Source organism: Oryx dammah, unplaced genomic scaffold (assembly GCF_014754425.2).
Source record: "Oryx dammah isolate SB20612 unplaced genomic scaffold, SCBI_Odam_1.1 HiC_scaffold_27, whole genome shotgun sequence".
NCBI lineage: Eukaryota > Metazoa > Chordata > Mammalia > Artiodactyla > Bovidae > Oryx > Oryx dammah.
Window position 1 is genome coordinate 37,513,905 of NW_024070211.1, and position 128,464 is coordinate 37,642,368.

The 128,464-nt window shown below is 39.8% G+C and overlaps 1 protein-coding gene across 3 annotated transcripts; it reads left to right on the forward strand.

The window, feature by feature from the left end:
- The first annotated feature begins 12,770 nt into the window (after positions 1–12,770).
- Positions 12,771–62,766, forward strand: LANCL1 (LanC like 1). Of its 3 annotated transcripts, none has more exons than XM_040228583.1 (10): positions 12,771–12,832; positions 13,143–13,239; positions 16,782–16,899; positions 34,423–34,630; positions 47,101–47,236; positions 47,799–47,945; positions 49,488–49,670; positions 58,244–58,420; positions 58,885–58,957; positions 59,551–62,766. In XM_040228583.1, the coding sequence occupies exons 2-10, from the start codon at positions 13,159–13,161 to the stop codon at positions 59,625–59,627; spliced, it is 1,200 nt and encodes a 399-aa protein (XP_040084517.1). In that variant the 5' UTR covers positions 12,771–12,832; positions 13,143–13,158; the 3' UTR covers positions 59,628–62,766. The 3 variants fall into 3 exon arrangements, with proteins under 3 accessions (XP_040084517.1, XP_040084518.1, XP_040084519.1); XM_040228584.1 differs by having other exon boundaries at positions 12,812–12,934; XM_040228585.1 differs by lacking the exon at positions 12,771–12,832 and adding an exon at positions 12,868–12,968.
- Positions 62,767–128,464: the final 65,698 nt, after the last annotated feature.

The following is a 128,464-nucleotide window of genomic DNA, read 5'->3' on the forward strand; positions in this document are numbered from 1 at the left end:
AATAACTGGAAATAGTCCAAATAAATGTTCATGAAGAATTGCACTCATGTCACATGCTAGTAAAGTAATACTTAAAATTCTCCAAGCCAGGCTTCAGCAATACATGAACCGTGAACTTCCAGATGTTCAAACTGGTTTTAGAAAAGGCAGAGGAACCAGAAATCAAATTGCCAACATCCACAGGATCATCGAAAAAGCAAGAGAGTTCCAGAAAAACATCTATTTCTGCTGTATTGACTATGCCAAACCTTTGACTGTGTGGATCACAATAAACTATGGAAAATTCTGAAGGAGATGGGAACACCAGACCACCTGACCTGCCTCTTGAGAAACCTGTATGCAGGTCAGGAAGCAACAGTTAGAACTGGACATGAAACAACTGACTGGTTCCAAATAGAAAAAGGAGTACGTCAAGGCTGTATATTGTCACCCTGCTTATTTAACTTATATGCAGAGTACATCATGAGAAACGTTGGGCTGGAGGAAGTACAAACTGGAATGAAGATTTCTGGGAAAAATATCAATAACCTCAGATATGCAGATGATACCACCCTTATGGCAGAAAGTGAAAAACTAAAGAGCCTCTTGATGAAAGTGAAAGAGGAGAGTGAAAAAGTTGGCTTAAAGCTCAACATTCAGAAAATGAAGATCATGGCATCTGGTCCCATCACTTCATGGGAACTAGATGGGGAAACAGTGGAAATAGTGACTGACTTTATTTTGGGGGCTCCAAAATCACTGCAGATGGTGATTGCAGCATGAAATTAAGACGCTTACTCCTTGGAAGGAAAGTTATGACCAACCTAGCCAGCATATTAAAAAGCAGAGACATTACTTTGCCAACAAAGGTCCATCTAGTCAAGGCTATGGTTTTTCCAGTGGTCATGTATGGATGTGAGAGTTAGACTATAAAGAAAGCTGAGCACCGAAGAATTGATGCTTTTGAACTGTGGTGTTGGAGAAAACTCTTGAGAGTCCCTTGGACTGCAAGGAGATCCAACCAGTCCCTTCTAAAGGAGATCAGTCCTGGATGTTCATTGGAAGGACTGATGTTAAAGCTGAAACTCCAATACTTTGGCCACCTGATGCAAAGAGTTGACTCATTGGAAAAGACCCTGATGCTGGGAAAGATTGAGGGCAAGAGGAGAAGGGGACAACAGAGGATGAGATGGCTGGATGGCATCACTGACTCAATGGACATGGGTTTGGGTGGACTCTGGGAGTTGGTGATGGACAGGGAGGCCTGGCGTGCTGCAATTCATGGGGTCGCAAAGAGTCAGACATGACTGAGCGACTGAAGTGAACTGAACTGAACTGAGGAAGTGAATGAAGAAGCAGATTGTGGTATATCCACAGAATAGAATAAAACTGAACATAAAAAAGCATATTGATATTTTCAATATGGATAAATCTTAAAAAACAATTATCTTGGGTGAAAAAAAAAAAGGCAGAGTACATATGATACAATTCCATATGTATATAGTATAGGAAATGCAACGATTCTAGACTAAAATGATCACCCCTGCTGATTTTTATTTAGCTCATTGTTACACTTCCTTCCAGACTCAGTTCAGGTATCACCTGCCAGGAAACCTCCCAGGCTGCCCCAGGTGAGGTTAGGTTCCTCTCCTATGAGTTCCCATAGGTGCCTGCACATCTTATAGGATAACCTATATGCAGATTGCACTCATCTCTTTACTTGTTCATCTTCTTACTAAACTGGTACTTTAGGTAAAACAACACACCAGTTAGTTTTCTATTCCAAAAACCTAAGAAACAATAGATGTTCCAGAAACATCTACTTGAAACACCTATTTGAAAAGTAAAGAGGTGAATGAATAAACAAAAGAATCAACCCAAATGAATCAGAGAATATAATTTGGAAGCATGTTAGAGTTCCAACCCTTTACCAGTCCCCACCCCCTACCCCCAGGCAGGGCTAAATGTGAGTACAAATCAACTACGTGGAAACAGATAAAATGTGATTTTTGCAGGTAAGTGTAAAATTTTACCTCCCATCACATACATCTGCATCAGTTTATTTGAACTCGAATATTCAAAGCACCTTACCTTCCTCCTAAGAAACCTGTATGCAGGTCACTAAGCAACAGTTAGTGTTAAGAACCGAGCCCGTATCTCCGTACCGACCGAGAGAACAAGTCCACCACAGTAATGCAAAGGCAGGAAAGGAGTTTTATTTCTAGCGCGCTAGGGCCCAAGTCTCATCCCACACAGTGGAATCCGACAAGAGCCCCGAACAAAGAAGTATGGCTGCTTATATACAGGCAGTTCTTTGTCTCAATTACAGGGGTAGCTGGCGTTACATGATTGGCCAGGCAGGATGAGCGCATATCCTGTCTCTTTTGGTTGGTGTGTATGGGGAGTTTTCCTAATTTGGTCAAGGGATGCTCTGTTAGGAAGACATGACTTAGGTCCTGTGCCGAATATACCTTGCTGAGTCTGTCATGGCCGGAGTTTGACCCCTAACAGTTGGAACAGGACATGGAACAGCAGACAGGTTCCAAATTGGGAAAGGAGTACATCAAGGCTGTATATTGTCACCCTGCTTATTTAACTTATATGCAGAGTACATCATGTGAAATGCCAGGCTGGATGTAGCACAAGCTGGAATCAAGATTACCAGGAGAAATATCAATAACCTCAGATATGCAGATAACACCACTCTTATGGCATAAAGCAAAGAGGAACTAAAGAGCCTCTTAAAGAAGGTGAAAGAGCAGAGTGAAAAAACTGGTTTGAAACTCAACATTCGAAAAACGAAGATCATGGCATCCGGTCCCATCACTTCATGGCAAATGATGGGGAAACAATGGAAACAGTGACAGACTTTAGTTTCTTGGGCTCCAAAACCACTGCAGATGGTGACTGCAGCCATGAAATTAAGACATTTGCTCCTTGGAAGTAAAGCTGTGACAAACCTAGACAGCATATTAAAGAGCAGTAGGTTTTTCCAGTAGTCATGTATGGAAAAAAAGGCTGAGTGCCGAAGAATTGATGCTTTCTAACTGTGGTATTGGAGAAGACTCGAGTCCCTTGGACAGCAAGGAGATCCAACCAGTCAATCCTAAAGGAAATCAACCCTGAATATTCATTGGAAGGACTGATGCTGAAGCTGAAGCACCAATACTTTGGCCACCTGATGTGAAGAGCCAGCTCATTAGAAAAGACCTGATGCTGGCAAAGATAGAAGGCAGGAGGAGAAGGGGATGACAGAGGATGAGATGGGTGGATGGCATCATGAACTCAATGGACATGAGTTTGAGCAAGTTCCAGGAGATGGTAGAGGAGAGGGAAGCCTGGTATGCTGCAATCCATGGGATCACAGAGAGCTGGACATGACTGAGCAACTGAAAAAAAACTCAAAGCAAGAGAAATACAGATTTGGAGCAGGAAGAATAAATAGGAATTTTTAAAGAATGGCAGGGATAATGAGTAGCCGAGGGGTGGCACTGGAACCCTAATGTCAGCGGAGGGTAAGGGAGGAAGCACTGAGAGATAAAGCTGCCTGAGTCCAAGGCCAGGGATCATGTGGGAGCATACTGGTTCTCCCTTTGAAAGGTCTAGTACCACCCTTTGCTCCGTGGTGGCCTTGGGAAAGTGTCTTCACTTTGCAAGTTTCACTTTCCTCATCTGCAAAAGCCAGACATTAATAGTATTGGCAGCTCACAAGACTGTTGCAAGTATCAAAGGAAACTCAAGGGAAGCCCCCAGAATATCGTGTTGCCATTCCTTTCGGGATCAAACCCAGGTCTCTGGCATTGCAGGCAGATACTTTACCTTCTGAGCTGCCAGGGAAGCCCAGTAAGGTTCCCAGCACACAGTGTAAAGGCTTTGTATACAGTAGATACTATTATTACAATGGGACTATGGACCAGTCTCTCTTCCTTGGCCTCTTTATAGCCCTATCAGCAACACCAAATGCTCCAGCAGGTTTATGAGTGGCAGCAACCTCCTGCTCCCTTCAGCACTATCTGCCTGGTTCCCAGCTTGATGAATCAGGGCTTTATTAAAGAGCTCTTAGTTAACCCCAGTATGAAAAGGTGTAAAACACAATTATGTAAAACTCTGCCTGAAGGAAAGCAAGCTAAAGTTTCAAAAAAAACTTGTCCTGACAAGTTGTTCTCCATCTTGCTCAAAACATGTTTAAACTTCTGGTTGAGAAATATGTAGGTTAGATCTAAGAAAGAACTCCTGGAAATATGTGTGTGTTCTCACTTGCTCAGTTATATCTGACTCTTTGTGACCCCATGGACTGTAGCCCACCAGGCTCCTCTGTCCATGGGATCCTCCAGGCAAGAATACTGAAGTGGGTTGCCATTTCCTCCTCCAGGGAATCATCTTGATCCAGGGATCAAACCTGTGTCTACTGCATTAGCAGGAAGATTCTTTACCACTAACACCATCAAAGATGTTTAAAATCCTACTGCTAAGTCACTTCAGTCGTGTCCAACTCTGTTCGACCCCATAGACAGCCCACCAGGCTCCCCCATCCCTGGGATTCTCCAGGCAAGAACACTGGAGTGGATTGCCATTTTCTTCTCCAATGCATGAAAGTGAAAAGTGAGAATGAAGTTGCTCAGTTATGTCCAACTTAGCGACCCCATGGACTGCAGCCTACCAGGCTCCTCCGTCCATGGGATTTTCCAGGCAAGAGTACTGGAGTGGGGTGCCATTGCCTTCTCCGGTTTAATATCCTAATTGGCTGTCAAAAAAATTATGATCTGGAAGGTTCTAGGGTGAAATAGCTCCCTCTAAGTGCAGTTTGTATTAGGTTAGAATGAACGGACATTTCTTTTTCCTTTCTATTTTATTTTTTAAGTGGGTTAGTGGGGGTTGTTTTTCTAACAATAGCCCCAGGAAATACTTTAGCATTATGTTATACCTAAAATAAATTGGAGAACATGATAACTCACAAAATTTCAGTCTACTTGTTACCATTTAGAACCATCAGTTTAGTTCAGTTCAGTTCAATCCCTCAGTCGTGTCCGACTCTTTGCGACCCCATGAATCGCAGCACGCCAGGCCTCCCTGTCCATCACCAACTCCCGGAGTTCACTCAGATTCACGTTCATCGAGTCAGCGATGCCATCCAGCCATCTCATCCTCAGTCGTCCCCTTCTCCTCCTGCCCCCAGTCCCTCCCAGCATCAGAGTCTTTTCCAATGAGTCAACTCTTCACATGAGGTGGCCGAAGTACTGGAGTTTCAGCTTTAGCATCATTCCTTCCAAAGAAATCCCAGGGCTGATCTCCTTCAGAATGGACTGGTTGGATCTCCTTGCAGTCCAAGGGACCCTCAAGAGTCTTCTCCAACATCACAGTTCAAAAGCATCAATTCTTTGGCGCTCAGCCTTCTTCACAGTCCAACTCTCACATCCATACATGACCACAGGAAAAACCATAGCCTTGACTAGATGGACCTTAGCAAAGTAACATCTCTGCTTTTGAATATACTATTTAGGTTGGTCATAACTTTTCTTGTTTTTATATTCTTCCTCCCTCTCTTTCTTTCCAGCATTTTTCAAATTTTAGTCTGCAAGAGAATCCTATCAAGAACTCGTTTTTTTAAAAATGCAGATTCAATCCCAAACTCCTGAATCAGTCTCTGGCAGTGAAGTTAGAAAAGCTGCATTTTTAATAAGTTCCAAGGTGACATAATGTATCAATTGCTCTAGAACTTGCAATTACCTGGGGGAAAAGTAACTCCTTAGGCTCCAAGTCCTGTCCCTCAAGGGTCAGGAAATCAGCCTGAGAATTTGCCCCTGGCTTTCTCAGCCACTTCCAAAGGGCAGCTTTGGATCTAGGCTTCAAGGTTCAACCCAGATGTTGTGACAGTGGGGAAGGAGCCAGCCCATCCCAGGTCTGCAGCTCTTCTCTGCACCAAAGCCACTGGTTGACCAGCAATGTAGTCAGTTCCAGATAACCCCACGTGGCAGTGGCAGGGCAAATCAGCTGAACTGATTTTTACTTTTTATTTTATATTGGATTATAGCTGATTAACAATGTTGTGATAGTTTCAGGTACACCCCGCTGAATTCTTGAAGTTTGCTTCTAAATCTGTAAGTTGTACAGCAAAGTTCATATACCCTGAAGTAGCAGTTTCTCCCATCTCTTTTTATAAACTAATCTACTCACATAGTTACTCCCCGATCCATCTGAACTGTCACCTCTTATGGCAAATACAAAGGAAAGATGAAGTACAAATAACGTGGCTACCAGGCAAGTTGGGAAATTTTGAAGTTTCTCTTTCAGATGATTGAAAAGTACCCGCTGTGAGGCAATTCTGGAGCTTAAAATGAAGGACTGTATGTACCAAAGTGTCTCTCTGTTGGGAAGCAGGACTGCCAGAGATGCCAAAAGAACACCTTGAAATGGGACAACATTTTCCAAGGCTTTGGTAATAAATCATTTCTTTCCATAGGTGAGTTTTACATGCTTGAGTGGGGATGGAAGCAAATATAAACCACCTGATTAATGATTCATTGTCACGAGAAGGCTGCTCATTTCTACCTTCCTTATGCATATTAAGCATATAGAAAAATGGAAATCTGCATAATTTTAACAACCAGTAGGGGTTCAACAATAACAGAGAAAACCTCTTTTTTTTTTTTGCTTGTAAAGACATGAACTAACACTGTTAATCAAGATCCATTCTCAAATGTGAAGTGTAGAGAGGAAAATACAGTTTAAATGTTTGTACTTTTTTATCAACTTTCTATACACAGTCTTTAATCTCGCAAGGAAACCCCAGCACACCTGTCTCACATAATAGCAGTGCTCACCCAGCAGGTACATTTAGAGAAAGGACTGTGACAGCACACTGACAGCATTCCTGACAAGGGAGGGAGGAAATGCTACTGGTACCTTAGGAAATACTATCTCTGGGAAATTAAAAGTCTACCATAGTGATGTGGTGTTTGACTGTTGATGTTCTTGTTTCCTCCTCTGGCAATATAGTTCTTGTCAATCCATGAATTCTGTACTGTAAATAAAATAGAAAATTGTTTTAATATTACACAGTCCCAGATGGATGTTAAACCAATAGTATAGTGATATTAAACTCAAACTTAGATAATGCTGGCTTTATACTTCTTTGAGCTGAAATAAAAATAGGGTACTCTCCACGGAAGAGCTAATACTTAGGAGAAAAGTAAAAAAAAAAAAATCATAGTCATTTGCCTGATTTTGTGCATATGTTTCAACCTGTTTTGTTTTGAGAGGGGAGAATTTTCTAGGAAAAATAAAAAAGATATGGAGTCTTACAATTTGTCTTCCATCATAAGTCAGTGACCCAGTCAATGACCCAGAAAGTTCAAGGGAATATGCAGGAGAAAACACAGATGATGTGGTTGCTAGGAGGTCAGAGGAAAAGGGAACACCATAGAAATTTAAGCATGTTGCCCCTTTGATGGGAGACACAGAGTATCAATAACTGGAATTTCCATTCTGTGTTGGAGATCAACTGTCCACCACAGCGAGTCTTCCCTTTCTTTTATTCTAGGTGGGCATTAGCAGCTCAGCAAAGGACTTCATCCCACAGCCACCCAGGCAGCTGGAGGCCATGTGCCTAGATTCTCACAGATGGAATACTGTGGGAAGTGATCGGTTCCACTTCCTGCTGAGGGTGAAGGCATCAGGTGGGTACTTCTCTGTTTTCCTGACCCTCCCACAACCTGGAAGAGACATGCCTATGACCAGCATGGATCCTGCGGATGAGGATAGCTCATTAATGGAGGAAAAAACAAGATGGAAGGAACCTAAGATCGTAAATGGCTACACTGAGCTAAGCTACGCTCAGGTAAGAGAAAAATTAATTTCTATTTATGTCAGTGATTGTGTTTTTGAGCCTCTTTATAACTGTAACTTAGTGTTCACCCTAATACACATCATAGCATTTTGAAATTAAGATCTTAGAAGAGAACTAAGGAGCTCACTGATGATACATGTTTTCTCAAGGAAGTTTAATGTAACTTCCCAGATTTCTAGAGGTATTCTTTTTTTAAAGGAAATAATACAATAACTGTTCCCTAAGGGTCCACACAAAACAGATTCACAAATTAAGAGAAAGAACACTATAATGTGTTTTTTTTAATCTAAATTTATTAAAAGTGAATGGTCCTTGAAAAATAATCAACAATCAATCTGGTATTAACCACAGACGTATGCAGACACCATTGTCATATATGAAAACATAAGCACTATTATGGGTTGAATTGTGTTCCCCCAAATTCATTTGTTGAACCCCTGACTCCCAGTACCTAAGCACATGGCTAAATTTGGAGATGTAGGCTTTTCAAGGAGATAATTAAGGTGAAATGAGGTCATAGGGTGGGCCCTAATCCAATATGACTGGTGTTCTTATAACAAGAGAAGATTAGTTTGCAGACACTTACAGAGAGAAGACCATGTTAAGACACAGGAGAAAACAACAAAGTGCAAGGAAGGAGAAAGGATTCAGGAGAGATCAAGCCTGCTGGAACCTTATCTTTGATTTCCAACCTCAGAACTCTGAGATGGTAATTTCTGTTGTTTAAAGCAACCTGTCTGATTGTACTCTGTAATGGTCACCCCAGAAGGCTTAGACAAGTATGTCAGTGTCAATCACTTTTCTTCTGAGTTGGAACCAATGAGAAATTCTTTGGGTTGCTTCTAAAACAAGACAAATGAATTCTATTTGATTTCTAGTCATTCCAATCTTTGGTTTTTTTTTTTTTTTTTTCTGAATAACAAAGAGAGGACTTGTCCTGCTTTGACTATATCTGAACTTTCAAAACAATTCTATACCCTTCCAAAATAATTTTGGATCCAGGCTTTACACTATATTCATAACTTAACTCCAGAGAGATTAAAGACCTAAACAAAAAAGTAAAAGACTCAAAAAAAAAAAAGTAAAAAGCTAATAAAATAAAATGTAAGTCACCTTTGAAACTTAGGAGTGGATAAAGACTTTTTGAGCATGAAGTTAATCCTGAAATTACAGTGTTAAGGTTGAATTTTACCTTCATTTAAATGAAGAATTTTGGTTCAATGGAGAAAATCTCAGAAAAAGTTAACAGATGAGAAGATATCTGTAACGTCTAAAGCCAAAGGAGATTAATAACTGGAATAAACTCTCCCTCCATCCAAAAAAAAAAAACAAAAACAAAAAACAACTACTGTAAAACAACAAGAAAATAATACAATGCCCAAAGAAAAATGGGTAAAATATGTAAGTAGGTAAATCTTAGGGAAAGGTCAGATTGTCTAACAAGTATACAAAGAACTCAACACTATTAGCAATAAAAATCCTGAAAGTTTAACAATCAATGAGATTCCACATTGCCCATTAGAATTGCAAAAAAACAGAATACTAGATAATATCAAGTGTTGGAGAGGACATGGGAATGCCAGAAGCTATTAGATACTGTTGCAGGGAATATAAACTTGTCCATTAGTTCTGGAGAGCAATCTAACAGTACTGGGAAAATTAAGTATGAAGACATCCTATAATCTAGAAATCCATTTATGGTACACATCTCAGAAAAAAAATCACAACCAGATCCTTTTAAGCACAAGTACTTGGATATTCCTGCCTGTATTATTTGTGATATGGAAGTTAGAATCAATGCCTATCCTTGAGGGAAAGGATACATAGGATGAGTTTGAGACATGTCATATAAAACCTGTATGCAGGTCAGGAAGCAACAGTGAGAAATGGACATGGAACAACAGACTGGTTCCAAATAGGAAAAGGAGTACATCAAGGCTGTATATTGGCACCCTGCTTATTTAACTTCTATGCAGAGAACATCATGAGAAATGCTGGGCTGGAAAAAGCACAAGCTGGAATCAAGATTACTGGGAAAAACATCAATAACCTCAGATATGCAGATGACACCACCCTTATGGTAGAAAGTGAAGAAGAACTAAAAAGCCTCTTGATGAAAGTGAAAGAGGAGAGTGGAAACGTTGGCTTAAAGCTCAACATTCAGAAAACGAAGATCATGGCATCTGGTCCCATCACTTCATGGGAACTAGATGGGGAAACAGTGGAAACAGTGTCAGACTTTATTTTGGGGGGCTCCAAAATCACTGCAGATGGTGATTGTGGCCATGAAATTAAAAGATGCTTACTCCTTGGAAGGAAAGTTATGACCAATTTAGGTAGCATATTCAAAAGCAGAGACATTACTTTGCCAACAAAGGTCCATCTAGTCAAGGCTATGGTTTTTCCAGTGGTCATGTATGGATGTGAGAGTTGGACTGTGAATAAAGCTGAGCACCGAAGAATTGATGCTTTTGAACTGTGGTGTTGGAGAAGACTCTTGAGAGTTCCTTGGACTGCAAGGAGATCCAATCAGTCCATTCTAAAGGAGATCAGCCCTGGGTGTTCTTTGGATGGAATGATGCTAAAGTTGAAACTCCAGTACCTTGGCCACCTCATGAGAAGAGTTGACTCATTGGAAAAGACTCTGATGCTGGGAGGGATTGGGGGCAGGAGGAGAAGGGGACAACAGAAGATGAGATGGCTGGATGGCATCATCGACTTAATGGACGTGAGTTTGAGTGAACTCCGGGAGATGGTGATGGACAGGGAGGCCTGGCATGCTGCAATTCATGGGGTTGCCAAGAATCGGACACGACTGAGTGACTGAACTGAACTGAACTGATACAAGTATCTAAAACAACCAAGTATATATAGAGCAACATGAACAGATATAAAACACAAGTTGTTATTTATAGCATTACCCCACTTATTAAAAATGCATACCTACACAACCCATGACATATTCTCCAAATATTATCTAAAGTAAAAATAATGTTGTGATTGCCTCCTGAAGGAGAAAAATGAGTGAGAAAAGGGAATTAAGGGAAAAATTGAGATAGAATATCATCTTTCATGTGTTTCAGTGGTTTACAGCCAGAGTCAATTTTGTACTTCCATTTCCCCAGGGATACTTGGCATTTGGCAAAGTCTGAAAACATTGTTAGTTATCACCACTCGGTGACAAGGTACTACTGTCGTCTAATGGGCAGGGGACAGGGATGCTGCTAAATACACTACGGTGAACAGGATAGCTTCCACAATAAAGAGTCATCCCTTCCAAAATGTCAATAATGTGAGCATGAGGGCCCCTACACTGTCTCACTACATTATCTATTCCTTTCTTTGGTTGGGAGGCTGCCTTTCAAGCTGACTAAAATGTTTCTTTCTTCTTTCCCACCTTCCTCTTCTACTTTCTCTCCCTGCATCCTCCTTCCACTCTTCTTTCATTTCTGCTCAAGCACAATCTACTGTTTTATGATGCCTTCCTTCTTCTCAGTAGCTAAGTTGTGTCTGACTCTTTTGCAACCCCATGGACTGGGGCTCACGAGGCTCCTCTGTCCGTGGGATTTCCCAGGCAAGAATACTGGTGGGTTGCCATTTCCTTCTCCAGGGGACTCTTCCTGACCCAGAGATAGATTCCTAGTCTCCTCCATTGGCAGGTGGATTCTTTACCACTGAACCACCTGGGAAGCCCGACTCCTCTAGTAGTCATGAGTATACATAAATATCATTCTGTTTTAATTGCTCAAAGACTGTGAACAGGATAAACTGATAGTAAGCCTTAAATAAAGGAAAACAATTGAAAATGGCTCTCACTCCACTTCTTTCCTCTTACGAGTTGCTCCTCCACATACCTATTATAATAAGAAGAGTTCCAATTTAAGATTCACTGAGTGCTTCTACTAAAGTTTCATGAATTTGATGAAGGAGCTAGCAAGCGTCCTAGTAGGGCAGTGGTTCAAAAGAACAAAGTGGCCAGAGCAAGGGCAGAGGGAGACTTTGGGATGACAGCCACAGAGGAACAAGCTTAGGCCAACGTGGGGGTGAGGTGAGCTTTGAGCTTCCACAAGAGGTTTGGGGCTAGGGACCTTCACTGAAACATGAGGAAGGAAAGAGAAGAGAAATGACTGTTTTTGATCATTTAACTGAAATTCAAAATTCTCTGAGCAACAGAATGGGCCTAATGTGTACCAGGTGGGATTTAAATTTAAATGAAAGCAAAATTTTTCAAATACTAGACACTGTTAAATATTGAAATTGTATGTTATGAATTGAATGTTACGTCTTGATCTACTGGACATTGTTATCTTTTTATAGGGCTTGGGTATACAGTATTATGATCTAATTTAAACTAAAGGAGCAGATTAAAGTTCTTAAGAGCTGTGATTTGTGCTTTCATGTTATTTTCCTTGAAGTTTTAGCAGCTGCCATGTGTCACCTTGCCATTGGCCACTCACATTGACTGAGTGCCTTTGAGGTTAAATTATCATAAATTATCATCTCCAAAGATCTTTGTCACTAAGAGTGATGATGGTGTTTTATTACATTTTTTGTTTGTTTAAGAAAAGGAAAAAAAAACGCTTGGCAAATCTCTGGAGAGACATAATCCTCCTCAATTTTATTCAGTCCTTCAGTCTTAGCAGTAGGACTATGAATGTGTTCAGAACCCAAAGTTTTCTTCTCCAAATTAAAAATTTTTTAAAAATCGAATTCTTGCGAATCATCTGGACTTGAATTAGTTTAATTGATTTTTTTATTATTATTTAAAGGAGAATAAAGGTAGGAAACATTGCCCACAGTTGCACATTACTCTAACATATGTTCCCTCTCCAGCTCTCCGGGAATTAAATCACCTGCCCCACCCTTTAGAAATAACACTTCTGTCTCTTTAACAAACTGAAAATGAGAAGGGGGCGGGCCTCCGGATTGGCGAAGGCTCTGATTGGTCTAGCTGGCAGGAAGTGGGCAGTGAAAGCGTCGCTTTAGTTTTTGTCCGGAGGCGGCGGGGTGAGTGGCCAGAGGCCGTACAGGGCTTTGGGATCTTGGACGGGCAGTTGCTTGAAATCGCGAGTGTGAACGTGGGGTGCAAAACGGACCCCCTTCGTCGCGGTGGGTTAGGAGCCCTGGCAGCCCTTTTGCGGAGGTGCCACACCCTGACGGCTGGGCCGCGGGGGCCCAGGGGTCCACTCGAACCGCCAGGACCGCGCAGTGGCCGAGGGACTGGAAGGAAGGTGTTCCCCGGGCGCTGGCCTCCGCCTTCGCAACGCGGCCTTGGCCCGTATCTCAACGTAAATTCTCTTTTTCCCCTGTTCTGCAGGCTCGTTTCTGGCATCATGGCGCAAAGGGCCTTCCCGAATCCTTATGCTGATTATAACAAATCCCTGGCCGAAGGCTACTTTGATTCTGCTGGGAGGGTGAGTTTGGGAAATATCTGCCTCCATCCCTACCTCCAAACCCCAGTGTTTGGAAAGGAGTTCGATTTTGCCTGAAAGAAAGGGATGACTATCCCTTTTTTAAAAATACATAATTTCAGTATGAACATATAAAATACTTTAAATATATAAAGTACATATGAAAATAGTTTGAGCTCTAACATGTTGAACTTATATAAGAAGTTGTTGATAATATTTGTAGTAGAAATTGATCATTGAAATAACTTCAGTCATTGATATTTAAATTATAAAAGTTGGCAGCTCTGCAATTTACTGTGTAATCTTGCCTTTTTTTTTTTTTTTATCATTTTTGGTTTGTTTTTTAAGAGAGGTGAGAAATCCTGCTGGCTTTTCACATGGCGCAGTGTTACTGTTTTATGATTGAACAGGAGTACCGACAAGATAAGGACGAGACTAAACCAGAATGCAATGAAGACATCTTTAAACTGCAGCTGCTAAGAGAGGTTTGGGACATAGGCCTGAAATCTTTGTCCCATTTCCACTCAACCCCACAACTGGAAAATAAATAAATGAATGAATACATGAAAATGGTCAGTTAAACTGATGGGCACCTCACAAGTCACTGTGAGGTTACAAAGAGAACCTGGGCTTGAGATTCCAGAGGCCTGTGTTTTCTCATGTCTGTGAACATAATTGTTAAGAGGGTATACTCCTAGTGGAGAAATCTTAAAGTGTTAACTGGGAAGAGTGATCTCTTTAAATGTGCACACATTTTCAAATTTTACCAGCTAATTTCTTCTAGGCTCATCAGCCACACAAAAAGCATTTTGCTTGTGATTGAAGGGCTTTAGAGATTCCATATCTGCCAAGTGAACTTTCAGTAATTCTGTTGATGCTTTCCTTAAAACACTTACCATTGGTAGTTTAACTTGAGTAGTGCAAGTAGGAGGAATGAAAGAGATGGCAGAGAGTTGTAAGATAGAAGGCTGCCTAAGTGTATATGGAGCTGGAATTAATATGATTCTTTTAAGACCAGAATTGAACTGCCAAAACAAAGCTTCTAATCATTACCTTGAAGCCAGATGGCTTCCTTTTGGCTTTTTGGACCTGTGTTCTGTCTAGCTCTGCAGATCTTGAAGCTGAAGCATTTGTCTTGTCTTGTCTTTTTGGAGGAAGATTTGCAGCTTCATGTTTCTTGGCAAAGAGAACAGTTGAGTATAGATCCTAATAACAGAAGCCTTCAATGGAACGCTGATTAGGATGTTTACAAAGTAAATGCTAATTACAAATTTAAGTCTGTATCTAAGGGAGAAAAATAACAATACTCATAAATTTGAACTCTGACCCCAAAATAATAGTGTAATTTATTGCCTGACACATGGTTTTTGGACAATCCTCCTCCCACTTCTAAAATTGTTTAATGTTGAACACTAAGGAACAGACCCTGGAGATCTGTCCTCCTTAACTTGTTAATGCAGATATTTCACTAAGAAACTGCACTGTTTTCTGGCATCTATTGAAAAAGGGCTTTTAGAAACTTTTCATATTATTGCTAGGTTTGAATAATTTTTTGGTCTGCCACAAGCAATCAGTATTCTTAGGCAGGTCACTTTTATTAAATGCAATTATGTGCCAAATAGAAGGTAATGTCCCTTCTTGAGGCTGAGGCATTCTCATTATTGTCGGTCACTTACAGTAAGGTCAGGCAAGATGATAAATTATCCATGATCTACGAACAGAATATGACATGTTCTTATGTAGATGCACTCTTCTATCTAGTTAAGATTTATAGGCCTTTTATATTCATACTGAAGTATATTTTATCTTACTAAATGTATTTTTAAGGCTTGTTGAAATCTTAACGTCTTGGCAGACATTGTTAAATGATGGGAGTGTGTCCGTCAAACAATGTGGTTTCTTCTCCAGAGTGTGAAATAAGGGATCATAGTGATGCTTTAGAATAAATAACCCAGATATGGTTGATCATCTGATTTGCCTTATCAGAGATACTCTTCAAAGTATCAGTCTTTTTAAAAATTTAATGTCTTTTATTACCACTAATAATTCGGATACTGCCTCTCCTACATTTTTCTTTCCTATATTTTTTTCTACTGCCTTCCTACATTTTTTAAAAATGCCCTTTTTAAAAAAAATGAGGTTATGATGCTTGCAGGTCATTGTTACATATGTTTTTACCATCCTTATGTGATGAAATGTTTGTACTTTTGTAATGTTCCCCAACATTATTTCACTGTTTTACTGCTTTGTGAAATCCAAGTCTGAGAATCAGGGCAGATTACTAAAAATAGAGGTATATATTAAAGTTACCTTTTAAGACACTTCATGATTCAGTGTATCCAGAACTCTCTAAATATTTTTCATCAGTTATTAGAACAATTAACGTAACTTTTTGGTAAATCTCACCGTTTGCCCTTCATCTATGGTCCTTTGTATGCCAACCTCACAGCCCAGTCTTAGTTTGTTTTCAGTCTGTATCCAAAATATTTGTGTAGACCATTGGATTGCTTAAAATAGTAAAAATGTCAGCATTTAAATGGGTATGAGACCCACAATCTCATTTGATCCTCAGTGTACCTTTGACATTGGTGAATCAGGTGTTATTATCCTGACTTTACAAGGCAGCTGAAGCATAAAGAAGTCACAGGCTGAGCGTGGTCACTCAGCTAATAGCAGACAAGGATGTGGCCTGGCTCATTCATTGAGCGATATTTGTGAGGCCTGTAGCCTGCAAGGCACTGTGCTGGGCGTGGGTTTTTGTGTCTTGATCCAGTGTTCTTTCCACTCTGCTGAATGCTTCTAATATCTGTGAATTTATTTAGCTTTTCTTATGCTACTTCTACAGTTTTTTTTTAATGTTGATACATTTTTTCCTAAATGGATTTTTTAATAAATATTTATCATCATTTTTAAACAACAGAAAGTGAAAGTGAAGTCGCTCAGTCATGTCCGTCTCTTTGCGAGCCCGTGGACTGTAGCCTCCCAGGCTCCTCCCTCCATGGGATTCTCCAGGCGAGAGTACTGGAGTGGGTTGCCATTTTCCTTCTCCTGGGGATCTTGTCTCCCACCTGCGGATGCTTTAAACAACTAAAGCAATTAGTATTTCTTTAGGGAATTAACATTGCATCTGAATACTAAAAATCCAATTGCTTGAAAACAGCAAATATCTTCTGTTTTATGCTTAGTTTAATAAAATGGTTTTTATTATAAAAAGAAATATTGATTTAAATAATAGATGATTCTTAGTAAATGGAAATTACTGTGATCCCGTTTAACATTGGCAGTCTAATATTTAATTAAAATTTTTATGTAAAACATTTAAGTTACATCAAAAATATTTCCTCACTTGAGTAAGAAAATACAGCAGTACTTTTACATTTTGTTAATTCATCCTTGTTTAAGAATAAAATAATTGCCCCGTTCTTTCAGGCAAAAAACTGCAGCTTGAAAGGAAATGAAGTACCCTCCTATTTCTAATAGCCTATAGCCTAGGACACCAAGTGGCATATATTTTTTGATACTTGTTTTCCCTTTACTATCTACAGCTGACTCCTGAGTTTTCGCAACGCTTGAACAATAAGATTCGAGAGCTTCTTCAGCAAATGGAGAGAGGCCTGAAGTCAGCAGACCCTCGGGATAGCACTGTTTACACTGGCTGGGCAGGTATGAAGTGCTGACTGGGAGCTGGCACAAGCATAGGAGAGGAGAGCTGCCTGGCTGAATGTACACCCTTAAGTGCTTCCTGCATCTGCATAGAAGTACTTGCTTCTGGTTAGAATGCTGTCCTCTCAGCCTAACCTGGTATCTTCTGGATCTTTAACAGTGTCCAGAATTTAGAGCAGAGTAACCATATTCCTAGAATTCATGCCTGACACAAATTTGGATGGCTTTCATACTTGGGTGAAAAATTAATGTTCAGTGTTACATAGTTAATTCAGAAATGGAATTTCACTGAGAAGAGTTGGGAAGATTCCCAAAATGCAGTATATGAAACAGGAGAATTTGCCCATGGAAAATAAAACATGTCCAAAATTGTCTTTTTTTTTTTTTTTTAAGTTACCATGTAACAGGTGTCCATACAGGAACTTGGGGTAGAGTATAGATTCCATGAACTAATCCTCCAATATAGTCATTGCTCACTGATGTACATTCACTGTTTTGCTGGTCATTGAGAGGCTGAGAAAGTTTGGGAGGAAACTGTACATAGATGTCAAAAAAGTGAGAAAGAGGGAAACCAAAGAAGGAAAGTTGAACTGCAGCTAGCTTACAAATGCAGAGAGCAGGAAGACAGCTTTCTAATCTTGAAGGAAACACAGCTTGGAGACTTAGTGTTTCGCATTTATTCTGAAAAGCGGATAAGAAGGAATAGGTTTTTAGCTTAAGGAGTTTGGATTTTATTTTAAGGCAGTGGAGCTTATCATAAAAATGCAGGTCCTTAGGCCTCACGGCAAGATTCTGCTTCAGTAGTCTTGAGCAGGACCCAGGAATCTGCAGTTTACAAGCCTCCATGGTCCTGATGCAGATGGTGATGGTCTTTCTCAGAGCCTACATTTGAGAGCTTTTCTAGGAGAGGAATTTACTGTTAATAATAGCAGTCTCTTAGTAATCTCTCTTATGGCAAGTGATTCTGTTCCTTCTCCTGAGTATGGGAAGGCAGAAAAAAATCAGTAAAATTTTAATCTCTCGGGGACATTTAAGGTCAGTATTTTATAAAACAAAAGGAGTGGTCTAGATAGTGTTATTGTTAGTTGCTCAGTTGTGTCTGACTCTTTGAGACCCCACAGACTATAGCCTGCCACGCTCCTCTGTCCTTGGGATTTTCCAGGCAAGAATACTGGAGGGATTGCCATTCCCTTCTCCAGAGGATCTTCCCAAACCAGAGGTCAAACCCAGGTCTCCTGCATTGCAGGCAGATTCTTTACTATCTGAGCTACATGTGGACCCTCCCTTTTACAGTATAATGTTATAATTTTTGTGGATTTAGAAGCTTAACACAAAAAAGTTAAGATGAGAATAAAATGAAAGTGTTTTGTTTCAAGAGAGACATTATAGCAACAGCTGTCATTTATTGAGTAGCTATACTGTGTTCCAGGTGTGCAGTCATTGGTAAACAAATCTTATTGATTAGTATTACTCTTCTTTATTTAAAACTATGAGGATTTGAACAGAACAGGACAACTGAGACAGATGGCTGGATTTCATTCCATAACTGATTGTTAAAAGAATGACATAAATCTGTAACTCACCTTCAGGTGAGCTTATATTATTATATATCATAAGGTACCTTGCTTAGGAGCAAAAGAAGTGATTGATTTCAAGTTTGAATTGACCGTTTGACAACATAAGGAAAATCTTCACTATTGGCAGAGCTGGTTGAGAATCAAAGTTAAAATTTCCTTGGAAATAGAAAAAAGAAAAAGTTACTCCAAAGTAGAATGCAAGTTTGTTTAAAATTTTTCTGGCAATATCGAGTTTTTGGCATCATTTTCTTTGAATTGCCTGTGTCTTTCAACTCTTTTATCCTTCAGTATCTGTGATATTCATTGCTGTCTCCTGAAAGCAGGGGCAAATTGGCATAGTAAGCAGTTAAGGATTTCTTCAGTTGCTGGTTATTTTATGATATAGCATAAAGTTTTCTAGATAAATTTGATAATGGCTTTCAAGGCAAGGTTCCTAATGCCTCCTGATCAAGCACTGTTATAAAGCCGTTGTTTCCACATAGAATGGATTGTCTCCTCCAGTGTTTTCCTAAGTAAAATGCTTTCCTATGCAAGTGTTCCATCAAAAAATTTGTTGGGGAGAAACTAAAGCTGATTCAACCACAGAATATCATAATATCATATTATGTCTTATCAAGTATCATCTATTCATAACTGCAATTTTATTAGCAAAAATACATTCATGACCATCTTAACACAATAAAAACACTTTGTGTTCTGTCTCAAAGCAATGTTTACATAATAATGAGTGGCTTTGTATGTTACTTTTGTGCCTCATTATCTTTCAAAAAGTAACTCTTTTGAGGAAAAGAGAATTATATATTTTTAACTTTGTTCACCAAATTTAGGGTCATATTTCTATTTATTTGCAAATATTATTATTTGCTCTTGTTATTAATTTTTCCAAAATAACATTCCTTTGGGAAACACTATAGAAATTTTTTAAAACTTTTATTTCCTTCTTCAGCATTCACATCTATTAAATATTTATCATATACAGTGAAACTCTTTTAATATAATATGTAGTTTATTTGAGAAACTATGATTGTAATATGATTGTTACAATTAGAACCTTAAATTTCTATCTTATTTTGTTAAGGTTCATTCCCCAGTAGAAATACGGTCTGATTTCGGTGCTGATTTGGATAGGATTGTTTTTAGAATAGGATTGGGTTCAGTTTCATATACCCAAAATAATCAAAATTACAGTGGCTCAAACACGATAAAAATTTTTTTTTACTCTGATGTAAAAGAAGAGTCATTGCTTTGCTGACAAACGTCTGTACAGTCAAAGCTATGGTTTTTCCACTAGTCAAGTGTGGATGTGAGAGTTGCACTATAAAGAAAGCTGAGTGCCCAAGAATTGATGCTTTTGAGCTATGATGCTGGAGAAGACTCTTGAAAGTCCCTTGAACAGCAAGTAGATCAACCAATCAATCCTAAAGGAAATCAGCCCTGAATATTCATTGAAAGGACTGATGCTGAAGCTCCAGTACTTTGGCCACCTGATACGAAGAGCCAACTCGTTGGAAATGACCCTGATTCTGGGAAAGATGGAGGGCAAGAGGAGAAGAGGGAAGCAAAGGTTGAGATGGTTAGATAGCATCACTGACTCAATGGACATGAGTTTGAGCAAACTCAGGAAGATAGTGAAGGACAGGGAAGCCTGGCATGCTGCAGTCTATGAGGTAGCAAAGAGTCAGACACAACAAACAACTGAACAGAACAAAAAAGATGTAAAAGAAAGCCAGAGGGAGGTGGTCCAGAGCTATGGTGATGGCCTCAGGATGTCAAAAGGAACCCAGGCTCATTTCTTCCTCTCCATCGTCCCTCAGCCAATCCTTTGGCATGGCCCTTTTCTGGATTTGAGAGAGTCAGACACCACTTAGCGACTCAGCAATAGCTACAACATCCCTCAGCACTAGCTTCTCTCTCTTGACCAAATAGCAACTGAATATCCAGCCATTATATCGGCTTTTCAAGGCTGCAGGGAGGAAAAAGGCAAAGAAAAAATGCATTTCTTTCCTTTAAGACTTCCAGAAAGTCCTACTCAGCATTTCAATTCTACGATCTTTGCATTGGGTAGAACATAGTCACATGGTCATACCCCTTAACAAGGAAGGATGGTGAATGTGGTCTAAACTGGGGTCTGTTACTGAAGGAAAGAGGAGCGTGGATTTAGGGCAAGACCTAGCAATCTCTGCTATAAGTTCTGTACAACATGAAAAAGGATCTTTTTTGTTCCTATGTTTGCACAAGGCATGTAGACAGTAAGCCACAATATTTCTATCTGCAGAAGGCTCTCTAACCTGGCTCTCTAATTTGGGAGAATTTTTATAAGGGTAAAGTTATCATTAACATGAGTTTGAGTAAGCTCTGAGGGTTGGCAATGGACAGGGAAGCCTGGCGTGCTGCAGTCCATGGGGTCACAAAGAGTCCGACTCTTTCTCAGACTGAACTTCTGAACTGAACTGAACTGATAAATGTTTGAAATATGCTAAGCAATATTTTGCCTACTCTATTTCTAGGGAGATTAATATTTGAATCTTGATTGAAAATTTCTTACTCACTTTTAAGTTCCTTAATTTCTATAAGTAATAGTCTTTTCATGAAGCCTGCCATAGAAAGTATTCTAGAAATGCCAAATCATAAATTGTGTTTCTAGAGCCAAGTGTAACTTAAACTTAGAAATGGGGCTACAGCAGGTTATAAACACTGTGAAACATTAGTGGTTTCTCAGCCTGAGTAGACAGCTCTCTGCCTCTCCTTTCCACTTCCTCTCAAAGTCTCACTGGCTGTCACAGGGTTATAAAGTCCTTAATTTGTTTGTAACATTTATCAATCCACAGTACACCCTGTAGTCATGTATCTGTGTTTCTGGCTCATGACTCCAAAGAAAACCACAGGGCTAGGCTGCCCAGCTTCATGATACTTCATTCATGGTATGCCTAGATTTGTCTCAGTTGTTCAGCTTGATCTTGAAAGAGTTTCAGTGAAGAGAAAAAGCACCCATAGGTTTTTAATGTTACATATGGACTTAAAACTGAAAAACGGGATTCACATCATTTTTTAATTTTCCAACAAAAATTGAGACTAGTAGTGATAGGTTACTTTTCTGCTAGAATACCTTTGTGTATTGTATGTGCTTTAGAAAACACGATACTGCTTTACCGGTAAGGGTGACATATACAAGTTTAAATTGACACTCAAAAGAAGCAGATCATTGCTTTAGAAAGTACTTAACATAGACTTTACAAACTGTTTTACAACTAAAATTATCTTGACTTTCTTTTTTAAATAAAAGCAGAGGATATAATATGGTGATGAGAGTGATTAACATAAACTTTTAATAGGATTCAGATATCATCTCTGAAGCCTTTATTTATACCTGTGGGTTGTCATAGTGCAGTTTTACAAGCTGTATTCTTTGGCGTTTATCTTTTTTTATATACCGCAGAGAGGTAATATGCTTTGATCCTTAAGTAGGAAAGAAAGAATAATTTTAAAATCCCATAACTATCTCTTATTGGCAAATGAAGCAATTTTTACCACAAATCCCTCTGGTCTCTTTTTTGCTTATTCAGGAATGAAGTGTTGTGAATAATCAGTTTTTTCAGTCAGTAATTGAGAGTTAACACATTATTACTATACATTAATGTTCAAAACACAATTCAATACTTTAATAGTAAAATACATTGACTGAATGAATTTTGGCTCCTAAAGGAATGAGGATCATCAGTATGCAATTTCATGATTATCTGACTGTGGAAAGATAAGAGGAAAAATTAAAATTTGACTCTTGTTAATAAAATGCTAATGGGATTTACATTTGAATGACAGGAGCTAGTGTGTGTGTGTGCATGTATGCCAGTCACTGATGTTATATGCCAGGTTCCAGGCAAGTGCTTTGCATTAAATAATGCATCTACATCTCAAAACAACTCCATGGCATGCATCCTATTCATACCCTGATTTTGAAGATGAGAAAACTGAATCAAAGCAAGGCTGAGTACCTTGTTCAAGGTTACACAGCTAGTTAGTGACAAAGATAGAGCCCTGCTCTTTAGTCCCTGAGAATGTGTGTGTGTGTGTGGCTGTGAGGGGGTGGGGGGGTGGTTGAAGTTTACTCTCCACTTCTACATTTGGGTTTACTCCATACATTTGATAGGTAAAAAAGTGAAGAAGACCAACACATAAGCTATGAGATGAAGTAATGTGAACCATACCAACTTTTTAGAAATGGCTAATGACTAGTCAATTATAAGTGTTTTAGAAAAAATCAGAATAAGCCCTGCAAAAACATGACAAGAATTTGGAAAGATTGAGGGAATCATGGCTTGTTAGAAAGGCAAGAATAACTACTATTAAAATGTCTACAGGAAAACATTATTTGAGACTGGACATAGAGTAAAAACCCTAGAAAGATTTTATGGGCATTTGCAGCTAGAAAAGTGTAATCTTCGGCTTTGTTCCTTAGAGCGTTCTTCCCCTTTCTAATCCTAAATTAATATATTCAGAGCACGGCTTCAGGATAGAAAATTAGCTGGGCCAAAACAGAAGCTTTTCCTTATAATTGCTTGTATTTGAAAAGGCTTGTTGAGGATCCTCTTGTGTAAAACATTACCCATAGTCTGAAAGCAATCAGTAGCTCTTGCAACTGTTAATAAGCGATATTTGAAATGAACAGCCTCAGTTCTTTTCACTGAAATCCTCCTCTGTAAAATCGAATACACTGAAGTATAGTGCATCATGATATTGATGTATGACATACACGAGCAGTAAGCATTGAGTTGTTCATTTTTAGCTTTATTCCTTTCCCGGTAGAGTTTCAAGAGTTCTTAGCTATACACTCCCAGCTTGGGAGGCAAGGGAAGCCATTTAGATCTTTAGGTGCCCCGTCAAGAACCTTTCAGTGTGCCCCTGCACACAGCAGACAGTGTAGAAAAATAGCAGGCATGGAAACCCCTTAAGATCAAATCTGAAGTCCAGCTATTAAATGATGGTAGGTGATGCCCCTGCCAGCGACTGAACCCATGCCCCCTGCAGTGGAATCATGGGATCCTAACCACTGGACCGCCAGGAAATTCCTATACTAGTAAATATGCTTAATCACAAATTGAGATTGTTTTCAAAGGTTATTTTCCAGAGATAACTCCAGATCAAAGACCCAGCAAGGGTTAACCTATTTCTGTTCAGTAGCTTGTTTTTTGAACTATGCTGAAGCACTAACAGAAGACAAGATATCAATAACTTTTAAGTAAATTATGGTTAAATGAGTTAAGTTAAAATTCATCTAATAACTTGCTCGCATTTAAAACATGAATAGGGGCTTCCTTGACGGTGGACTTCCCATGTGTCTCAGTGGTGAAGAATCCACCTGCCCCCACAGGAGATGCAGGGGACATGGGTTCAGTCCCTGGGTCGGGAAGACCCCCTGGAGAGGGAAGTGGCAACCCACTGCAGTGCTCTTGCCTGGGAAATCCCATGGACAGGGGAACCTGGTGGGCTGCAGTCCATAGGGTCCCAAAGAGTCGTACAGGGCTGAGCATGTACACACACAGGTGGTGTCCAAGGATCTGTGGGGACTCACCGGAGGACAGGACTCTCCCTGCCATCTGGGTTCTGCTCCAAGTAGATTTGTTCTAGGAGGGAGAAGATTGTAAAGTGCTTTATAAAATGGAAAACATGAAGCACTGGTGAGGTACTGTTATTATAAAGGATTAAGTGAGCAGATGAAGTTTTCTCACGTTAGAAATTAGCGTTTACTAGGAAAGATTGCTTCCCTTGCAGATAACAAAGTAAGAAAAGTAAACCCAAGGGATGGCTGATCTCAACTAGTGTCTTTAAGAGGGAATGAGGAAAAGTGCTAGCCCTCATTTAATTACATTTTTTTCCACTCTTAACTATGATAATTCCCAAGGGAAATAATGATCGACTCACTTAAAAAATACACACAGGACTCTAGCAGCTTTAGTTCTAAAAGACATGACCCAATCTTCTATACCTACTCGCAAAGTTAATGAGGCTAAGAGTGGCATATATTTCCTCTTTTCAAGTATTAGATAACATTTTAAATAAGAGGATGTGCAGCATAATCCCTAGAGTAATATTAACTCACACTCTAAATGCAAGTTATTAAAGTGTTTCAAGATGCTGTTCCTCTGATCTGCCAAATTTATAGCCTCTGAGCTACAGTTTTAGCATGTGGGTCTTAGTTTCTGCTGATGCCAGATATTTGAAAGAAATTGCTCTGGCCAGGTGTCTTCTCTTTGCAATTTGATATTCTTCTAACTAGCTCTTCATCAGAGCCAGCATTTCAGTGTCTAATTTGAGCCTTGACCAAGTGTCCTTCACCATCATGAGAAGCGTCTGTGCCTCCCACCCAGCACTGTTAGGACAAATGGAAGGAATCAGTGGCGTGGATCTCCACTGGGTCTGTGAGGGCCCTTCACAGTGATCACTAGATAGATGAATGCACCATGAATGTTGCCTGCTTTCTTTTTGCCTACAGTTTATAAGGTGCTGATGTCATTGTGCTGTCAGCGATCTTATTAATAAATGGCTGACACACAGGCTTGAAACAGCTGTAGGGTTTAGATATCACCAGTGTGCTTGAGTGAAGCACAGAGTAGGATGTAAGTGTTTGTAGGTAGATCAGAAGAACTGACAGCAGGTAAAGAAAGAGACATATATCTAAGCATTTGATTTTTACCCACAATACCAGGTGGCATCTCTTGTCAATTTCGTTCCATTAACTTTAGCGGTTAACACAATGCCAGGGCCATAGTTGGTGCTTAATAAATGTTTGTTGAATGAATGAATGGATGAGTGAAAGAGAAATAACCTGTCTTTTACTACTCTAGCTACCATCTGTGCAAACTAAAAACAATAACAAAACTAGGCAGAATGGGGAAAGAGTGAGAATCCAACTCATTTCATGTCTCAAGGATGTAAAAGAGTTAATCACATCCCATTCCCTTCAACCTCTGATGCAATTGAGAAGTGAACTCAGCAGTGAGACAGGGCTCATACATAATATTCACTTTATACTTGGCAGAGTTGGATGAAGAGCATATCGTTTAGACCTGGACATAAAGTGGGCTTCCTCCTTCTTGCCCCCAGTTTAAACTTACCTGCTCTCATGTGCATGCATGCTCAGCTGTGTCCAATTCTTTGCGGCCCAATGGACTGTAGCCCACTGAGCTCTCTGACCAAGGGATTCTCCAGGCAAGAATACTGGAGTGTGTGCCATTTCCTGCTCCAGAGGCTCTTCCTGACCCAGGGATCAAAACCCAAGTCACGTGCATCTCCTGCATTGTCACGTGGATTCTTGACCACCATGCCAGCTGAGAACTCCCTAGACTTAAAGAGCCTCTGGACAGCCAGAGAGTAGATAACAACATGAAAACAGGATTGAGGAGAAGAGAGACGTCCTGATGCGGGGAAGATTTTGCTAACTCTCCTCAGAGGAGCCAGTGAGAGGAGAGAGGCAGGAGATAGGAGGAGGAAGAAGAATGTGGTCGCCTCTGTATTTTCTGTCCCTTTAGATCAGGCATCAGTGATGAGACAGAGCAACTCATTCAGCACTCAGAATCACAGACTAATGGGGTTTGGGCATTTATTGAGTAGTTACTGGGTGCTGGAGACTGTTGCACTGATCAGAATGATTTACAATAGCTATGGAGTAGCTGGGCTTCCCAGATGGTGCTAGTGTTAAAGAACCTGCCTGCCAGTGCAGGAGATGTAAGAGACACAGGTTCAATCCCTGGGTCTGGAAGATCCCCTGGAGGAGGAATAGCAACCCACTCTAGTATTCTTGCATGGAGAATCCCATGGACAGAGGAGCCTGGCAGGCTGTAGTCCATGGGGTCTCAAAGAGCTGGACACTACTGAAGCGACTTAGCACGCACACACACATATATGGAGTAGCTACTGTTATTTCCATTTTAATATGTAAAAATGCTCAGGCACAGAGAGGTTTAGAAAGTGGGGTAAGATCACACAGCTAGGAAGTAGCATAGGTAGGCTTCAATATCAAGCAGTGATTCATGAACCTGAATTAAGTTACTCTTAAAAACTATTGTGTTAAAGGATTTATCACCTATTAAGGTAGTCTAAGGCCTACCTTGAGTGGCTCAAACGGTAAAGAATCTTCCTGCAATGTGGGAGACCCAAACTCTCCCCGGATCAGAAGACCCCCTGGAGAAGGGAATGGCAACCCACTCCAGTATTCTTGCCTGTAGAATCCCGTGGATAGAGGAGCCTAGTGGGCTGCAGTGCATGGGGTCACAAAGAGTCAGACACAACTGAGCGACTAACATTTTCACTTTTCATGGTAGTCTGAATAACAGAATAGGAGTACTTCCTAATTTGACAATTAGGAAGCAGTACACTGCAGGGCACTGAGGGAAGGAAGGAGGAAAGTATAATATCCCCCTTTTAAAAAATTTTAATCTCTTTTCCTGTTTAGCTCTGGAAATAGATAATGGAGAAAAGAAGACACCTCTTCATTGTGCTCATTTGCCTTTTTTTATTTGCAATTCCACCTCTTCATTTGGGTCAATATTTTTAAATTAAGGATTTAAAGTCACAACTAGTTTCCTCCTCAGGTTACCTGTATTAAAAGTACTGGAGTATTTGGAAAGCCGGCACTACGCCCAGCTTTCACCTGAAGATGGACTGGATGCACTAGTCAGTGCAGTGCTCACATCCAGGGTTTGTGGAGGATAACTTCAGGGACTGAGAGCCCTGCACTAAAGACACTGTCATTTTGTTGAAGAAATGGAAAAACACACGCTCAAAACACACGCAAGGTTAAGATAATTATTAAAAATAATGCATTAGAAAATACCAGCCTGCTTAGAAAGCAGGTGATCATACTATATGGGGTTAGAGAAAACTTTCATTTCTCATATTTCCATTAATCTGAATGAAAAAAAAAATGATGAGCTTTAAAAATTTCAACTAGGGAACAGTTTGTTTGAAACTTAGGGTGAAGCAACCCATCCCCCCTCCTTTAGGAAGTTCTTGTCTCTGTATCACTCAAAACTATTAAGACCCATTCTTGGGCGTTTACTGAACATCTCCAGTGGTTGCAGCAGTATCCATAATCTGATCATGATTTTTCCCAGCAGAGTATACATGAAGAAGATTCTTCAAAAGTACCTAACCTATAAGGAAATAACTTGCAGAACTGAAGTACCATGGCAGAGGTTTTTATATCAGTGTAGGCTGGTTGTAAAATAAATGAATAATGTTAAGGAATAATCTCAAATGCATAATTACAGAGAAGTGCTTTGAGAGCTTCATACATCTGTGGAGATTTTTATCATCTCCATAGCCATTTGAGATGCATCAAGGTCTTGATTGGTCAAGATGAATACGACTAATGATCCCTCAGAAATTCAAAGGCTTCCTATTAATTACCTCTCAACAGCTGGCTATATTTATAGTACTGCTGGGGATAAGTAGCTGAGTAAGGAAATTGCAGATTTAGAAGTGTCCCTAAACAATTCACCCTCCCTTGCCAGAGTTGTAGCTACAGAAGAAAACAGAATAGAAAAAAATCTGGTGCAGAGCATCTATACTGAAAGCCAGGATGGATTCCTTTACAGCAAAGTTTTATTTGTTTTTTTGTCTTTCAAGTAAATTAGTTTTCAACAGTTTAAAGCCAAGAGATTCCTGGGATGATCTGTGAGCAGTGCCAGACATCCTGAACTTTTTATATAAAGAAGGACATCTGTCCCTAATGCAGTAATGTCCTTGAACCTTTTTGCAGTGATGAATCTGTTTCTTTGCTGTCCATTCAGCAGCCACTAGCCATATGTTAATTACACTAGCCATATGTTAATTATATTTCCAAGTGTTGGAAATGTGGCCAGTGTGACTGGGAAACTGAATTTTAAATTTGTTCATTTTAACTAACTTAGGTTTCTGTAGATACTTATGGTTGCAGTCTATCATAGTGAACACTGTAGTTTTGAGCCACCAGAAAGGTTCGACAAGTTATTAAATCAAACTAATAGATATCTGGGTTTCTACTGGCCTCTGAGATCACAGGAGATAAGTAGGTTCTTTTTTTCTATTTTCTGGAGGACATTTGTCCAACCTCTCTTCCCTAAACTCAGACCCATGCATCCTGCTGCCTACTTGATATCTCCACTGAGATGTCTAATGAACATCTCAGAACTGACCTGTCCAAGATTTGGCTTCCTCTTTCTGCCACTTCCCCACCAGGCCCTGTGTCGGACACTTCTAGTGCTCATTCATATCTGGTTGTCCCTCTCCTTCTTGGTTTCCAGGAGGGTTAGACCTCTTAGCTTTCTAGTTAGGTGAGACCACCTCTTCTGGTCCAGGGGCTGCACGTGGAAGCAGCGTGCAATTGCTGGCATGATGCCCTGCAGTACCCTCCATGTTATGTATGTCCCTAGTGAAGTCCTATATGTTCAATCCCATCTTGCAGGACCTAGACTAACACATATAGCTAAATATATCTTTGAAAAATACTGTTTTTGAATACTCCTTCTTCACATAAATTGACAATAGATTAGCATTAAATCTAAATTTCTGTGTTTTTAGTTTTTAGTTTTCTGTGTTTTAGTTTTTAACAATTTGAACCCCCAAGGAGTCCAGTCTTACTAGCCAAGTCATCCCCTAGTCCTCTTGTCCACGTGGATTTGCTTAGATGATTCCACGTGCTGGGAGCACTCTCTGCATTTGCTCTGTGTCAAGCTTACCACAAATGAAGCTTCCCTTTCAGTCTACACTCTGCCCATACCTACGTCCTGATGATGATTTTTTTATCTTTGGGTTAGAAGAGGGTACTGCGTCCACCTGTCTGTTCCTTCTCCATCAAGTCAGCGTCTGAGGCTATGAATAACTACAGAATTAACATGTGATTTCTAAAACAATTACTGACTTACCATGCTTGATTCTAAAGGACACTTTATTGATTCATTTTTACTGATATTACTTAAATGTGTCTGATTTTACTTGTAAACTAGAGATGGCAGCCCAATAACAAATTTCCTGTACCCTTTGGGAAATAAAGACACCATCCAGAGTAGGAATGGTCTCTTGTTCCTGAAGAAAAGTACTCATTGCTTAACAGAATTAGAATATTATCCCCAATACTTCTTATAAAGTCACCTTTAATGACTTGAAGATTAATGGGAAAATAATGGATTAGATTTTGCTTTACTAATAATCTCAGTGTATAGTTTCATGTGGATTATTTTCTCTTTTAAAATAGGTCAGTATGTTTCCTAACCAGATAGTCAAAGTAAGACCAAAAAGCATTAGCTTTCATAGTTTAGTGACAGTGGTTATCATGGAGTGGACCAACTAAAATAATAAAAGAATATTTTAACTTAAAGTTTATATCAATGAAAACTTCATCCAGATTCATAAAAGGTGGGGCAGTCTTTCCTTTTTCTTAAAAACGTAATTCTAAAGTCTAAAACAATCTGGAGCATATTTTTACAATTAACTGCAAGCAAATTTTAAATCTCATTTCAGTCTTTTCGGGTCTAGAGTTTTCTTCTAAAAAATTCTATCTTTTCAGTGAAAGGGTAGAAAAAGGAAGGAAATCTTGATTATTCTACCATTTGCTTACCAAACAGTAGATAAGGACATTTTATCTGCTGCTCAAATTTGAACCCAAGGATATTCTTGATTAGGTAACATATTCTGTGACTGATGAAAACATTGAAAAGTTTAAATTCCATATATCATCCTGCATTGAACCTCATGACCAGTTCTGATGGGTGTTATCCTAGAAACCACTAAAAAACATTTTTTCTCATTAAATGTCCGTTAGGAATTGGAATCATATTTGGGGGTGAGTTTATGAATGGATACAGCTGTAGTCTTCACTCTTAAGTGGCCCTCCCCTTGAGGTGTTTGCCATCTCAGAGGATGGCATCATCGCCCATCCAGCCATTGAAGTTAGGGAGTCATCTTGTTATTTCCCTCTCAGTCATTCCCCAGCAGGTTCTGTTGACTTGTACCTTCAGACAGGTATCTTTCCCATTCAGTCTTACTTCATCTCTACTACAGCTACTCTGCCTCTCATTTGTACTCCTCACCGATCCTCCTAACTGCTCCTTCTGCATCCACTGTTCCATATATTCTTTTCCAAATCTTACAGTGCAATTGCAGTGAAATTTTTTTTATAAAATATTTTTTAATTTATTTATTTTTAACTGAAGGATAATTGCTTTATAGTGTTACATTGGTTTCTACCAAACATCAACATGCATCAGCCATAGGTTTACCCATGTCCCTCCCACTTGAACATCCTTCCCACCTCCCTCTGCAGCAAAATATTAAAAACACTAATATTAAAATATTAGTTGTGCTCTTAAATAGTGCTTTTCAAATAAAACCCCAAATCCTTAACTGGTTTACAAGACCCTGTGTGGTCTACCTTCTGCCTGCCTCCTGAGCTTTGAAGAGAACTATATTCTTTAGGATTAGGCTTGCCTGCATAAGGGGAACACACCTAAAGTAACAGTGGCTTTCACACAACAGAATTTCTGTCTTGTGTAGGGTAGTCATGGTGTGGCACCTTCACAGTCCTCTGGGTTCTAAACTTCTTTGATCTTGATGTGTTACCATCCTCATCACAGAACTACCACTTCACGGTCTAAAATGGCTGCTTAGGTACACCATCACCTCTACATTCCAACCAGGAAAAAAGAAACAGCAGGTCTGCTCCCTTCAAGAACACTTTCTGAAGTTACTCCTGTTATTTCCACTCTGTCTCATTGGTCAGAACTTACCCGTGCACACGTTCTTACCCATACTATTCTGGGTAACCGTGTGCCTAGCTAAAATCCAAGGCATTATTGTTTACAGAAAAGGGAGATAAATTTCGGGGTTACATTTAGCTGTCTCTATTGCAAGAGTTAAATCCTTATTTTCTGGAGTGAAAGGTGAATCAGAAGTATTTGATGAAGAAAAATCAAGAGAAAGCACATAGCATATTATTGGAAATACGGAGGCAGATACTACAGGAAATAACTAAAATTATTGAAAGTGGTTGCTTCTGGGAGGCAGGAATAGAAGTAGGCCAAGAGACTGCAAATGTATATTAAGCGTTGCAGTACTGTTTGACTTTTTCCATGAAGAACACATTTATTTTGATTTAAGAATTCCATTTGAAAAGAGAGTTTAAAAGCCTGGATTGAGGCCAGGGCTGTGAGGAAATGTAAGGACTTGATGAGTTTACCCTGAGAGCATTGAGGTTCTATCTTTTATTTCCCACCTTGCCATATCAGTCAGCCTTCAGTTTTATGCAAAGATGATGTTGTATACATGACTACTGTCAAAGGTTAGAAGATCATAAGAATCAAGTTCAAGATGTTTGGTCACAGACAATTCCCTCATTTTTTCTATTATTAGGCTCCCTGGGGTATAAAATATTGATGAGACATTAAATATCTTTGACTTAATGCATCTTGCCGTATTTTCCTTACCTAGACTGATTTATGCTTCCCTGGTAACTCAGATGGTAAGGAATCTGCCTGTAATGTAGGAGACCTGGTTCGATCCCTGGGTCAGGGACGATCCCCTGAAGAAGGAAATAGCAGCCCACTCCAGTATTCTTTCCTGGAGAATTCCCATGGACAGAGGAGCCTAGTGAGCTACAGTCCATGGTGACACGACTGATGACTACCACACACACACACAGACTGATTTATGATAAGCTTGCCCAGGTAGATTTTTCTAATTGGCAGTAGCACTCCTTACTCGAAACCCTTTTCACCTTGAGTGTCTCATAGCAGGGAAGAAGGTAGGTGGTGTAAACTACAAACCTACAGAAGATTGCTTAATCAAAATATATGGACACAGAGGCCCAGAATGAAAACACAGAAATAGAACCTGAAGCTCTGGAAAGCTAATTTTCTGCTGATGAAAAAGAAATTTTAAAAAATTTCCATCTAAGTATCATGAGACTTGTACATGATTACGTTTTTTCACGAGAAATGCATCAGACTTTAAAATTGCACACACCTTTAATGAGTTTTGTTTGTTAAATGTTCAGTCCAAAAGGAATTGTTGATAATGAGAGACAAAGGTCTAAAAAGGAAACAATCATTGGCTTGTATTTAATCACTTTTTATTTTCTCGGATCTCAGTCATGTCATTATCTGGCTTTGGTGCCTGCATAACTTAATTAGGGGAGTTTAGGCAGTGATGGGAATAGGAGGGCAAAATCAAGGAGTAACAGTAAACAGATTGTCTGCAGATGCTGCTATGGATGGAGATGAAGCCTATTAAGAACCTAATTCTAGAAGAAGCTCTTGACGTTGATCATTTGTGAAAAGGAGAATTTTTTTTTCTAACCCACATGCATGGTTTTGTACACTTATGTCTACAAACCTTAAGTATTGGTACGTCTGACCAGCAGCTTGTGGAATTACTAACACCAGACCACTTTGAAAGAGCAGACAAGGTTATTAACTTTGGCAAGAAATGAAAATTTGGCCTTAATATACATGTGAAATTGAATTGTCTGTAGTACAAAGCTTTGGAGGTTACCCATGCAAAATGAGAAAACTATCTAAATTTAAAATTATCCTCAGTACAGTGAAAAGTAATTTTGCAAACTGCATTTTTACAGCCCCAAAATCCATGAAGAGATTGGCTCTATTAATTTAGATTTAAACAGAGGCCCTGTATCATCTAAAAATGGTAAATGAGATGGAAAATGTACTTTAAGGGAAGAAATGAATTTCTGGAAATGCTGCAGGCAGGCCGGCTCTCTACCCCACCTCTCTGAGTCTGCCCTGAGACCAGTCGGCTTCCGAGAAAAGGCTCTATCTACTGTGACAGGCATTTGGAATGAGGACATGCACACAAGGCCTCAGTTACATATAGCAGCCTTCAAGAGCAGGATAAGAAGCAAATCAAAGCCCAAAGCAAAAGTTATTGGCACCTTTTCTAGTATAGTTCCTAAAGTGACTGGGTCTTCAACAGGGTTAAAAAAAAATTGAGAAACTGAATTTATTTTCTTAGAGCTCAAAAACGTAATAGTTTTCATATAATCCCTGCCTGGAATGGTACTGGGATGGAGAATTTGGTTATTACTCTACCTACCTTCTCATGCAAAAAATGATCTTCTATACAAAGAAAAATTGAGCTTTTCATTCCCCAGTCTTTGAATTTTTTCAGCTCATAAGAACAAACATTTCTTGTTTATTATTAAGGAAATTATTATTTGTAAAACAGATAGGTGATGATTGATTATACCAAAAATTGGTGACGTATAATTTTTACTATCAAAAACAATACATCAGGGGCTTCCCTGGTGACTCAGTGTTAAAGAATCTACCTGCCAAAGCAGGAGACACAAGTTTCAACCCTAATCTGGGAAGATCCCACATGCCATGGGGCAACTAAGCCCGTGCACCACAGCTCTTAAGCCTGTGCTCCAGAGCCCGGGAGCCACAGCTACTGAGCCCAGATGCCTCAACTACTGAAACTCAAGTGCCCTGAAGTCCGTGCTCCACAGCACAGGAAGCCACCACCATGAGAAGCCAGTGCACTGCAGCTAGAGAGCAGCCCCCACTCGCCGCAACTATAGAAAAGCCCATGCGGCAATGAAGACCCAGGACAGCCAAAAATAAATAAATAAAACAGGGGGACTCTCAAAAGAAAAAACGAACACTGTACCTGGAGTGAAACAAGGATTCATAGTAAACTTGGGTTTAGAGTTCTTAGAGTTCCTATTTAAATTTTGAATTGATGAGGAAACTGAGAAAATGTGAGTATTTTCCTACTGCTCTTAGAGCTGCTTAGTAATAAAACTGAGTCTAGAACTAAGGTCATCTGAATTTCCAGATAATTTATATACTTGCTGTTAGCTTATCAAAAATAAACACTGCTGAGTAGACGATACCCCAGAATGATATGGTCAGCTGCTCTTTCCTTATCTGTACCTGATCTTCTTTTCGCTTTTCAGGTATTGCTGTGCTTTACTTACACCTCTACGATGTATTCGGGGACCCCACCTACCTACAGATGGCACATGGCTACGTAAAGCAAAGTCTGAACTCTTTGAGCAAGCATTCCATAACCTTCCTCTGTGGGGATGGGGGCCCCCTGGCAGTGGCTGCTGTGGTGCATCACAAAATGCACAACGAGAAGCAGGCGGAAGAGTGCATCACCCGGTAATCATGTTTCTTTTTGAGAATAACTGTCTAGACATTTTGCCGTAACTCTGTGTGTGTTAGCAGAAGAACGTTTTATTGAATTTACTTTTATTGAGTTACTTTTATTGAATTTACCAGTAAATCTTACTGCTGTCATTGATCGATTCTCACATTATTCCTGAGTTGCAGTTAAGAAACAACCGTTGTAAGCCTTATTTACTGCAAGATGTAATGACACTGATATGTTCGAGATCAAATGTCAGTTCCTTAACATAAATGAGATCAAAAGCCTAGTCATGTGATTACTAGTCCAGGGTGCTCTCCAGGATTAGGAATTGGCAGAAATGTGCATGTGCTCTAGTGGGCTGGGAGAGGCCTCCCGAGGGATCACAGAGCCAAAATGGCTCATCTTACAGAAATAATGACTTGCAAACCCAGTTTCATTTTAGTATAAATCAGGGCAGCCCCGAGAAGCTTGTGAATAATGAAGAATTATGAAACTTTTATACCAACAAATTACAGTTTTTGCTTTAGCAAAGTTTATTGAACACTTTCAGAATTCTACTAAGCAATCTGTCTGCCATGCAATTCCGCATGCTGTACTGTTAAAGTGAAAGTCGCTCAGTCATGTCTGACTCTTTGAGACCCCATGGACTATAGTCCATAGAATTCTCCAGGCCAGAATACTAGAGTGGGTAGCCTTTCCCTTCTTCAGGGGATCTTCCCAACCCAGGGATCGAACCCAGGTCTCCCGCATTGCGGGCAGATTCTTTACCAGCTGAGCCACCAGGGAAGCCCAAGAATACTGGCGTGGGTAGCCTATCCCTTCTCCAGGAGTCTTCCCAACCCAGGAATCGAACCAGGGTCTCCTGCATTGCAGGCGGATTCTTTACCAGCTGAGCTACCAGGGAAGCCCAAGACTCCCCCCTAAATATTCTAACACACAGTTCAGTTCAGTTCAGTCGCTCAGTCGTGTCCAACTCTTTGCGACCCCATGAATTGCAGCATGCCAGGCCTCCCTGTCCATCACCAACTCCCAGAGTTCACTCAGACTCACATCCATCGAGTCAGTGATGCCATCTAACCATGTCATCCTCTGTGGTCCCCTTCTCCTACTGCCCCCAATCACTCCCAGCATCAGAGTCTTTTCCAATGAGTCAACTCTTAGCATGAGGTGGCCAAGGTACTGGAGTTTCAGCTTTAGCATCATTCCTTCCAAAGAAATCCCAGGGCTGATCTCCTTCAGAATGGACTGGTTGGATCTCCTTGCAGTCCAAGGGACTCTCAAGAGTCTTCTCCAACACCACAGTTCAAAATCATCAATTCTTTGGCGCTCAGCCTTCTTCACAGTCCAACTCTCACATCCATACGTGACCACAGGAAAAACCATAGCCTTGACTAGACGGACCTTAGTCGACAAAGTAATGTCTCTGCTTTTGAATATGCTATCTAGGTTGGTCATAACTTTCCTTCCAAGGAGTAAGCGTCTTTTAATTTCATGGCTGCAGTCACCATCTGCAGTGATTTTGGAGCCCCCCAAAATAAAGTCTGACACTGTTTCCACTGTTTCCCCATCTATTTCCCATGAAGTGATGGGACCGGATGCCGTGATCTTCGTTTTCTGAATGTTGAGCTTTAAGCCAACTTTTTCACTCTCCACTTTCACTTTCATCAAGAGGTTTTTTAGTTCCTCTTCACTTCCTCCCATAAGGGTGGTGTCATCTGCCTATCTGAGGTTATTGATATTTCTCCCAGCAATCTTGATTCCAGCTTGTGCATCTTCCAGTCCAGCATTTCTCATGATGTACTCTGCATAGCAGTTAAATAAGCAGGGTGACAATATACAGCCTTGACGTACTCCTTTTCCTATTTGGAACCAGTCTGTTGTTCCATGTCCAGTTCTAACTGTTGCTTCCTGACCTGCATATAGGTTTCTCAAGAGGCAGGTCAAGTGATCTGGTATTCCCATTTCTTTCAGAATTTTCCACAGTTCATTGTGAAAAATAACAGAGAGTTGCAATTCCAGCAAAGGTTTTTGTTTTGTTTTGTTTCGTTTTGTTTTGTTGTTTCACAGACCTGACTTTTCAGAGCATTTTTCAGTTCACAGCAAAACTGAGAGGAAGGTACAGAAACTTCCCATACATCTTCTGCTCTGTACATGCATAGCACCACAGCACCCCCCCCCCCACCATTATCAACATCCTCCACAGAGCACACTAGCTACAGCTGATGAACCTGTGTTGACACATCATACACCCAAAGTCTATAGTTTACTCTTGGCTTTGTACATTTTATGGGATTGGATAAGTGTATAATGACATGTATACATCATCACAGTATCATACAGAGCAGTCTCACTGCCCTTCGAAACCTCTGTGCTGTGCTTATTCATCTCTCCTCCCTTCTTCCTATTGTTCTTTTTACCATCTCCATGGTTTTGCCTTTTCCAGAAGGTCATAGAGTTGGAATCGTATAGTATATAGCGTTTTCAAATTGGCTCCTTTCATTAATAGTATGCATTTAGAGTTTTCCATGTCTGTTCATGGCTTGATAGCTCTTATTTGTAGCACTGAATAATATTCCATTGTCTAAAGGTACCATAGTTTATGTATTCATTCACCTATTGAAGAACACTTTGGTTTCTTTCAAGTTTTACCAACTATAAACAAAGCTGTGAAAAACATCCATATTCAGGTTTTTGTGTGGACATATGTTTCCAGCTCTTTGCAGTAGAATACCGAGGATCATAATTGCTGGATTGTATGATAAGACTATGTTTCATTTTGGAAAAAAACCGTCTTCCAGAGTGGCTGTACCATTTTGCATTCCCACCATCTTTGTCAGCATTTGGTGTTGTCAGTGTTCCAGATTTTGGCCATTTTAATAGATGTATATTGGTATCTTACTGTCTTAGTTTGTATTTCTGTGATGACATATGTTGAGAGGCATCTTTTCATATACTTATGTGCCATTTTTCTTAAAATTTTAAATTGGAGGCTAATTACTTTACAGTATTGTAGTTGTTTTGCCAAATTACTGTTAGAATAGTATTAGTATTTCTGGTTTTATTTGCTGAGGATCCCTCTGCTTTAGAGGTTCACAAGAAAGTCTCATTCAATAAATCACTCTTAAGTTTCATAAAAATAAATTGTAGTAGCCTTAAAAACTCAGCAATGGCCATAGGACTGGAAAAGGTAAGTTTTTATTGCAATCCCCCAAAAAAACAATGCCAAATAATGCTCAAACTACTGCACAATTGCACTCATCTCACACGCTAGCAAAGTAATGCTCAAAATTATCCAACCCAGGCTTCAACAGTATGTGAGCCATGAACTTCCAGATGTTCAAGCTGGATTTAGAAAAGGCAGAGGAACCAGAGATCAAATTTGCCAATGTCCGTTGGATCATCGAGAAAGCAAGAGAGTTGCAGAAAAACATCTACTTCTGCTGTTTTGACTATGCCAAAGCCTTCGACTGTGTGGATCACAACAAACTGTGGAAAATTCTTAAAAAGAGATGGAAATACCAGAGCACCCGACCTGCCTCCTGAGAAATCTATATGCAGGTCAAGAAGCAACAGTTAGAATTGGACATGGAACAAACTGGTTCCAAATCAGAAAGGAGTACGTCAAGGCTGTATATTGTCACCCTGCTTATTTAACTGCTATGCAGAGTACATTATGAGAAATGCTGGGCTGGATGAAGCACAAGCTTGAATCAGGATTACCAGGAGAAATATCAATAACCTCAGATATGCAGATGACATCACCCTTATGGCAGACAGCAAAGAAGAGTTAAAGAGCCTCTTGAAGAAAGTGAAAGAGGAGAGTGAAAAAGTTTACTGAAAACTCAACATTCAGAAAATGAAGATCATGGCATCCGGTCCCATCACTTCATGGCAAATAGATGGGGAAACAATGGAAACAGTGACAGACTTTATTTTGGGGGGCTCCAGAATCACTGAAGTCAGTGACTGCAGCCATGAAATTAAAAGACGCCTACTCCTTGGAAGAAAAGTTATGACCAACCTAGACAGCATATTAAAAAGTAGAGACATAACTTTGCCAACAAAGGTCCGTCTAGTCAAGGCTATGGTTTTTCCATAGCCTTAGTAGTCATGTATGGATGTGAGAGTTGGACTATCAAGAAAAGTGAGTGCTGAAGAATTGATGCTTCTGAACTGTGGTGTTGGAGAAGACTCTTGAGAGTCCCTTGGACTGCAAGGAGATCCATCCAGTCCATCCTAAAGGAAATCAGTCCTGAATACTCATTGGAAGGACTGATGCTGAAGGTGAAGCCCCAATACTTTGGCCACCTGATGCGAAGAACTGACTCATTAGAAAAGACCCTGATGCTGGGAAAGATTGAAGGCAGGAGGAAAAGGGGATGTCAGAGGTTGAGATGGTTGGATGGTATCACCAACTCGATGGACATGAGTTTAAGCAACCTCCAGGAGTTGGTGATGGACAGGGATGCCTGGTGTGCTGCAGTCCATGAGGTCGCAAAGAGTCAGACACGACTAAGCAACTAAACTGAACTGAACTTATATTCTACGTATAATGTCAGCCTATCTCAAAATACGTACAGCCAAATAGTAATAGTTTCATAAGTGACAAATGTTATTAGGTATTAAATGAAAACAAGATTTGTGTATTCAGATGCAGTGTGGAAATACTAATTAAAATTACATGCATGCTTTTACTGGCTGCTCAGAGTCTTCAGTAGCTTTTAAAGTCACAGGAAACTCAGGTGACTCTAGGGAGCAGAATTTGTCACACTTGTCTCAGGCAGTGTCAGGACATCTTAGGGTCTATTGTTCTAAGAAACACTCTGGGGAATAATACCATTTATTAATATTGGCTTATTATAAAACACTTAGAATAAAATTTCTTTTTTCTTGATACTTTGATATTAAAAGTGTTATTTATATCATTTTTTGTTTTATGACATTTCAGCAATATTTTATTTATAGACTTAAGGTTTAAAATATAGAATGCAGGTATATGATAGGAAGATACCTCTTTTGGGCCTCAAGTTTGATTTTTTAGATTCCTGAAGTTCATGGCAGACCCAAAAGAAACAGAATTATTTATAAATTACTTTCACATCTCCTCCCTTTTAAGGAAAAATTTCAGAGTCTTTTCAGTTAAACTTCAGGAAATCCCAAATTACTTGATGACATTGGTTATTTAATAAACCTGCTCACCTGTTTATTAAATTTGTGTTTACCAGGCTTCCCTGGTAGCTCGGTCGGTAAAGAATCTGCCTGCAGTGCAGGAGACCTGCGTTCGATTCCTGATCCAGACGATCCCCTGGAGATGGAAATGGCAACCCACTCCTGCATTCTTGCCTGGTAAATCCTGTGGACAGAGGAGCCTGGTGGCTACAGTCCATGGGGTCGCAAGAGTCGGACACGACCTAGCGACTAAACCACCACCACCACTTCCTTGTTTTACTTTGTGCCTAACCTTCTTCCGCTTATCACACAGTCCTTTTGTGTCCAGAGACATTCATATTCTCCATATGCCATCCATGTACTCCACTGCCAGCACTGTATTTCAGCTTACCATTCCTGTATTTTCTTAATATAGCAGTCTCCCAGAACCATGATCTTGAGTTTTAGAAACCAAAGGGCCTTTGGGATTAATCCTTAGACAAATTGAAATCCAAAGAAATCAGTGTTTCCCTAAGGTAGGGCTTCTTAGCTTTGGGATCTTGAGAAACTGAGGGCTTCCGGGGGTATATAGAAAACTCCTGAATTATATTCAGTCTGTCTGGAGAGAACATTTATACTTTTCTTGGAGAGGTCTGTGACTCCCTGAAAGGAATGTATGTACATATGTGTGTTCTTGTTCAAAGCTGTCCAGCAGTTGGCTGAGGCAAGTGGAGAGGAAGCTAACAAATAGTGCCAGTTCTTCCTACTGCTTGATTATACAGGCAATATAAATCAAGTATACTTGTTTTCTCCCTTCCTTCTACACAGAGATAGTTGGTGCTACTACATGAATAAAGAGCATTGCCTGTTTTGTGCCCAGTTAAGTGACTTACCCTCACACACAGCATGCTTTCAAGCTAGTACTCAGAGTGATGAACTTTGGATTTCTGGTCAGAAAATGTATACCCTTTCTCTTTTGTAGCAATGAAGAAGAAAAGGACTTCTTTTTTAAAAGTTACAAACCTTTTGATGATGAAAGGCAAAAACTCTTCCCAGTAACACACTGGGGAAATACTGCTAGGAGTGGAACAGAATTATCCTGTTTTTATGTCTTTATTCTTGCTTCCGTGACATTTCGATGACTTGTCTCTTCTAAAGATCAGTTGCTATTAATATCCACATAGCAAAACAAATAAGTGGAGCTGCAATGATGTGCTTCTGGGTTTGAGAGTTTCTGAAAATACATAAAATAACCATTATGATCAATAAATGCTATCATTTCTTCATTTTATCTTAATAATATAGCATCTAAAGCATGATGTTAAAAGTCCTAGTTTTAGTAATTCTTTTAGTCTTTCTCTTTCTGACTTTGTTTTAAATTTTTATTGAAGTACAGTGTGTGTTAGCCACTCAGTTGTGTCTGACTCTTTGCGACCCATGGACTGCAGCCCAGCAGGCTCCTCTGACCATGGAATTTTCCAGGCAAGGATATTGGACTGGGTAGCCATTCCCTTCTCCAGAGGATCTTCCTGACCCAGGGATCAATCCTGGGTCTCCAGCATTACGGGCAGACTCTTATTGTCTGAGCCTCCAGGGAAGCACTTATTGAAGTATACTTGATTTTATATACATATGGGCTTCCCAGGTGGCTCAGTGGTAAAGAGTCTGCCTGCTAAACAGGAGACACAGGTTCAATCTCTGGATCAGAAAGATCCCCTAGAGAAGGAAATGGCAACCCACTCCAGTATTCTTACCTGGGAAATCCCATGGACAGAGGAACCTGGTGGCCTACAGTCTGTGGGGTTACAAAAGAGTCGGATACAACTTAGTGATTAAACGATTTTATATATATATATAATATATATATACATACACACACATATATATATGTATATATATGAGTTCCCTGTGCTACATAGTATATCCTTGTTGATTGTCTATTTAATCTATAGTGGTATTTATATGTTAACCCCAAACTCCTAATTAATTCCTCCCGACCCTTTCCCCTTTGGTAAACATATGTTTGTTAACTGTGTTTGTGAGACTGTTTCTGTTTTGTAAATAAATTCATTTATATCATTGTTTAGATTCCACATATAAGGGATATCATACAATATTTGTCCTTCTCTGCCCAACTGACTTAATTTAGCATGGGAATCTCCAGGTCCATCCATGTTGCTGCAGATGGCATTGTTTCATCCTTTTTATGGCTGAGTAATATTCCATTGTATATATGTACTACATCTTCTTTATCCATTTGTCTATGCCTGGACTCTGAGGTGGCTTCCATGTCTTGGCTATTGTAAATAGTGCCCTATGAATACTGTGTTCAGTTCAGTCCAGTTCAGTCGCTCAGTCATGTCCGACTCTTTGCGACCCCATGAATCACAGCACGCCAGGCCTCCCTGTCCATCACCAACTCCCGGAGTTCACTCAGACTCACGTCCATCGAGTCCGTGATGCCATGCAGCCATCTCATCCTGGGTCGTCCCCTTCTCCTCCTGCCCCCAATCCCTCCCAGCATCAGAGTCTTTTCCACTGAGTCAACTCCTCGCACGAGGTGGCCAAAGTACGGAGTTTCAGCTTTAGCATCATTCCTTCCAAAAAACACCCAGGACCGATCTCCTTTAGAATGGACTGGTTGGATCTCCTTACAGTCGAAGGGACTCTCAAGAGTCTTCTCCAACATCACAGTTCAAAAGCATCAGTTCTTTGGCACTCAGCTTTCTTCAGTTAGATAAATGCAACTAGTAAGTTTTAATGAATTCAAATCCATAAAAAAATGAGGTACTTCCTTCTTAAGTACTCATTATAATGAGATGCACTGACCAGTACTTTCATTTTCAAGTATTTGAAAATAAGTACTTGCCATCTCCTTTGAATAACCAAATGTTTGGTTGCAAAATAATTGGTATGCTAATTATATATCGCCACCTAGTGGTTCCTTGTGGAAGCCATCGGGCTTTCCTGGTGGCTCAAACAATAAAGAATCTGCTGGCAATGTGGGAGACCTGGGTTGGATCCCTGGGTTGCAAAGGTCCCCTGGAGAAGGGCATGGCAAGCCACTCCAGTATTCTTGCCTGGAGAATCCCCATGGACAGAGGAGCCTGGGGGGCTATAGTCCATGGGGTCACAAAGAGTCGGACATGACAGAGACTAAGCACACAGCTGGCAGTGATGCAGGTCACGACAAAGGCAAATAAAAGAATGGTATTTTTTAATTCACTGGTTCAAACACATTTTATTTAGATGAGAACATCATTGGAGTGAATGCAATATGTATTGTTTTTAGTAACTTCCATAGAGCAGTGTTTATTTAAAAAATTGCTAGTGATTTCACTCTTTGAATAGTTCTTTCAATAATACCCTTTACAAAAATCAAAAGTGCTTTTCTATCTCTAAATTCTATACAGTTTGAGGCATTTATATTAATACTTTATAGTAAATTCTTTTGAAAACTCTGGGATGTTTATTCTGTTTACTGTAACAGTTGAGTTTGTATCTAGTTAACAGATTTTATTTATTACGTTCTCAACATTACTGAGCTTCCAGTTCTGGAGTGAGAAAAAAAACAGAATTTTTCTTAATAAATGTTTTTAAATTATTTAAAAATATTAGAGATTTGTGGGGATGAGGGAGGGTATTAAAGTAGAAAAAAAAACCACCCTGTGGTTATAGACCAGATAACCCTGTTGGCATTGGAGGGGGAAAAAAGTCAAGCAAGGTATTACGAGAAAATTGAAAGCAACCTCTGACCACTGTGTCCCTATTACTAATAACCACTATTCCACTGAGAGTTTTAATGCAAAAGAAATGCATGAGCCAGCATTTGCATGTTTAATCAATTTGATTGAGATGACTCCATTTGTTGAGGTATAAATATGGAAACATTTAACTTTGTCAGTAACTGCAACCAGCCAAGCTCTTTCAAATCTCTCTTTCCTATAGGGGAGTAGGTTACCTTAAGGATGCTTTCCTAACTTCTTCTCAGTTATTGTTTCATAACTGCCAGCCCTTTTTACTCGCTAAAATCGTCTCTTTCCTCTGGATGTGCCCCAGTTCACTTATCTTCATCACCTACTGATGGACAACTTGGTTAATTCTGAGTTTTGGTAATTGTGAATAAAGCTGCTGTAAACAACAACAACAAAAAATCATTCTGCTTATTAAAGTGTGTCTTCATTTTTAATCCTAAGAGTTCCCCTCCCACCACAGTCTTGTGGAAGTGGTTGGGGAGGGTTCAGGAGAGGAGAGTTGTCTTCTCTTTCACAAGTACCTTTCTTTCAGAGCTAGCTCTCGCTATCTACTGATGTATAGCCTGGTGGTAGCAATTGTTAGGTTCTTGTTTTCCTGTTTGTTTTCGTTGTTTGTAGATATTGGTGGCCTCCAGAAATCAGAGGTAGGGGGCTGTGTACCGTCTCAGCTATAACCTTCATTTTACCACTGAGTAAATGAAGGCACAAGCAGTTAAGCAAACTCTACCAAATGTACAAACATTTATTAAGAAGAAGACGGACGCACACAGTTAGTCCTCTGCCCTGTTCTTGTGGCTCAGATAAAACCACATCCTCCTCTGATCCTTCTTGGATCTTACTCATCAAACAGTGGCTAGAGCCTGTACCATCTCCCAAACATCCCACCCATCTTCACCACTCACTCCACCGATATTTCCTAACATTCTTTACTGCTCATGTTATCAGATCCCCTGGTGTAAATTTTGATAAAGTTATTTGAAGTGCCAGGTGTCTATGAATGTTGATTCCTTACTAGAATATTTCAGTTCACTCACTCACTCGTGTCCGACTCTTTGTGACCCCATGGACGGTAGCACTCCAGGCTTTTCTGTCCATCACCAATTCCCAGAGCTTACTCAAACTCATGTCCATTGAGTCAGTGTTGCCATCCTATCATGCTCTGTCATCCCCTTCTCCTCCCGCCTTCAATCTTTCCCAACATCAGGGTCTTTTCCAGTGAGTCAGCTCTTTGCATCAGGTGGCCAAAATATTGGAGCTTCAGCTTCGGCATCAGTCCTTCTAGTGAATATTCAGGACTGCTTTCCTTTAGGATGGGCTGGTTTGATCTCCTTGCAGTCCAAGGGACCCTCAAGTCTTCTCCCACACTACAGTTCAAATGCATCAAATTTTTTGGCGCTCAGCTTTCTTTATAAAATACTTGAGATATAACCAATCACTCTAGGGGAATGATTTTTTTGTTAACTTCAAATGCTTATTAAACATTTTTAGTATGTAGACTAAAGTTAGATAATATACATATGCAGGCATTATTTATACTTCACTGCTTTAAAAATAAATGTTTAAGATGGAAGGCATCATTCATTTTATAGTTGAGAAATTTAAAGTATAGAGATTAAATAGCATGTTTAGTATTATAAGCTACCTGATGACAAGATCATTTTATTTTTTTTGATAAGACTAATGTCCTCTCATTACTCCTGTTTTCCAGAAGTCCCCTGACTCTCTCCCTCCATGCTTTTTTAGTATACCAAAATCATTTTGTCAAGTTTCATCAAAACCTAAATCATTTTAATAATTAAAATGATCTCACATTGAATTTATAGGATAATTTAGGGATAATTGAGATGTGCTTTCAAAATTTAATGTGATGAAAAATGTAAAATAGCATGGACAATTTTCCCTCACTATCATATTTCCTGCCCCCCACCAAAAGAGAAAAAGAAAAAAAAAGTTCATTGTCAGAGTTCAGACGACAAGTATAGCTGCTTCTCTTAGCTCTTATCCCTCTGTGAACTCCACCTACTTTCTGGTTCCCCAAGGCTTTGGTTACCCTACTCAGCCACACACTTCCCAAGATTGTGCCTGCATCTGGAGGTTCAAGTAATGGGGAGCCTGGAAAGAGAAGTGAGGCAAAGGGCCTCCTGCCCCCTCAACACTCCTGGGACTGCAGCCTCTCCAATCTGTGTGGACAGGTCCCTCTCTCAGAATTTTGGCCTCTGTGGGCTCCAGTTGCCTTCACTTGTGCTGCCAGCATGAGATTGCTTGTGGCCTGGGGAGTGAACAGAATAATGAAGTATTTCACCAGTCTCTGCTGTTAAGAGTTCCCTTTCCTCTTCTTTTCTGAGACAGAACTGAAGGGCTTCTTCCAGGACTCTTTCAGCCCACTGATGCACACTTCCAGGCTTCAAGCAGCACTGAGTTCAGGCCAGGGAAATAGCAGAGGGGAAAATGTGGTAAACTCACCACTGGTTTGGCAGTACACTCTGGTCATCCCCATTCTGCCGGTTACTGTTTACTTTTCAGGGTTTTCAAATAGCTTCACACATTTTCTGAAGGTTCTGGACCTACTTGTGCTGTGTGAGGATGATATATGCTAACTCCATCTCGCCTGGGACCAGAACCAAAAATAACTTTTTTGGGTGGGATGCTGAACTGAGTCTATCAATAGGGAACTAATAAATTATAATCATTCAGTGGAATACTATGCACCTATGATAAGATTACTCTGTGTGTGCTGATCAGGAATGATTGGCAAGAGGAATTGTTAAGTAGAGTCACAAAATATTTGGGGAAATATGTTTATAAATAAGTTTATGTATTCTTATCTGTGCATAAAATAATTCTCAGAATATACAAGAAATTGGTAACCAGGGTTATTTCTGAAAGGAAGGACTAGATGCTGGGAGACCGAGGAAACGGAGCCTGACCGATCCCTTTGTGCTGTTTGTATGTGTAACTGATAGTGGTGGACCAGGCTGCTACAAACACTTCAGCCAGGCCAGATGACACATTTCAGAAGTAAACCAGGAAAGGCGATAACTGGGGTGCAGCAGGCATTTCATTTTATGGAAACGGATGGCCCTTTGAGTGTTGACTTTTGTCATTTCCTCAAACTGAATGTTGTAATAGCCAGTAGTTCTTGGCTTCTCAGATGTCAATTGCTGGTCTCCGGGTATACTGCCATGAGGGGCTAGGGAAACTGTAGGTGGTCCCAGCCATAATCATGTGTTCCTTCATTCTTTGAATTCTTATTTGTCACTTCCCTTGTGAACTGAAGAAAAGAAATGTAGTTGATGGTTAATCGCTGACCCCTGATTACCCATTTATGATCTGGCCCAGCCTACTTAATATTTAGAGTATACTAATATAATTTATATGCAAATATAATTAAAATATTTATGTAAATATATTTAAATATTATATTTTCTATATTTAGTATAAATAATAATCCCACGTGTGTGTATATATATAACTCTCTATATATATTTGTATGTGTGTGTTTTAATTGTACCATTTTTAAGTAACTATCTCTATCCAATCCCTTTCACATTATCTTAGGCATGTATTTTTATTCCCAGGCTAATTCACTTAAATAAGATTGATCCCCATGCTCCAAGTGAAATGCTCTATGGACGAATGGGCTACATCAGTGCTCTTCTGTTTGTGAATAAGAACTTTGGAGAGGAAAAGATTCCTCAGAGCCATATTCAGCAGGTACCACATTTTGTGCTTTCTGGCATCTTTTTAGGATCCCACTTCTTATCTGACTAAACTGTTGGTTTTGTTTCCCTCGTCGGCACATCCCAGGCAGCTGGCCAGGAAGGTGTATCTTGACCTCTGAAGGTCAGGCATGATCCCAGCACCACCAGCTTCACATGGGGTGCTAACCCTAACCCTAGCCCTAGCCCTAACCCTGAAGGGCGTGACTCAGGATAAGAAGTCCAGCTGCTCCATGTGAGAGTTCAGGGGCCATTCAGAGGAAAATAAGGGCCACAGTTGACCTCTGAGGTGTAGGTGTTCCTTCTGTTCCTGAGGGAGTTTTGCTTTCCTTTGACAGGTGAATTCTTATGAGCTGTAAAAAGAGTTCAAAATCTTCCAGACTCTCCCTCTTTGAGGCAGAATAATCCCATGTGCTTCTCTGAGTACAGAGTCAAACTGTGCCCATTGATGGCCATAAGGTGATGTCTAACTTGCCATGTTCCCCAGTACCTGTTAGCAAAAATCCCTTGACTCCATTCTAATTCTTCCCTTATTCTGGTTGGGTTTCTCTCTGTAGATTTGTGAAACAGTCTTAACTTCTGGAGAAGACCTAGCTAGAAAGAGAAGGTTCACAGGAAAGACTCCACTGATGTATGAATGGTACCAAGAATATTATGTGGGGGCTGCTCATGGCCTGGCAGGAATTTATTACTACCTGATGCAGGTAAGAGGTGGTGATGATGAAACTAGAATGGTGGCTCCTGCTGTACTAGCTAGGGTGAGAAGACAAGTGCTCCAGCTCAGTTTTTTCATTCTGTCAACTGCTGCATCACTCTTCCGGTAATTACCTGGCCTAAATAAACAAGAGTAGTGCCTGCCAAGGGCTTCCCTGGTGCCTCAGTGGTAATGAACCTGCCTGCCAATGCCATAGACACAGTTTCGATCCCTGGGTCAGGAGGATCCCCTGGAAAAAGAAATCACAACCCACTATAGTATTCTTGTCTGGGAAATCCCATAGACAGAGGAGCCTGGCGGGCTACAGTCCATGGGGTTGCAAGGAGTCAGACACAATACAGTGACTTAATAACAACAGCACTTGCCAAGTGTATTTGAAATGTATTAATGTAAAAGGCACTGTGCTTTGAGATGATGTTTGATTTGTATGTGACCATACTTGCCCACCTCATGCCACTTGTGCAGGGTAAGTGTTTGACCTGTTCTTCTATATGAAGTGCCCTCTGCTCTGCTCTGCTCTTTCAGCAGATGCCTTGAATTAATACTGCTCCTCATTATAAGGCACAACCCACTGAAAGAAGTTCCAGGAGTAAGAACAAAATCAGTAGAAAACAAGGAAGGATCTGCTGCCTAAGGCGCAGTTAGAGAGCAAAACTAAGGAGCCTTTTCAATGGATTTTGTGTAATTTACCTGAAAAATAACTGAATATGCCATGTTCCGGGGTTTCCCTGGTAGCTCAGCTGGTAAAGAATCTGCCTGCAATGTGGGAGACCCCAGTTCTGTTCCTGGGCGGGAAGATCCCCTGGGGAAGGGATAGGCTACCCACTCCAGTATTCTTGGGCTTCCCTGGTGGCTCAGACAGTGAAGAATCTGCCTGCAATGTGGGAGACCTGGGTTGAATCCCTGGTTTGGAAGATCCCCTGGAGGAGGGCATTGCAGCCCACTCCAGTAATGCAGGAGACCCAGGTTCGATACCTGGGTCAGGAATATTCCCTGCAGAAGGAAGTGACAACCCACTCCAGTATTCTTGCCTGGGAAATCCCATGGACAGAGGGGCCTGATGGGCTACAGTCCATGGTGTCTCAAAGAGTCGGACACGATTTAGCAACTAAACTATCACCCCTGCTACTGTAGATGAAAGTCGTACCTGATTTGTCTAATGCATCTCTTTGTGGTCCTTAAAGTCTGCTTAAGGTAATAAGACCTTAGGAAACTTCTCTTAGCTCACATTCTTAAGCGTTGGCTTTGGAGATTTTTATATGTATCTAGATAAAAATAAATATTGAAAATAATATGTATATAAGGTTCCAGATGTAAACTGATAATCTAATTTTGGTTTGTCCCAATAAGTGAAAAAATTGGCTGGAATCCAAAACCATTTAATGATTTCCAATTCATTTTGGTCATCTTTTCCTCTCTTTTTAAACCCATCCCTGAGCAAAGTGTCTGACAGGACTGAGTGACTAACACTTTGAGTGTTAAAAAGGACTGTTTGTTTCAGCAAAACTAATAATCCCATTTTTGTTTGTAGCCCAGCCTTCAAGTGAGCCATGCGAAGCTACATAACTTGGTCAAGCCCAGCGTAGACTATGTCTGCCAACTGAAATTCCCTTCAGGCAATTACCCTCCTTGTGTGGACGACAGTCGTGATCTGCTCGTCCACTGGTGCCACGGTGCTCCCGGGGTAATCTACATGCTCATTCAGGCCTATAAGGTAACATGAATTTTCTCATTTTTAGAAATAAGTTAGCAAACAGAGTATAAAATTCTATCACCTTAATTAGTTTTCTGTATAATTCTTCAAGGATACATAGGCAAACCATTTGTTGGACCTAAACTCACTTGGCTATAAGAACTATCATTCATTCTCACAGTATCCTCTTATACCATAGTGCGCATTATTTCATAGAACAAGGAACCACCTCACTTGACAGGTAGAGTAGCCAAGATCTGTAGTCTTAGCGGCAAAGACAAGATAAGTATCCCAGGAGCTCACTTAAAGATAGAAAGGATTCTCCCTGGACATTGCTGGTGGCAGTATAAAATGGCACAGCTACTATAAAAAGCACTTTGGCAGTTCATCAAAAAATTAAATACAGGATTAAACATATGCTCAAGCAGTTCCACTCCTTCAGTTCAGTTCAGTCGCTCAGTCGTGTCCGACTCTTTACGACCCCACGAATCGCAGCACGCCAGGCCTCCCTGTCCATCACCAACTCCCAGAGTTCACTCAGACTCACATCCATTGAGTCAGTGATGCCATCCAGCCATCTCATCCTCAGTCGTCCCCTTCTCCTCCTGCCCTCAATCCCTCCCAGCATCAGAGTCCTTTCCAGTGAGTCAACTCTTTGCATCAGGTGGCCAAAGTACTGGAGTTTCGGCTTTAGCATCATTCCTTCCAAAGAAATCCCAAGGCTGATCTCCTGCAGAATGGACTGGTTGGATCTCTTTGCAGTCCAAGGGACCCTCAAGAGTCTTCTTGAACACCACAGTTCAAAAGCATCAATTCTTCGGCACTCAGCTTTCTTTATAGTCCAACTCTCACATCCATACATGACCACTGGAAAAACCATAGCCTTGACTAGATGGACCTTTGTTGGCAAAGTAATGTCTCTGCTTTTCAACATGCTATTTAGGTTGGTCATAACTTTTCTTCCAAGGAGTAAGCATCTTTTAATTTCATGGCTGCAGTCACCATCTGCAGTGATTTTGGAGCCCCCAAAAATAAAGTCTGACACTGTTTCTACTGTTTCCCCATCTATTTGCCATGAAGTGATGGGACCAGATGCCATGATCTTCATTTTCTGATGTTGAGCTTTAAGCCAACTTTTTCACTCTCCACTTTCACTTTCATCAAGAGGTTTTTTAGTTCCTCTTCACTTTCTGCCATAAGGGTGGTGTCATCTGCATATCTGAGGTTATTGATATTTCTCCCGGCAATCTTGATTCCAGCTTGTGCTTCTTCCAGCCCAGCATTTCTCATAATGTACTCTGCATAGAAGTTAAATAAGCAGGGTGACAATATACAGCCTTGCTGCTACTGCTACTGCTGCTGCCAAGTCACTTCAGTCGTGTCCGACTCTGTGCGACCCCATAGACAGCAGCCCACCAGGTTCCCCCATCCCTGGGATTCTCCAGGCAAGAACACTGAAGTGGGTTGCCATTTCCTTCTCCAATGTATAAAAGTGAAAAGTGAAAGTGAAGTCGCTCAGTCGTGTCCGACTCTTAGCAATCCCATGGACTGCAGCCCGCCAAGCTCCTCCATCCATGGGATTTTCCAGGCAAGAGTACTAGAGTGGGGTGCCATCCTCCTTTTCCTATTTGGAACCAGTCTGTTGTTCCATGTCCAGTTCTAACTGTTGCTTCCTGACCTGCATATAGGTTTCTCAAGAGGCAGGTCAGGTGATCTGGTATTCCCATCTCTTTCAGAATTTTTCACAGTTTATTGCGATCCACACAGTCAAAGGCTTTGGGATAGTCAATAAAGCAGAAATAGATGTTTTTCTGGAACTCTCTTGCTTTTTCGATGATCCAGCGGATGTTGGCAATTTGATCTCTGGTTCCTGTGCCTTTTCTAAAACCAGCTTGAACATCTGGAAGTTCACGGTTCACATGTTGCTGAAGCCTGGCTTGGAGAATTTTGAGCATTACTTTACAACAGAATGGGAAATATGCACAATTGCCCTCATCTCACATGCTAGTAAAGTAATTCCACTCCTTGGTATATACCCAAAAGAAGTGAAAATGAGGTTTCAAACAGATATATGTACACCAATGTTCCCTAGCAGCATTGTTCACAGAAGCCAAAACGTGGAAACAATCCAAGTGTCCATCAGCAGATAAATGGGTGTGCAAAATACAGTGTCTACATGCAACAATATGATTTATCCCTAAAAAAGAATTAACTTCTGATCCATACCACAACATGCATGAACGTTGAAAACATGATGCCAAGTGAAACACGCCAGAAACAAAAGGGCAGATCCAGTATGACTCCACTTACATGCTGTGATGGTTAATGTGAGATATATAAAGTAGGCATATTCATAATGAGAGAGTAGCGTAAAAGTTACCAAGGCCTAGGAGGGTGAGAATTATTACTTCATGGGTACAGAGATTCTGTTTGGGATGTTGAAAAGGTTTTGGAAATAGATAATGGTGATGGTTGTATTAATACAACATCAGTTCAGTTCAGTTCAGTTCAGTCGGTTAGTTATGTCCGACTGCAAACCCACGGATTGCAGCACACCAGTCTTCCTTGTCCATCACCAACTTCTGGAGCCTACTCAAACTCATGTCCATTGCGTCAGTGATGCCATCCAACCATCTCATCCTCTGTCGTCCCCTTTTCCTCCTGCCTTCAGTCTTTCCCAGCATCAGGGTCTTTTCCAATGAGTTGGTTCTTGGCATCAGGTGGCCAAAAGTATTGGAGTTTCTGCTTCAGCATCAGTCCTTCCAGTGAATATTCAGGACTGATATCCTTTAGGATGGACTGGTTGGATCTCCTTGCAGTCCAAGGAACTCTCAAGTGTCTTCTCCAACACCACACTTCAAAAGCATCAATTCTTCGGTGCTCAGCTTTCTTTATAGTCCAACTCTCACATCCATACATGACTAATGGAAAAACCGTAGCTTTGACTAGACGGACCTTTGTTGGTAAAGTAATGTCTCTGCTTTCTAATATACTGTCTGGGTTGGTCATAACTTTTCTTCCAAGGAGCAGGCGTCTTTTAATTTCATGGCTGCAGTCACCACCTGCAGTGATTTTGGAGCCCCCCAGAATAAAGTCTCTCAGTGTTTCCATTGTTTCCCCGTCTATTAGCCTTGAAGTGATGGGTCAATCACTTCATGAACTAAGATGCCATGATCTTAGTTTTCTGAATGTTGAGTTTTTTAAGCCAACTTTTTCACTCTCCTCTTTGACTTTAATCAAGACACTCTTCAGTTCTTCACTTTCTGACATAAGGGTGGTGTCATCTGCATATCTGAGGTTATTGATATTTCTCCCAGCAATCTTGATTCCAGCTTGGGCTTCATCCAGCCGGGCATTTCACATGATGTACTCTGAATATAAGTTAAATAAGCAGAGTAACAATATACAGCCTTGACTTACTCCTTTCCCGATTTGGAAACAGTCTGTTGTTCCCAGTCTGTTGTTCCATGTCTAGTTCTAACTGTTGCTTCTTGACTTGCATACAGATTTCTCAGGAAGCAGGTCAGGTGGTCTGGTATTCCCATCTCTTTAAGAATTTTCCAGTTTGTTGTGATTCACACAGTCAAAGGCTTTGGCATAGTCAGTAAAGCAAAAGTAGATGTTTTTCTGGAACTCTCTTGCTTTTTCGATGATCCAACGGATGTTGGCAATTAATCTCTGGTTCCTGTGCCTTTTCTAAAACAAGCTTGAACATCTGAAAGTTTACGGTTCATGTGCTGTTGAAGCCTGGCTTGGAGAATTTTGAGCATTACTTTGCTAGCGTGCGAGATGAGTGCATTTGTGCAGTAGTTTGAACATTCTTTGGCATTGCCTTTCTTTGGGATTGGGATGAAGACTCAATATGCAGAATTTGCTGGCATACTGAGTGCAGCACTTTCACAGCACCATCTTTCAGGATTTGAAATCGCTCAGCTGGAATTCTATCATTTCCACTAGCTTTGTTCATAGTGATGCTTCCTAAGGCCCACTTGACTTCGCATTCCAGGATGTCTGGCTCTAGGTGAGTGATCGCACCATCGTGGTTTCTGGGTCATGAAGATCTTTTTTGTATCGTTCTGTGTATTCTTGCCACCTCTTAATATCTTCTGCTTCTGTTAGGTCCATACCATTTCTGTCCTTTATTGTGCTCAACTTTGCATGAAATGTTCCCTTGGTATCTCTAATTTTCTTGAAGAGATCTCTAGTCTTTCCCATTCTGTTGTTTTCCTCTATTTGTTTGCATTGATCGCTGAGGAAGGCTTTCTTATCTCTCCTTGCTGTTCTTTGGAACTCTGCATTCAAATGGGTATATCTTTCCTTTTCTCCTTTGCCTTTAGCTTCTCTTCTTTTCTCAGCTATTTGTAAGGCCTCCTCAGACAGCCATTTTGCCTTCTTGCATTTCTTTTTCTTGGGGATGGTCTTGATCACTGCCTCCTGTACAATGTCACAAACCTCTGTCCATAGTTCTTCAAGCACTCTGTCTGTCAGTTCTAATCCCTTGAATCTATTTGTCACTTGCACTGTATAATTGTAAGGGATTTGATTTAGGTCATACCTGAATGGTCTAGTGGTTATCCTACTTTCTTCAATTTCAGTCTGAATTTGGCAAATAGGTATTCATGATCTGAGCCACAGTCAGCTCCCATTCTTGTTTTTGCTGACTGTATAGAGCTTCTTCATCTTTGTCTACAAAGAATATAATCAATCTGATTTTGGTGTTGACCATCTGGTGATGTCCATGTGTAGAGTCTTCTCTTGTGTTGTTGGAAGAGGGTGTTGCTATGACCGGTGCACTCCCTTGGCACAACTCTGTTAGCCTTTGACCTGCTTCTTTGTATTCCACAGCCAAATTTGCCTGTTATTCCAGGTAGCTCTTGACTTCCAAGTTTTGCATTCCAGACCCAATAATGAAGAGGACATTTTTGAGGGGGTTACTTCTAGAAAGTCTTAGAACTGTTCAACTTCAGAATCTTCATCATTACTGGTCAGGGCATAGACTTGGATTACCATTATATTGAATAGTTTGCCTTGGAAATGAACAGAGATCATTCAGTCGTTTTTGAGATTACATACAAGTACTGCATTCCAGACTCTCTTTGTTGACTGTGGTGGCTACTCCATTTCTTCTAAGGGATTCTTGCCCATAGTAGTAGATATAATGGTCATCTGAGTTAAATCACCCATTCCAGTTCATTTTAGTTCATTGATTCCTAAAATGTCTATGTTCACTCTTGCCATCTCCTGTTTGACCACTTCCAATTTGCCTAGATTCATAGACCTAACATTCAAGGTTCCTATGCAATATTGCTCTTTACAGCATCGGACTTTACTTCCATCACCCTTCACATCCACAACTGGGTCTTGTGTTTGTTTTGGCTCCATCTCTTCATTCTTTCTGGAGTTATTTCTCCATTCTTCTCCAGTAGCATATCGGGTATCCACCGACCTGGGGAGTTCATCTTTCACTGTCCTATCTTTTTGCCTTTTCATACTGTTCATGGTGTTCTCAAGGCAAGAATACTGAAGTGGTTTGCATTCCCTTCTCCAGTGGACCACTTTTTGTCAGAACTCTCCACCATGACCCGTCCATCTTGGGTGGCCCTACAGGCTGGCTTATAGTTTCATTGAGCTATTCAAGGCTGTGGTCCATGTGATCATATTGGTTAGTTTACTGTGATTGTGGTTTTCATTCTATCTGCCCTTTGATAGATAAGGATAAGAGGCTTATGGAAGCTTCCTGATGGGAGAGACTGACTGTGGGGGAAATTGGGTCTTGTTCTGATGTGTGGGGCCATGTTCAGTAAATCTTTAATCCAGTTTTTGTTGGTGGGCTGGGCTGTATTCTCTCTCTGTTGCTTGACCTGAGGCCAAACTATGGTGGAGGTTTTGAAGATAATGGTGACCTCCTTCAGAAGGTTCCATGTGGGCATTGCTGCACTCAGTGCCCCCCACCCTGCCGCAGGCCACCACCGACCCACGCCTCTGCCAGAGACTCCTAGACACTCATGGGCATGTCTGGGTCAGTTTCTTGTGGGGTCACTGCTCCTTTCTCCTGGGTCCTGGTGTGCACAAGATTTCATTTGTGCCCTCCAAGAGTCTCTTTCCCCAGTCCTGTGTAAGCTCTGGCGGCTCTATGGTGGGTTACTGGCCACCTCCTCCAAGAGGGCTTCTGCCATACCCAGGTCTGCTGCACCCAGAGCCCCTGCCCCTGCAGCAGGCCACTGTTGACCCATACCTCCTCAGCAGACACTCAGACACAGTTCTGGCTCCGTCTCTGTGGGTTGGGCATGCGTTTTGTGCCCTTCCCAGATCTGGGCAGTTCAGACGACCAGGTTCTTGGTGAGTGCACTGTCCCAGGTAGGCCGTGCATCTTAATCACCTCCCCGGTCCCGGCCACTTGGTTTCCCAGGTGTGCCACAAGAGCACCATCTCAGATGTGCTGTATGTCTCCCCTGGAGACCTGAGCTCAGGCCGCAACCCTCCTGGCAGGTGTCAACCATCCAGAACCTCTGGAAGATCTGGTTAGCAGCTGGGAGCCTGCTCACAGTTTGGTGGAAGATGCCATCTCTGGCTGAGATTGCCACAGGCCCTTGCCTTCTGTCTCAGGCCTGCCTGTCTGCCTCTGGGTGGGCAGGGGCCAGTGTGCAGGGGGCTAGCTCTCCTTTGGTATTCCCGCAATCCTTTGTTCTGTGAGCAGGCCAGACTGTGCATTAGGTGCTAGGTTGGGTTTCCCTGGTGGCTCAGAGGTTAAAGCATCTGTCTGCAATGTGGGAGACCTGGGTTCAACCCTGGGTCAGGAAGATCCCCTGGAGAAGGAAAATGGCAACCCACTCCAGTATTCTTGCCTGGAGAATCCCAGGGATGGAGGAGCCTGGCGGGTTACAGTCCACGAGGTCGCAAAGAGTCGGACACGACTGAGCGACTTCACTTTCACTTTCACTTAGAGCCTTTCACAGGGAAGTTCTTTTCCGCAGTTGTAGTTAGGCATGTTTTCTGTGGTTGGTTTGTTTGTTTTCTTTTCTCCGGGTTATGTTGCTTTCTGAGATTCCAAAACTCCCCACAGATTGTGAGAGGATTTCCTACTGTATGGAAATTTCTCGCTCACGACTCCCTCTCCAGGACAGGTCTCCATCCCTAACTCTTTTGTCTGTCTTTTTGTCTTTTATATTTTGTCCTACCTCCTTTCAAAGAGAATGGGCTGCCTTTCTGGGTGCCTGGTGTCCTCTGCCAGTGTTCAGAGTTGTTTTGTGAAAGTTGCTCAGCATTCAAATGATCTTTTGATGAATTTGTTGGGGAGAAAGTGGCCTCCCTATCCTATTCTTTCACCATCTTGAAACAACACAGGGGATATAATTAATGCCATTGAATTGTCCACTTTAAATGATTAAAATGGTAACTTTCATACATATATTTCACCATAATTTTTAAAATGCAAGTATCACTTCTAAAAAAGCATGTTATGACAGAGCCATAATCAAAGAAGCAAAGGTTTTTATTTGAGGGGAAAAAAAATGGAAGTAAACCAAGATATTGACATTCATTGGTACGTGTTCTACAAATTACAATTTTATAGACTCTAAATAGTCTCTGGCACCTTATAGTCTGAATAAGCTCTTAGTATATCAGATTTTGCCTTCAGAAAGTCAAATATAATACAAAAATTTTTTAAACTGTCTTGCTCTACTTTTATACTTTAATAAGATATTAAAAATACCTACTCAGAAAATATTTCTCAGGAATTCCCTGGCAGTCCAGTGGTTGGGACTGTGTCCTATTGCAGAGGATATGGGTTCGGTCCCTGGTTGGGGAACTAAGATTCCGCAAGCTACATGGCATGGGAAAAATACACACACACACACACACACACACGTATATTTTTCACATTTGTAATCAAGAGTTAGGAGGTCACAAAAGATTCTATTTTTCTACAGAGTATAGTGTTTTATAATCAATTTTATAAACAGTTTCTTCTCCAGGGTATAAGAAACTTTCTAATAGTGAAGAGCATCATTGTTACAGAGAAGATAGTGTTTATCCTTTGCAAAGTGACTAAGGATAATAGCAAGTTGCAAGTAAATAAGGCTGCTTCACCAGTAACATTCAGTTATACAAACACCCTGGCTCCATGATAAAGAATCCACTTGCCAATGCAGGAGACATGGGTTTGATCCCTGGGTCAGGAAGATCCCTTGGAAAAGGAAATGGCAACCCACTCCAGCATTCTTATGTGGGAAATCCCATGGACAGAGGATCCTGGTGGGCTGCAATCCATGGGGTCACAGAGAGTCCAAAAAGACTTAGCAACTAAAAAACAGCAACAACACAAACACACATGCATATAAAACTTAGATCATACGGACAAAGTCATGTCCAGTTATGTATTTAAAAACAAAAAAAATGCTAATGAATTATTGTAATTTTCCCCCACCAATATGATATATATCTCTGTGTCTCTGAATTTTTTACCCTTTCTTACTAAGCGACCTCCCTTTCTCTTCCTCCCTTTTCCCATCTTTTCTCTCCTATCAGGAAGGAAGGTCAACAGAAGTATCTTTTATATCCCTTATAATAAACTCAGTCCCTTGACTCTGCAGGTGTTCAAAGAAGAACGGTATCTCAGTGATGCCTATCAGTGTGCGGACGTGATCTGGCAGTACGGCTTGCTGAAGAAGGGGTATGGGCTGTGCCATGGCGCTGCAGGGAATGCCTACGCCTTCCTGTCACTGTACAGGCTCACGCAGGATGCTAAGTACCTGTACAGGGCCTGTAAGGTAGGATTCAGGACCGTCAAACAGAGCACACCTTTGCCCAGGAGGTTATCTTAGTGGCTCTGGTTAATCTGATTTAATTCATTTATATTTTTAAACCATAAGTCTATAGAACAAACACAGTTTAAGAAAAACCATTCAACCGAATTAGGTGTTTGTTTTTGTTTTTTTTAAAGGATATAATGCTACTCAACAGCATTGGCGGGGGATGTTGTGTTGCTGGGAGCTGTAAGGTGGTTTTGTTCCTTTCTTCTTTGATAGCCCTGGAGACGTGACTCAGAAACTCATTAAATTCCTCCCATGCTTTGTAGTTTCTTTTTAGACCATCCATTTCTCTGGGTTAAACCCTTTCCCTGCCTTGAGAATAGTTTTTGACTTTTCAGAGTAAATCTTAGAGACAACCTCTGTCAACTTTCAGGAGTCTCTAGAAGAAATCATTTCAGTAATTTAACTTGGTCTCATTTTAGTTTGCTGAATGGTGCTTAGATTATGGAGAACACGGATGCCGGACACCGGACACCCCCTTCTCCCTCTTTGAAGGTATTTTCCACACATTACTTATTAGCCTTGTAATATCAGCATCCACTTCTCTCCTTAGTAGTATGTTGTATTTTATCAACAAATTAATTTTATAGTTATTTCTTAAACTACTTCTTTATTTCCTAATACGATAACTCAGTATTAAAAATCCATTACACCCAGACCACCGTGGATCCAATAGCAGTAATTATGATGACTGCTGTTTAGGGAGCCAGGCACATGCTAGTCATTTTGTAGATTGTCGTCATAAATTATCTCATCAGAAATATGTATTATTATGTCATGGATGAGACATCTGAGGCTCATGGCCTGAGGTAAGTCAGGCCATGATGAAGGAGCTCACATGGTAGCTGGCAGGGCCGGGCCTTAAACCAGTCTGGCTCCACTCTCCCTCTTGTCTTCTACCTGCATAAAGAGGCTGGGCACCTTACTAGTGATCCCCTCTAATGAGCTGCAACATATAAAAACAGACACCTACTTCATTTAAATCATATAAATTATATCATCATGTTGTTTATCCTGCAGAATGAAGCCACTCTATAAAAAATATCATCTTTTGGTATAATAACTTTTGACTCTTTCTTTTCCTTCAGGAATGGCTGGAACAATATATTTCTTGGCTGATCTCCTAGTGCCCACAAAAGCCAGGTTCCCTGCATTTGAACTGTAAAAGGAAAGTTCCCCCTCTGCGACTCACTGCATGCACCTTTGTTATCAAACCTTCGCTAAAGCAACAATAGAGTCAAGCTCTGTATGTAATTTAGTTGACTGTTTTTTCAGAATATGTCTTTAGTTCAGTTCCTTTTTGTTATTGACTTTTATTTTAAAATATCCAAGGAAATCTTAAGTAACTTCAGTTTCTCTTAAAGGGAGGGTAGGTGATATGTGTAGTATTTTGAGGGCATATATGTATATATTTCAGAACTTAGGGGCAATTGTATTCTTACTTAAGCTATGAATATAATCATCTGTTACTGTTCTAAAAATATTTAAAAGAACTAAATGTAGATAAAAACATGCTTCTTATTTGATATTGCCCTCTACCTCTTCTCTTTAGTATTTTAATAACAGTTTTATGACTTTGCTTTTGTCTAAGTGGTTGATTATGAAAGGGGACAAAATTTGAAAAAGCTGTCAACTGGGCTAGGGACCGAAACACCATTTTTCAAATTCACAATCTTTATCTAAACTAGAGCTAAACATACTTTCAAATTTACCCCTTTTAGGAGAGCATTCAGGCTCTATAATCCAACACCTTTATCAAAAACTTCTAAAATGGGATAGTCATTATGCGAAAATTATGATTTGATAGTTATTTCAAGATAAGCTAACAAAAAGTTTGTTTTTTCCAGATAAGCTAATATGTTTTGGAATTACTTAATACAAATGTATTTCTTCTTTGCAATTAGTAAGATCAGGAAATGAGATTTCTATGTGTGAATATATATGACCCAGGGTTTGAGTCCACCCTTTCTGACTGACCTTCTAAACTTTAGCTTGTGTTTCACTTATCTTGAAAAGACTATGCTTTGTAAAGTGTTGCCTGCTTCGTACAAGCCATAAGATATTTTCCTTCCTATCTATCTAGATGTTGGTCTTTTCACTAAATAGTAAAGCATTCTACTTGTTTAAAGAGAGGGAGGGATGCTATATGGCAGAATCGCTAAGCTTTTGATAGAAATGCTGCTTATTGAGACAGTATTACCCAGTGATCGTTCTTAGAACAAATGGCTTTTGTCTCTTTGCATACTCTAGGCTTTAACACTATCAATTTCTGAGCCCTCAGGATCGGTTATTTATATGGTAGGTGAAGAATTCCTGGTGCTTTAAATTCTGTACCAATGTTTTGACTTATCAGCTCCCATCCCTCCTTCCATTGCTGATTTTCCCAGGCTTGTTTCATCTTTTCTATGTATATCGACTGATTTTGAAACATTTTGCCACTTTAAAAAACAGGGTCTAAGAATATTAAATGTGCCTATTTCACAACTCTCTTGGTCACAAAAATATGCTATTTTTAACTGGAACTTTGAACCAAATTCCCACTGAGTGTATGTTGGTTCCTGTGGGAAGAAATCCCCTATTATTTTCCATGTAGCACCAAAATAGCTAATATTGTTGGAAACTGCCTGACACTTTAAAGGCTAATGACAGTGGAATCTAAGACACAGTCCACTGGCTCAATTCCCAGGATTAGCTTATTCTGACTTGTGTTAGTGTGGACAACCTTGTGCCTCTCAGATTTTGAAGTGCTGCTGGTAAGCTGTGGGCCAGCTTTGCCTTTCTTGTGAGCGCAAGCATTTCAGATCAAAGGTGTCAACATTCACTGTAAAGCTAATTTGCCTTTGGATGGGTGTCCAACTTGAAAGAATAGAGCCCGTATGGTTTAGTTAAATGTCTTACTGTACTCTACCTGCACTTTTAGCTACTGTATTTACTAACCAAGGGAAAAAGAACAAAAAACACTTTCTACTAACCAGAGGACAGTGATCACAGTGCTTCACCAAACATCTTAATTAGTTTAACTCCAATGCAGGAGACCTGGGTTCGATCCCTGGGTCGGGAAGATCCCCTGGAGAAGGAAATGGCAATCCACTCCAGGACTATTGCCTGGAAAATCCCATGGACAGAGGAGCCTTGTAGGCTACAGTCCATGGGGTCACAGAGTTGGACACGACTGAGCAACTTCACTTCACTTCACCAGGAAGACATCAAGGCAGGGAGTAGAACATTTTGAATAAGATTCTTGTTTGTATTTGGATTGCAGTTTAGCTACTGTCATCCATTAGCAAATTTATCGATATTGACATGATTAAGTTATCAGTTATTAAACAGGCAAGATTTTATACTTGTGCCATTCATTGTTTGTTTTATTTATGTTTACTAGCTTAGAAAGTTTGATCGGCTTTTAAACTCAGGCAAAGGGTATAAAACTCAGACTAATAACCTAACACCATGGTAGAAACTGAAATTTTATACTAGTTTTCTTAGTTTTGAAAGGAAGAGGCATCATCTCAGTTCTGTTTCTGTTGTATCATTTTTCCCTCAGATATTTTTCTCTTTGTTAAAAAAGCAAAACAAAATGAAAAATTTCTCAAAATTGCTTTCCAGAAAACTCAGTAGTATCTTTTATCTCTATGTAAAAACTAGGTAGTAAAACCGTAAAACTGTGTCAGGCAGTATTCATTTATCCTCTCGTGTGTTTCTGTGAATGTCACATCAATTATTTACATCAATCCTATTGATCTGTGGTCCCATCAAGAAGTCAGTCTTTAATCCTTAGAGTCGTTTGACTCCCTTTTCATCTTTGATGTCAGTTCCAATTATTTGGCATCAAAAGCCTTCACGGTAGGTAGAGTTTTAGGTAAAAGTGGCCATTTTCTCTCTTTTATTACAGTGTCCCTGTATAACTTAATTGAGAAATATGCTTTACTCATGTGTCCTCGAGTTAATTTGTGTCTGATTTTATAATGCCTTGCCTTCTCTTGACTGATTTTGAAATACACAATGAGAAGAGTGAATATTTACTCTTTCAGCCACTTGAACTCATTTGTAGTCCTCCTTTATTCATGCCGAAATCTGTCTCCAGTGCTGCGCACCCTAAATAGGTCAGAGCACCCCACTTCTGTGTTGTTAAGCTGTAGAAGAACTGTTTCTCTCCTACAGGTACAAAACAAAGCGTTTGGGATATTCAGGAATCCTACGCCAATGTTGCATTGCCATGTATTGGAAAGGGCTGGAATTGTATGTATTTCTATGTTCTATAAAGGATTTATCATACTGGTTCTCCATAAAATTTTATTATGACCGTACATTGTCATGTGCTTCTTCTTTGCTCTGGTTTAAACTTAAGAAATACTTTCTTTCAGTGGTAAATGATGGCTTTTTCTTTATACTCATTCCCTAGAACTTGCTGCTGACTTTTTCTTCATTGTTGAGTCAAACAAGATTTGAAGTACTTTATGAATATAAAGATTTATTAGAGAAAGACATTTTAAAATCTGATCATTAATAGAATTAAGAAGAATCTACTAGGCTTCAAGTAGGGCAGTATATTAACCATCCCATACGTATGAGAATCCACCCTGTGGTTAATAAAAGTCTCATTCTAGAAATTGATTTCCCTGCTGACCAGTTCTGAAGGGTACTTTGAATGGAGGGGGAGATTAAATGAGGCATGATTATAAAATGTGTGTACAGAGGTTGGAAAGGAGTTCTGCTCAGTCACCTGGCATGACTGTACTACTTCCTTTCATGGCTCAGCCACTTAGTGTCACTTAGCACACGAGAATTTGCCACATTGTAAAATACTTGTTTCCATCCCCAAGTTATATTTTGTTCCCTGTACTCTGATTAAAATGCCCTTCATTCCCCTTGTCTGTCGTTTGAATGACTTATATTACTAAGGCTAAATTCAGTTATTTTTATTTTGCTCCTTTGATCAAATGAAGGTAGAGATGAGGGCACCTCATCTTTAGATGTGGGCACAGGACTGTGGAGAGGACGGTGTTCTGCAGAGGCCACCCAGAGACTCCAAAGTGATGTGTGGAGCATTCCCCCTACCTCTTCACAAGATTACATTTCAATTGGTAAAGCAGCTAGCTTTGTTCTCTGGTTTACCATTTCCTGGCTCATCTTCCTACCAGAAGAAAAACAATAACAAGTGCTTTCAGTTGCACCACAGTTGTAATCTCAGGAGCAAACAAAACTTGAAGAAGTAATTCATCTCCTGCAATTTACCCACAGTAGTTTATTTTTTCCTACACTTTGCATTCGAAAAAGCCTTTGACCCCCTGCTTCCCATACTCTCTGAATAATCAGTTTTGTGTCATTTCTTTTTCCCCAAGATAGTTCCCACTGTGGACTGTGTCATAAAGTCTCATTCATGTATTCTCGACTCTTACAGGCATCATTTAAAGTAAGAAAAAAGTAAAAGTCAGTCCCTTGATAATTTGCTTTCTCATTCTGTTTCCTATCCAGATTCACCCTCTTCCCTCTGAAGCTGAGGGTCAGTTAACAAGGCAAGAGAACCTTGGGCTTTTTCACATGTTGGCTTCATAGATCCCATTATGTAAGCTTTGCAAACACTTTTCCAGAAGAAGCCATGTGCCAGTGAATCCTCTGGGACTTATTTGACAATTTTGTGAGTAATGGAAGAAAGCAGCAAACACAATAAGCCACGGGGTGAAATAATGAGGATAGATGAATGGATCTTAGCAGGACTGCTGCTCATAGTCGACCAGTTTAATTTCACAGTTCTACATTATGTTAACTTTTCATCCACATGCAAATCACAACCATGGTGACATTAAATCTCCAGCTAATGTTCTATCACTCTACAAGTAAGCAGCAGAGAAAGTGTTTGTAAGGCACAGGACTCTTGATAAATCACTTTATGAAGTAGTTGCATAATTTCTCTTCTCTAATGGAGCTGGGGTATTAAGAAAGGTATCTGTAACCAGAGAAACACTGATAACGGCTAACGGTGAAAGTTGATGGTTAATTTTGATTGAGTATCTGGCATTCAGGTATTAACATCACCCCTTTGCTGGTATAATCTGAACTGCTGGCAATATTCATATGCTTCAGACTGCCATTTTATTTAATCATACCTGAGAAATGCTTTAAAACCATTTTATTCCCCAAATTCATTAAGCGGGTATGTTATAAGCAAGACACCTGGCGGAGGATTCTGTGTGCATGAGACACACGTCCCAACCCTGACAACTCAGTCTGGTGAAGAAGATGGGGGAAGAGACAGCTGATTACAAGGAAACATTTTCAAATATTCCTGTTCACCTTCCAACTAGTCCTTCCCTTATTCCACAGATTTCAAGTGTGTCCAAGTTTCTCCTGTGACCCATGGTTTCTATCTGTATTTGTAAATAACTGAGTTCAGTACTCCTGCAGAGAGTTGTTATTTTTAGTCGCTAAATCTTTGTGACCCCATGGACTGCAGCCTGCCAGGCTCCTCTCTCTATGGGATTCTTCAGGGAAGAATACTGGAGTAGGTCGCCATTTTCTTCTCCAGGGGATCTTCCAGATCCAGGGATCCAACCTGGGTCTCCCACATTGCAGGCAGCTAACCACCAGGGAAGCCCACCTTATCTGCATACAAATCATTAGGAATCTTGTTCAGATGATTTTAAAATGCCAGTCTGGTGAGCCCTCAGAGTCTGCATGTCTAACAAGCTCCCAGACAGTGCCCATGCTACTGGCCACAGAGCATTTGAGCACCGCGGGGCTAGATAATGCATCACAGAATTCTGACTCGAGAGGAAGGAAGGAAGGACAGGAGTTGGCTGATGAATTGAGAGAAGTGGTTGATGATGTGATCAAAGAGCACATGCACTAATAGAAGAGCATCAAAGAGCTGGGATGATTGGAGTCTGATTACTGCTGTGACACAGTTCCAAACAATGTCAACGCAAAGGGTACAGCCTTGAAGAGATCAGTTGTCTGTGATAGTGATTGTAGCAAGGGAAAGGAATGGACTTGGAACAAATACGTGTTTATAATTTTAATAGAAAAATTGCCAAGGGTTTGGAATCTCAATTCAGAGTCCTCATGTGGAAGATAAGCTATACTAAATAATTAATTTGAGTCATCTGGAATCAAGATTTGTATGAGGAAAATTAGACCCTTGCCATTGTTTAGAATTTATAAGGAGCCACAATTAGTGAACTAATTGTGAAAGGTATTTAAATTTTAAAAAAAAGATCAATCACATCCCTTTCTCCAGCTTTTTTTTTTTTTCCCTTAGCATGTTCTGAGTAGAAAATGTACACCAGAGGTGTCATTTACACTTTATTTGCCACCATCTGTCATTTGCCATGTTTCCTAAATGAGAATTTCATAAAGTGATCTGTAGTGTCACAGAGGTCATTTATTCAGGGACACTTGAGTGCATAAGAACAGGGCTGAACCAGGAAGCTTGGAAATGTCACTAGAAATGGGAAAATACTCATTTTTAACTTCTAAATTGGAACACTGATACAAGTAAGCCTAGACAGACACTCTTATTCACATTAGTGTGTTCCCTGCACGTTCTGTACTTAGGCTCGTGATCATGCTTAGTCACTCAGTCGTGTGCAACTTCTTGTAACCCCATTGACTGTAGCCCGCCAAGCTCCTCTGTCCATGGGATTATTTCCAGGCAAGAATACTGGAGTGGGTTGCCAGTTTCCTCCTGCAGGGGATATTCTGTACTAGGAATTGATGTAAGATTAGATGACTCACATAGCCAATGTATTGTCTACCACTTACTATAGTGAAAGAACAGCATGTTGTATTTTACCTTCCACCAGTTCTCACCTGTCCAGTTAAGAATTAGCTTTATTTGCATATTACTGAAATATATTATTGACTCTCTGTAGACTCTTCTGTTTCCTTGAAAAAGCCAAATTCATCATGTTTCTACCAGTCATTTCAAATTGCCTTTTTTGCCGAGTTTTCTAATTCACTTAATGATTTCCTAATTCACTTACTAACTACCTAGGTGCTCAAGCCAATAAACATGAATTAACATTCTCAGATTGTTGGTTCTCAAAGTGCAGTCTCTGGCCCAACAAGGTTAATTAGCATTACCTGGAACTTGTTAGAAATGCAAACTCTAGGACCCAACCAAGACAAACTAAGTCACATATGCTGGCATAGAAAGCAATCTGCTTTAACAACCCCAGATGATTCTGATCAAGCTTGAGAAAAATTTTAAAATAATGAGGGTAACATTACATATTTTGTAGCCATGTAACTTAAACTTTAGCGTTTTCAATTTTCTGTTTTCATGTTGTGTTTTACAACACACACACCAATCTGTTGGCCCATGAAAAATACCTAGGCCTGCAGGATGGTCCCAAGATGGTGAAGAAATAGGACAGGAGACCACTTTCTCTCCCACAAATTCATCAAAACTCATTTGGATGTTGAGCAACTTCCACAAAACAATGCTGGCAGAGGACACCAGGCACCCAGAAAGGCAGCCCATTCTCTTCAAAAGGAGGTAGGACAAAATAGAAAGAAAAAAAAAAAAAGAGAGACAAAAGTCAGCATCCTGGGGAGGGAGTTGTGAAGGAGAAGTTTCCACAATGGGAAACCCTTCGACGGGTCTGTGGGGAGTTTTGGAACCTCAGAGGGCAACATAATCGAGAGAGAAAAAAAAAAAAAAAAAAAACCCACAGAATACATGCCTAACCGCAACTGCCAGCGGAGAAGTAGCCCAGAGGCTCACGTCCCTCACCAGGGAGGCGGGAGTTGCATCATCAGTCCTTAGGGTAAGAACTGGGCCTGAATTCCCTGAGGATGATCTGAGGGAGCTAATGTGAGAGAGCAACCCAAATCATGGGATCGCCAGAGAGAAGAAAAAAAAAACTTTGCCACAGATGCTGTAATGCACAGCCTGGCATGCTTACAGAACAAAGGATTGAGTGAATACCAAAAGAGAGCTGCTGCTGCTAAGTTGCTTCAGTCGTGTCCGACTCTGTGCGACCCCATAGACGGCAGCCCACCAGGCTCCCCCGTCCCTGGGATTCTCAGGCAAGAACACTGGAGTGGGTTAGCTGGCTGCATATAGGCCCCTCCCCAGCTGGAGGCAGAGAGGGAGGCTTGTGAAAGCCAGAGCCAGGTTACGAGGGCTGCTGCAATCTTGGCCCCAGAGACGGCATCTTCCACCAAACTGTGAACAGACTCCCAGTCGCTATCGTGTCTTCCTGGGATCCTGGACGGTTGACATCTGCCAGGAGTGTAGCAGCCTGAGATCAGCTCCCCAGAGGAGACACATGGCACACCTGAGACAGTGCTCTCATGGCGCACTCGGGAAACCAAGCGGCCAGACCAGGGAGGTGAGTAAGATGCATGGCCAACCTGGGACAGGGTGCTCGCCAAGCACCCGGTCACCTAAGCTGCTCAGACCTGGGAAGGGCACAAAATGCACACCCCAACCGGGTCTGCCCCCTTGCAGAGTACCCAAGAACCTGAGCAGCTTCGACCTGGGAAGGGCACAAAATGCAGGGCCCACCTGGGACAGTGCCCTTGAAGAGCACCCTGAAGCCTAAGCAGTGTAGACGTGGGAAGCACACGCCACCTTGGCATGTGGCAAACAAACCCAGTGCGGTCCCTACACTGCAAGCACTCCCCACACATGGCAGCGACATTTGTTTGCAGTGTCCCTCCCTCCCCACAACACAACTGAACCTAAATAAGGGACCACCTTTGCCTCCTTGTGTCAGGGCAGAAATTTGACACTGAAGAGACTGGCAGATAGAGGAAGCCAAAATAAACAAAGAAGAGGGAACTGCTCTGGAAGCAACAGGTGCAACAGACTAAAATCCTGTAGTTGATACTGACTGTGCATCGGAGGGGGCCCATAGACCTTGAGAACAAGTACAAGCTAGAACGAGGAACTGTCTGAAACTGAACTGACACCACACTACCCACAACAGCTCCAGAGAAATTCCTAGATATGTTTTTACTATTGTCACTTAAAAATTTTTTTAAGTTCTTTATTACTCCTTCAATTTTCATTTTTATACCCTACTATTACCTTGCCAAAAAAGACCCTATTTTTAAAGCAAATTATATATATATATATATATATGCCGGGGTCCAGCCCCGTTGGATCCAGGGAATTCGAAGCAGGGACGGTGTTGGTGAGGGAAAAAACTTATTTATTAATATAAGATTAGATTAGGAAGAAATAGTGTAGTAGGAAAATTAAGTGGAGAAAAGAGGCTGAATAACTTGGTTTACGTAGAAAGCCAATAAAGTTCCAGACAAGGAGCTTGCACCATCTACGTTAGGCCACCGGCGTCCGTTTGAATATCGGAGAGTGCCCCGTCTTGGGCTCTCTCTCTTACGGATCTTAGAAGCCGGGACAAGTAAGTAGACATGGCGAGCCTCCATGCCCCAGATGGGAATTCAGCCAGAAATTAGAGTAAAGAGAAGACACGGGGGAAACCAGTCCAGCGACTGGCCCGGCCTCTATTGTCTAGGAAGGACTTTTATACCTTTTTGATTGTACATAGAGATCAATGGGTAATAAAAAATTATGCAGCGTTAGCAGCCCAGACTCTTATCAAAACCAGGCTTTTCTCTCTGCATACCTAGTTGTATACACAAGTCTTAGGTGATTTACATCATCTTCCGGCCAAAAGGGCCAATTAACATTTTACAGCCTTTTTTCTGATAAGGGTTTGTCAACTAGAAGACTTATTTGTGTTGTTCTTCTCAAAGTCTGGTGCCACTCTCAGAAAGCACTAAATAAAGTTACATTCTAACATAGCAAAGATACAGCAATTTATAACAAGTAAAAGGAGTACAGTGATTTATAACAAAAGAAAAGTAATTAACTCAAAAGTCTAGTGTTGCTAACATCAAAACTACTATATATCTTTTTCCATATCCCATTTACATTGATTAACATCCTCCCAGGCGCCTAAAAGATAAAGAATATGGAGGCCTGGTAGCAATCATTGAGTCAACAGTGAAAACCCGTCACCAATATGATTTTTAGCTCTTTAGAAAAGGCTCTGTATCTTTAAGATGCTTTAAGCTTTGTGCCTTTCATGGTTGGGGGCTGTAAGCAATTCACAAGCTGTAAGAGGTCTGGGGGAACCTGTTAGGCAAGCTAGAGAGCTATCAGAGGGGTTTAACTGAAACATCCCTTTCAAGTGCAGAAGACTAAAGCCCTGACTTGACTTTTTCCAGAGAATATCAGAAGAGTGGAAAAGCAGGCAGATTCTTATTTCTAGGGGTACATGCTCAGGAAATACCAGGGGGAAAACCTGAGGTCTGATTAGCCTTGCCATCAGAGCTCTGCCGCATGACCTTGTCACGAGTGGAATTCCTCATGCTGGCTCCCGGCATATATATATAAATATATATAAATTTTGTGATTGATTTTGTTTTGTATTTTTATATCGTATTTTTGAGAGTCTAAACTCTATTCTAGATTTTTAATCTTTGCTTTTGATATTTGTTATCAATTTTGAATTTTTAAGAATCTAATCTTCAAGAATCCATTTTTCATTTAGGGATTTGATTACTGGCTTGATTGCTGTCTCCCCTTTTCATTCTCTCTTTTCTCCCCCAACATCAGTTGGATCATCAAAAAAACAAGAGAGTTCAAAAAACATCTACTTCTGCTTTATTGACTATGACAAAGCCTTTGTGTGGATCACAACAAACTCTGCAAAATTCTTAAAGAGATGGGAATACCAGGTCTCCTGACCTGCCTCTTGAGAAATCTGTATGCAGATTAGGAAGCAACAGTTAGAACTGGAAAAGGAACAACAGACTGGGAGAGGAGTATGTTGAACCTATATATTGTCACCCTGCTTATTTAACTTATATGCAGAGTACATCATGAGAAACGCTGGGCTGTTGGAAGCCAAGCTGGAATCAAGATTGCTGGGAGAAATATCAATAACCTCAGATATGCAGATGACACCACCCTTATGGCAGAAAGTGAAGAAGAACTAAAGAGCCTCTTGATGAAAGTGAAAGAAGAGAATGACACATTCAGAAAACTAAGATCATGGCATCCAGTCCCATCACTTCATGGCAAATAGATGGGAAAACAATAGAAACAGTGAGAGAATTTATTATTTAGGGCTCCAAAATCACTGCAGCTGGTGACTGCAGCCATGAAATTAAAAGACGCTTACTCCTTGGAAGGAAAGTTATGACCAACATAGACAGCATATTCAAAAGCAGAGACATTACTTTGCCAGCAAATGTCCATCTAGTCAAAGCTATGGTTTTTCCAGTAGTCATGTATGGATGTGTGAGTTGGACTATAAAGAAGTCTGAACACTGAAGAATTGATGCTTTCCAACTGTGGTGTTGGAGAAGACTCTTGAGAGTCCCTTGGACTGCAAGGAGATCCAGCCAGTCAATTCTAAAGGAAATCAGTCCTGAACATTCATTGGAAGGACTGATGCTGAAGCTGAAACTCCAATACTTTGGCCACCTGATGTGAAGAACTGACTCATTTGAAAAGACCCTGATGCTGGGAAAGATTGAAAGCGGGAGGAGAAGGGGATGATAGAAGATGAGATCGTTGGATGGCATCACCAATTCAATGGACATGAGTTTGGGTAAACACCAGGAGTTGGTGTTGGACCAACAGGGAGGCCTGCTGTGCTGCAGTCCATGGGGTCGCAAAGAGTTGGGATACGACTGAGCGACTCAACTGATTTTTCCCCCAGGTCACTTATATCTCCTTTCTTCCTCTTCTCTTCTCTGTGTAACTCTTGAATCTCTCTAGGTCTTCCGTGCTGTGGAGAGCACTTAGGGAATTGATTACTGGCTAGATTTCTTTCTCCTCTTTTGACTCCCCCTCTTCTACTCCTGGTCACCTCTATCTCCCTCCTCCCTCTTCTCTTCTCTATGTAACTCTGTGAATCTTTCTGGGTGTCACTGTGGGGAATTGTTTCACCATTAACATAGATGTTTTATCATCTGTGCTGTATGGATGGGAGAAGTCTTGAGGCTACTGTAAGAGAAGGACTGAAAGCCAGAAGCAGAAGGCTTAACTCCAAAATTTGAGAACATCAGAGAACTCCTAACTCCAGGGAACATCAATAGACAAGAGTTCACCCCAAAATCTCCATATCTACACTGAAACCAAGCCTCACCCAAGAGCCAACAAGTTCCAGTGCAAGATATACCATGCTAATTCTCCAGCAAAGCAGGAACACAACCCTGAGCATTAAAAGACAGGCTTCCCAAAGCCATGCCAAACCCATAGACACCCCAAAACTCATTACTGGACACTTCATTGCACTCCAGAAAGAAGAGATCCAGCTCCACCCACCAGAACAGGGACACAAGCTCCCCCAACCAGGAAATCTTGACAAGCCACCAATCCAACCCCACCCACAGGGAGCAGACTCCACAATAAAGAGGAACCATGAACATTCAGCCTACGGAAAGGGTACCCCAAACACAGCAATCTAAACAAAATGAAAAGGCAGAGAAGTATTCAGTAGGTAAAAAACATTTTAAATATCCACCAAACCAAACAAAAGAGGAGGAGATAAGGAGTCTACCTGAAAAAGAATTCAGAATAATGATAGTAAAGATGATCCAAAATCTTGAAAACAAAATGGAGCTACAGATAATTAGACAAGGACTGAGAGGATGCAAGTAATGTTTAACAAGGACCTAGAACAAATAAAGAAGAGTCAATCAATAATGAATAATGGAATAATTGAGATCAAAAGCATTCTGGAGGGAACCAACAGTAGAATAACTCAGGCAGAAGAGAGGATAAATGAGGTGGAAGATAGAATGGTAGAAATAAATGAAGCAGAGAGGCAAAAAAAAAAAAAAAGAATTTAAAAAATGAGGACAATCCCAGAGACTTCTGGGACAATGTTTAACACCCCTACATTCAAATCAGAGGTGTCCCAGAAGAAGATTAAAAGAAAAGGCATTAGAAAATACTTGAGGAGATAACAGTTGAAAACTTCCCTAAAATGGGGAAGGAAATAGCCACCCAAGTCCAAGAAACCCAGAGAGTCCCAAAAAGGATAAAACCAAGGCAAAACACCCAGTTCAATTCAGTTCAGTTGCTCAGTCGTGTCCAACTCTTTGCGACCCCATGGACTGCAGCACGCCAGGCTTCCCTGTCCATCACCAACTCCCACAGCTTACTCAAACTCATGTCCATTGAGTTGGTGATGCCATCCAACCATCTCATCCTCTGTCATCATTGGGTGTGAAAACACCCAAGGAACATGGTAATCAAACTAACGAAGATCAAACACAAAGAGCAAATATTAAAAGCAGCAAGGGAAAAGCAACAAATAACACACAAGGGGATCCCCATAAGAATAATAGCTGATCTTTCAATAGAAGCTCTTCAGGCCAGAAGGGAATGGCTGGACATACTGAAAGTGATGAAAGAGAAAAACCTACAACCAAGAATACTGTACCCAGCAAGTATCTCATTCGGATACAAAGGAGAAATCAAAAGCTTTACCGGCAAGCAAAAGCTGAGAGAATTCAGCACCAGCAAACCAGCTCTTCAACAAATGCTAAAGGATCTTCTCTAGATGGGAAACACAGAAAACATTTATAAAATTGAACCCAAAACAACGAAGTAAATGGCAGTGGGATCATACTTATCAATAATTACCTTAAATGTAAATGGGTTGAATGCCTCCAAAAGACAAAGACTGGCTGAATGGATACAAAAATAAGACCCCTATATATGCTGTCTACAAGAGACCCACCTCAAACCAACGGACATATACAGACTCAAAGTGAAGGGCTGGAAAAAGGTATTTCATGCAAATGGAGACCAAAAGAAAGCAGGAGTAGCAATACTCAGACAAAATAGACTTTGAAATAAAGACCATGAAAAGAGACAAAGAACATGACATAATGATCAAAGGATCAATCCAAGAAGAAGATATAACAATTATAAATATATATGCAGCCAAGATAGGAGCATTTCAATACATAGGCAAATGCTAACAAGTACAAAAGGGGAAATTAACAGTAATACAATAATAGTGGGAGACTTTAATACCCCGCTCACACCAATGGCTAGATCAACCAAACAGAAAGTTAGCAAGTAAACACAAACTTTAAATGATACAATGGACCAGTTAGACCTAACTGATATCTTTAGGACATTTCACCCCAAAACATTGAATTTCACCTTTTTCTCAAGTCCACACAGAACATTCTCCAGGATAAATCACATCCCAGGCCATAAATCTAGCCTTCATAAGTTCCAAAAAATTGAAATCATTTCAAGCATCTTTTCTAGTCACAATGCAGTAAGATTAGATGTCAACTACAGGAAGAAAAAAAACTATCAAAAATACAAACATATGGAGGCTAAACAGCATGCTTCTGAATAACCAACAGATCACTGAAGAAATCAAAAAGGAAATAAAAATATGCATAGAAACAAATGAAAATGAAAACTCAACAACCCAAAACCTATGGGATTCAGTAAAAGCAGTGCTAAGAGAATGTTCAGAGCAATACAAGCTTACCTCAAGTAACAGGAGAAGCATCAAATATATAACCTAACCTTACACCTAAAGCAACTAGAAAAAGAAGAAATGAAGAACGCCAAAGTTAGTAGAAGGAAAGAAATTGTAAAAATCAGAGCAGAAATAAATAAAAAGAAATGAAGGAGACTATAGCAAAAATCAACAAAACTAAAAGCTGATTCTTTGAAAAGATAAATGAAGTAGACAAACCATTACCCAGACTCATCAAGAAAAAAAGGGAGAATAATCAAATCAATAAAATTAGAAATGAAAATCAAGAAACAACACAGAAATACAAAGAATCATAAGAGACTACTATCATCAACTATATGCCAATAAAATGGACAACTTGGAAGAAATGGATGAATTCTTTGAAAAGCATAACCTTCCAAAACTGAACCAGGAAGAAATACAAAATCTTAACAGACCCATCACAAGCACGGAAATTGAAACTGTAATCAAAAATCTTCCAACAAACAAAAGCCCAGGACCAGATGGCTTCACAGCTGAATTCTACCAAAACTTTAGAGAAGAGCTGACACCTATCCTACTCAAACACTTCCAGAAAATTGCAGAGGAAGGTAAACTCCCAAATTCAATCTATGAGGCCACCATCACCCTAATACAAAAAAAAAAAAAAAAAAAAAAAAACAAAGAAAGATGCCACAAGAAAAGGAAACTACAGGCTAATATCACTGATGAACATAGATGCAAAAATAGTCAACACAATTCTAGCAAACAGAATGCAACAATATATTAAAAAGATCATACATGATAACCAAGTGGGCTTTAACCCAAGGATGCAAGGATTCTTCAATATTCACAAAGCAATCAATGTGATACACCACATTAACAAATTGAAAGATAAAAACCACATGATTATCTCAGTAGATGCAGAGAAAGCCTTTGAAAAAATTCAATACCAATTTATGATTAAAAAAAAAGAAACTCCAGAAAGCAGGCATGGAAGGAACAAACGTCAACATAATTAAAGCCATCTACAATAAAACCACAGCAAACATTATCCTCAGTGGTGAAAAATTGAAAGCATTTCCCCTAAAGTCAGGAAGAATACGAGGGTGCTCACTCTCACCACTACTGTTCAAAATAGTTTTGGAAGTTTAGCCACAGCAATCAGAGAAGAAAAAGAAATAAAAGGAATCCAGATTGGAAAAGAAGTAAAACTCTCACTATTTGCAGATGACATGATCCTTTACAGAGAAAACCCTAAAGACACCACCAGAAAATTACTAGTTAATCAATGCATATAGTGAAGTTGCAGGATATAAAATCAATACACAGAAATCCCTTGCATTCCTATACACTAACAATGAGAAAACAGAAATAGAAATTAAGGAAACAATCCCATTCATCATTGCAATGAAAAGAATAAAATACTTAGGAATAAACTTACCTAAAGAAACAAAAGACCTATATAGAGAAAACTATAAAACACTAATAAAAAGAAATCAAAGATGACACAAATAGATGGAGAAATATACCATGTTCATGGATTGGAAGAATCAGTACAGTGAAAATAAGTATACTATCCAAAGGAATCTATAGATTCAACTCAATCCCTATCAAGCTACCGATGGTATTTTTGCACAGAACTGGGACAAATAATTTCACAATTTGTATGGAAACACAAAAAAACTTGAATAGCCAAAGCAATCTTGAGAAAGAAGAATGGATCTGGAGGAACCAACCTGCCTGACTTCAGATTATACTACAAAGCTACAGTCATCAAGACAGTATGGTACTAGCACAAAGACAGAAATATAGATCAATGGAACAAAATAGAAAGTCCAGAGATGAATCCACACACCTATGGACACCTTATCTTTGATAAAAGAAACAAAAATATACAATGGAGAAAAGACAATCTCTTTAACAAGTGGTGCTGGGAAAACTGGTCAACCACCTGTAAAAGAATAAAACCAGAACACTTTCTAACACCATAACAAAAATAAACTCAAAATGGATTAAAGATCTAAATTTAAGGCCAGAAACTATAAAACTCCTAGAGGAAAACATAAGCAGAACACTCACTTTTTTTATGTCACTTTTTTTATGTGACATAAATCACAGCAAGATCCCCTATAACCCACTTCCCAGAGTAACGGAAGTAAAAGCAAAAATAAACAAATAGGACCTAGTTAAACCTGAAAGTTTTTGCACAACAAAGAAAACTGTAAGCAAGGTGAGAAGACAGTCTTCGGTATGGGAGAAAATAATAGCAAACAAAACAACTGACAAAGAATTAATCTCCAAAATATACAAGCAGCTCGTGCAGCTTAATACCAGAAAAATAAATGACCCAATCAAAACAAGGGCCAAAGAACTAAACAGACATTTCTCCAAAGAAGACATACATATGGCTAATGAACACATGAAAAGATGTTCAACATCCCTCATCATCAGATAAATGTAAATCAAAACCACAATAAGGTACCATCTCATACCATTCAGAATGACTGCCATCAAAAAGTCTACAAACAATAAATGCTGGAGAGAGTGTGGAGAAAAGGGAACCCTCTTACACTGTTGGTGGGAATGAAAACTAGTACAACCACTATAGAGAAAAGAGTGGAGATTCCTTAAAAAACTGGAAATAGAACTGTACGACCCAGCAATCCCACGGCTGGGCATACACACCCAGGAAACCAGAATTGAAAGAGACACGTGTACCCCCAATGTTCATTGCAGCATGTTTACGATAGCTAGGACATGGAAGCAACCTAGCTGTCCATTGGCAGATGAATGGATTAGAAAGTTGTGGTACATATACACAATGGAATATTACTCATCTATAAATAAGAATGCATTTGAGTCCATTCTAATAAGGTGAATGAAACTGGAGCCTATTATACGCAGAGAAGTAAGTCAGAAAGAAAAACACCAAATACAGTATATTAGCACACATATATATGGAGTTTAAGAAGATGGTAACCATGACTTATGTGCAAGACAGCAAAAGAGACACAGAATAAAGAACAGACTTTTGCACTCTGTGGGAGAAGCCAAGGGTGGGATGATTTGAGAGCATAGAATTGACACATGTATATTACCATATGTGAAACAGATGGCCAGGTCAAGTTTCATGCATGAAAAGGCACTCAAAGCATGTGCACCCATCCCAGAGAGATGGGATGGGGAGGCAGATGGGAGAGGGTTTGAGATGAGGAGACAAGTACACCCATGGCTGATTCATGTCAAAGTGGGCAAAAACCACCACAATATTATAAAGTAATTTGCTGCCAATTAAAATAAATTAATAAAAATTAAAAAGGCCCAGAATAAAGGGGCACAAAGAAAAATAAAAGGAAAAATACCTAGGCCCAAGGCACTATGTATTGCCTAATGGGAAAAATGATATTGCTCTGGTTTATTCTTTCTGCAAAGATGGTCCTGGAATAATGTGTACCATGTGATTGCCCTGCTGCTAAAAAGGGAAGCCCTCTGGATAGAACACATTCTGAAATCATCTGTTTAGATATGTTTTTCCCCACCAGACTCTCCACTTCTTGCAAAAGGCCCTGTCCAAGTACTGAACCCACAGTGTATATAGAGAGGGCAATGCATAGAGGGCCCTCAGAAAGTGTGTATTAAACCACCAAATTGAACAAGGCTCAACTGACTGAAGAAATGGACTTAGAAATTTTTACATAGATTTATTGCTTGCTGATGAATGATTTATGTTTAGCTTAGTTCTATTTTCTATTTTTTTTTTAACACAGCTTTGATTGGTAGTAACCATCTAGTTGGGCTTCCCAGTGATAAAGAACCCACCTACCAATGCAGGAGACAAAAGAGACATGAGTTTGATCCTTGAGTCGGGAAGTCGAGGAGCCTGGCAGGCTACAGTCCATGGGGTGGCAAAAGAGTCAGACAAAAGTGAGTGACTAAGCACAAACAATCATCTATTAATAACTATTAAATAGTAAGCATTAATGAGTAGATAATATAATGAAAAACAGATTTTGTCCAGCAGATGTCAGTAGAGCTCAGTTTAATAATTTCACTTGTTAATGAACTTGAAAAATTAATACAGATGATGGGAGGGAGAAAATACTTGCAGCCAGAGTAGCATTTTTTTTTATTGATGTTTGAGGAGATGACTTTTACATCAAAAAACCCATACAACCATTCAGGCATCTTGGAAATGCTACAAGTATTGACTTTAAAACAAATATTGCCTCAGTGGTGAATTTCTTCCACATCAAAGTTCAAAGCAGTTTAAATCAGACATTAATTTACTGTTAGCCACAGCCAAAACCGTGAGAGGTGAGGGAAGTGTAGGGCTATATATAGAAGATTATATAATGTGAGTTATGATGCTGGTTAAGGCTCTATAGATCAGAGTTTATTTCACTTCTGCTGAAGGAATAGATTACCCACTCCAGTATTCTTGGGTTTCCCTCATGGCTAAGCTAGTAAAAAACCACCTGTAATGTTGGAGACCTGGGTTCGATCCCTGGGTTGGGAAGATCCCCTGGAGAAGGGGCTACCCACTCCAGTATTCTGGCCTGGAGAATTCCATGGACTGTATAGTCCATGGGGTCACAAAGAGTGGGACACGACTGAGCGACTGACTTTCACTTTCACTTATTTGAATCATTCTTCTTTCTTGAGAGTAATATTAAGCCATACTCTTATACTTTTAGAAATCCAAAGGTTTTTCCATAACCTTACTTAAAAGGAGAGAGGGCAAGGAAAAAGGGAGCCCCAAATATCATTTTTTTAACTAAGATCATGGCATCCGGTCCCATCACTTCACAGCAAATAGATGGGGAAACAGTGGAAACAGTGGCTGACTTTATTTTCCTGGGCTCCAAAATTGCTACAGATGGTGATTGCAGCCATGAAATTAAAAGATGCTTACTCCTTGGAAGAAAAGATATGACCAAAGTTATGACCAACAGCATATTAAAAAGCAGAGACATTACTTTGTCAACAAAGGTCCATCTAGTCAAGGCTATGGTTTTTCCAGTGGTCATGTATAGATGTGAGATTTCGACTGTGAAGAAAGCTGAGTGCCGAAGAATTGGTGCTTTTGAACTGTGGTGTGTTTTCCTTCAATTCAGTTCAGTTCAGTTGCTCAGTCATGTCTGACTTTTTGCAACCCCATGAACCGCAGCACACCAGGCCTCCCTGTCCATCACCACCAGAGTCCACCCAAACCCGGTCTATCCTAAAGGAGATCAGTCCTGGGTGTTCATTGGTAGGCCTGATGTTGAAGCTGAAACTCCAATACTTTGGCCACCTGATGTGAAGAGCTGACTCAAAGCAATCTTGAGAAAGAAGAATGGAACTGGAGGAATCAACTTGCCTGACTTCAGGCTCTACTACAAAGCCACAGTCATCAAGACAGTATGGTATTGGCACAAAGACAGAAATATAGATCAATGGAACAAAATAGAAAGCCCAGAGATAAATCCACACACATATGGACACCTTATCTTTGACAAAGGAGGCAAGAATATACAATGGAGTAAAGACAATCTCTTTAACAAGTGGTGTTGGGAAAACTGGTCAACCACTTGTAAAAGAATTAAACTAGATCACTTTCTAACACCACACACAAAGATAAACTCAAAATGGATTAAAGATCTAAATGTAAGACCAGAAACCATAAAACTCCTAGAGGAGAACATAGGCAAAACACTCTCCGACATAAACCACAGCAGGATCCTCTATGATCCACCTCCCAGAATTCTGGAAATAAAAGCAAAAATAAACAAATGGGACCTAATTAAAATTAAAAGCTTCTGCACAACAAAGGAAAATATAAGCAAAGTGAAAAGACAGCCTTCCGAATGGGAGAAAATAATAGCAAATGAAGCAACTGACAAACAACTAATCTCAAAAATATACAAGCAACTCTTGCAGCTCAATTCCAGAAAAATAAACGACCCAATCAAAAAATGGGCCAAAGAACTAAATAAACACTTCTCCAAAGAAGACATACGGATGGCTAACAAACACATGAAAAGATGCTCAACATCACTCATTATTAGAGAAATGCAAATCAAAACCACAATGAGGTACCACTTCACACCAGTCAGAATGTCTGCGATCCAAAAATCTGCAAGCAATAAATGCTGGAGAGGGTGTGGAGAGAAGGGAACCCTCCTACACTGTTGGTGGGAATGCAAACTAGTACAGCCACTATGGAGAACAGTGTGGAGATTCCTTAAAAAATTGCAAATAGAACTGCCTTATGACCCAGCAATCCCACTGCTGGGCATACACACTGAGGAAACCAGAATTGAAAGAGACCTGTGTACCCCAATGTTCATCGCAGCACTGTTTATAATAGCCAGGACATGGAAACAACCTAGATGTCCATCAGCAGATGAATGGATAAGAAAGCTGTGGTACATATACACAATGGAGTATTACTCAGCCATTAAAAAGAATACATTTGAATCAGTTCTGATGAGATGGATGAAACTGGAGCCGATTATACAGAGTGAAGTAAGCCAGAAAGAAAAACACCAATACAGTATACTAACACATATATATGGAATTTAGAAAGATGGCAATGATGACCCTGTATGCAGGACAGCAAAAGAGACACAGATGTGTATAGTGGACTTTTGGACTCAGAGGGTGAGGGAGAAGGTGAGATGATTTGGGAGAATGGCATTGAAACATGTATAATATCATGTAAGAATCGAATTGCCAGTCTATGTCCGATGCAGGATACGGCATGCTTGGGGCTGGTACACGGGGATGACCCAGAGAGATGTTGTGGGGAGGGCAGTGGGAGGGGGGTCCATGTTTGGGAACGCATGTACATCCATGGTGGATTCATGTCAATGTATGGCAAAACCAATACAGAATTGTAAAGTAAAATAAAAAATTAAAAAAAAAAAACCCTCAAAAAAAAAAAAAAATGAAAAGACCCTGATGCTGGGAAAGATTGAGGGCAGGAGGACAAGGGGACGACAGAGGATGAGATGGTTGGATGGCATCATCTACTCAATGAACATGGGTTTGGGTGGACTCCGGGAGTTGGTGATGGACAGGGAGGCCTGGCGTGCTGCGGTTAGTGGGGTTGCAAAGAGTCAGACACGACTGAGCAACTGAACTGAACAGAATTGAAGAAAATTCATCAAACCCAAAAGAGACTGATAAAGCCATCACAAGGAAAAATTATTATAATTATCATTTCTATTATTATAGTTTCCTTAGTTCTGAATATCTAATTTTTTCATGCCTAAGAAAGTTAGATCTTTCTAGTGAGCATGAAAAGCCTACTTTTATCTAAAGCTGTGTCCTTGAATCAGATCTCTATCTTTTGGCCTCTGACTCTTTGAGGTTCCTATATCCTACCATCCTCCGGTGTTCTCTCCCCACTCCAACCACACCTTTATTTCAGTGCCTTGAGGACAGATACTACATGAAATCTCATCAACACAGTGGTCATTACATAGATATCTATTAGGACTCCCTCAGGGACATAGCTGGAGAAGGCAATGGCACCCCACTCCAGTACTCTTGCCTGGAAAATCCCATGGACGGAGGAGCCTGGTATGCTGCAGTCCATGGGGTCGCTAAAAGTCGGACACGACTGAGCGACTTCACTTTCACTTTTCACTTTCATGCACTGGAGAAGGAAATGGCAGCCCACTCCAGTGTTCTTGCTCGGAGAATCCCAGGGACAGGGGAGCCTGGTGCTCTGCCGTCTATGAAGTCACACAGAGTCAGACACGACTGAAGTGACTTAGCAGCAGCAGTAGCAGGGACATAGCAAAGGTACAGGTAGAAGGCAAGGAGACCAAACCAGTCAATCCTAAAGGAAATCAACCCATATATTCACTGGAAGGACTGATGCTGAAGCTGAAGCTTCAATTCTTTGGCCACCTGATGTGAAGAGACAACTCACTGAAAAAGACCCTTGTGCTGGGAAAGACTGAAGGCAAAGAAGAAGAGGGCAGCAGAAGATTGTTAGGTAGCATCCCAACATAATGGACATAAATTTGAGCAAACTCTGAGACAGTAGAGGACAGAGTCATCTGGCATTCTGCAGTCCATGGGGTCACAAAGAGTCAGATAAGACTTAGCTACTGAACAACAACAGGTGTGATCACTCACCTAGAGCCAGACATTTTGGAGTGCAAAGTCAAGTGGGCCTTAGGAAGCATCAATAGGTAGAAGGTGGATTAAGAGACCTCAAAGCTAGTGGAGGTGATGGATTTCCAGTTGAGCTATTTCAAATCCTGAAAGATGATGCTGTGAAAGTGCTGCACTCAGTATGCCAGCAAATTTGGAAAACTCAGCAGTGGCCACAGGACTGGAAAAGGTCAGTTTTCATTCCAATCCCAAAGAAAGGCAATGCCAAAGAATGCTCAAACTACCACACAATTGCACTCATCTCACAGGCTAGTAAAGTAATGCTCAAAATTGTCCAAGCCAGGCTTCAGCAATACGTGAACCGTGAACTCCCTGATGTTCAAGCTGGTTTTAGAAAAGGCAGAGGAACCAGAGATCCAATTGCCAACATCCGCTGGATCGTGGAAAAAGCAAGAGAGTTCCAGAAAAACATCTATTTCTCCTGTATTGACTATGCCAAAGCCTTTGACTGTGTGGATCACAATCAACTGTGAAAAATTCTGAAAGAGATGGGAATACCAGACCACCTGACCTGCCTCTTGAGAAATCTGTATGCAGGTCAGGAAGCAACAGTTAGAACTCCATGGACATGGAGCAACAGACTGGTTCCAAATAGGAAAAGGAGTACGTCAAGGCTGTATATTGTCACTCTGCTTATTTAACTTATATGCAGAATACATCATGAGAAATGCTGGACTGGAAGAAACACAAGCTGGAATCAAGATTGCCGGGAGAAATATCAATAACCTCAGATATGCAGATGACACCACCCTTATGGCAGAAAGTGAAGAGGAGCTAAAAAGCCTCTTGATGAAAGTGAAAGAGGAGAGCGAAAATGTTGGCTGAAAAACTCAACATTCAGAAAACGAAGATCATGGCATCTGGTCCCATCACTTCCTGGGAAATAGATGGGGAAACAGTGGAAACAGTGTCAGACTTTATTTTTTGGGGCTCCAAAATCACTGCAAATGGTGACTGCAGCCATGAAATTAAAAGACGCTTACTCCTTGGAAGAAAAGTTATGACCAAACTAGATAGCATATTCAAAAGCAGAGACATTACTTTGCCGACTAGGGTCCATCTAGTCAAGGCTATGGTTTTTCCTGTGGTCATGTATGGATGTGAGAGTTGGACTGTGAAGAAGGCTGAGCGTTGAAGAATTGATGCTTTTGAACTGTGGTGTTGGAGAAGACTCTTGAGAGTCCCTTGGACTGCAAGGAGATCCAACCAGTCCATTCTGAAGGAGATCAGCCCTGGGATTTCTTTGGAAGGAATGATGCTAAAGCTGAAACTCCAGTACTTTGGCCACCTCATGTGAAGAGCTCATTGGAAAAGACTCTGATGCTGGGAGGGATTGGGGGCAGGAGGAGAAAGGGACGACCGAGAATGAGATGGCTGGATGGCATCACGGACTTGATGGACATGATTCTGAGTGAACTGCGGGAGATGGTGATGGACAGGGAGGCCTGGCGTGCTGCGAGTCATGGGGTCGCAAAGAGTCAGACACGACTGAGCAACTGAACTGAACTGAACTGAACTGAACTGAACTGAAGGGACTTCTCTGGCAGTCCAGTGGTTAAGAATCTGCCTGCCATTGCAGGGAACATAGATTTGATCCTCACTCAGGAAAGATTTCACAAGCTACAGAGCAACCAAGCCCACCTGTCACAACTACCAAAGCCTGCACACTTTAGAACCCACTCTGCAACAGGAGAGGCCACCATAACGGAAGCCCAAGCACCACAGCTAGAGTAGCTCTCACTCACTGCAACTTGAGAAAACCCACGAGTAGCAACCAAGACACAGTGCAGCCAAAAATAAACACACAGATTTTTTTTAATTAAAAAAAAAAAATGTCTTTCAGGCATCCTGCCTCACTTTAACTAGGGCATGCTTGTGCTTTGTTGCCCAGTCATGTCCAACTCTTTATGACCCAGGGGCTGTAGCCTGCCAGGCTCCTCTCTCTACGGAAATTACTTTCCAGGCAAGAATACTGGAGTGGGTTGCCATTTCCTCTACCAGAGAATCTTCTTGACCCAGGTATTGAACCCAAGATCCTGAGGCTCTTGAATTGCCAATGGGTTCTTTATTACTGAGCCACCTGGGAAGCCCTTTACCTAGGGCAGGTCCATTCTAACCCAGTGGCTGTTATGGTAGCTATTCCTATTTTCCTGGCTTATTCCCAGCCAAAAGGGAATGAAACAGATTTCTTGATGCTGCTCAGTGCCCTCCAGTACACACAGTGTCAAACTCAGAGCTCTGTCACAATTGTCTTCATACCCTCCTTCACGCTCTCACAACTTCAGTCCCTCAGACTACCCTAAGAGCCCCCGATGTACCATGCACGATAGATAGGCAACTTTATAAAAATCACCTTCCTCTACAGCAGCCCAGTTCTTGTACTTTTAAATGACTGTACTTTAATAAGGAGAAAGGAAGTTTGTACCCTCAGCAATATTAGAAGATTTTTTTTAAGGCAGGAAGCAACTGACTTTTATTAATAACTTTGCTGAAAAGCAGCCTGGCGACATCTGGAATACTTATTACCTATTTGGCATGCTGTTCATCTCCAGGGATAAGATTCAACATGACAAGCTCTGTCAAAAGGAAATAAGCTCTATCTAGTTAAATTAGAATGATTAGGGTCATTTAGACAGAGGAAGTTTAATTTGTATGGGTCCAGAAATTTTATACAAACTGAAATAAATACCTAAGTATTTAATCTTCCCTGAAGCTCAATTTAAATTGAAAGAGACGATTCCATAGGTCTATAATGAGATGAGACATATTAGAAATTAATCTATTACTGTGCTGTGACCATGCAACCCAAGAAATCAAAGAATGTTTCACTTGCAGTTTGTACACAATAATAGAAGAAAATGCTCTGCTACAATGCATTAAACGTTATATTCTTTTATGAAGTCCTTAAATGGAAATGTGAGCATCCAGTGAACTCGAATTTTTTTCTGCTGCTTTTTAAAAATTCTTTTTCCAGATTTATGCTGCAACGTAAATGTTGACAGAATTCAATCCTAACCTTACCTCCTACATCAGAGGCCTTCACCTTTCTGATATCATGGATGCTCTTCACAGTCTGTTGAAGCCTGTGGATTCCTTCTCAGAATAACGTTTTAAATATATAAAATAAAATACATAGGTTTTTTAAACATATGTAAATAACATTTTAATATATAGGATTACAAAGGACATAGACTACACTGAAATACAGATAACAAAAGAGTTTTAAATGTGATGTACATGTGCTTCTACCTTAAGACATCTAATAACAAAATCTGGTGAAACATCTAAAAACCATTGTAATATTGAAGCACTGATGAATAGAAATAACTGCTATCATATGCTATAAAAATATGGGTGATTTCAATCAATTATAAGACCTCAGGTAGTACGAAGACAATTATGTCTGTTGTCTACATTAACAACTGAAGGAAATGCTTAATTTCAGTTAGAACTTGGTGAAAATTAATGCATGACTGTTTTCAATCCATGTTTGCAGATCAACAAATCTATTTAATGACCACCAAGGGCTGGTCAGTAAAAGTGTTAGTCACTCCATTGTTTTCGACTCTGTGACCCATGGACTGTAGCCCGCCAGGCTTCTCTGTCCATGGGATTTCCTAGGGAAGATTACTGGAGTAGGCTTGCCATTTCCTTCTCCAGGGGTTCACAACCCAGGGATCAAACCTGTCTCCTGCATTTGTAGCTCAGATGGAAAAGAATCTGCCAGCAATGGAGGAGACCTGGATTCGATCCCTCGGTTGGGAAGATCCCTTGAAGAAGGGAGTGGCTACCCACTCCAGTATTCTTACCTGAAGAATTCCATGGACAGAGGAGCCTGGCGGGCTACAGTCCATGGGGTCACAAAGAGTCAGACACGACTGAGCAACTAACACTTTTAAGGGTTGGTCAAGAACTCTGATTCTATAGTAAAATGGGTATGAGGCAGTTAAGAGGACTAAGGGGTGCTCGCTGGCACATGTTGACAGCAAAATTAGGATGCAAATGTGGACTGGCAATTTCTTAGTTAGCTAATTAACAACCTGGACAGATATGGGGGTTAAATTACCCATCTTGATCACAGAATTACCAAACCTCTATTTCACTTTGTGTCATGTAGTCCAACCCAGACTGATGCTAATTACCTGTTTTAAAGAACTGATAAGAATCCCTAAGTCATTTAGCTAATTCTATATTTTAGGGTAGTCTCTTATTTAAAATATCCTTTTCATCTGTAATGAAGCAGTAATAAATCTGGAAGTGTTCCTGTATACTCTTTATTACCTTCTTTAGTGTAAACAGCATAATACCATCCTAGAAAAGGTGGTATTTCATTCATCAACATTTATTCAGTCCCTATTCTATGCTGATGCTGTGAGGGCTGACTGCTAAGGAGTGACAGCTGACTTCGGTACTACCCTGCCTTTAGAGAACTCATAAATTACTGGAAGAATCAAATGGGTAAGCAAACAAATCCAACACTAATTTGTAACTCTCATAGTAAATATTATTAAACATGATCGTACTATTTTACTATTAGTACTATTGTATGAATAATATTAAGTATAAGAGAGACAGTCCTTCTGAGGCTGGAGGAATACAGATGACTGCAGAAATGAAAGCCAGGATAGCTATCACAAATGTAGAGAAATGTGGAAGACAGGAGGGATGGACAGACCAGTCAAGGGGGTTAGGACATTTAGGGGCCATGCAAAGATGTGAAAAAAGGATTTCCCTGGTGATCCAGGAGTTAAGAATCTGCCTGCCAATGTAGAGGACAGTGGTTCTGTCCCTAGTCAGGGAACTAGGATCCCACATGCCATGGGGTAACTAAGCCTGTATGTCATGACTACTCAGCCATCACTTTAGAGCTCGTGCTTGCTCTGAAGAAAGAGAAGCCTGTGCACCACACGAAGAGTAGCCCACATTCACTGCAACTGGGGAAAGCCTGTGTGCAGCAATGAAGACCCAGTACTGCCATAAATAAATAAATAAAAGATGTGAAAAAAGATGGCATGTTTGAGGAAAGGGGGCAGGTGGGAGGTGAGTCCAAGGATGTAATTGTAAAAGGGTCTTAGGTTTCTTCTTAAGGAATCTGGATATTATCTTGTCTGCCAGTGGTTATCTGAACCAGCATCATCAGTATCACCTGGAAATTTGTTGGAAGTACATGTTCTAGGACCCCATCACAGACCTGTACTGTGCTGGACTTAGTCATTCAGTCATATCCAATTCTTTGTGACCCCATGGACTATAGCCCCCCAGGTTCCTCTGTCCATGGGGATTCTCCAGGCAAGAATACTGGAGTGGGTTGCCATGTCCTCCTCCAGGGGATCTTCCCAACCCAGGTCTCCTGAATTGCAAGCATATTCTTTACTGTCTGAGCCACCAGGGAAGCCCAAGAATACTGGAGTGGGTAGCCTATCCTTTCTGCAGGGAATCTTCCCAACCCAGGAGTCGAACCAGGGTCTCCTGCATTGCAGGTGGATTCTTTACCAGCTGAGCTACAAAGGAAGCCCCCATCACAGATCTACTAACTCCAAAATCTAGTGGGGAGTTATAGGGGAAAATCTATCAATCTGTGGTTTAATAGGCCCTTCAGCTGATTCCAATTTATCCTAATTTGAGAACTATTGTGATCTATATTAGGGGGCCATAATACCAATCATAGATTTTCAGAAAAACCATCAAAATGTAGAAAAAATCATCCTCTTTTTCTTCAGCAGAGTGAAAGATAAGGCTAGATTTGCAAATGGAAGACTTATGCATCCACATGGGAGATGAGTGAAGGAAATGAATTTGTGAGGATGGATGGCGGCCAATCAGACATGGGAAAGGAAGCAAGGAAAATGTCAAGGAGGATCTATTTCTTTAACTTCCTTGAGAATCTTGTGTGGAGGCTAGCACACTTGGTTTTTGATAGTGTGGCCAGAACTCACATCCCAGTTTCTTTTATTTTGCAATTACAATTTAGAAAAGGATTACACAAGCCCAGTCTTAGTGATCAATAATGCATGTATTTGTGCTACTTTAGGAAACAGCCTATCCAAGACCCAGGACTGTAAGAACAAAAATAACATACTAATCAAAAAGACCTGATATTGGGCTTCTTGTGGAAGTGATCAATTCCAGGGCAAGGGAGAAGAAATACAAGAGGATCCTGGAAGATCCTTTGGTGCCACAAAGCAAAGAAATGCTTGACAAAAGGTTGTGGGAACACTGACATGACACAGAAGTCAACTCCTAAGAGCCATATGCTGAAACAATTTAGCAAGAAAATAATAGTACAAGTGTAACTCAGAGATAATTTGGGTTTGGTTCCAGGCCACTGCAATAAGGTGAGTGTCACAAAGCAAACCACACTGCTTTTTCAGTTTTCCAGTGCATATAAAAGTTACGTTTACACCATACTCCATTAAGTGTGTACTCTTAAGTGTGCATACTCTTAAGTGCATACTAAGTGCCTACTCTGTTAAGTGTGCAATAACATTTTGTCTAAAAAAAAAGTACATACCTTAATTAAAAAATACTTTATTAGAAGTTGTGGCACATATATACAATGGTACATTACTCAGCCACAAAAAGGAGAGGATTGGAGTCAGTTCTAATGGTATGGATGAACCTAGAGCCTGTTATCAGAGAAGGCAATGGCCAGTGTTCTTGCCTTGAGAATCCCAGGGACGGGGGGCCTGGTGGGCTGCCGTCTATGGGGTCGCACAGAGTCGGACACGACTGAAGTGACTTAGCAGCAGCAGAGCCTGTTATACTGATTGAAGGAAGTCAGAAACCGAAAAACAAATATCATATATTAACGCATATATATGGAATCTAGAAAGATGGTACTGACGGACTTAGTTGCAGAGCAGCAGTAGAGATGCAGGCAGAGAGCAGGCTGTGGACACAGTGGGGGAGGAGAGGGTGGGACAGACTGTGAGAGTAGCATTGAAACATATACAACCACCATCTGTAAAACAGATAGCCATGGGAATTGGCTGTGTGATACAGGGAGCTCAAACCCAGGGCTCCGTGACAGCCTAGAGCGGTGGGATGGGCTAGGACGCGGCAGGGAGGTTCGAGAGGGAGGGGACATATGTGTCCCTATGGCCGATTCATGTTGATGTATGACAGACACCAACACGACATTGTAAAGCAATTATCCTCCAATTAAAAATAAATTTTAAAAAATAAAAAATATTTTATTGCTGAAAAATTCTAATCAGCATCTGAGCCATCCATAAGTCATGGTAGTAACATCAAAATTCACTGACCACAGATCACCACAACAATAATAAAACATTTAAAAGTTTGAAATATTATGAGACTTACCAATAGAAGTCAGCAAATGCTGTGGGGAAAGTGGTACCAATAGATGTACTTGATGCAGGGTTGCCACAAACCTTCAATTTGTAAAAGAAAACGTGATATCTGCAAATCACAATAAAGCAAAAGTTCAGTAAAATGAGGTATGCTTGTTCTGGATGATGACCCAGGAGCACATCACTTTTGTTGTATTCTTGCCAGAAATATATATATATATATACACACACACACACATATATATATACACATATATATACATAAAACCTCAATCTGCATATACATATATACACACACACACATATATATACATAAAACCTCAACCTGTATATATATACACACACACACACATATATATACATAAAGCCTCAATCTAATTATGAGAAAACATTGTACAACAAAAGTATCAAGGTCATGAAAGTAAAAACGAGACTGATGGCCTATCACACAAATAGGAAGAGACTAAAGCAACATGCCAACCAAATGTGTGGGATCCTGAACTACATCCTAAAGTAGAAATAAACTACTGGTGAAAATCTGGTGAAAAACAGGTAAAATGTTAAGAAAGTCTGTACTTCAGTAAATAGTATTATAAGAGTGTTAACTCTCTGGTGTCAATAATTGTACATTGTAAGTTTCCATGTTAGGGGAAAGTGGACAAAGACTACACAGGTGCTCTACCTACTATTTTTACAATCTTCCTTTTAAGTCTAAATTTATTTCAAAATTAAATTTTTTAATGAAATAAATAACTTTCATCATTTGAATCCTCTTGCTAACATCAGTTAGATGAATAACACCAGTAATTCTTTTCTTGGGAGGTCTAATGGCTACAGCCTACTATAATTATTTTGAAGCTGGGAAGTGGAAGTGGGAAGTGTTAGTTGCTCAGTCGTGTCTGACTCTTTGTGACCCTGTGGACATAGCCCACCAGACTCCTCTGGCCATGGAATTCTCCAGGTAAGAATACTGGAGTGGGTTGCCATGCCCTTCTTCTGGGGATCTTCCTGACCCATAAATCAAACCAATGTCTCCTGCGTTGTAGGCAGATTCCTTACCATCTGAGCCACAAAGGAAGCCCATGAGGCTGGGAACCCTACCCAGTGTTTCTTGATTCCCTAAAACCCTAGAGGCAGATTTACTTTGAAGCTTCATGAAGCTTAAACTTCAGAACTGCTCACTTGAACAGGTCCCACCGAGCGCTAAGAGTTGCTGGGAACTGTACAATGTTCTATCTAAGTGAGGAGAAAGCCAGGTTTCACTCACAAGCATTTCTATGTAAGCAATTTTGGTAAATTGCCTAAAGAGAGCTCAGATGAAAGTTAAATCTCTAAGCTTCAGTAACTTGTTATGACTTCTCACTCTGAATATTCACTTGTTCACCTAAGCTTGTGTTTCTAATTGCATTTTTATAAATTGAGTCCCCAAATTATAGAAGATTCAGTTCCAACAAACCTGAATAAACTTTTGTACCTAGCACAGGTGCTCAATAAACATTTCAATTAAATTATTAGAAAAATAATCTCCACTTCTAAAATGGAGTTGATTAGTCAACTAACAGCAGACTTGGAAAGGATTAATTTGAGGAAGACTTTTGTACAATAACAATTGGCCACACAAATCCTTTAATCTTTAAAGGTACTTTTACATTTATACTCATAGCATGTTAGCACTTTCAAGATCCTTAGAGATCTTTGAACGCTTCCTTTTACAAATGTGTGAAGTCAGTCCCAAGGAGGATAAGCAATTCAAGGACACACAGCTAGTGGCAGATTGCTTGGGGGTGGAGGGGTACAAAGTACTAATTTCAGAGAAGGTCAGAGGAGGGTTGTCAGAATTTGTAATCAATCCCTGGAACAAAGTCTTCTATTTTTCATTCCTCTTACTGGTAACTACTATCCCAGAATAGCACAGGGTAGCTCTGTCCCTCTTTGTATGCTTTACACAATATAATGCAAGTTTGAGGGAAACGAATATTAAGCTAGCCTAGTACACCAAACTAGCTTAGCCACCAAGGTCTTTGCAAAACTCTAAAGTTTAAGCAATCAGTACAGCTGTATTCAGCAGACTAATATAGGGTAGGATTTGGAGTTGCCTTGAGATTAGAGTTAGGGGACGTTCCTTAGAGGCTGTGCAACCTCCTCCAGGGAGGTATGTGCTCTGGAGAACACTTGATGCCCCTAGACTTTTGAGGTGACTGCAGTCTGTCACCATCTCCCAGTGACTCCAGGCTGAAACCAAATCCACCGTGACTTCCTCCCCCCTCAGTCTGGAGCCAAGCCTAGAAATAGTTCCACTGCTGCTTGATGGCGTTTGGGAAGGGAGCAAATGTTCTACACAGTGGCGCCTGTTGGCTCTAATCAGATAAATTAAGGGGTCGAGCATGTTTCCACCATTTGGTTTAGTTTTATTTTAGTCCCCAAGGCCCCTCACTCCCATTTTAAGGCCTGGCACTTTCTCACTGGCGAAGCCCACGCTGCCTTGTCACTGAGAGAAGTTCCTCAAGTAGAAGTACCACATACCATAGCCGCCGTGAGGGACACCAAGGTCCTGCAAACCAATTGTGCAGCTGTTCTGTAACATCACAGAAGACACTTCTTTGTCTTCACATGCTTACAATCATCACCCTTCAAAAATAAACTAATGAGGTCTTCTTGGGAGAGAGAGAGTGCACTCGGTGACTTTTTAGAGTGAAAGGGCATTTCTTAAGAATGGGAAGTCAAATGGGAAGTTTGGGCAAACAGACTCTGGCTCTGTTTGTAGAGAGGGTATAAGGTTAGAGTTTAAGAATAATATCTAATTTCATCTTTGAAGATAGTTGCAACTCAAATCACAATTTTTCATCCATTGCAGTAACACTCAGTTGAATCACATTCTGCTGCTATTCTGCTGCTAAGTCGCTTCAGTCGTGTCCGACTCTGTACGACCCCATAGATGGCAGCCCACCAGGCTCCTCAGTCCCTGGGACTCTCTGGGCAAAAACACTGGAGTGGGTTGCCATTTCCTTCTCCAATGCATGAAAGTGAAAAGTGAAAGTGAAGTCACTCAGTCGTGTCCGACTCTTAGCAACCCCATGGACTGCAGCCCACCGGGCTCCTCTGACCATGGGATTTGCCAGGCAAGAGTACTGGAGTGGGGTGCCATTGCCTTCTCCGTGAATCACATTACTGTGATGATATTCTACTGTTTCTGACCTACAAAACTATAATTTTATATAGTTCACATAAACATGTATTTGTGTCTTCAGATAATTGGTTCAGCTCTCTCCTTTTCCTTCCCTATGTACATACATCTTGGAATTCCTAACTGCAGGAAAAAAACCCCAAACCACAAAAAACTGCAAATGACATTGTTCTGAGGTTACTACATTACTAAGAACCTTCCTTCTATCATTGTAGTTGATTCAGTGCTGACATGAAATAGCTTCCCTCTGTAAATTCATATACTGCCCTCAAATATATAGAGAAAATACAAGCAGGTAAACATGGAATAAAAGAAAGCAATACTAATTGCCATTAGTTTTGTTTTCTCTCTCTTCCTATCTGCCTAGTTAGCTATAAACCGTGAACCTGTGATACTGACTAGAGAGAATCTTATGCCAATAAAGTCATTTCATCAGTGATAAATTCACCTTTTATTTTAGAGATGAAACATTGACATTGGAACAGCACTTAAATTTCTAGCAGAAGATTGGTTACAATGGCAGAAAAGATTGCAATTCTTATTCCAATACATACAAGTTGTGTGTTTTAGGACAAACTGCTTAACATTTCTGGGACTTCAGATTCCCCAGGTGCAAAATGGAAACAATGACTGTTCTCCACTTTATAAGGCAGTTGTAAGGGTTTGACAAGATAATATACAAGTCTAACATGATGTCTGGCCCCAGGCTCCTGGTGACCATCTTTTTTTTCTTCCTCTTTTTTTCTTTCTTTTTGCCTTCCTTCTTTCTTTCCTTTGTTTCTTTTATAGAGTAGTATGTAAAACACAAACAGCTGGCTGTTTACTCTTTCTGGAAAGAGTGAGGAGAAAGAAAAGCTGGATGGTGCTTATTCCTTTATGTGTATCTCACTATCTCTCTGCTTGTATTTTCCCCCTTCTGCTTCTTTGCTACCTTCCTTGGAGTTATGGAAAGAGATTATCGATCCCTGCTGCTATAGCAGTTTCATGATCCTTTGAATTCAAAGGATTTGAAACCAGATAGAAAACTTGACAGTGAATCTTGAGAATCAACTTTATCTGAAAATCATTCCAAACAGCTTTCCAGAGAGGCATAAAAGACCCTCTGAGATGTCAAGAGTATTCTATAACTTGATCTAGATGATAATAAAAATTCATTGTGCACTTTAAGTAAGTTATACCTCAATTAAAAAAAAAAGAAAATTAAGGGGAAAAAAGCCAATTTAAGCTTCACAATTGGTTGGTTCTTTGGATAGATATCAGTAGCCTCTGACAGTGAAAGAGACAGGTAAGAGCCAAATCTTCTGGTAACCTGGCTAACTAGGTTGGAATATTATCTAAGAAGCAAATCTCAGACAGAATTCTGTCATTCATATAGACGCCGATTAATCAGCAATCACAAAAGCATCCATACAGTCATACAGCCAGTTCAGGGAAGCTCTGTGAAGTCTAATTCCCTGTCCTTTAGGCACGAATGAGCACGTAGTGCAAATGTTGTCCCAAGACAGATACAATCATGCTCTAGAGGCAGGATCAGCAACTTTCTGGTCAGGGCAGTTAACTCAATTCCAGGTTAATTTGTAGGGACTGGCAAAAAAAATCGGTCCTTGAAATAGAGCACCTTCCAAAGGGTGTGAATTATTGATTTTACCATATTTATAAACTTTTCAGAAGCCCCTGTTCTATATTTCCAGCTAAACCACATATGTTTAGGGATTTCCTGGTGACTCAGATGGTAAAGAATCTGCTTGCAATGCAGGAGATCTGGGTTTGATCCCTGGGTCAGGAAGATCCCCACATATCTTTAACACCACTCAATAATCATTGAAAAAGTATCTCTAACTCTCCTTACAAAAAAGGTCTTAATGACCTGAATAACTGCGATGGTGTGGTCACTCATCTAGAGGCAGACATCCTGGAGTGTGAAGTCAAGTGGGTCTTAAGAAACATTACTACAAACAAACCTAATGGATGTGATGGAATTCCAACTCAGCTATTTCAATTGCTAAAAGATGATGCTGTGAAAGTGCTGCACTCAATATGCCAGCAAATTTGGAAAACTCAGCAGTGGCAACAGGACTGGAAAAGGTCAGTTTTCATTCCAATCCCATACAAGGGCAATGCCAAAGAATGTTCAAACTACCACACAATTGCACTCATTTCACATGCTAGCGAGACAACGTCCAAAATCTTTCAAGCTAGGCTTCAACAGTATGTGAACCAAGAACTTCCAGATGTTCAAACTGGATTTAGAAGAGGTGGACAAACCAGAAATCAAACTGCCAACATCTGTTGGATCATAGAAAAGCAAGGGAATTCTAGAAGAAACATCTACTCCTGCTTCATTGACGACACTAAAGCCTTTGATGTGTGGATCACAACAAACTGGAAAATTCTTAAAGAGATGGGAATACCAGACCTCCTTACCTGCCTCCCCAGAAACCTGTATTCAGGTCAAGAAGCAACAGCTAAAACCAGACATAGAACAATGGACTGGTTCCAAATTGGGAAAGGAGTACATCAAGGTTGTATATTGTTACCTTCATATCGCAAGTTTATAAAGGAGTTTATAAATATGGTAAAAATCAATAATTCACATCCTTTAGAAGGTGCTCTATTTCAAGGACCGATTTTTCGCTAGTCCCTACAAATGAACCCGGTATTCAGTTGACTGCCCTGACCAGAAAGTTGCTGATCTTGCCTCTAGAGCATCATTGTATCTGTCTTGGGACACTGTTTGCACTAGGTGCTCATTTGTGTGCCTAAAGGACAGGGAATTGGACTTCACAGAGCTTCCCTGAACCGGCTGTATGACTGTATGGATGCTTTTGTGATTGCTGGTTAATCGATGTCCTTTTAACTTATATGCAGAGTACATCATGTGAAATGCCGGGCTGGATGAAGTACAAGCTGGAATCAAGACTCTAGGGAGAAATATCAACAACCTCAGGGATGCAGATGACACCAACCTAAAGGCAGACAGTGAAGAGGAACTAAAGAGCCTCTTGATGAAGGTGAAAGAAGAAAGTGAAAAAGATGGCTTAAAACTCAACATATAGAAAACTAAGATCATGGCATCTGGTCCCATCATTTCATGGCAAATTGATGAGGAAAAACTGGAAGTAGTCACAGACTTTATTTTCCTGGACTCCAAAATCACTGCAGACAGTGACTGCAGCCATGAAATTAAAAGATGCTTCCTCCTTGGAAGAAAAGCTATAACAAACATAGACAGTGTATTAAAAAGCAGAGACATCACTTTGCTGACAAAGGTCCATCTGTTCAAAGCAGTGGTTTTCCCAGTAATTATGTAAAGGTATAAGAGTTCGGTTATAAAGAAGGCTGAGCACCAAAGAACTGATGCTTTTGAACTGGTGCTGGGGAAGACTCCTGAGAGTCCCTTGAGCTTCAAGGAGATCAAACCAGTCAATCCTAAAGGAAATCAACCCTGATATTCATTCGAAGGACTGATGTTGAAGGTGAAGCTCCAATATTATGGGCCACCTGATGAGAGGAGCCAACTCATTGGAAAAGACCTTGATGCTAGAAAAGATTGGGGGCAGGAGGAGAAGGGGACAGGAGAGGACGAGATCATTGAATGATATCATTGACTCAATGGACATGAGTTTGAACAAACTCTGGCAGATAGTGAAGGACAATGAAGCCTTATGTACTACAGTCCATGGGGTCGCAAAGAGTTGGACACAACTGAGTGACGGAACAACTCCCCTTACACAAGTTAATGAACTCTCTAATGTGAATTCAAAGAGCCACAATTTGCAGGCTTTATTGTCCCTGGAATCCACACTCATTGAAGTTTCAAATACTAAGGAACCATTCCTTAGCATTCCTGCTCCTAAGAAATATATTAAAAGAAACTATGTGCAAGTGTATCATACTCCCTGTTGTAAAGTATTTAAGCATTTAAAATTAAAAATGAACAATATATTTGGTATGTGTTATATATCTATAAAGTCTGCATTTCATACTCAAGTACACACCTTGGACTGTTGAAACAGCAATAAAAATGACTCTCCAAGGATCAACATTGACTCCCATTCTCCCCTCCTCTACCCTGCTCTCCAGGAACAGAAGTTTAGATCTAAACCTTGGGCAAAATGGAGTCATAAGACACATATACCTGAACCCATAAATTATAAAGATTTAGTAAAAAAAAAAAAGCACTAGAACAAACACTTTCTAGTAGTACTTTGTGTTCCTCCTAGAATTCTCCTTTATAAGTGCTTTTTCTCTCTCCTCTTTCTCCCCTGCAGCTGGCTGGTATGGTAAATGGGACTTGGAAGCATCTCCCATCCCATTTTGGATGTCAGATGAGACCTGAAAGTGAAAGTCACTCAGTCCTTTCTGACTCTTTGTAACTCCAAGGACCATACAGTCCATGGAATCTCCAAGCCAGACTACTGGAGTGGGTAGCCTTTCCCTTCTCCAGGGGATTGTCCCAACCCAGGGATTGAACCCAGGTCTTCCACATTACAGGCAAATTATTTATCAGCTGAGTCGCCAGGGAACCCAAGAATACTGTAGTCAGTAGCCTATCCCTTCTCCAGCAGATCTTTCTGACCCAGGAGTCAAACCAGTGATTTGGAATCGTTGTAGGCAGATTCTTTACTAGCTGAGCCATCAGGGAAGCCTGAGACCTAGTAGAACCAAATAAAGGTCAACTAAGGTTCAGGCCAGTTCTGATTGGGGAATTAAGGATACAGTCTCAATTTTCTGTATGTTTCCTTACCTCCTTCTCTATCAATTAAATGTAAGCTGCAAAGCCTCATTAAGACCTCAGCAAAAGGAAAACAGAAGCCGGTTCTTTTCACCTGCATCAAATCTTAAGGTAAAAAAGTAAAAGCAAATCTAAGGTAAAAGAGTCATCAAACTCATTGATTGGACAAAGTAAGATAAGATTCAGAAGGATTCAGAGGGATTCAAAATCAAATCCCTAAAGACAAAAAAGTTGTATGCAAACTTGGAGCATTTCTCAGGATTCTAGCAAGAGTGGCTATGCCGTGTCATCCAGACCCAAGTTTGCACCCACACACCTAGACACTTATCCCATCAACTGTTTATAGTTTTTGCCACTTATCATCTGTCTGAACAAGAATTATAACAAAGAAGAGAGAAAAAACAAACTGGTATATCCACTAGTAAAATTCATACTCAAACTTGGCAGGGCAAGTACAAAATTTTACAAATTCTACCATAACATTAACATTGCCTTTGTTGAAACAATGAATAAATGGGTGACATCAGTTCCAAAAGATATTTCACTGAGATCAGGCACTTAAAAGCCTCTACACTGAAGTCTGCTTCAAATAAAACACTATATTTTTGAGCAATCTAGATTTCTAGTTGGAAAGTCTTCCTGGTTGCAGATGTCTTATTGCTATGAACATTTCCCAGCACCGTTTTCCTGGACTTTTTTCCTCATTCATTTTATTCTGAACTACTCAGGAAAAAAGAATACTGTTCACATAATCTCTGAGAATGGAGAACAAACAGATTCAGAAACGAGAGTTTGGAAATATTCTGCTGGTGTTCAGCTTAATACCAGAGTTGAAGCTTTGTCCCTTTCCCTTTTAATCCTTCACACAATCAACAAGATGTGTTTCAGGACTAATTACACAAATACCAGCCTAAAAGCCTCATTATACTTTACAATAGCCTTCAATTCAATGCAATGGTATTGAATTTGAAAGAGAGCTTTGCACTGACTCAAAAGCTCCAGTTGGAAACAAAATGTGCTTGTCCGGAGAGGTCCATGCGAAATGTTAGGTCTTAATGATTTCAAAAAGACCCTCAGATCCTTACAAATATTTGTCATTAAATTTAGTTATTAAAAGCACTAAAATTTTAAAATATTTAAACCATTCTGGGTGCATGTTAATTCTTATTACGAGTTACTTATTTGATTTGCAGCATTTACTAAATAAACTGATATTTACACTTTAACTAAAGAAAAACCCTGCAACTGTTGGATATAAAATCATTATGAAACTCAGTTCAGTTCAGTCGCTCAGTCGTGTCCGACTCTTTGCGACCCCATGAATCTCAGCAGGCCTCCCTGTCCATCACCAACTCCCGGAGTTCACACAGACTCGCGTCCATCGAGTCCGTGATTCCATCCAGCCATCTCATCCTCTGTCATCCCCTTCTCCTCCTGCCCCCAATCCCTCCCAGCATCAGAGTCTTTTCCAATGAGTCAACTCTTCACATGAGGTGGCCAAAGTATTGGAGTTTCAGCTTTAGCATCATTCCTTCCAAAGAAATCCCAGGGCTGATCTCCTTCAGATTGGACTGGTTGGATCTCCTTGCAGTCCAAGGGACTCTCAAGAGTCTTCTCCAATACCACAGTTCAAAAGCATCAATTCTTCAGCGCTCAGCCTTCTTCACAGTCCAACTCTCACATCCATACATGACTACTGGAAAAACCATAGCCTTGACTAGACGGACCTTAGTCAGCAAAGTAATGTCTCTGCTTTTCAATATGCTATCTAGTTTGGTCATAATTTTTCTTCCAAGGAGTAAGCTTCTTTTAATTTCATGGCTGCAGTCACCATCTGTAGTGATTTTGGAGCCCCCAAAAATGAAGTCTGACACTGTTTCCACTGTTTCCCCATCTATTTCCCATGAAGTGATGGGACTGGATGCCATGATCTTCATTTTCTGAATGTTGAGCTTTAAGCCAACTCTTTCACTCTCCTCTTTCACTTTCATCAAGAGGCTTTTTAGCTCCTCTTCACTTTCTGCCATAAGGGTGGTGTCATCTGTATATCTGAGGTTATTGATATTTCTCCTGGCAATCTTGATTCCAGGTTGTGTTTCTTCCAGTCCAGCATTTCTCATGATGTACCCTGCATAGAAGTTAAATAAGCAGGATGACAATAGACAGCCTTGACATACTCCTTTTCCTATTTAGAACCAGTCTGTTTTTCCATGTCCAGTTCTAACTGTTGCTTCCTGACGTGCATACAGATTTCTCAAGAGGCAGGTCAGGTGTCTGGTATTCCCATCTCTTTTAGAATTTTCCACAGTTTATTGTGATCCACACAGTCAAAGGCTTTGGCATAGTCAATAAAGCAGAAATAAATGTTTTTCTGGAACTCTCTTGCTTTTTCCATGATCCAGCAGATGTTGGCACTTTGATCTCTGGTTCCTCTGCCTTTTCTAAAACCAGCTTGAACATCAGGAAGTTCACGGTTCACATATTGCTAAAGCCTGGCTTGGAGAATTTTGAGCATTACTTTACTAGCCTGTGAGATGAGTGCAATTGTGCAGTAGTTTGAGCATTCTCTGGCATTGCCTTTCTTTGGGATTGGAATGAAAACTGACCTTTTCCAGTCCTGTGGCCACTGCTGAGTTTTCCAAATTTGCTGGCATACTGAGTGCAGCACTTTCACAGCATCATCTTTCAGGATTTGAAATAGCTCAACTGGAATTCCATCACCTCCACTAACTTTGTTCATAGTGACGCTTTCTAAGGCCCACTTGACTTCACATTCCAAGATGTCTGGCTCTAGATGAGTGATCACACCATCGTGATTATCTGGGTCATGAAGATCTTTTTTGTACAGTTCTTCTATGTATTCTTGCCATCTCTTCTTAATATCTTCTGCTTCTGTTAGGTCCATACCATTTCTGTCCTTTATCGAGCCTATCTTTGCATGAAATATTCCCCTGGTATCTCTAATTTTCTTGAAGACATCTCTAGTCTTATTAAGATTAAAATCAGAAACCCATCAATAAGGAAAGTAGCAAAACTGAGTTGAGGCATCTCTCATGAGCTGGTGTTTCCTCAGTGTAGGAAACACTAGAATGTGGCTTAGTCTTCTACCCCTACTCTAACTGGAACTCATCTACTATTTATGCAATAAATGTTTACTAAACACTTCTGCCAGGTGTATCCAAGTTCTGACACCCACAATCCAGTGTGACAATAGCTTTCCAATAACTGGAAACCCCTGAGGCATTTTCTTACTATATGAATGACCCTTACTACCTTTGAAGGAAATTAGAACCCCACCAAGAACAGGACATTTGGAGTAAATTCCATGGGAAATATAGGAACTATGGGGAAGCAACACTAGTCACTATTTATCACAATCATGGAAGAAGCCAACCAGAAGGGAAAAAAAAAAATTTCTCCTGTCCCTGACCCATTCACTAAAATCCCCTCAATCAGAAGATAAGATGGAAATGACAAAAGGATGGAGCAGTAACTGTGGGAATAACTCCAATCTTGCCTGAATCTCCAGGTTAGTACAGGAGTCTACATTGAATGGGGATCCATGAACTTTCTACAACCCACATGTAAAGGCCGTATGGTTAGGTAAAATTGCTGGAAATCTTGTTTTGAAATTTTCATTCAAGGACATGAACCATAAATCCAAATAAAGATTTAAAGGGGCATAAGAAACCTTAGGTGTAATGGATATATTTATTACATTGACTGAGGTGGTTTCACAGATACAGATGTAGATAGATACACACATTTATAACACACTGTACACTTTAAACACATTCAGTCTATTGTTTACCAATTAAGCCTATTAAAGTGGCTTTAAAAAGTAATTTGATGCAGATTAATAACATGGAAAAGTAATTTGAGGAAGAAGACAAAATTTTTAATGGATTTTAGAGTTATGTGAATAATTATTAATATAAAAATGTTTCTTGAAGAAGATTCATAGTAAAAGATATGCTCTGAATCTTCAATTCCAGATTGCATCAACAAATTCTAGGAAATGAGAATCTAAATGTATACTTAAATCTTAAGAAATCAGGGGGAAGCCAGTAAGACTGCTTAATTGTTAAAGTTCACAATGAAATATATTTGTATCTTTAATGTAAATTTATCCAATGATGAGTGTAAAACTCCTAACTGGCAAAAAAAGACAAAAAAATTTTAAAAAATGATCAACTTTCAAAGACAGAAAGGTTTGTGTACACTAGATTCATTTTTAATAAAATTATAGTGAAAAGATGAAATATATATAGTTGATACTAGTGACACTAATCTCCCTTCTTTAATGTGATTTTATAGGGAACACTTAATACTACCAGAAAGCACTACAACATTGGCTTCCAGAATATTTTACAATCATGTCACTTAGCATAGGCATGTTCTGTGAATATTAATAGCCTGATTCCAAGCTGTTCATCAGCAGTGACCTTCAAGCATGCTAAGTACCCTTTGCAAAGCTTGAATTTAGAGAAAGAGATCTTATAGCTGAGAATTTAATTTTTTCTTTACAATATAAAAATGAGAGAAATGGAAGGAATAAGGAGGTACCTGGCTTCTTCTTTTTATCATACAATTAGCACTAAATGTATTTTAATTTAAATATAACCATCAACACATTTGAAAAGATACTTCTCCAAAATGAAATCATTGGAAAAAACATCCTTCTGTATAGCATGGTTACTGTACAACTACAGTGGCTGTCCCTTGAGATTTTAGCTTAGGCATAGAGAAACAGATCAAAAGGGAACAGTAAAAACTCCAGAAACATTACAAAGTATATGGAAACTTGTTGTTTATAGCAGGAAAAACAGACTGTTCAATACGTAGACTCAAGACATTTTATTTCTATGTAAAAAAAAAAATCACTATTTTATACCATACACAAAAACACAGAAATATAGAAGACAATACAGGAAATATTAATACCTTAAAGAATTTGGATTAGGAAATAATTTCTTTAGAATGATTTCTTAACCAAAAACCACACCCTTTAAAAGAAATGGTTAGTAAAACTGACAACTTCAAAATTAGAAACCTGTATACAACAACATATGAATAAAAAGGTCTATCACAAAGAGAGCATATTTACAAGCCATATAATAATTATTTGTATTCAGAATAAAGAGCTCATTCAAATGGATAAGAAAAAGGTAAAAAAAACCTAACCATAAAATGGGCAAAGGTTATATACATACAATTCACAAAAGATAACTCTAAATGGCCAATAAGCATATCAATAGTAATGTTCAACCTCATTAATAATTAAAATGCTAAGTAAAGTAAGAATATTAATTTATCCTCTTCAGATTGAAATATATTTTTAAAATCTAATTATTTCCCAAGTTTTAGTGAGAACTTGGAACTCTCAAATATGACAGGACAATGAAGTCTGTCTTAGGAGATCAATCCAACAATATGTAGTAAAGTTAAGACCTGTATCCTATGAACTAGCAAGTCCATTCTATATATCTTAAAGAAACTCTTACAGGTATACAAAGACATATATACAAGAATGCTCAAACAGCTTCAACAGGAGAACAGATAAATAAATTATGTGATATTTGACCAGTGAAATATTGTATAGTCATGAAAATGACTGATTTGAGCAACATGTATCAGTATGGATAAATCTCAAACAATGCTAAATGTATGAAGCAAGATACAGAAGTGTATGCATAATTTATTATAGGTCCCTATATTTTTATATGCATTCAGTTCAGTTCAATCGCTCAGTCGTGTCTGACTGTTTGCGACCCCATGGACTGCAGCACACCCTGTCCATCACCAACTCCCGGAGTCCACACAAACCAATGTCCATTGAGTCAGTGATGCCATCCAGCCATCTCATTCTCTGCATCCCCTTCTCCTGCCCTCAATCTTTCCCAGCATCAGGGTCTTTTCAAATGAGTCAGCCCTTCGCCTCAGGTGGCCAAAGTATTACAGTTTCAGCTTCAACATCAGTCCTTCCAATGAACACCTAGGACTGATCTCCTTTAGGATGGGTTGGTTGGATCTCCTTGCAGTCCAAGGAACTCTCAAGAGTCTTCTTCAACACCACAGTTCAAAAGCATCAATTCTTCAGCGTTCAGCTTTCTTTATAGTCCAACTCTCACATCCATACATGACTCCTGGAAAAACCATAGCTTTGACTAGATGGACCTTTGTTGGCAAAGTAATGTCTCTGCTTTTTAATATGCTGTCTAGGTTGGTCATAACTTTTTTGGCTGCAATCACTACAGTGATTTTGGAGCCCCCCCAAAAAATAAAGTCTCTCACTGTTTCCACTGTTTCCCCATCTATTTGCCATGAAGTGATGGGACTGTATGCCATGATTTTAGTTTTCTGAATGTTGAGCTTTAAGCCAACTTTTTCACTCTCCTCTTTCACTTTCATCAAGAGGCTCTTTAATTCTTCTTCGCTTTCTGCCACAGGGTGGTGCCATTTGCATATCTGAGGTTATTGATATTTCTCCCGGCAATCTTGCTTCCAGCTTGTGCTTCATCCAGCCCAGCTGGATATGCATTAAATACTTTATAATTATATAGGCAAGGAAACAGAATAAAGACTTTTATTATGAATACAGAAAGTAAACAACCAGTATTCTTTTTCACTGTGCCCCATGACAGCTATAATAGGCACGGAGTTAACTCAAAGTCCAGAATGGGTTTTATGTTAACCAAAATTTCTTGAGAGAGAATTTATATTTACATAAGAGTTGACTCATTGGAAAAGACTGATGCTGGGAGGGATTGGAGGCAGGAGGAGAAGGGGAAGACAGAGGATGAGATGGCTAGATGGCATCACTGACTCGATGGGCGTGAGTCTGAGTGAACTCTGGGAGTTGGTGATGGACAGAGAGGCTTGGCGTGCGGCTATTCATGGGGTCGCAAAGAGTCGGACACGACTGAGCGACTGAACTAAACTGAAGTGATGGTTATCTGTTTTAAACCACACACAAACAATCTCCTTTCCCAAAGAGGTAGGAGTCTGACAACATTAAAAGCAAGCAAGTAATGCAGAGGCTTCGAGAATATCCCTTTAAAGTTGCACAGTGAATCACAGTGTTTTGTGACACATCTATTAGAGGCTGCATTTGAAAGTGTTAAAAAAAAAATCAAAAGAAAGGGAAAAAAGGTATCAACTGGACTAACTAGGGAAGGCTAACTATATGTAAGTAGGGTTGCAAGATTTAGCAAATAAAAGTACTAGGTGCTTAGTTAAGATTGAATTTCAGATAAAAAAAAAAAAAACAATTTTCTAGTATAAGTATATCCTAATATAAAGCCTCCCTATAACTCAAAACTTCACTCTAAACATGGGAATTTCTGCTAGGAAGTAATGTGGAGTTCAGTTCAGTTCAGTTCAGTCGCTCAGTCGTGTCTGACTGTTTGCGACCCCATGAACCGCAGCCAGGCCTCCCTGTCCATCATCAACTCCCGGAGTCCACGCAAACCCATGTCCATTGAGTCGGTGATGCCATCCAGCCATCTCATCTTCTGTCATCCCCTTCTCCCACCCTCAATCTTTCCCAGCGTCAGGGTCTTTTCAAATGAGTCAGCTCTTCGCATCAGATGGCCAGAGTATTGGAGTTTCAGCTTCAACATCAGTCCTTCCAGTGAACACCCAGGACTAATCTCCTTTAGGATGGACTGGTTGGATCTCCTTGCAGTCCAAGGAACTCTCAAGAGTCTTCTTTAACACTACAGTTCAAAAGTGTCAGTTCTTCATCTCTCAGCTTTCTTTATAGTCCAACTCTCACATCCATACATGACCACTGGAAAAACCATAGCCTTGACTAGATGGACCTTTGTTGGCAAAGTAATGTCTCTGCTTTTTAATATGTCATCTAGGTTGGTCATAACTTTCCTTCCAATGTGGAGTAGAAAAGAAAAACATAAAGTAGACAGGAAAAACAGGGCTTGACTACTTATAAGAGTGACTGAGACAGGATGTGTTAAGAACCTGACTCACAGCAGTTACTCATTGAATAGCTTTTAAAAACCAATTTAACAATTATGAATACTCAATACGACAGCTGCTTTACCAATATTGGGGCTATAAAGATGAATTGTTTAAAATGATCTCTTGTTCCAAAAGAGCTCACTTTTTGTGTGTGGAAGATATTTACAAATCACATAAGTAAACAATCACAGCACAGCTTGCAACGTTCTGTAACAGAGTTGTGTGTGAAATATGTAGTCCACCACCTGATCAGAGATCATCAACAGAGTTTCAATTTCTTTTATGTCAGATGCCTAAGCCTTCCATTTAAGGGCCTCCAGGATCTAGCCTGGAGATATCTCTGCAGCTTTATATTCTACCGCTTGCTCTGTACGCGTTCTTCAACTCTCACATTGCCTTGAACATATCATGTCCTTTAGGGTCACATGCTTTAAGGTCACACTGTTTGCACCAGACCTTTTCCTTACTCTCTTATCAAAATCCAACACAACCTTTGAGGTCTAATGCAAACCACACTTCCGTCCCAAAATTTCACCCATTCCCCTCAGTCAGAATTAGTCTCTCCCTCCCCTATTCTACTCAGAAAGTTCACTTTGACCACTGTTGGGGAACTTAAAACTCAATGGCTTTAAACAATATTTAACCCTCTCTGTTACCTGCACTAGACCGTGAGCAGGCACACAATTTATTCATCTTTGTACCACCCTACACACAGCAGATGTGCGTGTTCAGTAAATGCTTGTGCTGCCTTTCCAGATGGATCTAGGCTATTATTTCTGTGAATGCAAATAAACAATCATGATGACAAAAATCCTTTCTCAGGTGCCTAAGGATAAAGTTTTTTAATCCAGTTGAAACATGAAAATTTGACATACATTTTTATATGAAGTAATTTAAAACTGACAATATAACATATCCCCATATAGATGGAAAGATAACTGGTATATATTGTGAAACAAAACCAAAAAATATCACATAATATGTAAAATATAATCTTGTTTTTTTAAAAAATACCATTTTTAAATTATTACTAATATTAGGCTATATATAGAAACATGTGAAAAATATATGCTAAAATATTATTACTGGGAATGGAATTATGGGAAATATATTTTTTCTAAATTATAGACTTCTACAGTATTTAAATGTACAGGTGTTAGTTATACAAAAGAAAAACAACAAAAATTTTAATAAAATACATTAACCCAAAGACTCACATCGTGGAGTCTTAATGCCCACTATTGCTTTTTTCTTTTTTTTTTTTAATTGGAAGATAATTACCTTACAATGTTGTGTTGGCCTCTGCCATACATAACAAGAATCAGCCACAGGTCCGCTATTGTTTTCATGTTAAAATTTTTACTTTTGTCTAGCATTAAAAATAAGACTTTTCTGAAGGTAAATGAGTGGCAATAATTTTACTGTTTAAAAAAACCCAAATACTTGCTCTGCCTTTCTTCTCTTCCCTGTTGAAGTCCCCAAGGAAACGACCACCTGGTTATCAGGACATTAGCACTCATACAAAACACAAAAATAGTCAACTAAAATTTACTTCTGGGTTTTTTTTTTTTTTTCCTGTGCTTATTAGTCTGACAAACTTAGGTACCTGTATTTTGGTCCAATCCTCCTTAACGTTAGTTGAAAGAAATTTTTCTCTAATACTCACATAATGAGTCAAGCGCAGTATTGATTTAGCAGAAGGATGAGGAAAGCACTTCAATATTTCCCTACCTCCCCTGGGCAGGTTAAGGAGAACTTAATTTCAACCTGAAGTGGTGAACTATCCTGAGATGAAGCCCCTTTAACTGAATTGACGGAAGCAAGCTAACCGAGGTCTCAAAGCGAAAGTACATCTTCTGTGAACCAGTTTACAAGAGTTTGGCACAGAGGGCAGGGGCGCCAATGTAGGGGAGTGAAAAGCAGAACAGCTTCCTGAGCTGATAAGGAAATTAAAAATCATCCCAGAACTATCACCTATCAAATGCTCTTTTCAATACTTAAGGTATTGCTGAGAAAGTAAAAAAAGAAGTATATCTCATCTTGAAATGTTCTTGAATGTTCAGTGTTTAATTTGGGGAACCTCTTGATTTGGGGACAGGCTTCCTTGATGGCTCAGACAGTAAGGAATGTGTCTGCAATGAAAGAGACACCAGTTCGATCCCTGGGTTGGGAAGATTCCCTGGAGAAGGAAATAGTAACCCACTCCAGTATTCTTGGCTGGAGAATCCCATAGACAGAGGAGCCAGGTGGGCTACAGTCCATAGGGTCACAAAGAGTCAGAAACGACGAACACTTTACTTTTGATCTTGGACAGCTGTGAAGAGTTTTCCTCTCCCAGTGTCCTGCGAGGGAACTGAATGACAGGTGAATTCCAACTGGAACTGAGATGATCAGCAATCTCCCTCCCACTTAAGATTAGGAAGAATCAACATTACAAAAATATAGTTCCTTTTAACAAATGCTGCGGGAATAAATAGAATAGAGATGTGGGACGTTCAACTTTTTTTCAGAAGTGTTATAGAATCGCTAGATGATTTTGGTTCTCAACAACATGATACTTTCACTGAGTATTCCTTGTATTCAAAGCTCCCTTCATTTATTAATGTATTCAGTGAATATATATTCAGTGCTCACTATGTCCAAAGCACTGCTAAGTACTCATGATACCATTTCACAGATGCTTTTAACCCACAGACACCAATTATAAGTTTTTGCTTCTACTCATTTGTTACTATTTAGTCACTAAGTCATGTCTGACTCTTCTTCAAGGAGAGGGGGAAATGGATATTATTCCTTCTCCTTTGCATCCTGGCTGCCAGCTCTCATTTCTGTGTGCATGGGTCTGGCTAGCAATAGCACTGATTTAATTAGTTACCTTTAATCTGTATAAACTGATTCAATGGTGGGTAGGAATATATATGAATTGAGAGTCAATAAGTTTTCAATTGCACTTTCAGGCCCTCTCATACAGGAAAAAAAATTTTTTAATTTAATGCAGTAAGTAGTTCATAAACTTTACATTAGAATCACCTGGAAGATTCTTTAAAATTCTGATGTCCAGAAGCAATGGAGAGCAGACAGAGAGAACAAATTTATAAACATGGGGGTGGAGGGTATGGAGAGAGTAGTGGGTAGCATGGAAACATATACAACTGCCATATGTAAAACAGATAGCCAATGGTAATTTGCTGTATGACTCAGAGAAATGAATTGGGACTCTGTAACAATCTAGAGGGGTAGGAACAGGTGGGAAGAGGTTCAAGAGGGAGGGAATATATGTATACCTATGGCTGATTCAAGTTGATATATGGCAGAAACCAATACAACATTGTAAAGCAATTATCCTTTGATTAAAAGAAAATAATTAAAAAAAATTCTGATGCCCAGGCTGTAATCAGAATCTCTGGGAATGAGACCAAGCATCAGTGTTTTTTAACAACTCCCCAAGTAATTCCAGTGTGCAGTCAAGGTTGAGAACCAATGGTTTAATGAAACTTAGGACAACTATATTTTTGCATCTGGGATTTATTTTTCCTTTTTTTCATTTGCGGGGTTTGGTTTTTGTTTTGTCTGTTTGTTTACCATATTGCTGACAGCTAGAATGCTAGAAATTTCATCCCATAATATTGAGATGTCATTTTCTTAAAATCATAGAGATTTAAATATAGTCATTAGAATAGGACAGCCACTCCAGCATAGCCAATACCCAGTGTCAAAACCTGTATTTCTCCAACTAAGGGTAGTATGCTCACAGACTATATGAGGGAACTTTCAAAGTACTTGCAGAAATTTAATCTGCAAACCTCTGAGCACTTGCCTGGTGATAAAAGTGCAGAAACTCTACCACATACAGGAAAAAAACTAGCCACCCTTGGAACGTCCCTTCCTTTATCTTTCTTTCTTTTGCTGAACCATTTTGTAACACTAGAAAGGAAAACAGAGCAGAAGAGCAAATAACTGTTAAATGTTTGTGCTTCAAAGATTATTTAGAATATGTGAGGCAGCAGTTTACAAATTTTTAATTCTCCCTTTTGTGAACCTAGATTTCTTCTTCAAGGTCTTTATTTTTAATACTCAAGTTTTTATACTTCAACCAAGCATTATAGCCATATAAAACGTTAGACCAAAAATGACTTGATGCAACCAATGCAGTTTTACAGATCAAAGAGAGAAAGGGGCACATTTGATTTTAGTCAAAATGATCACTTGGATAAAAGGAGAAATCAATGTTGTCAGCAGCAGAGGTATATATAAAAATATGGAAACTCCAATTTTAAAAATCACATAAAATGTTGTTTGCACTCCTGTTGACTGTTGTTATATTAATAACTGTATCTCAGTTCTCACCATCAAGTAGCCAAACTATGATTCTCAAAAGATCTCACCATTTCACTCAAATTTTTAAAATTATGAATTGTTTTGCAAAGTACAAATAGTAAAACAAAAATCCATATAAGTACCATATAGCTCAAGAAATAAATCATTACAACTACAGTTAAATCTGTCTATCTACCCACCCCAGATCTTATTCACCCCTGTTCCTTCTTAGAAGAAAAATTTCTATATTAAATTTGAGGTTTGTAATTTTAATGTATATTGTTGTATTTTTATTCTGTCTGTTTAGACCATAGACAATATAATACTGGTTGGACGTTTTAGGCTATATAAATGGAATCAGACACTGTGTTTGCTTGTATAAACTGCTTTTTATCTTTCAGCATAATGCTTGTGAGATTCTCCTAAGTTGATGTATGTACTATTTTATTGATTTTTGCTTCTGTAGAATATTCTGTTATATGAATTATATCAATATTTTATGTTGGTAATGGTTTATGTTGTCATCCATTTGTGCTTTTGCTTTTATGCTTTCCGAATTTTTCACTCCAACAACGTTGCAGTACACATTTTTGCATATGAGGTAATATATAAATACCCAGGACTGGAATTACTGGTCCATAGAAAGTACACAATTTAAGCTCCAATCCACAAAGTAGTTATACCATAAATGTACACTCCCACAGCACTGGATCAGAGTTCTTGGTTTTAATTTTCTGGTAGTGCTCTAAAATCATCTTTAGCAAAGCCTAGCCACCAAATCATGTAAATGAGAATCACAATAAATGGTATTTTTAAGATATAAAATGTCACTTGATACTCCATTGTTAAAGAAGGATCTTATGTGTTTTGAACCTTTTAAGGAAAAATAACTTGTGTAGGCATTATTGGAGTGTGGATATTTTTTAAATTCCAAAAGCATTTTACAGATAAGTAGGATATAAATTTAACGACAGTAGTTAGGTCCATTGGGACAACATTTATAGAATAGTTCTGGAAATGGATTATAACTAATGTAAGTAGGTAAAGGATTAAAATACCTATTCTGTGTATTAGGCATTAAACTTAATGGCCAGAATAAATTTCAACAAATGCAAATACTTAAAAAAGAAAGAGAGAGAAGAAGAAAGGGATAAAACTGCCCATTTGTGAAAATGAAAGAATTGTCTGGTTTGTGTTGAATGGGTTTCAAGTCTGATAGGCATCTACCCAGACTATGAAAGTTAAAAGTTAACAGTATTTTTTTTATTATTATTAAAATTGATGTGTATTTCTGAAGGCTGGAAATTGTGTAAGTCACAGCACAAAACCAGACCTCAGGTTCATGAGGGGAAAAAACAGATTCCTTTATTTTTTTCATTCTTTCATTCAAAAAAAAAAAATATATATATATATATATCTTACTGGAGAACTTCCTGTGTGTTTTTCCATTGTGTAGGCACAGTGGGCCCAAGGGGAGCTCTGTGCATGCAGAAATTGATTTTAGTAAGCACAAACAAAGTTTTTTTCTCACATGCAGATGTCTATTACATTGTCTCTGGGTCCTGAGATATTTCCTTATGAGAGAGTTGATGTTGCCATTAGCTGACTGAGGGAGAGAAACAGAAACAAGAGGAAAAACCCCAGAAACTAAAAAACACAACCACATTGGGATTTGAAGAAGCTGGCCTCCAAAATGGTCTCCAGTGATTCTTACCTCCCGGTTTTCATACCTTATGTAGTCCCCTCCCGCATCAAATAGGACTGACATAAATAACTGTATTGAGAATAAAAGTGTGTGACACCTGAGGCTAAGCTATGAAAGACTTTGCAGCTTCAGCTTTCTGTCTTGAATCACTTGCTCTGCAGGAAGCCAGCAGTCATTTTGTGAAAACACTCATCCAGCCACACAGAAAACCCACATGGCAGGGAACTGAGAGCTCCTGTCAACATCCCTACTAGCTAGCCATAGGCGTGGACCACCAGCGCCTTTGCAGATGACTGCAGCCCCAGACGACATCTTAGTTAAAACTTTATGAGAGTCTCTGAGCCAGAAATACTCATTTAAGCTGGTTGTGAGTTCCCAATTCATGGAAACTATGTGAGATGAATGTTTATTGTTGCTTCAAGCTGTTACACATGTTGGGGTAGCTTGTGACCCAGCAACAGATGACTAATACAAGGTTGGAAAGATAAATAAGACCAACTCTCTTTCTTCCTGTCTCCAAAACTGTAAGATATGTTTCTCTTGGATTCCCTGGTGGCTCAGACAGTAAAGAGTCTGCCTGCAATGCAGGAGACCTGGGTTCAATCTCTGGGTCAGGAAGATCCCCTGCAGAGGAAATGGCAACCCACTCCAGTATTCTTGCCTGGAAAATCCCATGGATAGAGGAGCCTGGAGGGCTACAGTCCATGGGGTCTCTAACAGTTGGACACGACTGAACAACCATCATTTACTTTTTCTATTTAAAGGATTGTAGGACTTCCCTAGTGGCCCAGTGATTAAGAATCTGTTTGCCAATGCAAGAAACACAGGTTCAATCCCTGGTCTGGGAAGATCCACATGCCACAAGGTAAATAAACTCGTGTGCCATAACGACTGAAGCCTACCCTAGAGCCTGTGTTCTACAACAAGAGAAGCCATTGTAATGAGAAATCCATGCACCACAGGAGAGTATCCCTGCTCAACACAACTAGAGAAAGCCCACACGGCAACAGAGACCCAGCACAGTCAAATATTAATTAGTTAATATTTTGAAAAAGGATTATAAGTCTCTAAGAGAGAAAAATATCTAAGACACTAACCTCAGAAAAAAACCTTGCACAGTACAAAGAAAAATGTATCACCCAAAATAAGTCTATTCATTTATTTACTCAACAAATATTTATTGAGCATAATACAAACAGACTCTACACATGGACATCACCAGATGGTCAACACTGAAATCAGATTGATTATATTCTTTGCAGCCAAAGATGGAGAAGCTCTATACAGTCAACAAAAACAAGACCAGGAGCTGACTGTGGCTCAGATCATGAACTCCTTATTACCAAATTCAGACTGAAATTGAAGAAAGTAGGGAAAACCACTAGACCATTCAGGTATGACCTAAATCAAATCCCTTATGATTATACAGTGGAAGTGAGAAATAGATTTAAGGGCCTAGATCTGAGAGATAGTGTCTGATGAACTATGAAATGAGGTTTGTGACATTGTACAGGAGACAGGGATCAAGACCATCCCCATGGAAAAGAAATGACAAAAAGCAAAATGGCTATCTGAGGAAGCCTTACAAATAGCTGTGGAAAGAAGAGAGTGAAAAGGAAAGGAGAAAAGGAAAGATATAAGCATCTGAATGCAGAGTTTCAAAGAATAGCAAGAAGAGATAAGAAAGCCTTCCTCAGCAATCAATGCAAAGAAATAGAGGAAAACAAAGGAATGGGGAAGACTAGAGATCTCTTCAAGAAAATTAGAGATACCAAGGGAACATTTCATGCAAAGATGGGATCGATAAAGGACAGAAATGGTATGGACCTAACAGAAGCAGAAGATATTAAGAAGAGATGGCAAGAATACACGGAAGAACTGTACAAAAAAGATCTTCACGACCTAGATAATCATGATGATGTGATCACTAATCTAGAGCCAGACATCTTGGAATGTGAAGTCAAGTGGGCCCTAGAAAGCATCACTACGAACAAAGGTAGTGGAGGTGATAGAATTCCAGTTGAGCTATTTCAAATCCTGAAAAATGATGCTGTGAAAGTGCTGCATTCAATATGCCAGCAAATTTGGAAAACTCAGCAGTGGCCACAGGACTGGAAAAGGTCAGTTTTCATTCCAATTCCAAAGAAAGGAAATGCCAAAGAATGCTCAAACTACCGCACAATTGCACTCATCTCACACACTAGTAAAGTAATGCTCAAAATTCTCCAAGCCAGGCTTCAGCAATACACGAACCATGAACTTCCAGATGTTCAAGCTGGTTTTAGAAAAGGCAGAGGAACCAGAGATCAAAGTGCCAACATCCTCTGGATCGTGGAAAAAGCAAGAGAGTTCCAGAAAAACATCTATTTCTGCTGTATTGACTATGCCAAAGCCTTTGACTGTGTGGATCACAATAAACTGTGGAAAATTCTGAAAGAGATGGGAATACCAGACCACCTGACCTGCCTCTTGAGAAATCTGTATGCAGGTCAGGAAGCAACAGTTAGAACTGGACATGGAACAACAGACTGGTTCCAAATAGGAAAAGGAGTACGTCAAGGCTGTATATTGTCACCCTGCTTATTTAACTTCTATGCAGGGTACATCATGAGAAACGCTGGACTGGAAGAAACACAAGCTGGAATTAAGATTGCCAGGAGAAATATCACTATCCTCAGATATGCAGATGACACCACCCTTATGGCAGAAAGTGAAGAGGAGCTAAAAAGCCTCTTGATGAAAGTGAAAGAGGAGAGTGAAAAAGTTGGCTTAAAACTCAACATTCAGAAAACGAAGATCATGGTATCTGGTCCCATCACTTCATGGGAAATAGATGGGGAAACAGTGGAAACAGTGTCAGACTTTATTTTTTGGGCTCCAAAATCACTGCAGATGGTGATTGCAGCCATGAAATTAAAAGACGCTTACTCCTTGGAAGAAAAATTATGACCAAACTAGATAGCCTATTCAAAAGCAGAGACATTACTTTGCCGACTAAGGTCCGTCTAGTCAGGCTATGGTTTTTCCTGTGGTCATGTATGGATGTGAGAGTTGGACTGTGAAGAAAGCTGAGCGCCGAAGAATTGATGCTTTTGAACTGTGGTGTTGGAGAAGACTCTTGAGGATCCCTTGGACTGCAAGGAGATCCAACCAGTCCATTCTGAAGGAGATCAGCCCTGGGATTTCTTTGGAAGGAATGATGCTAAAGCTGAAACTCCAGTACTTTGGCCACCTCATGCCAAGAGTTGACTCATTGGAAAAGACTCTGATGCTGGGAGGGATTGGGGGCAGGAGGAGAAGGGGATGACAGAGGATGAGATGGCTGGATGGCATCACTGACTCGATGGACGTGAGTCTGAGTGAACTCCGGGAGTTGGTGATGGACAGGGAGGCCTGGCGTGCTGCAATTCATGGGGTCGCAAAGAGTCGGACATGACTGAGCAACTGAACTGAACTGAACTGATAATACTATATGTTCGATACCATTCCACGTTAGAGAACTACAACAGTGAACAGATAGCCATGAATGCTGCCTCACAGAATTTACATAATAATAGGTAAAATTGCACAATAATCAGGTAAATAAATAACTCAAATTCTTATAAATACCATGAGTCCATCAAATGAAGTGTTGCAATAAGGAATAGGGGAAGTAAAACCCACTTTGGATAGTGTGATAGATAAGGTTTCTCTGAGGAGATGACATCTAAGCTAATAGTTGCAGGACAGGAAAATATAGTCACTGAAAGAAAGATGGAAAGGTCAGTGCAAGGAGAGACAATAGCATTTTCAAAGGTCCTGAGGCACAGAAACATAATGAATAAGCTGAAGAGTCAAATGACAAGAGTCCGTGAATGAGGAGGAGGTTAGCAGGGATAAGGTTCATCCTTTTTTTTTTTCAATATTCTAGGAAAAATAGGTTCATTGTGAGAAGGCAAACTATAAAAATAATTCCACTCGCACACAAAGCCTGCTTTAGATACTCCCTTTCCCTCACACATAAAGAAATATAAACTGAGAAAGAAATGGGACAGAAAGATTAAACCAGTCAATCCTAAAGGAAATCAATCCTGAATATTCACTGAAAGGACTGATGCTGAAGCTCCAATACTTTGGCCACCTGATGCAAAAAGCCAATTCATTGGAAAAGACCTTGATGCTGGGAAAGATTGAGGGCAGGAGGAGAAGGGGGAGAAAGAGGATGAGATGGTTGGATGGCATCACTGACTCAGTGGTCATGAGTCTAAGCAAACTCAGGGAGATAGTGGAGGACAGGGAAGCCTGGCATGCAGCAGTCCATGAGGTCACAAAGAGTCAGACACACCTTAGCGACTGAACAACAACAACGAAGAAATGGGACCAAACCACACATCAAACTTGAGCACTCAGATTTCCCACTCCTCCAAGGCCCAGCCAAAGGTCTTTCTCCCTCTACCAGGATATCTTGGATTTCTAGACTTGCAGTATCAATGCACAGCCCTATAGAGAGTCTTCATATGCCTCTGATGGTGGAGTCCAGTCTTAAAGTTGGAGAAATGTACAGGAATATATATGTAGCTCAAAGACTGAATTTGAGGGGAAAGCTAAGGCGTATTGGATTTAACAATTACTGAAGACATAAAAAGTTTAGTTGGAAAGTTTCTGACACTTCTCAGGGGATTATACGACAGCTTTGGAGTTTGAAGACCAGGTTTCCTGAGTGTTCAGACTTAAAATTCTGTCTCTGTGTAAGACCTTTCAGACTCTGTTTGCTGAAGAAAGAGACTGTGAAATGTAAAGGCTGGAAGTCACATTGTAGCTCTGCTTGCTGGCTAGGTGCCGAGGGGCCTCATGCTATTTATTTAGCCACGTTGTAATGCCCTTTCCAATCCAAAATTCATTCTCGCCTCCAGAAGATTATTGAAATGGGACTTGTGAGATATACAGTCTATTTCAACAAACAGCAATCTAATTCTTCCTTTACACATTCCTGGGAAGGAAAAAAAAATCACCTTGCCAGCTGGTACACAGTCTGCAGTGCACTGAAGCTACAAGCATCTTAACTGCCAAAAGGACACCGAGGGGATTTTCATATATACAGTGTGGATGTGTCAGAAGAAGCATCTTATGAGGAGTTTAATCTGTTTGTTTGAAAGAGTGCAGCAGGAACAGTCCCATGGGGCTCACCTCAGGGCAGGCGATGCTTTCACTCTGCAAAGAATCTCACTTGATGAGAATCAATAAGCGTGCTTGGTCTTGACTGCAAATAGTTCATTACAAGCTGAGAAAGAGGCCATTGCAGTTCCATTTTGCCTTCTTCCCAGTTTTCATGGTCCTAACTTCCTCCATGTCAGAAAAGCCCACAGTTGTGTGATATACAAGAATATATGGGGCAATTTAAAAGCAAGAAATCTCACATTGAAGTTTATTATTATGGGGAACAGGTGTCTGGCATCTTTTAGATCCTGGTGCTGTTTTGGAGTGGGCCCAGCATGTTCTTTGTGCTATCCTCTCTTCTAGAACTCCTCCAAACGCACAGGCTAAGGCTGCCAGTCCCTAGAGAATGTTTAACGTGCCACAGTGTGGCCTCCTGGAGTCACAGATACTCTCCTGGCCTGAATTAGAAAACCTTGACCGGGAGAAGTAGCAAATGCACTGTCAGCCACGGCTATTCCTGTCCCTGCAGTTGCTGCCCATCCTCCAAATGGAGACAGTAACACTCATGCCCCCTGAAGCCCCTAAAACATGCTTGAAAACACCAGCCCTCAGTTCCTTCGACTTCATCTGTGGTTCAGTTGCTAAGTCGTGGCCGACTCTGTAACCCCATGGACTGCAACGCACCAGGCTTCCCTGTCCATCACTATCTCTTGGAATTTGCTCAAATTCATGTCCACTGAGTCAGTCTACTCTCACTCATTTTACTTTGAAGGGCAGTATTACTTCTTTTTATTACTGAGCTTTTTATTAAGTTATATATTTGGGACGGTGCCAAAATAAGTGTACAGCTTGATGAATAATCACAAAGTGAATATATTCAGGCAGCTACCAGTCTCTCCACTCACCACCACTACCCCACCCTCCTCTTCGAGTTAACCACCACCCTATCTTCTTATGCAATCAGTTCATTTCACTTGGTCTTGAACTTCATATAAGTAGAATCATATTATATATACTGGTTTCTTTAATCAGCGTTCTTTAACTCAACACTACATGAGACTGATCACGTTATTATATATACCTGTAGTTTGTTCCTTCTTACTGCTGTGTAATGCATCATTATATGAATATACTGTGCTTTACATGTCCTCTCTACTGTTGATGGATACCTGAATTGTTTTCAGCTTTGTGCTACTATGAATAATGTTGCTAAGAAGGTTTATGCCCACATGTAGACATTGTGGTAAGGTATGTTTATAGCAGTAGAATTACTGGTTTTAAGGTAGGCACATAATTAGTATTTCTTCTTAACATTTTTGCCCTGGGAGTTACTTTGTACTTTATTTCCCAGAAAAACAGCAAATGCTTATTTTGCCAGTTTGTTCTTGGAACGATGGTAAGTATTATAGAATGACAGTGAGCTAACAGACAGTCGCTGTCCTTGGGCATTTGTGCTCTCGGCTGTCCTTCTCCGGAGATGACCAGGAGGCATTTCTGACCCGGAGTCTGACCAATCGGCTCCCGTGTGTCTGCTGCTGCAGACCCTTTACTTGAGGTAGCGTCTATTCCATGTGCCCTCTATGTCACCGTCTGGGATTTTCTGTCCCTTTCATACTCCCCTCTTGCCAAAATCACATACTACAGTATCAGAATTACACAATGAAGCAAGCTCTGAGCAATTTTAATCACTATAAATGTCCTTCCTTAAGAAACCTTACCCCCCGCCCCCAAGGGAAGCAGCATGCTAACCATGCAAAGAATCACGCTGACTCCTTTTCCACATGGCTCACCATCTCCCTCTGAAGGAAGGATTCCTAAGCACTGATCCCAGCTTGCCCTGGATGTGGCATGACCTCTAGCAAGGTAACTCTGAGAGCAGTAGAAGAAAAAAACACCAGCTCCTATTTACACAAGGATGGGATTTACTGAGAGTTAAATAAATAACACTGGTTAAAAACTTAGTGATGAAAGGATTGTAAATATCAAAAAGAAAAAAACATTATCTTTATTAACCACTCCTAGTCCCTTAAAAAGCCTGCAGTTAAATACCTATCTGCTCTTAAAACAAAACTGTTTACAACATTTCATAACACTTTTAAGAGTATCTCTTAATCCTCAGTTGGTGAATTATTTATTTTTATCAGAAAGTCTCTTCACTCATCCTACTTAGTTTCATATTAAGAAGCACTAATGAATGTTCTCTTGTTACATTTTACATAATTAAAATTGTTTTTTAGTCACTGTTGTCCCTTCCTTCCACTAAATAATGCCAAAGTCTTTATCATCTCAGAATGGGTTTTGATAGTCAATTTTCTATTCATTGCCTTTCTAATCTAGCTATCCAAGCTCTCAAAAATTAGAGCTCCAAACTGCCTGAGTCATTTAATTATCATTAACCAATGCCCAAACCCATACCACTCACTTATTTATTCATTCATTCAATAAATAAATACTTGTTTTGAACTTACTATGAGTTGAGAGCTTGAGGTTTGCTGTAGAACCAGACAGATGAGTCCCTGATCTCCTGGAGCAGCACACTTCCTAAGATACATCAGAAGACAAATTATAAAATATGAAATTTATAAAGGCTATGAGGAAAATCCAATACTGGCCTAGATAATGACTGAAATAGGGACTCCTTATGCTAACATGACTGGGGAAGTTCTTTCGAAAGAGGTAACATTAAAGACTGAAATCTCAGTGATCCCAGGAGACTGGCATGAAAAGCTGTGTGGAAAACTATTGCACACAAAGATATAGCAGCAACAGCCTACATACAACAAAATGCACCCCTAAGGTGGAATGGTCTGTACGACTACAGCGTTACGTGCAAAAATAAAAGTAGTGAAGGGAGGCAGGTGGGAATTAGGTCAAAACCACCTTGTTGAACAATGTTGGGAGTTCATCTTGCAAGTTCCATAGGTCATAATTCCATTATTAAAAGATCCCCATAAATGTTTTCCTCTGGATAATAAATGCCAGGAGCATGACTTTCCTAGTGGTCCAGTGATTAAGACTCTGCGCTCCCAATGCAGAGGGCACAGGTTTGATCCCTAGTTGGGGAACTCAGATCCCACGTGCCTCATGGTGAGTCAATAAATAAATAAATATAAATAAAATGCACACTCCCATTCATTAAAGCATTAAAAAATATGCCAGGAGTATGATCCTATCACTACTGTATACTCTGTTCCACTTTTTTCCCAGTACTCCCAAGATTTCTCAGACATTGGAGTCTCTAGCCTTTGGGTAGTTATTTTCCCTCTTTCAGTCTCTCTTCTGAAACATAGCATTCAAATGGATCAACAAGATTTAATTCTAACATAACTAGACAGCTGTTGTGTAATTCACATAGTTTTTCACATGTAACTTCTCTCAGTCAGTAGGAAGCAATAGTTAAGAGCTTAGGCTTTTAATTATCAAAACCAGATTCTATTTCTGTTTTTGACACTTTTACTGTGTGTAACTAATACATTATTTTACCTTGCTGAGTCTTTCAGTCTGTAAAATGGATAGTAGGATATATCTCTACCTCAAAACTGTTGCAAGTTTTGATGAAGATAATACACAATAACCATCAATGGATTGCCACTATAATAATGCTGTTCACAAGCAAAATTCATAGAACTTTGTAGTAAAAAGAGATGATGGATTGTACCTTATCAATTTCTCTTATTTTGTATTTAAGCCTCTCTAAAACTAAAATAACTGTCAATGGTAACTTCCTTCTTTCCTCTATTCCTTTCTTTCTTTCTTCTGTCCTTCCTTGGAAGTAAACCAGACTTCCCTAGTTAATATTCTCATGGAGAAATAATTCAACAATTCATTGCTTGCTTTAGCTTTGAGGTTGGGCTATATGAACTACACAATCATTACCTAAATAAATCACAGATACAGTCTTATTCCTGTTGGGGCAAATTGTGATTGGAGAAGTGGGTGATTTAATGCATGCTACTTATGAAGGCTTGAGAGACTCAGAAACATGAACTCTACTTTTTATTCAATTTGTTAAGTGGGAAAAGCCAATAAGAAGATATGATTTCCATACAATTCTCACCCACCAAATGTGGATTGTAATTTATAGACAAAACTCAAGCAAGGAAGTAAATTGTAGGTGATAGAAGAGCTATAATAAGCAAATATTGGAGCCTTGTGGATATGTCAACTAAAATCCAGATAAGTAGCTGTTGGGGCATGGAATTAGGTGAAGCCCCCTTATTCCACGTGCCTGTCATTGGCAAGTTTTCATATAGTCATCACACGGACATGATCTTAGCTATATAAGCATAAAGGGAAAAAATTCCTGAATCTTAATTGAAAGTTTAACAAGTGGGCTTTTATGTGAATTCTTTGCATTGTACCCATATCAAATCCTTATTGTTGGCTTTTTGAATTATTTTATCATTTATGTATTACATAAACAAACTGCAACCACAGAAGAAAAATAGAAAACATATGTTACCAAAAGGAAACTCATTCATACTTTTCTCACTCAGAAATAACTATTATTAACACTGTGCTCTTTATCCACACACATACACACAGTAATTCTTCACACATCCAAGCTAATTCTTATTTTACCGAAAGAGGCATAACAAAGGAAATTGAGGCAAACTTCTAAACCTAATATAGTACTTTGTTACACCAAAAAATAATTATCACAAATGAAAAGGACATTTCATATGGGGAAATTAAAATTTTCACAATTTTTGTTTACTACATACAGTCATCTTTCAGTCTCCAAGGGAGAATGATTCAGGAACCCCTCCTTCTCCAAAGATACCAAACTCTGTAGATGCTCCAGTCTCCCATAAAATGGTGTGTTATTTGCATATACTACAGGCTGGTGTGGTGCAGTCCATAGGGTCACAAAGAGTCAGACACAGCTTAATGACTAAACAACAACAATTAGCATCTAACCTATGTGCATCCTCCCATATATTTTATATCACCTCTAGATTACTTATAATACCTAATTCAATGGAAATGCTATGTAAATTGTGGCTGTGTTGTTTAGTGGCTAAGTTATGTCAGACTCTTTTGTGACCGCATTGACTGTAGCCCACCAGGCTCCTCTGCCCATGGGATTTACCAAGCAAGAATACTGGGGAGGGTTGCCATTTCCTTCTCCAAAAATGTTGCTGTCATGCAGCAAGTTGGAAATTTCTGGAATTTTTTTCAAATATTGTTGATCCACAGTTGGTTGAATCCAAGGATTCAGAACCCATGGATATGAAGAGCCAATTGTACTCAATTAATTAACAAATTCTCTTCAGGACTGTATAAGGGAGTTATGACAACAAATTCCGTTCTAATTCAACAAGACTTTACTAAAAACTTTTAATGGTCCCTGTATGTGGGGGAATATAAAATAATTATCTATGCTTCTGAGGAATTATATCTTCAGGGAACACACACGCACACACACACAAAAACTTTCTGATTACTTGGGCAAAATAATTGGTAGGAGGCAAGAAAGCACATTGAGTTTTGGGAGCTTATGAGGTCAATGTGTCTTTTTCAAAGTCCTTGCTATGAAGTTGAAGTAATATTACCTGTCTCCTCCTTTCCACAGGGCCTCCCTGGTGGCTCAGGTGGTAAATAATACAACTGCAATGCAGAAGACCCAGGTTCGATCCCTGGGTTGGGAAAATCCCCTGGAGAAGGGAACAGCTACCCACTCCAGCATTCTGGCCTGGAGAATTCCATAGACTGTGTAGTCCATGAGGTCGCAAAGAGTAGGACACGACTGAGTAACTTTCACTTTCACATCCTTTCCATAAAAATAAAGATAGGCAAAATCTATTACATACTTTGCATTCTCAAGATTTCTCTGAGTTTTCTGTCACCTACTTTTATTCTAGTTGGCTGGACAGATGGGATTTCTAAGTTACTTTGCAGATACAGACTCAGCCAAGAAGGCAAATCTTTGAAATTCAAATGTCTTTTTGATTTGTTATGAAGGACAATTGATGGGGCCACTTTCAATTTCTTTTTAATTGTGACCCTCATTTAATTTTTTTCATTTGCTTTAATATTTATTTATACAGATATTTTGTTGTTGTATATAGCAACTCTTGTTAAGATGGCTTGTGCACTGCCATTTCTGTTGGCTAGAATCTTCATCCCTGCTCCCTTCATGTATTACTGCCTTTCTTCCTGTTCTCAATCCAATTATCCTTTCCTTAGGGAAGACTTCACTGATACCCTCAAGTTTTTCCAACTCCATATTCTCCTAACCCTGCTTATATACTCTTTCAAATACCCATCTCAGTATAATTTTAGATTTATGTGGGTGACGCACCAGTGCTTTTCTCCCTCAACAGACTATAACCTCAAGTTTTTGCTCACAGTTGTATTCAGAGTGCCCAGCATGGTACACAAGACATGGTAAATACTTAGTGTTTGTGGAATAAAATTTCCTGAGAATATATTTTTTTACCTAATTTGATTGTAACTCCTAGAGATAGTGAAGGACAGGGGAGCCTGGCATGATGTAGCCCATGGGGTTGCAAAGAGTCAGACATGACTTAGTAACTGAACACACACACAGTTTTTCAAGACTCATAAATAATACAATTTTTGCCCATTCTACGTCTAAAGTGAGTAATTCCTCTTTAAGAACAGCTTGCTATAAACCTAGTTCATAGTAATATATATAATAGGCTCTGTATACTGTATTATCATCAAAACAGGAATATAAAGTAAATCTTTACTCTCTGTCCATGGCTTAAGGAAAGATTTGACTCTGAATTCAGCAACAATATAATCTATACCTAAGAAACAGGTGTACCAAATTAGCTCCCAGCCCTAATATAAAACAGAAATTCAAAAATTCTGCTGAAGGTTGTTGCATTTACTCACTTGCTAGTTGACACATTTTTAGTTAAACTGATTTTATAAAAGTCAGTTTGTTTTTCCTTGTGGTTTCAAATAAGATTCACTTAATTATTACATGCTATTACCCAAAATTATCTATTCATTGTAAATTTTGAGCATCTAATATAAACCAGCCACAACACTGAGCGTTGGGGCTGCTGCTGCTAAGTCACATTAGTCATGTCCAACTCTGTGCGACCCCATAGATGGCAGCCCACCAGGCTCCTCTGTCCCTGGGATTCTCCAGGCAAGAATACTGGAGTGGGTTGCTATTTCCTTCACAATGCATGCATGCAAAGTCGCTTCAGTCATGTCAGTTAAAGAAATCCAGCCCAAACAATCATTTCTACATTTTATCATTTCTCTTTCTCTAAAACATCAAAAAATAAAAGTCCAAGAGCTAAGTCCATTACAACTCTTATTACAATTTTTTGTCATTTCATTCTCTAGTACTTCAAAACTCCCAAGTCTCTTCCTCTCTCACTCTTAGAGAATATTATAAGCATTCAAAACTCATCTCCTTTGATAAGTAGTAAGAAGCTCTTAGCAAGATCTAATTCTTCAGGGCTATGTTTGGTTGCTAAAGAAAGGTGTGTATGAGTATGTGTGTCCTGGTAGCTGTGTGTGTGTGTGTGTGTGTGAGAGAGAGAGAGAGAGAGAGAGAGAGAGAGTAAGTGTGTCCCTGTAAGGGTGTGTGTGTGAGTGTGTGTGTGTGTGTGTGTGTGTGTGTGTGGAGGGTATATATCCCTGAGATCCACAGTTCAGGCACAAATGAGAAAGAGTAGAGAGGAAGGAACCGTGCCATCAAAGAGAGCATCACAACAAATGAGATTGTAAAAATGAGTCTCTGTAGCTTCTCTTCACAGATCTCAAGCCCCCCTATACTATTATCTTTCTTCTGCAACATACACAGCCATGAGCATTTTGAGAAGCACAGGAACATCATCTTTCAAGTCGTATCCTAAATCATGATAACAGCTTCAGTGTTCAGAAGAGGAGTAATGGGAAGTAGTCTTCCTAATCTTTCTCTACAATCCCTCCATCAGCACTCAGTTTGAGCTTTCTGTGTATGCTCAGTCATTTCAATCACGTCTGACTCTTTGCAACCCCATGGATTGTAGCCAGCCAGGCTCCTCTGTCAGGGGATTTTCCCAGCAAGAATACTAGAGTAGGTTGCCATGCCCTTCTCCAAGGGGTCTTCCCAACCCAGGGATCAAGCCTGCATCCCTTGTGTCTCCTGCATTGCTGGCAGATTCTTTACCCGCTGGACCTCTGGGGAAGCCCCTTGAAATTTTTGCAGTCCTCATAACTCATTTCTCACCTGTCTCAACAGGAATCAACCTAGACATGTATTTATACATACATAGGTAATTATGTAGATTTTTGTGGATATATTTACATATATGGTATCAAATTCTGTAACTTGCTATTTTCATTTCTTACAGATTTTTCCTTATCCCATGGAACCGTATAGAAAAACACCACATGGACCATGTCAATTTAACCAATGTTCATTGATAGTCATTTTTGTTGTGATCTTTTTCCTGTTAGAAACAATGCTGTACAGGATCTTGGTTCATAGGCATGAGTGTTTCACTATGGCTAGTGTTTCTCAAAACTAGCTTTACATAAGAATCATCCACGGAGCTTTTAAAAAAATACTGCTGCCCATGCTCTGCTGCCCCTTCCCCACACCAGACCCGTTAGATCAGAATTTCTGGAAGAAATTCTGAAAGAAAGAATTTCTTGAACCCAAGCATGGGAATTTAATAAAATCTTTACAAGCAATTTTAATATCCAACCAGTCATCCAATTAGTCATTACTAATTGTGAAGAATTAATATTGCAGAGTTGAAGGATATATACATTTTACACTTTGGACTCATTTTGTAAATGGTTAAATTCCATATAATTGCAAATTTTATAATATCATTACTTTTTCTGTTCTAAGTTTCAGAAAATCTAAAAGTATAAATCAAGTACAAGGAAAGGGTCTCCTTTTAAGCTAAAATGGCATCTCCTCAAATATAAAAGTGAATGTCCACTCCACTTCAAATAATTATTTTCACAGCACCTGGTTTTCTTTATCCCTTGTGACAATTTGCCATCCTTTCATTTACTTGATTACTGTTTTTCACAGCCCCCAACTCCAGCAAAACTCCAAGAGAACAGGAACCAAATCCATCTTATTCACCCAGTAAGCCTAATGAATGCTATTATAAAAGCACCTAGCATATTATAAGTGATCAGTACGTGTGATAAATAAATCCCTGTGGTTGCCTGGTCAGTGGATGAGCTTGTTAGGCTATTATAAGGACCAGGGCAGAGAAGGGGAAATACTGCTTCCTCTCATTTCCCAGGCTCTACATTTCCAAATAGAAAACAAATACTTTATCTTAGTCCAAAAGAACCTAAAAACCTACACCATTACATAAGAAAAAGATTGATGTGTATCAAATCTTGACCATGTAGTTTAAAAAAAAAAAGGGTTTAGAAGATAGGATATGACAGTCCACCTTTAGTAGTGAATTTATCCCTTCTCTACTATTCCCCTGCACTTTGGTAAGCCTCAAAAACACTTATACAGCAAATGGTACAGTTAAGCATGAAGAACACTTGGAGATCTGCTCACTGGCAAATCAGCTGTCACTGAGAACATGACTCCTCAGCTGTTGCCCTTCCTTCTCCTTACAAGTAAACCTTGTCACATGGCCTATAAAAAGGAAGAGTCAAGAGAGAAATTTCACTTTGATTTTAATTACTATATTAAATTACTCAAGATCATAGTTACAGAAAGGCTCTAAATTCTTCTTTCTCCACAGACAATTTCTCTGTCTGGTTAGTAACATCTATCAAAGTAACATATATATCATGTCCAATAGACTAACCATTTCAGAAAAGGCCTCAGTGCTGTAAATGGTGTGCATCTTTAAACTTCCCTTCTATAATATGCCTGACCAAAACACAATGATTGTTGACTAAGTAGGAATGAGATCTTACAATTCCTTTCTTTGAAGTTTCAGGGTGAATTAGTTTTAGGGTTTTTCATTCTTGGGATTTTTAAATAAAGTATTTATTTTAGGGTAGTTATAGATTTATAGAAAAGCTGAGGGGAGGTCTCATGTACTCCACACCCAGTTTCTTCTATTGTTAGCATCTTGGTTTAATATGGTACATTTGTTATGAACCAGTTCTGATATACTAGCATTAGCTAAAGTCTATGCTTTATTCAGATTTCCTTAGTTTCTACCCAATGTCCCTGTTTTATTCTAGGATTCCGTCTTGGATACCACATTAATTTACTCATCATGTGTCCTTAGTCTCCGCTAGGTTCTGAAAGTTTCTCAGACTTTCCTTGATTTTAATAATCTTGACTGTTTTTTAAAGTGCTCTTCAGGAATTTTGTACAGTATCCCTCAATTGGGGCTTAGATTTTTCACATGATTAGACTAGGCTATGGGTTTTAAGGAACAGCCTGTCAAACACCATCTCAGCCTCTTGGTCAACATTAATATCATGAGTAATGTCATGTTTTGACAGCAGGTACCCTTGATAAGATATGAATGACATTATACCTTTGGGATTTCCACTTTTCAAGCAGAAAATTCTACACCAATATATTTTTCCTCTGTGAATTCATAAACCATGATATTTATTTGATAACAAGAAAGGATTTAGACATATAGTGAGATCAAGCCATTTCCCCCTTAACATGAAATAAAGTATTCCAATTTCAAATTGATTTGCTCAGAGCCCATAAAGCTCTTTTACTTGTAAGCCTGTCACAGATTTTAAGGGATTTCTGCACATGAAACAACGTATTAATACAGGCTATGAGTTAAAGGAAGAACATTTCCATTTACTGAGTAATCCAAAGGAAAACAAAGTGGTAGACAAAATTTCTGCTATTTACAAAAATAGTTTCTATTATAAATATAGCATTATTTTTTGAATTCTAATTATTTTAATTTGAGACAAGCAATATACTTAGGTAAAATATGTTCAGATTCTCATGACTCTCTTGTCTATAAGAAATGAGTAGCATAATTTAGGTAATGATTGACTCGTTGATGTGGGACAGCAAGGAGGAGGGAGTAACAAAAAAGCTTCTCTTGAACCTATGTGGGTAATATAATCCAGTGGATCAGGCCACGATGTGAAATCAGACTAACTGTGGATCAGCTATGACTTAATGAATTATTGCTAATATGAGTCTCAATCCTTCTTAGCTATGGAGAGGGACAGTGACCAAGTTGGGGAATGCTTTTAATCAGACCAAAAGAAAATGGCTAAAATCTATAAGCACAATTATAACAGCAATTAGAATATATATCATCTGTTTACATGTATAATATGTATACATATAAATATATATAATCTTACATATCTAATGTGTAAATATACATAACATGTAAAAAACTCCAATAATTTGGCCACCTGATGCAAAGAGCCGACTCATTGGAAAAGACCCTGATGCTGGGAAAGATGGAGAGCAGGAAGAGAAGGCGTGACAGAGGATAAGATGGTTGGATGGCATCACCGACTCAATGGACCTGAGCTTGAGCAAACTCTGTGAGATAGTGAAGGACAGGGAAACCTGGTATGCTGCAGTTCGAGTTTGACGTGACTGAGCAACGGAACAACAACAATGTATAAATATGCTCTTTTAAAATCTCAGACTTGCTACTGGTTGTTTTTTTTTTTTTTTACTAATTAATAACTACTCAGTAATTAGATATCTCACAAATTAACAGGAATGAGGATGGTACATTGGCTAATCATGTTTCTTAATATGAGTCTAGTCTTATTAACTGAGAATGTCAAGGACAGAAAAGGAAAAAAGGAAAAACTTACAAGTTACTCACCAAAATTTCCACCTAATGATAAAGTCCTTTTCTCTCTTTATCTCTCTGGTCATTTAAGTAAATTTAAAATTTTATCTTATCTCCCTAGTATGGATGAAAAAATTAGATGATAAATAATTAGACTTGGTTCCATTTAGGAAGTAAAATGGATTAAGTATCTACTGTGATTGAAAGTTACTTTACTCTTAGAAAAAGTGTTTGGCAAGAGGGTAAATCTTCCTATTATTTCCTCCCCATTTG

Bases quoted from the DNA above. Each gene is read 5' to 3' on its own strand.
- LANCL1 (XM_040228583.1), top strand. From the start codon at position 13,159: ATGGCGCAAAGGGCCTTCCCGAATCCTTATGCTGATTATAACAAATCC. The intron at 13,240-16,781 runs GTGAGTTTGGGA...TACTATCTACAG, and splicing joins ACTTTGATTCTGCTGGGAGG to CTGACTCCTGAGTTTTCGCA. The intron at 47,237-47,798 runs GTACCACATTTT...TTCTCTCTGTAG, and splicing joins CTCAGAGCCATATTCAGCAG to ATTTGTGAAACAGTCTTAAC.